Source organism: Paralichthys olivaceus, chromosome 15 (assembly GCF_024713975.1).
Source record: "Paralichthys olivaceus isolate ysfri-2021 chromosome 15, ASM2471397v2, whole genome shotgun sequence".
Classification (NCBI taxonomy): Eukaryota; Metazoa; Chordata; class Actinopteri; order Pleuronectiformes; family Paralichthyidae; genus Paralichthys; species Paralichthys olivaceus.
The window spans coordinates 10,750,912-10,877,364 of NC_091107.1; the positions used below are offsets into that span (position 1 = coordinate 10,750,912).

The 126,453-nt window shown below is 40.3% G+C and overlaps 3 protein-coding genes across 9 annotated transcripts; 1 reads left to right on the plus strand and 2 right to left on the minus strand.

Moving 5' to 3' along the window:
* Positions 1-42,837: 42,837 nt before the first annotated feature.
* macroh2a1 (macroH2A.1 histone) lies at positions 42,838-58,074 on the minus strand. Of its 4 annotated transcripts, none has more exons than XM_069539478.1 (9): positions 57,932-58,074; positions 55,985-56,185; positions 55,655-55,761; positions 55,302-55,493; positions 54,654-54,758; positions 50,512-50,602; positions 48,280-48,369; positions 45,126-45,300; positions 42,838-44,445 (listed from the first exon to the last, which is right to left on the minus strand). In XM_069539478.1, exons 2-9 carry the CDS (start codon positions 56,154-56,156, stop codon positions 44,280-44,282), a joined length of 1,098 nt encoding a protein of 365 aa, XP_069395579.1. In that variant the 5' UTR covers positions 56,157-56,185; positions 57,932-58,074; the 3' UTR covers positions 42,838-44,279. The 4 variants fall into 4 exon arrangements, with proteins under 4 accessions (XP_069395579.1, XP_069395578.1, XP_019941669.1 ...); XM_069539477.1 differs by lacking the exon at positions 50,512-50,602 and adding an exon at positions 52,256-52,355; XM_020086110.2 differs by having other exon boundaries at positions 54,654-54,761.
* On the plus strand, positions 57,413-74,290 carry faxdc2 (fatty acid hydroxylase domain containing 2). Of its 2 annotated transcripts, none has more exons than XM_069539480.1 (11): positions 57,413-57,684; positions 59,527-59,661; positions 61,568-61,766; positions 63,350-63,393; positions 65,449-65,546; positions 65,877-65,980; positions 66,749-66,870; positions 68,844-69,049; positions 69,739-69,844; positions 70,155-70,321; positions 72,928-74,290. In XM_069539480.1, exons 3-11 carry the CDS (start codon positions 61,745-61,747, stop codon positions 73,082-73,084), a joined length of 1,026 nt encoding a protein of 341 aa, XP_069395581.1. In that variant the 5' UTR covers positions 57,413-57,684; positions 59,527-59,661; positions 61,568-61,744; the 3' UTR covers positions 73,085-74,290. The 2 variants fall into 2 exon arrangements, with proteins under 2 accessions (XP_069395581.1, XP_069395580.1); XM_069539479.1 differs by lacking the exon at positions 57,413-57,684 and adding an exon at positions 58,154-58,294.
* A 1,347-nt stretch (positions 74,291-75,637) lies between these two features.
* Positions 75,638-118,879, minus strand: larp1 (La ribonucleoprotein 1, translational regulator). 3 transcript variants are annotated; one of them, XM_020085693.2, is made up of 21 exons: positions 118,209-118,879; positions 100,961-101,025; positions 98,877-98,942; positions 94,940-95,011; positions 90,587-90,731; positions 88,755-88,889; positions 88,338-88,490; positions 86,626-86,788; positions 86,030-86,174; positions 85,741-85,915; positions 85,334-85,512; positions 84,450-84,566; positions 83,817-84,143; positions 81,966-82,089; positions 81,607-81,812; positions 81,326-81,432; positions 80,514-80,671; positions 80,172-80,316; positions 79,909-80,018; positions 79,540-79,667; positions 75,638-79,130 (listed from the first exon to the last, which is right to left on the minus strand). In XM_020085693.2, the coding sequence occupies exons 1-21, from the start codon at positions 118,588-118,590 to the stop codon at positions 78,906-78,908; spliced, it is 3,327 nt and encodes a 1,108-aa protein (XP_019941252.2). In that variant the 5' UTR covers positions 118,591-118,879; the 3' UTR covers positions 75,638-78,905. The 3 variants fall into 3 exon arrangements, with proteins under 3 accessions (XP_019941252.2, XP_069395576.1, XP_069395577.1); XM_069539475.1 differs by having other exon boundaries at positions 85,349-85,512; positions 118,209-118,876; XM_069539476.1 differs by lacking the exon at positions 94,940-95,011 and having other exon boundaries at positions 118,209-118,871.
* Positions 118,880-126,453: the final 7,574 nt, after the last annotated feature.

Consider the following 126,453-nt stretch of genomic DNA (forward strand, 5'->3'; position numbering starts at 1 on the left):
CTTGTCAGCTGCTTTAAACCCATTTGATTGCCCGCAGTGTGTGCATGAGCATGAGTGTGTGTGTGTGCGTGCATGCGTGTGTGTGTATTGCCAGTAGGAGGTATTAGTGGTTGGAGGTACTAAAATGGCAGCCTACAATACTGAAGTAATTGTTCTTTTTGGCTTCCAACACACTGCAGTGTGTTTTAAAAAAAGGCCACAGTGATGCTGTCTGTATCATGTTATTAAACAGGAAGTTCACTCATAAAGCTGCAGCCATCACACAGTCACTGTTAAAGATCTTCCATCTACCACGATTTTCCAGAGAAGAAGAATACACAAAGATTTTAAAATATGAGGAAATATTTAAAAAAAAAATTTTTAGGCAGCTAAATTATATTAACAATACACTGTGGATGATAATATGTTATGTAGTTGCTGCCTGTTCATGTTCCTGTCATTAAGCTTTTTAGTTTTTTTCCAAGTGAATCTGTTCAGATTTTAAACTTGACCTGGTATTGACGTAGATGTGGCTTTGTAAAAGTAATCTGACGCACTTTATTATATCGCAGCTGTAAATTGATAAAACAGCTATTGTACCAATCTATCTACACTCAATAAGCCACATTAAGATTTGAAACAATTTTGCAAATAATTAAAACAAAAAACTGGGGGCAACTGCTAGTTTACCTGGTTGCATAAAGGTACATCGGGAGCCCTGCGTACGGAGCCCTCCTGCTGCAACCACAGCTTTGGTTGCGACCAGGTCCTTTGCAGAGTGTCTTCCCCCATTTTCTCCCCTCATTTCATGCTTGTACTTTACCGTCAATAAAGGCAAAAATGCTTCAAAAATATGTGGAAAAATGGAAATCTGTAATTTATAGAAGTATTCATACCAATACTTTAGCGCTTTGTAGAATTCCCTTTGGCAGCATTTTGTTTTAAGTCCTCTTGGGTAAGTCTTTGCTCAGCTGGATCTGGGCAGCCTGTGTCGATGTTCCTGGCAAATCTTATGAACCTCTGTCATACTAGAAGCGAACTGCGAACTGTCATCTTCACGTCTCTTTCTTTGGCCCACCACAGACGATCACAGCCTTGTCCTGAAGCCACTCCAGTGTCGTCTTTGCTACTTGCTTTGTTTGGGTCATTGTTGCATTGAAAGTTGCACCATCGTCCTGGTTTCAGGTCATGTGTGACTCTGGAGCAGGTTTTCTTCAGGAACATCATTTTTTAATGAGGTTCATTCATTTTTCCTTCACTTGTGATCAGTCTCCCTGTCCCTACTGCTGAGAAGCCCCACCACAGCTTGATGCTTCCACCACCCTGCTGTAGCAATGGATTTAGCCAGGTGTTGCAGTGTCTGGTGTTCTCCAGACATATGTTTGGAGTTTTGCCCAAGAAGAAACTTGCTCCCAGAGTCTTTTAAAAACTGTTTGGCAAAAATCAAGCAGGCTGTCATATCCCTGTTACTCAAAGTGGCTTCCGTCAAACTGTTCCACCTTAGAGGCCTGTTTGATGGAGTGCTGCTGAGATCCACGTCCTTCTGGCAGATTCTTCTATGACTTCTCCCTCTCAATTTCTCGCCCAGTTACTCAGGTTTTCTGGTGTGGCCAACTCATCTGCTGTTCCAAACTTCTTCCATTTCACAACGATTGAGGCCACTGTGCTCCCGGGAAAACTCAGAGCTTTAGAAATGATTTAATAGCATATACCCTGATCTACAGTATGTACAGCTTTATTGCTGAGGTCTACAGAGAGCTCTTTGGACGTCCCAGCTTAGTTTTACGCACTATGAATTGTGGGATCTTGTATAGACAGGTGTGTTTTAAAGTATTTCCAATGAGTTCGGTTTTCACAAGTGGAGTCCAATCAAGTTCTTAAGGGAAATGAAGATGCCTGTGACAACAGTCTGGAGCAATAGCAAAGGGTCTGTATACTATTGTAAACGTGTTCTGCTTTTGCTTTAAAAAATGTCATGCATTTCCAAAACATATTTTAATTTTATGGGTCACTTGGTGTAGATTGGCAATTTTATAATGTTACAGTAAAATAAAACAAAATGAAGGCATCTGAATACTTTCTGAGGCCCATGTGAAGCTGAAGGTTTTTCCTCTTTAAATGCTGTATAAATATGTCTTCTTCTCTCGCTGTCTTGAGCTACAACAAAACTGCTATGTTGCTTTTGAAAACTCTGCTGTGGAAACGCCAGGTGTCCACACCGTATTTTTTGAGCCCCTCACGCTGAGAAGTTTGGAAACGCTGCTGGCCCCGTTTTAGTTTAAAACTCCAGGGAAGCATTTTAGTCCAGACAAATGGAAACTGAAATGTTTGGAAATGATGATGTAGACACTCGATTGCTTTCTGATTGGGTCTTTTGGGGCATGACGTAGCCTTCACTGATTCGTCAGGCTACTATTTCATGACCCCCTTCTGGAACAAATCAACCAGGATTAGCCTCGGCTACTGTGATAAAAGTGATCAGGAGCAAAAACACTTGTGTGGATGGAGACTGATTTAGTTTTATCCATTTTAAAATGAAAATGTATGGATGTAGCCTTGGTTCTGTTCAAATCTTCAACTACTCTCAGCCTTGTTGTAACACACACACACACACACACACACACACACACACACACACACACACACACACACACACACACACACACACACACACACACACACACACACACACACACACACACACACACACACACACACACACACACTGATGCTTGTAAGGCCCTGGCAGAGACAAAAAAACTGTAGTAGCAAAGGAGGGAAGAAAGAAAGAGGGAGAGAAAAGAGAAAAACAACTTCCCTGAGGTACCCTGTAAATTGCACTGGAATGCCGACTCAGCCAATCAAATCACATAAGACTGAGCCAGAGTGGGAGGGGCGGATGTACAGCAATGATGAAGCTAATGCAGCCAATTAGAGGTGCGGTGGCCACGCTCCGTTTTCCCCCCTCCACACTGTCAATGGCAACATTTATCCCCCAATAAAACAGACATGATCTCAGGAGCCGGGGCCCTGCCAGGGCTTTCCGTTCCTACAAATTTCACTTGATTGTACATTGCTGAGGCTGTAAGCACTCGGAGGGATGATTACTGAGCCTGCAGTACTTGTTTAAAAAGGAGACTTTACTCTGGTTTCAGGCGTTTTCTTTCTTCACGTTGGAATTCTTGAAAAACATTGAAAAATTGAAAAAGGGGATGTTCCCTTTCGCTATTCCCAGCACTTAGAGGAAGTGGATGCATGTACACACACACACACACACACACACACACACACACACACACACACACACACACACACACACACACACACACACACACACACTCACACACACACACACACACACACACACACACACACACACACACACACACACACACACACACACACACACACACACAAACACACACATAAACAAACACATGCTCAGGCAGCTGGATTAACCTCCTAACGTTATTCAACCAACAGTAGAAAGAATAGAGGAACCAAAGACAGTTAACAACAATGGACTGAAAGGAATTCAAATCTCTTTTAGTTGCCGTTGAAAATGTTCAGTCTCCATGTTCTCATTTTTTTTAAGCAGCTTAGGTTTTGTTTCCAGCTTAAACATCATGTACTTAATTGTACGTATTTAATTGACAATTAGATCAAATGTGATGGTGTTCACTTTAATGATAGAGACAGTTATAAACCTCTAACTCAAGTTAAACATAAAATCACTCTACGCCTGCAGTAACAACACATTTGTAATAATAACTCAACATTAACAACATTACTTTCTAAAGAACTACAAGCATTACTGTCATAATTAATATTCAACTTTTATTGTTCCTAAACTTTGTTTCAGAAATTAATGCTGAAATGTTGTGAACAAAGAATAAAAGAGACAAAAAAACTTCAACCGTGTTTTGCATGTTTGCACATTAAATTAAATGAGTACATGTAAATACATGATTGACATGAAAGACTGTGGAGGATGGCTCAGATTTAAGTCGACAAATATTTTTCTACGCATTTCATTTCCCTGCATGCCTTTGTGGTTTGCAACCCACGTTGTGTTTTTGGAGGGTCAAAGGTCTGAATTTAAGCTTTAGAATAATCCTAAATGATGTCAAATTAATCACCGTAATCCAGAAATGTTAATGTCTGGATCTTTATTTTCCTCACAGGGTGTTCACCACTGAACACATCCATCATTTCCATCAACACCTGTATGACACACATTTTTTTTCTTTCTTTTGCTACATAATATTTTAATTATTGTTGGGCTGTATTCACAAAGCTATAACATGCACAATGTGTTTGTTGAGGGTTGTTCAATGTATAAATAATTCCTGAAAATATTGCAAACAGTATTAATATATTTTACACATCATATTTAAAGGTGTTTGTCTACAGCTTCCTGTCTGTTGCTGCAGTGCAGATTCAGTACATTGGTTCACCAATACTGCACCCTCACACTCCCACTGCAGCAGATGATGTCATGCATCTGATTAGTCAATATTAGATATTGCTAGATAATTGATTACAGTAGGCTGAGTGCACTGCTCTCTTCCAGCAGGGAGATGTAGAGGTGTTGCAGATAATCTGTGTTGATGAATCTAAAGACAATTATTTCGTGAGCCGCAGGACAATCGTCCCTTAAGCCTCATAAAACCTGTTGAATTAACAACTCACGGTTTATGTTTGAAAATGTTTTGTGCACATGTGGATGTGTATGGTTTCATTATCTCTGAGCAGCACTTTTTAACACTACTGTCAGTCCATGTTGATCCAGGTTGCCTCCATATGTGCACGTGTGGCTGTGGTTGTGAAGTGTGTCACAAAACCACACATTTTCTGTCCCGGCAGTGTTACACAACACAGATTACACAACTGTGTGCTCCACCTTCTGTATGTCTCTGTGTATGCAGGATGTTATATAAAATGATGTGGTTTCACAGGTGTACATGGCTGTGACAACACACTTACTGCACTTTCTGACTTGCACCTTTCCAAACACGTATGTTGTCAATATTTCCTTCGCTTAGCAGAACCCCGCCGTGTTCTCCAGACCACAACCTCCAGCATCTCACCCACTCTGTGCTTTCATGTGATTCTGCATATGCTCCATAAAGACAGGGGTGTTCGGCGTGATCCAGTGGTGATCCCCACCTCTCCTTTAGTCATTAGCAGCGCCACTTAGCAGCTCTGCCTGCCTTTCCCCTGGCTCTACAGCAGCTGTGAGCCTAAACGCTCCGTCCCTGAAACAGACATAATCTGCAAGCTTTGTCCTGCCACCGACTCTCAGAAGGTAGGAACACTGAACTTTATACGGACAATACAATCCCAACACTTGCTTGCAATTATGCCACTGTGGATGCTTTAGATGGGAACAGTCAAGATAAAATAATGGGACAAAAGGCAGAGAGAGGTAAGGGAACCAAGTGGCTTATTATAGTGCCAACATGGCGGCTCGAAAACCAACTGAGTACAGTATTTCTTTTGCTCCTGGGTAGTTTTTTTTATAAATTCTATTTTTTATGGTCAAACTGAAGTATTCAAGGACACATTCCCTCATTTTTGTCATCCTCAAAATATTCTAAAAATGGCAGCACTGTATCAAATCCTACATGCCGCCTAAAAGGCTTGTGCCCCTTCCATACAACAATTCTATGATAAATAAATACAAGTTGTAAGTGCTGGTATTTTAAGGCTGTAAAGACTTTTGAATGTTATACCCAAAATTGAAATGCACAAACAAACTTCAAAAAGTAAAAAAAAAAATGCTACTCACATGCAATTTTTTGTTTGACCTGAATTAATTCATAATTGCTTCTTTTATTGATAACTAATTAGCTAATGCAGTAAAGGAATCTGGGGCCTAATGTAAGGCCCTGCAGCACTGACCCCACATCTGCTGCATAAGCCTCCTTATAGAGGCCAGGCAGTGCTTTAATATGTGTGTATGTGTGCGTGTGTGTGTGAGTGAGTGTGTGAGAGGCTTATGGCTCTGCTGCCAGGCTTTATAAGACAGTGAGGGCTCTATTATAAAGTGCTGTGCCTGTTTAGAGGTAGCTCTGCAGTATGGGAGTCTTCAGCATCACTTTCAACTCCACATTACATCATTTAAATTCTTACTTTTATTTGCTCATTGTTTTTCTCCTCCCTCCTCATGATTGGTCTGTAAAGCGCCGTGTGAAACCCTGGGGTTAAGAGAAGTGTTTTTAACAACATCTTATCTCTGAAATCATGTTTCCTTTCAGTTATCGCCGCTCGTCTCTCTTTGATTCACTTCAGCAATGTCACATGCCGTCTCCCCTCCCCTGAACTATAAAAGGCTGAACTTGGCTGCTGAAGTGCTTTTACTCAACGTGAACATCTTGCAGGGTCAAATACGAGTTCTTAACTGTGTACTGGTTTAATCCACTCACACACGTTAAAGACATTTTGGAGCTGTTGTGAATTATCACACACCTGAATTGAAGATTTCCCCAAGATTCACTAGGAATCTGTTTTAATCCAGAGGTTTCCAGAGGTTTTCAAACAGTGCCTAATGCAGCATTATTACATTAAAGGGGGATTATGTAGAAAATCCTAAATGGGTAAATAAAAGACAGTTCAGAGATTTCTAATGTAATTTGCAGTGCTGTTATTTCCCACTAGTTACAAACTAGTAAATGACTTATAGGACATATGATTTTATATATTTGTTGGTAGACGTTATCTCTGCTCAGTTTCTGAGTGACTATGGGTTCAAATAATTTAATAATCAATAATCCTCCAGAAATTGAGCCAAACTCTGCAATTAAACTTAATTGTTGAGAGTAGTGGTCCCTTTTTCAAGCTCTGTCAGTATCAGACCTGCAAAAGTCATGATCTATATGCACAATAATTAAAAACATATATAATTGGCGGAGGGGGATCTCATAAGGATTTTATGCAGATAACAAAACTGTATATGAGAAGCAACAGAGCATCATCTTATCCATCTTTTAATATTTTAAATCAACACAATACAAATACACGTCCATAATTTGGACCTGTAACAAACAGGCAGGATAATTCAACCTTTTAAGACTTTCAGTAAAGATGCTTCACACACACACACACACACACACACACACACACACACACACACACACACACACACACACACACACACACACACACACACACAGTGGGTGGCATCTGAGGATGATTCATGTCTATCAGACGTCCTCTGATGGAGACAGGGGTCTAACGGCTGAAATTGATCCGTGTCCATCAGATCAGGTGACAGCTTCTTCATCCTCTGACTCACTTCTGATATTTTTCACTCTTTTTTATCTTCCCTGTTTTTTCTGGCCCCATGTTTTCCCACCATAATCTCCCCCTCCCAAAAATGTGAGGCTTCACAATGTACATTTAACTCTGCTCTTTGTATTTCTTTTCTGTATTTCAAAGTGTCATTCGTTAACCAAAGATATGTGATCAGTATTTTTCGGATAAAATAGTAAGCAGTTTATGTTTCTTAAAATATTTAATCACAGATTCTTGTTTTGTTGTTTTTCATTTTCTGTCGTTTTATATAATATTTCTGTCTTTGCTGTATATTTTTTCCTGATCTCTGGAGCCAGAGAAGCTGCAGCAGTTTTAAGTAGCATCAGGAATCTGTGTGTGTGAGAGGCTCAAGTGTGGAACAATAAGGAGGGTAAGCCCCTTCCTCAGGGGGAACAAATAAAAAGAGCAGGGCCCTCCACCCCTTCATAAAAAGAGAAAAAACATCACACACACAGACGAAAAATGTGTCCCTTATGATGTACTATTATCATAACTTTATTGAAATATAAAAAGTATTAATTATTATTATTTTTTATTTTTTTAATGATATTTCATACTGAATATTTAACTTTCGTTTTCAAAATACAGGAAAACTATTTACCAGCGTCTTTTCCAGTTTTTAAAGGAATACATTTGGATAAATATCTGCTTATAAAATAGCTTTTTTCACATTTCTAACATACATGAAAAAAATAGAAGTGCAATATTATTTAATAAATACACAATATGTTTCTATCACGAAAATAATCGATGTCTAAGAAATAACCCACGTATGAACAGTAAACGTGCGTGTCAGTTTTTTTAGTCTAATTCGCTGGTTTTACAATTCATGTGAGTTAATACTGATTAATTCAGTTTTCTAAATATTTAAACTTTATGATAAATAGTAAGACATATTAATGATTCATCGGAATATTAATTTTTGTATCGATACATTTGTGTTTTGTCGTTCTTAAAGGTTTAATTTGTTTTTCATCCTTTTTTCTAAAGTCATCCTGATTTTCTCTGGTTATTAATAAAAAGTCTCTTATGATTATTTTCTCAACACCTCTCGACATTAAGACATTATTAATAAGCGGAAAATAAGGGAGTTTTAATTTAAACCTGATTTCACTCGTCTGCGTGTTGACATCATTTATTTCAGCCTCTCAGTATTTTAGCTGTTTCCAGCGTCGCTTGCGTTTTTTAGTTTGTTTTTGTTCTTGTTGTTTCAGGTTTTAAAATTCACATGTTGCGACATTAAAGTGGATGAAGACGCGCAGGAATCTGCGCTAATCCCCGTGTTCTGCAGCTTTTCACTTGCGGTTTAACAATTAGAGGCTGAATAAAAGTGAACAGGCTTAACGCAGGGAAATAGACGAACTAACGCCACTGCTGCTTTTAATTCTAATAAGGATTAAGACCTCAGAATAAAAACCAAACATGTGTTATTAAACACCACAAACTGCTGCTATAAATACAGGATTTAAAAAGAAATTAATGACAGGTTATTTAAAATTCCCCTTCACATATTTACAGTGAATTGAAAATGATGTAATGATAATTTAAGATTAGAAATATGGGACTGAAGATGTTTTGTAGTTTGAGGTTTAAATGAAAGCAGCAGCTCACTTGACTGGGTTTCAGGCCTACATCATATTCTCTTCTTTTTCACAATCAGACCCATGTGCTTTTCTCCCTCTCTCCTGAAAGAGCTTTAAAGTCTTCTCCCCCTGCCTTACTTATTTTTTACCAAACGCTCAGCTTTTGATTGAGGCCTAAAGGTCAAGCTTTGGAGTTTTTCCTCCAAAGCATCTCCTGACTCCAGCTCTGCGGCCAACAGCGAACAACAAAGCCCTCGCAGCACCCCCTTGAAATAACTGAGACTTTTTTATCAAGCCTCTAAACACCCTTTTTCCCTCTGAGGGCTTAAGTGCTCTCATGTCTGTAATAACTTTGTGTACACGCATGTATACACGCTAAGCTACAACAAGGTGATAATAAAGCGGCAGCTAACTGCTCATGGTGAGGCTAAAGCCCAGCAGAATTAGCACCGGCCTGTCATACATTTCATAAAGTAAAAAAGAAAATTGATAGCACCCTCATGTAGTTTCTGATTTAATGTTGCTGCTGTGGTCAGTCTACAAAAGGCAATTTTAATAAGATTCCTTGACTTGTTGGGGTACAGCTGTGCTGCAGCTTGGAGCACTGTGGGATTTCACTGTCATCAGGAGGAAAAGAAGCCTCTGATTGATGCAGGAGGATTCATTTTTTAAAGTTTTGTCTCTGTTTGCAGCAACGTAACCTTAAATAAATTCATTTAAATATATATATATATATATTTTTTAGTCTGCAATTGGACTGCTTGGTTTAAATGCTCCAAATGGTAAATGCAAAGTACCCACAATCTAAAAATGTACTAAAAAAGTTGAAAAACATTTAAGCCAATTAAAGTTAAGCAATCTGAGATGCATATGGGCGACAAGCATTTCCATCAGTATCAAATCAGTTTGTTTTTATGCTTTAAACACATCATTTATGAAGATTAGTGTTCCCTCGGTCAAAACCTGACCCTGCAGACAAAAGTTTGTTTTAAAACACTAAAAATTCCAAGGCAAATCCATATTTCTTTTAACTAAGTGCAATTTTTAGTTTATTTCATGAATTAAAAAAACTGTGCATGGCGTGTGGTAGGAACCAGTAAAACCACACCTAAAATATACACAGAAGGTAAAGCATGCTACATAATCAAGGATCCAGGTTATGGACATGTCCTTCCATGTGTATAGCTTGGTGTCTCCTCTCCCCCCTGATTGATTACACTGGATACGGCTGCTGCTGCGATCCCTCTCGTCTTGTCCCTGTGCAAAGTGCTTGTCATCAGGCCTCAAGTGCTCTTCATGCTGAGGATTGTTGACAACATGAAGCTCACATACAAGAGCGTAAGCGTGTGAACAGGTCATCTCCATATAAGGTTTTGACCTATTTGTTTTTACCATACTCTCAAATATCCACCTGCCACAGTAATGTTCAGACGATCAGTGTGTAAATCCTGCAGTAACATTTGATTTTCTCTGCATCTATAATTTACCCTTTAATAGTTGAATTATGTTAGTGTCCAGAAGCAGACAGGCGTGGTGAGTCTGCCTTTGTTTAATCTGGGCTTGTGTTAGTTTCTCTTTTTGATGGTGTTTCTGAGACTTTTCTATCCCAACAATAATTGAAATATAGCAAAGCAAAGAACTTGAGCTTGTAAACATAAGGAACCTTTATTAGTTGTGTGTTCATACAGTAATGCTGTGTGCTGTTTGTCTGAATGAAAGCATGAGAAATGACTTAGAGTTGGACCCACTGGGCCTAAAAAAATACTTTAAAAACACATGTTTTTTGACAAGATTTGTAATGAAATTATTATTGTAGAGCTTTTTTAAAGACTGTTTGTATTTATTATTTTCATAACAACCCTAAAAGCTTTTTAAATTTCCTGTTTTCTCTCAGAGGAGTTTTTGTGGTCCATGTAGGTAAAAACTTTTACTCACAAGGACTAAAATGAGGAGTCCTTACATTTTGGGTTTACCTATTTTATGTTGACCATCCAGGGTTTATATGAATCCTGCAATTTAAATGTATTTCTAACTATAAAGGGCAGTGAAATTATGGTCTGAATATCATATGATTATCATACATTTAGATCAAATGGGGGTTTGCTGGCAGCTGTTTGGTGGATTTGTAGCTAGTTCCATTTTCTATGCATTTAAAGAAAAGCAGAATCAACATTTACAGTAGTTTTAGCCAATCCATGTTTTTGTGGGCTGAGATGTTTATAAATGTAAAGATATATATTCTGTCATTTATATCAATATTCTGTCAATTTAATCAGAGGAATAAACAATGTGTCGAAGCTTAAAACTATATGAGCAAATAAAGAAAACGTAGATATTAACCTGGAGGAAAAGGCAGCGTGCGGCTCTGAAAGCTCTTGAATGTGTGAGGCTGTGCTGAGGCCGTCTGCTGTGCCTGTGTCTGCCTGCTGTTAGTCATGCTGAGGCCCCCTGTCCTGCCTCCAGCTCCGGGAGACACAGAGGCACTTTCTCAGGGCCGCCTGGCTCTGCTGTTCCGTGATAATGATAAGGCCTTAAATCCCTCTGTAGATTTGACCTCTGTCCCTTCCTCTATTTTTAAACTGTCTTGTGCGTTGGAGAGCCGCTATCTGGCCGCTGCTGGGAGGATTAGGTGTATGTTTTGGCAGAGGTGACTCCGAGGCTCCCCCATCAAACCCCTCTCCGTTTGGTTTGGCTACCCCGCAACCACCACACAGCTGCCGGCAAAACCCCTGCTTGATCTACCAGATACCCAAAATCATTATGTGGTGTTTGTTATGGAGGGAGCAGAAATGAAAAGAAAAGAAGAAAAAAGAAAGGTTTACTTTTGTTTGAGGGAGACCTTCAGGGTTTGAAGTCACTCAGACATAAATGTCTTTTCAAACCTGACTGAGAATTTTACATTTTACAAAGTCCACTTTTAAACTCATATCAGCAGCGTATTGACTGATATGATTATTGATCGCATCTCAACACAGCAACATATCATGGAACAAGTGTGGAGATATTTGTTTTGTAACATTATGTGAATATTCACTTAGCCCTACAGTTTACTCAAGTAAAAACAAAAAGAACTACCACATTGTATCAATACTTCATCACAAATCCTAGAAAGATTTACTCAAGTAGAAATCAGAAATGTTAACCACCAAATGTAAACTCATTCTGTGGGTTGGGCCGTTTATAAGCTAGTATTTTATTATTGGATTTACAAATGCATCAATGTACGACATATTAAGACAATTTCAATTTCATGTGAAGTTTCCAACGTGTTATTTGAAGATGAAGTCGTTCTTACAGACTCATCATCTGTGTCTAAACTCAGAAACCCACACGGCCCCCAGCCCCGAGTGAAACCCACGTTTTCTCAACTACTTTCTTGACTCTGATGAATCTGAGCGATTGAGCAGTCCGTCATTCTTACTGAGACAAACTCGTCCTTTCCCTGACAGTTAATGGGTTTGGCCCACTGATTAATTGAGATGAATGGGAGCTCATTCATAACCCATTGTGTGCTGTCATCTGTGCTGCTGGATACAAAAGCAGCAGCAGCACAGACTTGAGACCAGTTATTGTTTCTTCAACAGCAGAAAGAGGCAAACTACTGCCCCCTATTGATCTGACACACTCACTGTGAAAACAACGAGGCAGGGAGGATGTAAAAGTATAATTTAGTCGGCTAAACGACGGTGATATTTTCAGGACACATAAACAGGAAGACACAAGCTGAAAACACAAACACACACAGGCCTTGAATTATAAATAAGATATTTATCTCCTGTGTCAATTCTTATGGTAATATGAAAAACGTAGCTGCGAGCAGCGATCAGGGGATTTAAGCCCATATGGGAATGTTAATAATTTAAGGCTGTCAGGGGTCAAGAGCTACATGGGAATGCTGGGAATGCCGAGAGCAGAGTTTTCTGGCAATCATAATCATACAGAAACCATCCTCACAGGAAGAGTTGTTTTTATTATCATTATTATTAATATTACTATTAATACACACGGTTATATCAGTGCTGTTGTTGTGATGGTTCCCTGCCCTACCTTCCTGTCGCAGGAGTAGATCTGTATGTGATGTGCGTTTCAGTTGGAGGGTTTTTGCGTGTACGACATAATTGCTCAGAAGTGTATAAAGCTACTGTGAGCTATTGTAAGACACACCCAGACTTAAAGCCCAGCAGTGTACCCAGCTATTTCTGTCTCCACGTTCACACAGGCTGTGTTTTATCATATGTAATTATTAATGCCAGAGAGCTTATTTTAATGAACTGTCATTTCAAGGAGCAAAAAATCTTGACTCTTGCTTCTACTCCTTGATGCTCATGACCTTTTATTAATCACTGGTTTCTTAGGTTTCTTGCTAATGTAAACATTGTTCCATGTGAACCTGGATCGCTATCAAATCGAGTTATCTGAGGTGTAATGCAACACAGCATAAACATGCCGCACTTATGAATGCTATCTGTGAATAAATCTGAATGTTACATCTCAGTGAAAGTTTTGATGCTTGAGGTTCCTTTCATGGTGTTTTAGTACTTGCAAGATGACGAAATAATCTGTCAATCAATCAGTCGGGGCCCCTCCTCCTCTGACTTCTGGCTGGTTTCTGAAAGTGTTGCTGGTTAGTTTTCTGTGGTGGCTTCACTGAATCTGACTTCTGCAGCAAACCCTTAAAGTCATAAAGCCATGTTTTTTCCACTCTTAGTGATAAAACATTAATGGAATTATCACCTGACTCTGCTCCCTGTCTTTACGCTATTGTTCACTGTTGTCGCTTTCATTACCATTCATTCAGATGGCCAAGAGAAATACAGATAGGGGCTTTCTATCTACCTCACTCTGTCCATGGATCGATTAAGTTTTTTATTTGAAATGCAGAGGTCAGTATCTTGGTGGGCTGCTATCACCTTGTTTTATAAAGTATTATGCGACCAGTCTTCAAACAATTATCCACATCAGACCTGTGACATCACGTCTTTTTTATGAGCTCGAGAATTTCATTGGACAGAAGGTTTATGTGACCAAACTGTTACTGAGCAGGAAATATAATGACATAAATTAAATGCAGACGTTTTGAGTCTTTTCCTTGTACTCTTTCTTTCTGTGTCTGTTTCAGACCTTACACCACTCTCTCTCTCTCACATACACACACACACACACACACACACACACACACACACACACACACACACACACACATCCCTGTGCAGCACTGCAAGATCTGAGGCCAGATATTTGATTTACACCGGTGGGGTCATAGGGAATGCATTAGGGCCTTTTGCAGGAGAGGCGCAGGGAACGGCCAAGAGTTATAAAGTGGTCGGATGGATGCTGACACACGGCCCTTCATAACAATCAGCAGAAGAGTTAGATGCACTGGCCCTGACCTCCTCCCCACTAACACCATGATCTACACACCCCAGCCCCCTGCTCCTCTGCACCACACACCAGTGCTGCAGGAATCAACATTTTTATTCTCCTCATGTTGGGTTTTTAACATGTTTGTGAGCCGAAAGTATTTTATCTACTGTTTAATTTCCAAACTGTTATGACTAATTGTTATCTGACTGCTTGATATAATGTACGCTTTGAAAGTAATGCAGTTAAGTCTGAAAAAACGGAGCAGAGGCCTCATTCCTCCCATTTTAATGTGTTATCTAAAGGTCTTTGGAGATTTTATGTCTGTCGTAACTGCTCTTTATCTTTGTTTGAGCTGATTACACAGTGAAAGGATGCCAGGTGTATTTAACACACATTCAGTCTGTAAAAGAACAAAAATAGCAACAGGTTTAGGCATTAAGATGTCACTTCTAAGAGTTTAATGGTACATGTAATATGTTATTTACAAGATCATTTTATCAACACACTCTTTAACTTCTCTTACTGCTGTTAGTGTAAATACAATTTCAGAAGTGTCCAGAATTGCATATTTTCTTTGTTGTCAGATTTGAGCTATTTAAATATATTAAGATACGATTTATAAGTAATACATTTACATCTTTATCTAACAGGTCACATTTTTGGATATAAATTGATGGATGCAGCACTAGATCCTTATCAGTGACACCACTAGTTCATTCACAGTATCCCTCCATCCCTTAAATCACAAATGTAGAAAATATACATTGATTTATAAATGGACAGGATGATAACGTTATGCTGGTACCATCTATTTCTTTGTACAAATCATATTAAGTTCAGTGTTGACTCAACATCATCTGCACAAAAATTCACTCTGTGTAATGCAGATCTAGTTTTTTTTCCCGCCTTTGGAACATCATTGAGTTTAGTTAATTTCACTTCTCTCGACCCATTAAGATCAAGAAGGGGGCGGTTCTTTCATTATCATCACTGCTGACAGTGGGTGAGATGAAACTGATAGTGGTTGTCACCAACAATCCAGTTATTTGGGATTAAAAGGAGGCAGAAGTATTATGACACGTTTTTTGTATTGCAGAAACGATCACTCTGAAAATAACTTCTAGTGCAGCTGCTTGTGGACACAGTCCCTAAGTCACGTTGTTACTGCCACCATTTTAACACATCTGTGACTGTGACTCAGCAAATATTGATGAAAATCTTTTATCCAACCCCCAAATGTTGTTGAAGTAATAAATGTAGGTACTGTGCCTTTTTAACTACAGCTGTTTTGTCATCATAATTTGCGATTTAGTAGAAATTAGTTTTTCTATGATCCGCTCTCTGCTAGCCAAGTTAGCCATCATACATCCCTCCAAGATGCGTCACGCTTTTTGAAACCTTAAATACCTGAATTCGCTGCAAAATTGTGGCACATGTTGCGATGTTTGTTTGTCTTGTTTGCTTTTTTTGTTCAAAGCTTCCCCACAATGTTTGAAAATGTCATTTGAGACTTTTTGTGTATTTACACATAGCGAGACAAAATATTAAATAAACAACAAAAAATATGAAACTTCTCGACACAAATAATGTCTCGATCAATGACAATGATAATCAAATGGTGAAGTTACCACAGTTTGTGTTTAATGCTTCCCACTCTCTCTCTCTCTCTCTCTCGCCTTCTCGCTCTCTCTTTCTCTTTCCAGGCCTCTCTCAATGTTTACATCACTTTTTATAACTGTGGGATAACACACACACACACAAACTTGTGTCTGGACAGCATCAGGCAACACTTCAAAGTGCAGGATCCCCTTTTTACAAGCCATATTAGGCTCACATCAAAGCCCACTCTGCGCTTCAGACCAGAGTTTTCTGCTCAGACGAACATCTCCGCTTCACTTTGCGGTGATGAAACACCGCAGTGCAGGGCATCACGTCACGTCAGGCCTGACAGCAAATACCTGCACAGAAATATTACAACACGAACTCAGAACAGGGCATCGAAGCTTTGACCTCTGAACTCTTTATTACCAGCTGCATGTAATGTCAGTCATTCAGGCAGTTTAACAGCGTTCTTCTCTGTTATGTCGGCTGAATGCATGAGGTGTGTTGAAGAAATTTGGGCTTTGATGGCTTTCTGAGGAGCTTTAATGATTTTTATTGTTACTGTATGTTATGGTCAAGCTTCACAAGGTTAAACTCAGAGTTGAAAAATTGTGTTTGAAGAGCTGTTGCAATATGAACTTGATTTAGGCTAATTATCCCCAAATCTTCACATCTGAAGGAAGCAGCTGGTAAATGTTGGGAACAGTCAGGCGAGGTGGTACCTGGGTAGAGCATGCTGGAGACATGACATAAATTCACGTCTGCGCTTATAGCCTAACGTTTTCACACCTCGTTGTCTTTCCAAGTTGACATCTGTGTCATTGTCTACTATGAATATGTCTCATCCTGAGATATTTGTATTCTTTTTGGTCTTTTCCAGTTTCTTGCCAGTCGTGTATTAGAAACATCTCCAAAACACGTTTTACCAGGGGGCTGCACGGAAAAAGTTCTCAAAAAAGAAGACTCAGACATTTTTGCTCTGACATACAGCTCCTGTGGTCAATTTCAGGAAAATGTCTAGAGTTCAGTGCATGTCTGCAGCTAAAGAAAATAAACCATGTAATGCTCTCAAATCTTTTTAATCTCAGTCTTAAATAAACTTGGTGGCTCTAGTTTTTATAGGCCTAGTTTTGAGTGAACTACATCTATTAATGCTTCATTAATGTGCATACTACTGGACTTATTTTTAAAAGTTTGTCAGACTGTGAGTTAAAGTCAAGGCATCTTCTTTTTCACCTCCTCCCATCGATAATCTCTTGGTGAAAAGCACTTCAAAGCATCACGCAGAGCCCTGCTTAGCTGTTGTTGCCTTAGCATGTTTCACGCCTGGGTTCTCATGCAGCGCAGCGAAACACTGGGTTCGTCATTCGAGGGAACGGCGTTGTCAGAGTGAGCGGAGAATCCCTAATACATCAAGCCTCTCCAACTGTAGTCATGGTAGAAACCAAATAAATAATGAGGGTCATTACGCAGAATCGTGTTGACAAAGAGCAACTATCCATCTTTTTGACAACAGCTGAGTCCTTCGTTAAACAGAGCAGCACCCACGGCTGCTCTCACATACTGTAGGGCTTTGTTCAAAAAACATTTTTCTCCTTTGTCAGCGCTGGTTTCATCTCAAGACGACGGTGTACACAAGGAAGCTGATCGTGACTTTAAGTGTTCTAACTGGCTGAATGACAAGGCCACCGTGCAGGAATTTTTATGTTCATATATTTCCTCCAGTAAACGTGCATGCAGAGCTGTTGTGTTGTCATTTCCCTCAGTCAGTTCTTACTTTTATTCTCTTAAACCTTTCAGTGTTGTAGCCTCTTAACCTTTTAGCTCCACTTTGCTCTTTTTCCAAATTTTTCCACCGTAGAAAATGTCAGGTGGCATTTCTCTCTTGCGTCTCACTCGCCACTCCTCGCCCTGCCAAACACACATTCATCTATTCATCTGCACCGGTTTGCTTTTTGTTTTAGACCCAACTTGTTTTTTCAATGGGCTGTGTTTAAAGGGAAACTCCCTTCGCCCAAGCAGAAGTTGACTTTGCGCAACCGTACCAATCCCGGTCTTGACTCAGACGTCCCACAATTCTTTCATGCATCCACGTCATGGGGCTACTGTCACCCACCCCCCAACTCCTCCACCACCATCGCCACCACGTCTCAATAAGTGCAGTTGGGTCACAAAGTTGAAACCAGACTACACGCTTTACGTCACAATGTCTAAAGATGATACACGTCTATGCTATTGCGCACGGCTCGTTTCGTAATGCAGAACATGTTCCCACGCAATATCTGCAACATCTCATGTGGTCTACTCATAGTTGGGACTGGAAAAACACTACAACTAATAATATATTAGATTAGATTAGATGTACTTTATTCATCCCACAATGGGGAAATTTACATGTTACAGCAGCAGAAAGAAAGTGTAGTATACACTACAGAAATTAAAATGGAAAAAGGCAATAACACAAAAAAACAGACAGAAATGTATGTAACCTACACAGTATAAAAGAAAATAATCGACCTGCAAACAGACAATGTGCAAAAGGGTACTGAGGATAAAAAAGTGGCATGATATAAAAAGTATTGTAATGTAAAGTATATAAGTAATATTGCAAAAGTAAGTGACCATGCTATAAATAATATAAGGTCATAGGACTGAAGAGTTATTAAATACATTGTCTTTATTACTGTCCTGTATAAATTAAAGGTACTTGTTTACTCAAGTATTTCAATTTTAGATTGTTAAACACCTAAATTATATGTTTTTGAAGAAATTATTGCTCATTTTACTTAAATGATGTATATAATTAAGATATATTATTACTATCAATGGCTATAATAATGGTTGTCATGATTTTATAATAATAATAACGTTTTTTATATGGAAGTTTAAAAAAACTGGTTTTCAACTGAAAATACATGCAGTGCAATTGCAAGTTAATGCAGAGAACAAAGAACAGAGAACAAAATAAATCAATCAAACAAACAAACGGTTAAAAGCAATATAATAATACAGGAATAAAATCAATGTCTCGTTAAAAGCCATTTTATTAAACTATATTTTAAAAAGACAATACTGAGCTAGCTTGGGATCAGATTATTTATTAAGTAAATTATTTATATAACACATGATTGATCTATGAAATGTTTTAGTGAACTAAGTATTTAAAATGCCCTCCTGCTGCTTGTATGTTGATGAATCAATAATTAAAACAGTCTGACATATAGCGTGTCTCTAAATAAAAGGTCACATGTTTTCGTCGACCACTTAAATTTCTAAGCTTTAGCGGCATGAGAGCCGTCTTTGATGATTGAATGAATGATTAAAGGTTTACAGCTCTAAATTTGGACCCAAACAGTAATGTTACTGTCAGCGGCAATTAAAACAAACAGCACTGATCCAGAGGTGCACTGTGAGCCTTCAAAGTTATAAAAGTTAAATACACAAAAGACTCACACCTCTGTTATCCTTCTGGCAAAAACACATTACTGAGTGGGATGAATACAACGCAGTGATATTTCTTGGCTCATAATGCTGCTTTGTACAGAAATGGGTCTGTGGGGACATTATTACAGCAGAGATTTTAAAAAGCCCCGAAACACTGGCAGCTCGGCCAAATGCAAGTTAATGTTAATGTTCTGAATGCAGAATGAGTCACTCCAAGGCGTTTTCACTGCAAAGTAAACTGGGCAGAAACTCCCATTCATCAAACAGGTATGTGTGTGTTGTCTTTGCACACACAAGGGATGCAAAGAAAGAACGAAAGCAGACAGGAGGAAAAAAAGGCGGCTGGTGAGTTTTCTTAGCAGTGTTTGGGCTGCCCTCCAAACCTTCATACCATCACTGGGCCGTCCTATCTCCCACACAGAGGCCTCAGGTGGTGGCAGCGGGGGCAGAAACTGTGCAGGATTAACACAAAGTCCTCAGATGGGGCCTGAGGTGGAGAGACCCTGCACACGGCAACAAAATTTAAAGATCGCCACTTAAGCTTTAGGTACTTAGATACTCAGCTGGTCTGGCTTCTGGTGTTCAGCAGCGTGGTCCCTGTTTGTGTATTCTAAATGGTAATTGTTAAAAATGGAAATTGGCATTAGGAGTTGGCAAGTGGCTGTGATCAGCTGCTATGAGTTGATTTATTTCTCAGTACTGATTTAATTATGTGGTTGCAGACAATGTGAGTGTTTCTGCTAATTTCAAATGAACCCTAATCCCAGTTTAATACTAAATTAATCCACCTCTGCGCCTGGTTTTTAACCGCTGAAGGAACCATTATTTTCAAAGTCAAACACAAGAATCAGAACCTCTCTCTGCCTGTGGTCATATCTCAAGTCTTACATGTCATAAATTTCAAAGCACTCATCAACTAACTTCCTTAGACTACATCACAGCGGGCAAACTATGAGGAAATGGTTGTCTGCTGCTGTTTGAACAGGGACTCATATCTGCTCCACAGAGACGTAGAGGACAAAGAGGCAGAGCGAGATAGGCCACGTTGACCAAATCCTCCCAGATTCATTCACCCAAACTATCTCCAAGTCATTGGGCATTAACAAGGATCTAATGGGCTAATTGCCATTAGTAATGGTTGTTATCAGTGGGGCTTAGGCGGCCTATCGTCCAGTGTGAAGTGTGTGTGCGTGTTTGTGCGAGCGTGTGTGTAAGGGTCCTCGCCCTGAGGAGAGGCTCTTGGGTAATCCTGTGTTGACCAGAGGGCTTCGTGGTCCATTACAGGTCACGGCTCTAGACGGAGGGTAAACAAATTCCTAACTAACGAGGGATAAGGAGGGAGGAGGCCGCAGCCTTCACACCCTCCTCTTCCTCCTCCTGATGAGAGGACCTCACTTGTGGCCTGGAGCCAAATTCATAAATGAAATAGAATACTAATAATTTCACAGCAGTGGCTATTTTGTTTCTATTTGTGTTTTTTGTATTTTATGGCATGTATTCCATGGAGATTTATGGGCGAATGAAACAAAGCGTAAATATTTGTGTTTGTAAATATAAGAGTGGAGGAAAATTCGAGAGCTGATGTTTCACACATGCTCAAGCAGCGTGAGTAGAAGAGCTGAAGATGGAGCGCAAGAAATCTGTCAAAGCAAGAACATATCTGAGTGCAAGTGCACTGTTTGAGCACAAGCAGAGCAAATCCAAGCACAAGCAGGGACAACTTGAGTGCTGGCGCAGGGTTTTGAGGGAAAGCATTTCAAAATCTGAGGGTGAAATCAAGTCCTGCTTTTTATTATTAACATTTGGAATTATGTAAATAAAAAACTAACTAGACTACTTAAATACAAGATATTTTCTGAGAGATTGTATAGAGGTGTCAGTCATTTTATAATTATATATATTATATAACAATACATTTACTCAAAAATGGGACGTGTTTACAGTCACAGTTTCTCACATATCAGCTCTGAACTTGTGCACAGACCTGTAGGAGCTGATTGTACTGTTTTATTCCACATTTACACAGATCAGAGAGTCGCCTACAGTAATTATCTGTGCAGCAAACACCACTTGAAGGATCTCAGCAGGGAGATAAAGCTCAAACAATGCAGTGTCTGTCTAATAGGGTTGGATCCCTTCAAACTCTGATCTTTTGTTTCCCACAAACTGATTGGTTTACAGATCAGTTAAATTAAAGACACAAATTTACTCTAAACTATAATTTTTCAAGGTACTTTCCAGTTATTGTGTGAACAATGAGATCGTCCGATGACAGAATCCTCTGAAACAGAGAATAAAAAGGATTTGTGAAAACACACAGACGACTCACATCATGTTTAAACATCCTCATTTACTCAGAAATATCTGCTCAGGCTCCAACTTGTTAGATTCAACGTAACTGTAGAATAAACTGCCCAACAACCACCAGTTCCTTTTTTGGGGGCTGCAACTAGTCATTATTTTCATTAATTATACATCACAGAGGACAAAGAAAACCTGATAATAGTAATTATATTATTATTATCATCATTATTATTCTTCAAATTAAAAAACAGATTTTCAGTTTTTCATCAGTTAATAGTTTCAGCTGTTATTAGGTAAATGTTCTCATCTGCAATGATGCTGATTCTGCATCTGTTTTCTTAAAACTGTCACATTGTCACACTTTTTAATAGGTTTTCCGCACTGATGGTAAACAAATTGTTTGTTTTAATCAAAAACTGAATCGGACTCTTTGGGGACTGAGGTGTCAGCTGCTGAATATATCCTGGAAGCTTTTTTAGGATGAACTGAAAATACTTTTAATCCGTCTCTGTACACGAGCTGACACTTCCTCTCGCCTCGCGCTCCATGCCTGGTTTACACTAGCAGCCGCTGACAGTGAAGCACTTCCTCCATGTTAACATGCAGATCAGATAAGGACAACATTCCCACCCTCGCTAAGACTCTGGAAAATAGTAACTCACAAACTCATCCTCTCAGACTGTGACAGCAGTGGGAAGCCGCTGTGCTAAACAACTTTTTTCAACTCTGTATGTCGTGTTACAACATGGCAACTTGAAATGTGACACTGATTTCATAGAAGGATGTACATTGATTGTAAATGAGCCTCGGTCACATTACATCTATCTGTTAAAAAAGTCTCACTAATTAAGACACTGAAATTGTATATTTGTCTGAATTATAAGCTGGTTTTGTAGTTTGGTCAATTTTCAATCTGCTGAAAGTGGAAAAAATAGATCCTAATGATCTTTGTGACCCTCATGCAAAACCCAGTGACATATTGTTTGAAATTATGTTTGGGTCATTTGAAAATGTTTATAAATCAAATCTATTACTTATTAATATTTGTCTGTAGATAGACCGGTGCTTTTTAAGGCAAACAAAAGGGTTTTGCATGTATTAATATCTATTTCTTCAACAGGTAGTTCTGAATTACACAAACAATCTGAACCACCAGTGAAAATAATTATCTAATGGTTAATTAGCTGCCTGGCATCTTTCATTGGAGATGCATTGCACTTTAGTGACTCCCTCTCCTCAATGGCTGTCACCACATTATAGATCAAATATCTATGAGACTTTCATGCCGTCCTCAGGATGACTTCCCCTTGAATATACAGTGTGTAGCACCTCCATCAGGTCAAAGTGTAAATCTGTCCTTTAATCCTTTGGCGTATGACTCAACATCTGTAAAACTAGTGACTACTCCTCTTTAACTTCAAATGTCCTTTGTGCTTATTGCTGATTAGCAAATCTTAGCATGCTAACATACTGACTTACTGCATCAGTTTAGTATGAGTGTCCTTATATTGTGTTCATGCAGAACTAATGCAAAGCTAAACCAGCTCAAGAAGTCTGAAACTGAGAAATCTGCATAAAATTGGGAATTTTTACCAAAATCATTATCAGCATGAAGTATCTGCTGTATGAAAATATCCACACTGGCCTTAAATAACCATGATCACAGTTAAAAAAAATTCAGCCATTGGCTTGAAATATCATAAGAAAACAGTAACTCTCAGTGAAAGGATTCACTCACAGAGCATTTAACACTCACATCACATCAGAGTGTTGAGGCTGACGCTGTGGCCTCAGGGATATAAACATTAAAAATTCTAACTTTTTTTATGGATACACGCACGCACACACACACACACACACTCACACACTCACACACACTCACACACCCACACTCCCACACTCACAGACTCTCACACACACATTGCGGCATACCCCCTGTCACTCCACAACAATGACACATAACTTCAGCTTCTGTGTTTGAGTTTTTCAGACGGTGCAGGAGCCGGATGCCCCGGGGCCACGTCTCCAACCGACGCCACGCATGTCACGCTAACATGTCACCTGTGTCAGGTCGATTTTAACACCTTGGAGGGGATCTGGGCAAAGACGCACAGGTCCAGTTGACAGACAGCCTCCTCTGACCTGGCGTTCACAGCTAACCTTCCGGTAAGGCCCGTGATGCACAGACAAAATATTTGAGACAATATGACCGCTGCACTTTGTTAACATGTATGTACAGTAGCTGTAGGCTGTGATGTCTGGCTGTTATGAGACACTAAGGTCAAACAGCCATCACTCTTTAAGAAAACTGTGGTCAGAAACTTTTTGACTTCATATGTAAGTGTGAGATGAACAGCTACAGAACTTATTTGTCAGTTTACATTCTTACTCGTTGAAGCTGCCCTCATCTGTATTTGTATCAAACGTCCTATGTAACTGACAGCGCTGCGTGCTGCCTTCTTTAGCAGGTTGCAGAGTTCAGGCGGGTGGAGTTAAGTCTTCTTTGCAGGAAGGCTGTGGGATTGTTGGTTTAGAAAATTCAGGGTTTGTTGTTTCCTTCATGACATGCAAACACACTGAACTTCATCACCGTCCAAACACGAGACCAGGTTTTACATGGCACTGTGATGAGAGAACCCCTCAGCATCTGCCAACAGAAGTACACACACATGCACACACACGCACGCTTACTGTATTTTAGAATGTTGAACTGATGAACCTCCAAACAGAAATGCTCTTTTTCATGAGTGTTTAATTATTAAAAGACCTTCTTCTTTGACTTCTAGGTTGTTAAATTGATCAGTAACCAGTATGTGTCACCTCTTCTCTGACACCATTACAGAGAGTCGTAATGGTCACCACAGATTCCCCCATGAACCGACAGCCGAGGTGTTTGTCGTGATGATTTTCCCTGTGATAAGCACACGGCTTTGGGATCAGGCTGCTGCAGTACCTGTCGCAACACTACGCCAGGAGGTAACCATTCACCTAGAGTCAACAACGCCTAAGACCAATCGACAAACACCACACACACAGGTATGCATATTAAACGACACGCTGGAATGTACTGCAGGTGAACGCAGGTCAATCCTGACTGAGGGGGAGATGGAGAGGAAATATTAACAATTTTGAGTCTGGAATCCAACCAGACATCAAATTAGCAGCTGGGAAGGTATTTTGCTCTGCCAAGGCCGAACAGTCCCCTTATGAAACCACATTTAAATCTGCAAATTCTGGATCATAACCTGAACACTCATAAACATCAGCCCCATATATACAACTGATTTTTTTCATCAAGATTCATGAATTATTCCCTGAGAATTCTGTGAAAATGTCAAAAATTCCAATATCTTGCATTGTTAAAGAAAGTGAAAACAAAGTGCACCTTTATCCAGATCCTCAACAACTGTATTGAGTTTTTCGTGGGCCTATGTCCCGTCCTTCCAGCAGGTTTGATGGAAACCCATTCTGTGTTTTTTGGGTAATTCTGTTGAAAAAACAAAACAACAAACAGGAGCAACAAAATCCTATATTTGATATTCAACAACCTTGTGGTGCCTCTACACCCCTTCTAGCCTCCATTTTAGAATAGTATTAACGGCATATTGAAAAAAAGGGTTTATGGTTTTGTTGCTGATTAAAAATGAATTAATGCTTTGGAGACATTACTAAACCACGACTTAAGTAGATCTAACTGTTATTTAACAGTGTAATGGAAGCGGATGAACGATATTTATCAGCATTAGAGTCAAATGAGCACTCACTCTCTCCCCCACAGACAGTCAGTGTCACAGCCTCTGTTTGCTCACCTACTGCCCCAGCAAACACTGAGAGAGTCAGGACAAAGCCTTCAGCACCTTCACAACACATATGCAGCCCTGTGAGACACCATCGAGGCCCCTGTTTACTACAAACTACACACACACACACACACACATAGCATCACAACACAGATTCCTTTACTGCATTTCATCTTCGTAGGCAAAAAATGAGCCCGTGTGTCTTCAGTTTCCCTCCTCGGATGCCATGTGTTGTTAATAAGTAGTAAATACACACTCAATAATCTGCAGATGGATTCCCAAGATTCTTTCCTCTGTGTGTGTGTGTGTGTGTGTGTGTGTGTGTGTGTGTGTGTGTGTGCATGTGCGCTCACAAAGTGACAGTGATTACTCTGGTGTAATCAAATGGTGAAGTTACCACAGTTTGTTTAAAGATTCCCTCTCTCTCTCTCTCTCCCTCTCTCTGTCTCTCTCTGTGGGTCCATCAGAACAAATCTCATAAATACTGTCATTGTGGAGGGAATGCACCTTAACAAGGTAACTCTAGTTGCTGCCTCGGCGCAACCGATGTGGACCAGCTGTGCAGACTAATCTGTTCCCTTACAGGGGATTTGGGGCGACCATGTCAAGTTTAATTGAGCATTAATTACAAACAGTGCAATTTCTCAATGAGATGGCTCTGGTGCATGATTGGGGGGGGCCCTGATTTGGATTCCCTGGGTCTGAAGCTCCTCTCGTTTGCTCTCTATTTAGTTCCTCATGCTTTCTCTTCCTGTTGGTCAATGTAGTTTCACTGAGTGTGATTGAATTTCATTAATTTGAATTATTTTAGAAATGCGTGGAAATGGAAAAGGTTTTTAACGAAACGTTTCAAAAATACAATTTTTCAGAACTATATTTTAAAGAGCATCACTCAAGAGAAAATTGGGTACTTGAGTATGACATGAGTAGATTAATGTGCCTCTGTCTCTTTGTAAAACTCTGTGAAATGAATCACCATCTGGTTGCAGTTTTTAAAGATATTAGTATTTAGTTTTATAGGTTTTCAGTTTTACATGTTTGCTGTGTGTATCTTTCCCAATGTATGTCTTATCCTCAAAAACTTGTGTTGAAAAAGGTGAAACATTATTCATCTTATAATTGGGTTCATTTTATATTCAATCCACCATTCAACATGTTTAATAGAACTGTGCCACTATCAGGTATCTGCTCAATGTGACAGATATAATCTGACTAAGCTTCATTCAGCTCTTTATCAGCCTGTTCTTCTCAACTGAAGTGTTTGTTTCAAATACAGCACTTGACCCAGACCTCAGCTGTATGGTGTGTGTGTGTGTGTGTGTATAATCATGCTGCTTAGCCCTCAGTAAAGAAGTATGTGAATTATATGTGTTTGTGCACATTGTAAACATATTTGGGGATAAAACAGCTTTTGCAAAAACTGTTTTGAACTGTAGTGGATCAAACAGAGGAAAGTGTGTGTGTGTGTGTGTGTGTGTGTGTGTGTGTGTGTGTGTGTGTGTGTGTGTGTGTGTGTGTGTGTGTGTGTGTGTGTGTGTGTAGTTATGGTATAAGACACACAGACTTGCTGTAGCAGCGTCCTCAGTGACTGTGACTGCAGCAGCTGTGGGATGATGTGTGTCAGGAGCAGCTGCTGTTCTGTCCTCTGCTGTTTCCTGTGTAACACACAGATGATGAAGAACACCTTCAGCTGTAAGCAGCTGAATTCTTACACCTGTTGGATCCACTTTTAAACAGTGACTGGGTCATACATCTTCTGTCTCTATGGAAAAGCAGCAGCAGTTTTTCAGCCACCACCACCCTTTGACTAGTGTGTGCAATTTGTTGTAATGAATACATACATACACATTCCTATAGTGAGCTTTTTTTGGAGTCCATGTCCCTAAAGCTGCTACAATAAAAAAAACAACCTGTTGGACAGGCGAACAGCAGGCTAAACTTACATCATACTTTTAGTTTGTTTGAATAAACAACCAAATGAGATGCATGTGTCAATTAAAAATTGAATCTATTTAATCTAAAACAGCATGGACCGTAAATACAACCATTGTTACCATGAAACTGCAGATGTATGGAGCAAAAAAATTAACATGAAGAGTGAAAATGAAGGACTTGAAATCTTCCTGCAAGTGTTTTCAAAAACTTTCTGATGCTAAAACAACAGTGAGGGAAAAGGGTCTAAATCTGTTGTAACATTTTCAAGGTTTTATGCTGCTTATTTTCATTCATAAACCATATTAAATTAAAATAAACTGACCTGCCTTGAAGTGAGGAGGGAAGACTATTGGGGGGTTTGAGGAAATTAGAAGACAAAGGATGGATGGATAGACGGAGGGCTTGAGGAAGAAGAGTAAGGGAGGGCAAAGGGAGGAAGGCAGTGTTGGTTTATCTTGACTGACTCAGAGTGGTCGCCCCCTTCAGTCAAATATACACGTCTGACCCCGGCGCTTTCATCTCTGCCCCGAGAACGAGCTGGAGCCACGCTGCTGGCGGAGGATATACAGTGAAAAACAAGCTGTCCTCAGCTAAAACAGGCGGGGATGGCCAGCTGACACGAGATGGGGGGAAATGGGAGGGTGTCATAGTATAAACACAACTCAATCCTCTGAGGCCATGATGTGTTCTTTGTGAGGAGGGAAGTGGAACTGGGTGTTTAGTGAGTTACACTTCTCTGCAGAGAGAGTATCTTGTTGTCACCGTGGGCAGACAACATTCGCATGAACATTTTCAACATATGAATTATAATGTTAGTAGGCTCGTCCTCTGCTTTCATGCTGATTGAAATATCTAAACATCTCTATGGATTACTTTGAAATTTGCACAAACATGAAGGGTTGGGAACACATCCAAGAGACGTCTTTGGATCCTCTGACTTTGACAGTGACAGGGCTGACATGAATATCTTGAATATTGATGATGTCATCTTGCACTTTTGACGTCATTTGGAGGCAGAGTCTGTGAGTAGCAATTGGAGGATGGAGCTATGGTATCGAGGTCTCGCCAGTGCGCATGTTTGACCAATCGCGAGTCATTCTCAGCTGTCAATCATGACATTCCACCCTGTTTTTCCAGCATCATTTGACTAATTTAAACCAAACTTACCGGAAAATATAGGATTTGTAAAAACACAGGTCTGATAAGAACTACCTTAAAGGGCCATCTTTGAAAAAGAATATTAGCACATTTGATGTGTATTTTGACTTTTTATTTTGGTCACTGTTCTATCCTCTAATATCGAAGATGCAGGGTTTATGAGCTATACTGCAGCCAGCCACAAGGGGGCAATCAAAATGATTCGGCTTCATTTTGGGGCAGCTGTCATGTCATCCATCTTTATGGACCACAGTGCTTGTTTACATCAGGTTTGCAAAGTTTTTTCTCTCATGCAGGTATCACATATTTTATTTTATGACAAATAACTTCCACATTTGCTTTGACAATCTATTCCTTTAAATGCATGTGTTGGTGCATGGAAAGTGATGCACTGCATGAAAACAACACACACTGACCTATTTTTATCCCTAATCTATAATTAATTGTGCTTTTGTTGCATATTATTTTAGCCCTTAGTTTTTAAAATGAATCGGTGTTGTTGTACAGTAATATTTCTTTCTTTCTGTGTGAACATGTGTCTCTTGCTTTGAGGTTTTAGTTGAAAACTAGTGATCTTCCTCTGGAACAGATTCATCTTACGGCAGAAACTTAGAGACACAGACTATGAGAGATAAAAGCCATAAGACGAATGACAACACGGCTAAGATGTAGAGACAATTCACCATGTGTGACTGTCGTACCATCTGCTCCATCCCCGCCCTGCTCTCCTCCTATCATCCCTCACTGTCATGTTGTAGAATGAGAACGAACATGGCCATAAAGATGAAATAAAAAACTCCACGAGGTCTAGACAGAGCTGACATTGGTCACCTGTGGCCTTCTCACCATGTGTTTCTGCTCGTCAACATTTTTAGTTTTCAATCGGTTTGATTTTGATGAAACATCCCTCTGAAGTGGTTGGATTTCGTGTGTGAAGTGGCCGCTGCTTTGAAGTGACAAAATCAATCGTCATGAGTTTTCCGACTTGGTTTCATCTGCCAAACATGACACTGCTCATCCCTCCACCAGTGGAAAATACTTTTCCTGATGCCATACTCCTCTGCTTTGGTGAGGTTTCAGATGCATTTACATGCCGGCAGTGAATATAACTTTGACGGCGATAATTCAGAAAAATATAATTTAAATGACAAATCACATATCCAGCTGTTTGAGGCTGGACATGTGGATTTTTATTGGACAGGTAGGAAAATCTCTTCCTGTTAATACCAGTCAACATGCCTCTGCATCATTTTTTCAACTATACTAATTTTCTATTGATGTATTTGAAAGCTACTGTGTGCTTAGTTGAAGAGGCTTGTTCAAAAACCTGAAGATATTCCATTTGCAAAAATATGAAACACAAAACTGGAGACAATTTGAGAAGATGAGCTTCACAATATATAATCAATGAATGTTAAGTTATTTATGAAGCTGTTGTTCTTTTGTGAGTAGTGGTTATTGCCATTCACTTCTGCCACAATCACTATTGCTACTGCTGTGTTAATATTACAGCTCCACAACTACAACAGTTATTGCCACACCACTAAATCATCAGGCTGACATGAGAACTCCTGTTTGTTATTTGTGTGTTTGTCCCAACAAATGAGTGTTTGTGTTGTCAGGCTGCTAACAGGGGCGATGGCCGGCGGTTCTCTGGTTTCAGATTGATTCAGCTGCATGTTTCTGAGGATTAGAGCCAGTAGCCAGTCAGTCTAGACTAGTATCCAGTTACACTGGACGCACACAATGACTGGGACGCAGACAGAGGGGACACCATGGACAATGTGCTTAATGGATGGAGGGGGGTGATGCTCTGTGTGTGTGTGTATCTGTGTGTGTAAACGCATGTGAAAGGTATGTGTGTATTATACAGTATGTTGTCTGTATATGTGTGTATGACACAAAATTACACAAAAACGTAAACAGTGAGTCAGTTATTTATCTGATTTGATAAACTAATCAAATAGCTGATATATTATTTAATTTGGATAGTGATTTATGTTATGCAAACAAATATACATATATATAAAAAATATTAATTGCTTCCAGCCTTGAAGGATAAACATGAGAAATGACTATGGTTGAGTTTTGAATTATTTCTTAAACAAAACAAAACAAAGAAGGAATCACTTTGGTCTGTGGAAACCTGTAAGGACATTTTTCTGACAGAAAAACATTGCACTTTTACCACTCTTATGAATGTTTTATGCTTATTGGTCTTAATAGTTGAATTGCTACTCTAAACTTATAATATATATTTAAATATATATGTTTTATAAATTTCACTCAATTAAAAAATGAACACATTCCCTCATAGACCACCAAGTGTGCCTAAAATGAATCATTCCAATGGAAATTAGTGAGGACTCCACAGAATTACACCACCCTGTTATCTCCCTGATTATCTTCTTCTCTGTGTACGGCCTTGTTTATAGGATTTAATTTTAATGTATTCTTGATGTCTAATTGTTTGTCTTATGTCTTATTATTTTAATTGCCTTGTCTCTGAATGATGCTGTATAAATAAACTTACCTTGCCTAAAATACCTTCTTTGGTAAAGACTAGTAAAAGACAACAAGAGACATTAATAGAAAGACAGAAGTACTTTGTGTGTGCTCCTCTGTCAGTATTTGTTAAGCCGGCAGCGTAAGGCCTGTAAGCTCCTAATTGTGCCTCATTGTTCTGATGGACTTTGAACTCAGAGAGGGAATAGATGACACCCAGGGCTGCTGTTTGAGGTGTGTGTGTGTGTGTGTGTGTGTGTGTGTGTGTGTGTGTGTGTGTGTGTGTGTGTGTGTGTGTGTGTGTGTGTGTGTGTGTGTGTGTGTGTGTGTGTGTGTAGGACAGGTTAAGGCCTAAGGTCCTGCCGTCTTCCTGAAAGCATAAAGGGAAAAGGCTTAAAGCGTCAAGAGCCTGACACCCAAAACACACAGACAAAGAGGTACATGTGTGGCCTGAGCGAGCACAGAAAGAAGATGGCGTGACACAGACTCAAATCTTGTGTGAAAATACACACACATTTACACACAGGCACATGTTTACATATGCATCCAGAAACACAATTCCCACCCCCAGACCTCCCTCTGCCTTGGTCCCACCCGAGGACCACCAGGTTGGCTCCACCTGTCGATCTTCCTGAGAAGATTTTCTCAGACATAATCCGTCTTCAGGGGCCTTTTCTTACCTCACTCTGTCTGACTGGCCTGAAATGAGAGTGTGAAACATGTGTGATCAAGAAACACTGATGTAGCAGTAGATAAAAAACGTTTTATGGTGCTTTGTCTGTATGTAGATGTTTACCAGACATGGAGAAGCTAATGAAATATGGAGTTGCTCCAGGGTGATTTTCAGTGTCTTTCAGCTCATTGTTTTGGTTTTCCAGCTCACAAAATGAACTAGTTTGGTTCAGTCTCTCTGTACCCATCAACAAAATGCATATCTGACAAACCAGGCAAAGTTAGGTGGAGAAATTAGCTGTGAAATACCGACATATTTTCCTCAGGAGTTGGAGGAGACCAAAGCAGAGCAAAAACAGAAGTAAATATTGGACTTAGCTTACATTCATCAGGCTTTAAATCTGCATGTGTGAATGTATGTGAATGTTATTTCTATGTTGTGTTTAGTGGTTATTTCCACTATAGACAAGAAAAAACATGTTTTATTTGCAGTGTCAAGGAGAAGAACTACACAACCCTACAGGTACGTGCATATTAACCATCATATCAGTGACTGTCTCTGTTCCTGCCAGTAGACTCATATATAGGTACCAGATTTCACAGCTTTGGACCCACATGAGGCCCATTACAGATCTGGTTGTCTATCTCGTTCGTCCATGTGGAGATGAATGCAACACAATATTGTGCCCATTCCTTTTAGAGGCTTTAATTAACGAATGATGGTGTGAGGCCAAAAACACAGAGTACACAGCTGAGATGATCACACATCACCCGCTGTTTGATCACAAGCAGTTGTTTGCTTTTAACTACGGGTGTTGTTTACCCATGAAGATGGCTGATATATGATGTAATATAATAAAAGTTTTTCTTTTAATTTGACCTTGTTGGAATAGTTTCACATACAGGCAGAAACACAGAGACACACTGACTGGATTTTATAGCTTTAGCTGCACCGGAAATCTGCTGTTATCAACTTTTGGGTGGATTTCAAACATCACTCACCTACTTAACCGACCACAAGAACACAAATGAGAGGTTGGATGAGGGTTTAGAATAAATGTTGAAATTTTAACACGAGGAAGAATATACAGTATGTTTTATCTCTCAACACCACAATATACAAAGTAACATACTTTCTGTTCTTTCACAATGAAGAAAAGATCAATATTTAGCAATGGAGATAAAGTTGATAAAAAGAAAGTTGAGATAAAGTTGTTATCCTCTCTTATCTCCATAATACAAAACCTATAAACTATATAGAATAAACTGGGAGCCTTTTCAGTGTCAATTACTTTTCATTAAAACCAAAACTGTGCTGATGTGACTTATTTTAGTTCTATTTGGAAAATCAACCATTGACGTTTTTCGATTTACTGAGCTGTATTTGTTATCAGCAATTCTAATCAACAGTATTTTGATAATAAGATGGCATTATTATTATTACATCATAGGAACTGTGCCACTACGAGCACTGTATGTCACTAAACTAGCAAACATATCACATTACAGTGAGCCCTTTGTTCATGTGTTGCAATAAGTGAAAATAAGTGGAGCATAAATCTAATATCAGTCAGTACATTTTGTAACAGTTGATCTAAGGACTGTGTATTTAAAAGGCGTAGCCCGTAGAATTGGATCCAAAATGAATTATCATATAATTGTCTCTCAGCTCATTGGATTTTACAGCCTGTCATCAACTGTGTGTAGCAACAGCAAAACCCGCCATTCAATTCCTGTTTGGGAATTGTGTTGTTTTGTTTGTTTCTGCTGGATGTGTTAATAAACTTCAGTTTCAAAAACAACTTAAAAAACAGATGATGGGACAGTGTTGTTATGTCTTTATATTTGTCTTAATTTTTTTGCTGGTACGAGAAAAACCTCACACAACATCGGGAATCAAATGTCTTGATTTATCATTGTTCCAAACTGCCTCACTTCAACATGTAATGAATATACAATCATCTTAGAGATGTAATGTAATTTAAAGTGAAGGAGTATGGTGCTCAGGCACATTTCGTCTATTCTTTTCTTCTCAATTCTGTCTTTTCACTGATTCATTTAATTAATTTGCTGCATTTCACTAATAGTTCTCTATGATGCTCACATGGTTCCCAGAGAGACCAGTGATTCCTCTGCAAAGCTTATGTACCACTGTTCACATTTATCTTCATCTCTCCATCTGTCGCCATCTGATTCCCGGCCTCTGGTGTTCTCAGGAAATCAGCCGGCTGAGGACGGTGGCGTCAGCGGGGCTCCGACCAGGCCTGAGTGGATTTAGGGTCACACCCAGCGTTTGAAATGAACACCAGCCTAACACCAACCAAATGCCGAAAGATGTAATCTGAAAACAGTCGCCAGCTCTTTGACGGCATTGGAAAAGGTAAAATCTCTTTATATTGTCTCTCTTCTGTCATATAAATGATTTCAAGGTGCGGGAGGAGAACTGAATAAATATCAAAAAATCCTTTTCTTATGAGAATGAAATCTGATATGAAAACAATCACTGTTTATGCAATATATTCTATTCCTGCTGTCATGAATACACAGATCCACTAATATTTTAGGTCATTTGTAAATTATCTCATTCAACTAAGAGTTTATTTTGGCTTATTTTTTAATTAGAAAAATAATCCTTGTGTTTAGTGTAGTGACAGTTTTATAAGGATTACATAAACTCTGCAATGTGTCAATGAGCCTTTGTGTATTTCATCAAACCACAAACCGACCTGTAAGAAATTTCGAAACACTGTCATTGTTGTCAGTGCTGGATGCAGTGCAGATCACACCCTGCTGGAAACCTGCAATAAGTAACCAACACAGACACGGAGAAAACACAGTCACCTCCCTGTGTTGAAAGCGTGCAGGCTTCCGCATGTATATGAATGATTACAGACACACACACACACACATAACAACACACAAAAAGCAACATTCACACAAACGCAGGGAAGAACCTGAGTCATAGTGCCCTAAGGTATACCCACATCCGCCCTCCGCCCTTCCTCTCTTTTTGGGGTGGGGGACACCCTGGCATCACCTGTCTCTTTCTAAAGGTGTCAAAGCTCTGAGGTGAGTCTTCTCACTCCTCTGACGAAGGCTGGGATTCCAATTAGCCAGAGGCTGACCTCCTTCTGCCGCACACAGGCATCACAGCGATGAAGAAACACGCTGACAGTAGAGAAGTCCCATAATGGAAACTGTATTCTGGTTTGTTTGTTGGAAGGCTTCCCAGCTGCTGATGTTCCTTTTTTTCTCTCGCTCATTCTCTTTCCTCCAAACTACCACTTTCTTTTTGGACGTTATCTCTCCTGCGCTGTCTCCCTCTGCCTCTTTCTTCTCTCGTCCTGGCCCTCCCTCCATGCCAAATCTACACGTTTGATACCCTTCATTTAGCATGTCAGCAGCGATGACACATACACCCATTCATCCACCCCTGTCTACATTGTTAGAAGCGTTTTCCAAATCAAGCAGGAACAAGCACAGCCTTTTATTTCCCATTGAATATTTTCTGCCCAATAGAGCCTCCAGATATTCAAGTGGCTGAATATTTGGCCTTTTCAAAAGGAAAGCTTCTTGGAGATTCCTCATACAAAGTCGGGGGAGAGTATAATTTGTGTGGTGTGTTTTCAGCGAGATCCCATCCTGTCAGGGCTGAAGGGTCTTTTATCTTTGGGGGTGTCTTGAGTGGCTCTCATGTCTGCTTCAGAGCATGCAGGGGCTCAAAGATGAGCGACAGTGAAACATCAACGTGAGTGGCAGCGGGGTCGACAGCAACGGCTCGAACAAATCCTCTATCTGGCCCAGAATCCTCTGGGGCTAGTCAGTGAGCTGCCGCGAATCACCTTGAGCTTAATGATTTGTAGATGTACACAGAGAAGAGGCCCGGACCCTCCAGGGCCAGAGTTTATCTCTGGACCTGACCCTTTGATCCGGCCCACAGATAAACCCTGCACACAAAGAGATACAGCGTGTGTGTGTGTGTGTGTGTGTGTGTGTGTGTGTGTGTGTGTGTGTGTGTGTGTGTGTGTGTGTGTGTGTGTGTGTGTGTGTGTGTGTGTGTGTGTGTGTGTGTGTGTGTGTGTGTGTCTGGAGATGTTTGAGCCGTGAGTAACCTCAGTATAACCCTGAGACCCAGTAAGACCCAGGCAACACCAATAAATGCAATTTACAACTGTCCAGTGATGCGGTAACTGACCCTGTCGTCCTGGTCTTTGAAAACCTTATATAAACAGCATTGTTTTTTTATACAGTATAAAGTTCTGGATTTTATTTAATGAGTATAACCTGCTCAAAACTCTGTAACATTTAAGCCTGAATTAAAGTTAATGGCTTGAGATTGTTATCACATTGGAGTGTGGGGTGTGAGGTTTATTTTGTAAGATCCAGCATCAGCTGCAGGTTGAAGCCTCTTTTAACTTCTGTTGAACTCAAGCCATCTACTGCACCGTCAGAAAGAACAAAAACTGGATATACAAGGCGCAGCATTCTTTGCACTCACCAAAAACCCAAAGGCTCACCGTCCGCAGGCTGGTTCTGCTTTATTCTACTATGATGAAATTCTGTTCCAGTTTGACTGCGCTCCAAACTGTGTAGGAAGACATTGCAGCGACCACCCAATTTGCAGATGAGAGATGAGGTGAGGAAAGAAAGAAAGCGATATTAGATTGACATTAGATGACTCACTGACATTCACAGTTGAGTCTGACTTGGACTTCATTGCAAAACCACAACATGCAATAGTTTTTATTAGGCCCTCACAAAGAGGAGCTTGTTACAGAGCGGCCGCCCAATTCCAGCTATAGTTTCACTCTGTGTGCCAAAATAACATCCTTGTGAAGATAATGGTAACTGATGATGTTCACTGATGACTTCCTTCATGGTATGAGTTACAGAAGAACTCACAAGATTTTGGTGTGGATCTGGTTTAGGGGGTGTATCCAGGATTTTTACTTTCTTTATTATTGCTGAACATGTATAGGTGTGCTCTACTTGATGTTAATATTATTCCTGGATTCCCTTCCCCATCACTAGATGAAGGACTTGCGTGCACCATCGCATCATGTGGTTATCTCCCAAAAACTAAGGTATTAACTTAACCCATTATTGAATCTAAAATCTTAAAAACAATCTTTTTCAGCCTGTTTCAGTGTAACTTGCAGGACAACGGCAGTGGCATCACACAGCTGTACTCTTGTTTCATCGCCCTTCGAGACTGCGACACTGGTCTTCTGGTCACAGTAACATACGACACAGCCTCACAGATCAGTAGTCTAAACACACATTACACATATTGTTGTTTCCCCCTCGACCATAAGACTGCCGGCTCTGCTAAAGCCCCTGACACTGCGACAAGGCATCGGGGATCAGGACTGAAGAGTTAGAATCTCAGACTCTTGAGCCACAGGGCGACACATCTCCATCCCTGTGCTCCCGCTTTGATTCCTCACAGTGACTGACAGTTGCACTGAGACATCATTATTGCCGTATTTTAAACCATATTCACCGTTTTCCTCAGTGGGGCAGGGGTGGCAGTGGATGGATGGATGAATGGATGGACGGGGGTTGTGAAAGAGGAGAGCAGGAAGGGAGGGAAAAGCTCCCCAGATGAAAATCCTAAATCAGTATGCCCTGCTGCTGCAGCTAAAGCCTCGGCGGGGATTGCTTTTAATTTATTCTCCTAAGCCTGGGAATCAGGCCATCAAAAGGAACCAAACTATCAGGTTTCTTGCACTAAATGGCCCAACAGTGTGATGTGGCCGGCCTGGGATCTGACTTAACCCTTTCGAGGTGGCAGGAGAACGTCAGAGGCTGTAACCTTCCTTGTCCGAACTAATTCGCGTCCTCACACTCTGCACGGAGGCGTTCAAGCTCAGTGAGGACTTGTAGACTGTAGGTGACAGAGTGGGGATGGTGGCACTCCCCCCGTGTTTGGCAGATGTTGGATATCCCCTCTTTAGCCTTGTTTAATGGTTGTGAATCATAGGATTAAGGGACACAAGCTGACGTTAGGCCATAGGAGTACAACCTAGCTTCCTTTTTAGTAACCTGTTGAAATACCAGCCATGTCCCTCTAGGAATTCTCATTGGATTATTCAGCATTAGCATTAAATCTACTGCCAACATTCAGTGCTGATGCAGGATGGAGTTTGCATTTTATGAGGCAGCAAGGTCGGAGCTGTGAATGGGAATAAAAACAATCCCTTCGGAATTAAGTCTCTCACATTTTTAAAGATATTTTTTAGGGATCTTTGCCGTTTTATCCACAGGACAGCAGAAGTGGGAAATGGGGAGAAAGTAGGGAGTAGACGCAACAAAGGGCCGGGTCGAAAGTGAAGCTGTGGCTGTTGTGGGGGAGGGAAGCCTCGGTACATGTTAAGATCACATGATCATGCAGGTGTGCCAGTGGTCGGCCCCACACATAAGACAAGTGCACATGAGATAATAAATACTTATTATAGCCTCCTTAACGACATTGTATTTGTCAAACCATCACAATTGTTTTCCATGAATTTAAACCTTAACCACATCAGGTATTACTGTAGTAGGACATGATTTAAATCTCAGTAACAAACCTTTAATATTTCTCTCTTACTTACAATTTCAGTACATGAATAAACTAAAATCTAAATTACACTTAATTAATGCTTTTTTTAAAATACATACAAAGATAGTCAAGTAAAACCATTAGAAAGAAACACGAGTGTACAACTCAATATCAAATCACTGAAAGTGGTTTTAAAAGGCAACATTTAAGAAACAGCTTGTAGATGTGGTTTGATCAGATTCGATTGACAGCAGCTTTTTGTCTCTCAAGGCTATAAGCAAACAGCAACAGCTGCCATCAGATTCTGAGTTGTATATTGCTACCATCTGACTCGCTGGTTTGAAGTGGGCAGGATGTGAGAAGAGAAAAAAAAAATTCTTGTGAAATAACCAAAAGTGTTCAAACTTTGGACGAGAATATATACATATATATATATCTTATGTAGAACCCCATCACTTCAGAATCTGAAGGAGAACACATGTTTAAAGGAGGCTGGCATTGAAAGTTAAAAAATATAATTGAACGTGATGGTGGTTTTGCAGAATCAGCCAAAATCAACGTGTCCAGTGATACGGTTGGAAAATGCAGAAGAAAAAGCGCCAAGAACTGATTGCATTCACATTTCAACATCTGGAAAACACAGATGCTGACAAATTTACATTTACTGTCGGGGAAATTCAGTCGATGAGTGTTTTTTGAGAAAGATTTCATTGAGGTACAGATGCAGCATGTGTTCACCTCTGACTCTATTGTTGAACCTTTTTAATATCATAAAATGCTTTAAATCTGGTCCCAAGAGAGATGTATTTTTTATTACAGCTGCAGATTTTCCTGAAAATCCAGTAAAAGGTTCTGTTTAGTTTTGAGATGAGATGAGATTCACCCATGATGCCTTGCTGGCAGCAGCTGAGAACACGAGGAAAGCGAAATATGAGACACAGGAAGTGATGAATGAATTTTTCAGCCAGAATGTTTCACACTTTGTCACACTGTAGTTGCATCAAGTCGACACAGAGCACACACAATAACAGATTTGGGTCACATGAGGTCAGATCCAGATTTTTCTCTGGCACGTGTAAATCCATCATTTGAGTCCTTGCAAATTATCAAATTTCTGCCTGTGACCACATGAAAAGCAGCTCTGACCAAAAAACAACCAAAGCACAAAAACACAAACCATGCTCACAAATATACTTCACAGAGGCTTTATTTCCTGCTCAACTTAAAAACCAGTTTCACCGAAGAGGGATTAGGAGCTTTTTATTAACTTATTTCAACATGAGCAGGATAGTCTGGTGCACAGGTTTTCCCAAAGCAAGGTCCTGGGGGAGTTTTAAGGGTCAACGTGGAGGTTAGAGGACATAGGCTGAGCTAATTCCACACAACATACAGATTCAGAGCATGTAGTGTGTTTGTACTGGAAAAATGAAAAGCGAAATGTAAATATCACTATTTTTGTAAAAACCTTTGCTGTTTTTGTGAAATTCAATTTCCAATGTCTTTCAAAGTTGCATAATTTCCTCTTCATACCAACAAGTGCAATATGATTGTTTTTCTGCAAAAACTGTGCATCAAATTTTCTTACACTTCAACTCAAGTAATCAGAAATGGCTGCTCCTCAGAGAATAATTCATGGATCTTAATGAACAAAATGTTTAGTCATGTTTAGGACTAATATTGACGAGTGTGTACAGTTCAGATCCAAATGAAAATCTGGATCTTGTGAAGTTAAATGTGGTTTCGTGAGGGGACTGTTGGACCTTGGCAGAGATTTGCCCTCTAAGTGCTACTCTTATTTATTTGATGTTTTAATACAGAATTGAGATACCTACATCCTGTATACTTTAATAAGATAAGCTCAGTGCTCTGTTGTGTTGCGTGGGACAGATTTATTATCATATTTGTGTTGCATTGTATTTTTTCCCATAGTGTGAGTGTTTAAGCTGCTTTAATTGGCCTCTTTTAAAAAACTGATTTATTTTTCTAAGAAATTTGATCCCATTACAAAGAACTGATTAAGAAAGGCATCTGCAGTGCTCTGCTATACCCACATGAGAAATGCCTTTGTAATAGAATTAAAAATGTCTTGATTTAAAAAGCCACTGTTAGTATTTAATGCCAGTTTTGTAAAATAGCGAGAGTGATGAACTTAACCTTTACTTCAACTAACTAAATCTGCTACTACAGGTCGTTTTTATTGTCTTCGGAGCCTACGCTGGAAGAGCAAATGTCCGAGACAAGTTAGACGCAGGCTGTTGTTGTTATCAAGCTTGGGTCAGGTCTCACAGGCATAAAGAACATAATATTACTTTCTTATTATGAACACACTGGAACGCTGGACAGATCTCTGATGACCAGCGCCTTACCCCTCGTCTCCTCTCCTCCTTGATCTTCCCCCACTGTTTGCTTTACTTTATTTTCTGTTTTTTCTCCCCCCCTCCCCCTGTAACTTTTTCGTGCAAAGAATAAAATTTCATCTGCGCGGGCTCTGGGAAAGGCGGCCCTTGGATTGGCCCTTGCCCGTACAGATGCTTTGAATTTATGGGGCTTTTCTGCCCTGCGAGGAGAAGCAGAAAGGGATGGTGGGATGGATGATGGGATGGAGGAAAGCAAATGGGAGAGGTGGAGGGCGGATGTGGGGGGTGAAACCTGCCTGTATTTCCTGGGGATTAGGCGTCAGATGGGCGCCCTCAGAGGAGGTCTCAGGTCCCGGCCTCCCTGGATGGCTGGGAAACTGACCCCCCTCTGACTCCCCAGTACCCTGCCAGCATGTAGCCCCAGGCTGAAGCCGAGTCCCGGTGCTGTCTGATGACCAGGCGGGATCACTGCTGCCTGAACCTGTGGCATATATCCTCCATTTTAAACTCCACATTTGTTCTGCAGAGGATAAATTACATCTGTTGTTCAAACCAAGTTTTGGTCATTAGTTCTATCAGTAATTAATTACATTGTAATTACTGCAATCTGGGGGGAAGGCTGATAAGACTGGTTTTTAATAGGGTTGTGGGTCTATTAAAACCTACATGTGAGAGCAAATGAAAAACAACCCACTGGATTTACTGTTTGGATTATTACCAACATCTCAGGTGCAGGCACTTTTGGTTTTACCTCCAAAAAATGTTTTTGATTAATCTCAACATACTTTTGGTTTGTCCATTTCATCATCTGACTTTGTCATAGTGAAGTTCCAACAACAACTTTGATGGGCTCAGTATTACCAAGAAGAAAATGTGATGGCCAAAACTACGAAAAAAGAACCTGAACTAAAAATAAATCGCACCCTGCGGCAACTTAAACTACTGTAACCCCAGCCTTAGATGATGATTTACAAATGCAGACACAGCGACTTAAACAAGACAATAACAACATCTAAGCTACGAGGAAAAGTATTGCTTCAGCAATATACTCAGAAGCAAAATAAGCCTGTACGTTTTTTTGTCAATATTTGAAACTCTTGCCTCATGTCATGGATAATACTCTCCGTTCTGTTTGTGGTCTAAAAAACATAAATGGGGCCTTTAAAGGCTGATACCCATCGTTGTATTTGTCTTCTAAGAACTGCAACAATATGATGCTTTCATGAGGGTTTGTTCCTCCACATTTTTGATGCAGTTTACGTATTAATAGCAATTTTCTGAGAATTCAGAGGTCATTGGCGAATGTCTGCAGAATAAATTAATGTTTCACTGATCTGAGGAAAATGACTCACTAAAGGGAGTTAACTTTTAGAGCTTAATATACAGCATCTCTTGACTCATAGTTTTGATTTAAAGACCTGAAACCTGTTTTAATTAACTCACCCCTTTTATCAGTGTTGATTTTAGCCAAACAGGACACTGTTTATGCCTGATAGATAAAGTTAGTGTCTTACCTGTGAACACAGTGTTGGATTTAACATCTTAAGAGCCAGACATTTCCCTCAGGAGCTGGTGGAGACTAAAACTGAGCTAAAAGCAGAATGGGTATTGGACGCATCTTTTTCTGAGATGTTTCTTTCTGTGTTTCTGGTTTAATTATGAAACATCTGGAGTTTGATCGCTTTTGTGCAACATTTTTCTGTTGAAAATGAGGTTGTTTGGGATGGTGTATTTCACAAATTAAGAATTAAATAATAAAGTTACAGTTGTGCAACAATGGCATTGTCCTCCCAAACGAATAGTTGAAACGTCATGTTAGAATCCATAAAGCCTTTCTCAACTTACAGTAAATCAATCCTAAAGCCATAAGAACATAACAGAATTGATTTCTCTTCAGAAAGTCTTTGTTTTCTTGTGAGACCCTTTGGGCCTCGTAGCTGCAGCAAAGAAAAAACACGTCTAGAGCTGGAGGCTGAGTCACGATCCTGAGGCTTTGACTGTGGCTTTCAGTCAAATCATATAAATGTAGCATGACATCCCTCCACCATTTCTTCTGAAAGGCCTCAAACTGTGCTAAAACTGTGGAGATGGATTTCTCATTGCATTGCACACACACATATTTACATACACACTTATTCTCTGAGAGACAATGACATTTTCTTAATATTAAACTTTGCTCTAACACACATTTTTGATTTTGAGGCTCACAGTTTCTGGCCGCATCCTGAGGGTCTGCATGAAACATAACATGATCTCATAAACTCACAAGGAACTTTTTTTTTTTTTAGGTATTTTATTACCGGAGTGTATACAGACCTTTTGTAGAATCAATTCTTTAGAAAGCATTTTACATTTAGTATTTTTTTTTTTTTTCATAAGAAAGTTAGATCGTTGAAAAGTCCAAATGCAGCAGAGCAGTCTGATTCCTTGTACACGTCCGTCATTCTCAATTCAAATCCAACTCAAATCGACCAGAGTCTGTGTGAAGAGGCCTGCTGCTGCACAGAAAATGGCTGAGGTGAAAAAATCCAATTCTTGATTACAGGGTGCCACCTAGTGGCGGTTTAAGTGAAAGAGAATGAAACCAAAGCCAACAGAGGAAGGAGCCTCTGGACTTGCATTAAAAATGAGTTTGTTAGTTTTATGGATTAACAAAGACAAAACACACAACAAAAACCATCTCTTACATTTTTTTCTTTCAAATCACCTGTGCCTTTTAGAATCAGTGTGAAAATTAAAATAGAAAATAAAAATCTATGTTACAGTCCAATAATTTGCTATAACAGTTCACAAATACTCCATCTATATAAACACAGATAAGAACACACAATATAAACCAAGTGCCCTGCAAAAACCTCCATTCTCTAATTTTATATCATAAATGGATTTATTTTATTACTGTAAATGAAAAAAAAATAGTTTTCAGTTTACAGTATATTGATTGCACTAGTACCAGGAGTATATAATATATGAGTATTTACATTGCAATTAGTTTTTTTAATTTTATTTCAATTACGATTTTTTGGGAAAGTAAAGGTCTCTGCAGCACACTGAGAAAACTTGTTTTGCCCGTGTGAACAAAGGCAAAAAGAGGAATATGTAACACACAACACAAAAACTCATTCCTTCATTCTGTTTATATGAGTCTCCTGAAGACCAAAGTAGAGCAAACTGAACTTTTCTTTAGGCTTGACTTTTTCAGTATACAGTACTAATAACAGAGATGTTCCAAAACTCAGATTTGACACCAGAAAATACACGTATTTTGCTTTTGAACTCGAGAGAAAGAGAATAGCTGTCGTTATTAGCTTTACTGCCATTACATGCATTAACCCGTATTCAACTGACTTCTCTGGAAGCCGTGTAATTGAGGTGTAGCTATCTCATAACATATTTTTTTATAATGAAAATGAAATCTTACAGTGAGCCTTCTCACTTGTTGAATCTGATGTGTGTGCCACTGTTTGTAATAAAAGACTGTAGAATGAACAGTGCACTTTTACATTTAAATGCCAGTGATGACAAGTAAATAAGAAATTAAGAATAAAATAGGACAAATACGCACATAATGCAAAATCAAGTTCCCGGCCTTAAGAAAGATTCTTCTTTCTCTTCTTCTCTTCATATTAAACACATTACTGGTAAACACCTTCCTATTTCCTCGCAGGAAAACAATGGGTGGGGGGGTACGAGGATGAGGACGCTCCAGATTCTTTTAGCTCGTCTCCAGTTTGGCCATTTCTTGCACATAGATCCCGATGCTCTCGCTGTCAAACAGCACAAAGTAGATGGTCTTGATGGTGGAAGACATGGTGGACACGAAGTAGCTAGATATGGCCTTAAGGATCAACTGGGCTGCCGTCTGCTTCGGGAAACCATTCCTGACAGAGAAGTACAAACACACTTAGTGAACTGCAGTTTTAACTTGTCACTGTTATTGATTTGAAGATGACTTTGACATAGTTTGAATTTGGAGGACTGATGGCCTCCATAAACGTCATTTCCAAAGCAAAAGTTGGAATCTATAAAAACAAACATAGCAGGAGAATTTGTGCACTTGTACGAAAACCCATGCGCAAAAACAATTTGGTGAGAGGGGAATTGTAGAGATTAAATGTATATATGTACATTAAGTTTAAAAAACATATTGTACAAATACAATTTATTATAATCGTTATTAAATGTTAGGGTTTATCCTCTTACCATGTTCACAGTCTTTGTTTATCATATAAGCTCTGTAACATTTGCTTATAAATTCAAAATATAGATGAGGCTGATGTATGATCATAAACCAAAGTATAGGACAAAAATATATTTTGATGATGTGCTAAATGAAAAGTAATTGTCATCAAAATGATTTCAGTTCATCCTGAGAAAACCACTTCCAGGTTTAGACTAAGATAGATAGGCATCAACTAGTGATTTGCAGAATGTGTAACGGGCTGGTTGTTAATGAAGAAACAGCATATTGTTAGTTAAGATATTATATTTTTTAACAACTACATGGTGCCACACATGTCAGACGAGGTTTTATCTGTTTATCTTTTCTTTGTTTTCCTACCTTCCACTACCGATGGAGGGGAAGGCCACAGACTTGAGTTTCTTCTCGTCGGCCAGAGCCAGGCAGTTCTTCACCGTCTTGTCCAGCATCTCCTCACACTTGTCGGAGCCCCAGCCTGGACTGTGGCAGTGAATGACGTACTTGGCAGGAAGGCCAAAGCCGCCGGACAACAAAGCTGAGGGACAGAGAGGAGAGGTTGAAGAATGGGTAGTGAGCTGAGAAGGGAAGAGGAGGACAAAATGTGAGTGCAAGTACTTCTACATTACAGGAACACTAAGTGTTTAGTATATAAATTCCTTGTTTGCAAATTCCTATGGTAATTAGAACATGTTTGGTGTTTGTAATGAAACAAATTTGGTTTGTGATGAACTATAATTTTTCCTTTTGGGCAAATGTCCAAAATCAAAAGAAATTCACATTGCAATGATATAAATCAGAAAAAGCACCACATCATTATTCATTATTGAGAATAAGTTTTTTGCCCCTCCCCAAACTTTTATGTAAATTGACAAAATGATTATGATCCATGAACCTATGAGTCTTAAAATACATAACCGTAGTCACCATCCGAAGTCATCAGTAAGTAATATTTAATATATTGCCCAACATCACTATATAAAAAGAAGCCAAGATTAGACCAAGAAGAGATGGATGTGTCACATCCATCATCTACTGTAAAAGTCAGCAACAGTAATGAGTTGTGTCACAAATGAAAGCCTAAAAGTTGAGTTTGATGCCCTGGGATGCTGCTCTGTGGAAAATGTATGCAGAAAATCTCCTCAAGCTTAAAATGGTTTGACCGAGGTATTACAGCGAGGTGGGCCGGAGTAATCTCTTCTCCAGACAGCCCGGGAGGAGAGAAGACAATGAAGAACAGTGAAGACAAGAAGAGAAGACAAAGCGAAAAAGAAGACGAGAGGAGTCTGTTTTCTGGAGTTGAAACTTTTTAGTGTAGTCTTCCATCAAACCGGTGGCTGTAGACAGAGTAATTCAGCCAAAGCCCCCTGGCGCTGTGAAGTGAGAAAAGTCTCCAGACAGAGTTTATTAGTCCACAGTGAAGGCAGCACTGGACTGGAGTCAAATCAGAGGACGAGCTGATTTCCAGATGGTTCACAGAAAGCATGGAGCGACTTCACACAGCAGAGCGAGAGCCAGGGGGGAGGAAAAGTCTGTGATGAGGAGGATGATGATGATGATAATGATTACAGTTTAGACGAGCGTTTGCAAAGTTCAACGTTGTTTTATGGTTTGGGTCGGTGGAACGGTACGCTTGTGTACAGCCCATCTGGAGATCACCTGTCAATCAAACCTTTCTGTTGATGTGGGTTACACAGCTCTTTTCTGTCAATGAAGCCTCGTGGATGTAGAAGGTTGTGAACAATTGTTCCAATAAAAAAACAACAACCTTACTAAACATTATTACTGTATGTCTCTCAGCAGTGGTTGAACCGGGAGATGAAAAACTATAATATTAGAGATTAATTCAAGAAAAACAAAGAATACCAAAATAGATCCCAGTAGAGCTCATACTTCTGCCCAAGGCCCAACAGTCCCCTTATTAAAACCACATCTAAATTCACTAGATTTTTAGTTGGATTTGCACCAAAGGAAGTGAAAAAAAATCCTAAATCCACACCAAAATTAAACATGTTCTTCCTTGATGCACACTGCATCATTTGTGGTAATCCTTGCAGTAGTTATTGCGTAATCCTGCAAACTAACAAACCAACCGACAAACGGACAGGGATCCGAGTCAAAAATTAAGGATTGGTGTATGAACTGTGCTCATTCATTGTTATGTGACAATGTGTTGCCAGAGATTTAATCTTTATCAATTTAACCACAAATAAAAAGTCAATATGTCACAAGGTGGTAATATAGAGAGAGCAGATCAAATCTTAAATGCTGCCTCTGCATGAATAACTCTGGTACCTGTCTGGCCTTGAAACTGAGAAGTTTGCTCAAAAAAATCCAGATGCACAAATACTTTACATCTTGAAGAACTTTTTTTTTTATTACGGTTGGTCACAGTGACCGTTTTACTGATCCAGATCCGCAGAAATCACCGACAGGCTCTGCTGGCTTGGTGTTCAGTCCCCTGGTAATCTATTTATGAGCTGCACGCAGAGACTGGGATTAGGACGCTGAGCTAACTTGGCTGGATGTGAGAGAGAGCGGCAGTGAAGGTGGGGAGTGTTTGAAAACACGAGAGTGTGTGATGAATAATGACAGAGGCAGATGGAGAAAGAGTAAGAGAGGGATGAGGAGAACAAGTGGAGACAAATGTGCTGGAGGATAAATAATCTGGGCTCAAACAATACGACTCTCTGAAGACTCATGTCTGTAAATTTACACTCAAGTCACAGAGACGATTACAGACCAGCCCATAATATCTTTGATCAGTTTCATGACAGAAATATCCAAGCATTGACTTCTTTACTAAATTTAATATGTGGCATATTGGAAGCAGTTCTTGGTCCTGCAGAGGGTCAATTATAAAGTTCAGCAACATTTAGGGTTTGATTTTAATGATCTGAGCACATGGTCCAAATCCACTTTACTGGTTTTACAGGGAGAGAAAAGGTCACTGCACCAGGCACATGCTTCAGAGGAGTTGTGCTTAGTCTCTTAGGGCACTTTCACACCTTCCTTGTTCAGTCCAAAACTTTGGAATTTTCAGTTTGTTCCAAACCAAAATAACAGGTGTGAAAGGTGCCTGAGACCACAGTCCCGACCAAAGGTCTCAGTCCAGATCAAACTGAGGCATGGTTCGAAGTGAGAAAACTTCCAGACTTTGGGACCAATTGCAGAAAAAGTTGAGACAGCATTAAACAGTAGAAGAAAATAATAAGCAGAAGAAGCTCACATGATTGCTCATCGTCACCTCAGACAATATAATGTTTAAAACTACTTTTTCAATGCAATTTATTCAAAATTGCACTGGGTAATAAAATACCCGAACGATGCACGGCCCTCTACAAACCAATCAATGTCAGGTGTAGTAGACACAGCCCATGTAGGTGATGACGACCTTTGAAAGCAAAGTGCACTTACATCTTGGTGGACTGATATTATAGGGGCAGATTTGTATTAGCAGATTATTATTAAAGAACCAAAAAAAACAAATCTTTGCCACCCTCTTTTATGCACTTACCCCCCGCCACCTCCAGAGGGCCGTTTTTCTTCTTCAGCTCCAGCACAGCATCTGTGAACTCCTTCCCTCCCTTCTTCTCCAGAGCAGAGCCTGTGAGTGGAGACAGGACTGAGGTGAAAATATCCTCATGTATCACTGACAGACAGAAAGATGCACAGCAGTGAAACTGCAGAAGTGATGTCATGCAAACAGACAGACAGACAGACAGACTGGCAAGAAGGCAGACATGGAGACAGACAGGTAGCCAGGCAGGTAGCCAGGCAGACAACAATGCTGTCAATCATCTCATCTGGCCTCTCTCTCGGTCTCTGAGCTCAACACCTCTTGTGCAACACGTTGAGATTCTGTTCTTTTATTTGTGAGACTCAGGAAATGTCTCGTAAAGTGCTGCTATTTTCCAAATGACTCATTGTGAGTTAGTTAAATTCATGTATTAAAGCAACGATCTCTAATAACTTCCTCTGTCCTCACATACCAGCTTGTTAACAGTGGACTCAGGGTATTTTCTCCCAATAAAGAGTTTGTTAGGAAGAAAAGAGGAAAGGATGGTGCAGAGCTTGGTATAGATGAGAATATAAAACCTCTGTTCACCATGTTTGCTCACACATTTTCAGTCCAGGAAGCAATTTAAGAGAATGATGTTACGAGACCACTGGGGAAGCAAATTCAGCCGTTTCTTTTCTCCTTATTTTGATAGAACTTATTCCATGTGAGTCAGTCACTATTTCAAATTTACTCAGAGCTAAAGAGAGAAGCCACAAAGGAAACTAAAGAGGAGAGAGGTGATTCAAATCCTCCAGAGCCAGAGAAATGAATGCTCTGGCTGCCATTTCATTAAAAAAACAGGCAGGTGAGAAGTTAATGTCAGCCTTTTAAAGACAAGTTAGAGGGAGAAGCTCTACAAGCAAGCAAAAGTTCAAAAGCTTATTCTATAGTCATTAATGGTTTATTAGGTAAATCTTCATTAATCTGTTCATTTGAATGACCGGTGATCACCCCTCAGGAGTTTGGATGTGATCAAACACTTTCTGGAGTTTCTAAGCAGCTGGAGTAGCAGCACAGTCGAGGGGACAGAGGTTACAGGAAATGAAGAGAGTTCCCAGATTGTCCACATTTCAGTTAAGTGGGAAAAAGGCACAACAAGCAGCAGCTCAGGCTTAGGATGACAGAAATAAACAGCTAGATGTATGGTTTACATGAAGAAATCAGCAACTGCTCTGGATAGATTATATTTCTCCTTTTGTATCTTCTATTTGACAAACAGTGCTGGGTATTAAATGACTATGATATTTAATGATTATTATGATTTAACAATAACATATTTTCTTTAGGGGCATTAGCTGTAGATCTAAGGCACCAGTAAAAGCTACAGCATGACAGCCAGTCTCACGAAGCAGGATTACCAGATTAGAGTAATTGGGTGATCAGACAGATAGACTGAATCAGACCGATAGACTGACTATAAAGATGGATGACATGACGGGTAAAAAGTACAAGATGGCATTACACGTATCTGAGATATTTTTGTACAACAGGAGGATGTGGAGACGCGTCATCCATCTTTATATACACTCTATGGATCAGACCAAAACCAAAAATAATACAGATGTCTGCTTCAAAAATCAGACCCCAGTTATGGGCAGGAATTGTTTGGATAATGCTTCATTTTAGTCCATACAAATATAGAAAATTAAGACATATGAGAAAAGAGCTTTCAGCCATCTACCATTCAATAGCCTTTTATAATGTGGTAAGATGTCAAATTCAAATGATCCTTTTCATAATGTTCACATTTAGTTTTTTCTTGTGCATGTCGGGTTTATAAATAACACAGCAGAGCTATTTAGCTGCAGAATTTCAAGTGTTGGGAAATTGAGGTTCCCAGAAGCACCTCGTTGCATAAATAAAACAGTACCTGCGTGCACGCCTCAAAGCTCTGCAAGTTCATTTTCACTCATGATACAGTATAATTCTTTCAGTCAATGTTTCAGCAAATCACATAATTACATAGGTGAAGCATTGTCAGTAGGAGCATAAGGGCACTGGGTTGTGGGTTAAAAGGTTTTCTTCAGAGCAGAGTTCAGGATAAATAACCTCCTACAATGCACATTAAAACTGTGCTGCTGCTGTTTGTCCACAGACTGAGATGAAGACTATCTGGAAAATGCAGAAAGAGAGAGAGAGAGAGCAGACAGGCAGTCATGGTCTCGGTGGTGTCAATAGTTCCTTTACCTACTTCACCACCTGTATAGATGGAGGAGTTGGTCGGGTGAACGACAGCGTCGCTCTCCACGATGGAAATGTCGGCTTGGACAACTTGCAACTACAGACAACAACGACGACAAACAACAGGCAAACAACACAGTGGTAAAGACACAGTGAGTGATCCGGAGCAAAACGATGGGACAGACAGTAAGAAAAAAAAAAAGAAGGAAGAAGAAAAGAGACAAAAGGTGAGTGTGCTCCTTATCCTGAGGATATGACAGGAATCAAGGAGGCCACTGTGGACATGGTGGGTCATGTTATGTAAATAGGAAGCAGGAATCACATTTAGTCAGATTCACTTAAAAAAACGGAATAAATTAGCCTAAATGTGTTCATTCTCACACACACACACGCGTCTAGATGCAAGAGTGCATTTTTAAATATTCAAATTTTATTTTTATAGTTTTAAACTGAGGACATAAACAACGTAAATGTTGCTTTAATCAGTTTTCTGACTAATTGTGTTGCCCTGATTTCTTGGCTTATTAAACTGAGCATAAGTTGTAATGATCACACTCCAGGCAAACAACCTTACAGCCAGCCGCAGCAATGCACAGCAGTTTTTCTTCTGTAAATTGGAGCCGTTTTTTAGTTTAATGTTTCTGAAATTATTGATTATTAAGATTTCCAAAGGCCTGGCAGCCGTCTGAAAGGAGGGCGACCTGGAATGAACCTCAAGACATCAACACACAGAAGAGCAAGCAGAACCGCCGCTCAGAGGAGCTCTGATAAAAACCCTTGAATATCCCAATTATTCTGTATTTTACTCAATCCTTTCTATTGATATGTGAAAACCAGAGAGCTCAGTTAGTTACTTGAGGTCAGAGGGGGATGGAAGATAAGACCCTTGTCTTATATTCACACTGTGAACAACACAAAGATCATGTCTGTTTACTTCCTGCAGAGCTGACTGACAAGGATTTTTATTTCAAACTAACACTGCACACACAAAAACTTTGGAGAATGGCTTTGTCTTTTATTGGAGTTTACATTAATGCTCAAGCAACTTGAATGAAACTTATTCATAGTAATAATGTCTGAATGAGTTTAGAAAGCCAGTATCAAAGTAGCAAACAGTTAAACGTTGTCTAGCTGAATTATTTCCAGCATCTGAAGCAGACTGGTTTCATTTAATGTTCAAAAGCGTCTAAAAGAATTTAAAAAATGAACTTATTATAGATTTAAGTAAAATGTCCATTGGCAGCAAACATAGAAACTGCCTCCTGTCATTTCATTATGCAGTGAAACAATAATGACATGTCCATGTAACAATAAAATACTGACTATAAAACCATAGTTAAATTATATTTACATAGACTGTTTTTTTTCTTCAACTTTTATTTTTAAACGGGATTTTTGTGATTTCTGGATTTTATTCTGACTTTGAAATGCTTGTTTAATAATCAAAATAAATTCATTAAGTCCTAATGAGTTAGAGAAAGTCAAACAAACTGTTGATTCCATCAATATCTCTTCATCTGTCATAACTGAAAACGACCAAGTTGTCCACAGTGTGAATGAGGAAATCTGGAGGAGAGTGTTTCTTCTAACCAGTGAACCAGCATGAAATGTTATTGTAGGAGTTGTTCTTTAATTCTCTGAGGATTTCACAGTCGTGAAGTCGTTGGAGATTCAAGGATTTTTAAAATCGAACCCCTGCTAGGGCCAGAGAGGGTGTGGGGTTGGGGGTTTGGATTTGGGGGAAGCTCACCTAGATCATCTTTAAGTTCAAGCTCAGCATTGGTGGGGTTGATGACCCCCTCCACGTCAAAGCCAGCCAAGTTGCTGACCTCGCTGTGGATAAGGTTGAGCTGCGGAGCGGGAGGCGCGAGGGGTGGAGTGAGGATGGGACATGCCGGGGAGGAGGGAGAGCAAGAGGGAAGAGGGGAGGAAGCAAAGCCATTAAAACCCAGATTCACACCGCAGATTAAACAAGGGACACCTTGATGAATTGCAAAACTGGACCCAGCCTATTTGAAAGCCTAAGACAGTGAGTATACCCTATATTTGTGTGCAAATTATTTTAAATGTTTGTGTGGTTTTTGTACATGCTCATTTACAGCTATTAGTTTTAGTGTGTTGTATTTATTGTAGTTATTGTACTTAATGTCAGTTCTATGTTGTGTGTAGATTTTATACAGGAGTACAACAGGAGTGACGAAAAAGATATAATCATTTTCTGTTACACTTTCACTAATCCTGCTATAAAATATGAGCCATCTGCTTGAAATCCAAATATCAGCATTTGGTAGCTTGAAGCTTCACATCAGACTTCTTCTATTATAGTCAGTTTTTTCTGAATTACAAGCTCAAAATCCTTGTATCCAAAATCTGAGGTTCCAGAGCAAAGCTGTTATTTCCATATAACAGATTGATGTAAAAGTACTTTGCAAAGTGACACTATAAAGAAAACTGGTTACAGTTCTCAACACCTGTCTGTAGACATGGCAAAGACAAAATATCAAAAACTAAAGATGCAAAAAGTCAAGGTATCCCTGTAAATATTAAGAATTTAACTACATCCTTTTAGCACAAAGATTCATTAGTCATAGGTTATGCACACAAGATATTTACAGATTTACATTTAAGACTTGATTATAAAGACTGAGATCATCCCAGAGAAATGCAGAGACAAGGAATGTAATGATGACAGAGAAGCGCGAAACTGAAAAAAACTCCAAGGGAAAAGCTTGAGCAGGAAGAGTGCAGTTAAAATACATTATTTCTACAAAAGGGAAAGAGACGTTCTCTGTATTCATGGGTTTATGATCTTAATCAAAGGGAGGTGAACTGCATTTATTTGATTAATTATCATCATTTTATTAATGATGAGGTCAAATATTAAAAGCAGGCAAGCACTGCTGCTGCTCACCTCTATGCTCAGTTTCAATTACTGCAGGTTATATTTATATTTCCACTGTTTGTAGTTAACGAACTTCATTATTATCGAGGAAGTCAACCAAAACATTGTTTATTTTTTTCACTGCTACTTTCATTTTAACAGCAATAATCAGAAACGAGGAATTACTGTCATTCTGCTTTAAATAAACCAATCTGTAGTGATGGAAAGGAATCAGTTCCTAAATTATCACCTGTTAAATGTTGGTGTTGTTACATCAGGTTGCATTAATTATATTAGTATCAATAAATGCAAGGTACAGCAAAGCATGCAGTTCCATCAGCAGAAGTTGAAATCAACGCTGATCTGAAATATTGAGATCTGGAAATACATTTCCAACAAAAGAGTTTCTACATATTAACCTCCTGAAAGATTGTATGTTTGAGCACAGAAAGAGCAAAAATACTATATCCTTATCTCACAGTGTGCACAGGAGAAAATAAATCATAATAAAGCATTAATTATCATCATAATTATTAGTTTACAATTAAGATGAAGGGAGCCAGTGATACTTCTTGCATCATTCTGAACTCATTCCTTCTCTTGCTCCACTGCAATTCATTTGTTACAAATCCAAATCATTTTTTTTGTACGCTTCTAATCTAAGTCAAGCTCAATAAAAAGCTTGAAAAGTTAAAAAATGACATAAGTGAAGGGAGCAAACAGATTTGTGATATAATATTACACTGTTAACGCAAAAGTCATGGTTGCTACTATTATAGTTAGTGCAGTGAAGCATTAAAAGCCCCACAGTGCGCTGTAAACTTACATTTATTCAATATTATATTAGACTGAATAAAAACATGTGGATGTATTGAGTCAGATAATATCGATTGATGTCTTCAAAGCCCTTGGTTTATTCTTTTCTGACAGATTCTTAAAGGCTTAAAGAACAATTTCTCCTGAACACTGAATGAGATTTTAAGTTTTTCTTCAAAGCAGAGATAAAAAAGTGCACGACAGAGAAAACAAACAACTGTGGCCTTTTTCCTTTGACTTCTTAAATATGTTGTCATGTTTTTGACCAACTGATAGAGAATCAGAATCCGTTAACAGCCAAAATACAAAAAGTCTTAAGCTTGACATGAATTCATTATTTTTGCTTCACCCCAAACATAAGTCTTTCAACACACACTAAACTGTAGTTTAAAATATAATCTGCAGCAACCTGTTTGGAGTTGGCGTTTATCTAAATTGACAGAAAACTGACCTTTTGTCCCAGGAAGAGGCTCTTGGTGGAGAGCACAGTGAAGCTGTCGCCTGGAGAGCCCTCAGTGGTGCTGTCTGCAGACGCCGCCTTGCTCACCTCGCCCTGCTTCTGATGACGACACGGAGGACATGAGGACACCAAGTGAGACTTTATATCAATATTATTAAAGTAATTTTATTGCCTTCTCCATGGAGAGTTCCGGGGTTAAGATCAGCCAATTAATTGTTTCTTGTGCTCTTGTTGCCTACTTCACACAACATGATTTTTTTTTGCCTGATTCTCCACTTCCGCCGAAAAATTTGGAACTTGCTGACAACAGCCCAAGATCATAGCCAAATAGGCAATCTACTGACAGTCGCCAATCGATGTGTGGGAACATCCCCCTTGGACTATATTTTTAGCAGGCTAACCGACAACTATAGCCAATAAGAGCTAGTTCTCCTGGTGAAAAACCATTTAGAGAGTCCTGATCGCAAATCATGTAGTGTGGACTGCAACGACTTTGAAAGTCATGTTGACAGATGGAATAAGCAGCCAATCCAATACTTCGTCTCAGATATAACACAACACACTTTTTGACTCCCTGAGTTGACCTGTAACATAAATCAGTGTTTATCAGCCCAACACTCTGTTAACATGAAGCCGTACCTTAGCTTTTCTTCCTCCCTTTTTCCCGCTCAGTTTCTTAGCAGCTGATTTCTTGACGGTCTTGGGTTTCTTCTCAGGAGCCGGTGAAACGGGAGTCTCAAGTTTGCCCTTTGCTCCTCTCTTCTTGGCCAGCAGCTCTGGATGAATGTTGGGCAGGACTCCTCCTGCTGCAATGGTCACACCTTTCAGCAACTGAAACAAAAAGACAAAACAGACAACTTGAAATCACTTGCACTGGTAACAAATCTGCCTGGATATGTGCTGTATGCACTGGAAAAAAATACAATATATTCTTTTGTAGATGGAAACAACACCAACACTGGTGTTTCTAAAATCAACTGAAGAGAACTGACCTGGTTCAGCTCCTCATCATTGGCGATGGCCAGCAGGATGTGTCGTGGTGTGACTCGACCCTTCTTGTTGTCCCTGGCTGCATTGCCTGCCAACTCCAGAATCTCGGCTACAAGAGTAAACACAAATCACCAGAGGAGTTCATCAATAAATAATGGCGAGCTTAAGTAGTTTAGAAAATCATGTCTTTGAACATTTACGTGAACCTGATTAATAATAAAAAACTGACGTAAATTACATATAGCAATTAGTGTTCCAAGATTTAGAAAAAATGCCAGAAGACCTTTCTAACATTACCTCCCCATTCTCTCCTCTCCACAGATATAACTCACCAGTAAGATACTCCAGTACAGCAGCCAGGTAGACTGGCGCTCCCACCCCTATGCGATATTTCGGTAGGCCCCTCTTTATGTAGCGCAGCATGCGGCCCACAGGGAATATGACCCCTGCTTTAGTGGACCGCGACGTCTTGGTCAACTTCTTCTTTCCTCCTCGGCTGGACATGGTGCTGAGACTGCTACCAGTGTCGGGCTCTGTAAGTACACATTAACAAGGAAACATTAACTAATCAGAATAATACTTTCTATTATGGGGAAACAAACACTGAATAACTCACAATGAAGGACTTAGAGAAAAAGTTGAAATTGAAATTGCCTCAGTGAGATTGTCCTCTTGAGAGAGATCTCCACAGGAAGTGATGAATCAAAACAAAAGAGTAAAATAAACAAACTATCTCCCACAACACAGTTAAACAGTGAGATGTTATTTTTCTATATGACTCATCTCACAGTGACTCAAACGTTATCAATCGTTATAACATAACCACTAACTAATTTTGACATCCTTGATGTCTAGATGAAAACACTGATAGGTTACATTCCTGACAGTATGACATGCTTTTTTTGCTAAATAAATTTACAACAAACTATAAGATGACAATACAATTTCAAACAATATTTAGTTTTCAACAGTTTGAGACATTTTGAAACCTTAAAACTGATAGTCTGTTTTACACCCAGCTCCACAACCATGTTACATTTGTTAATAAAATCATTAATGTTAATGTAATCTTTATTAATCATAATCTCATAAGGTTTCCCATGGTTAATACTCAACTTTCATACCCCAAATAACAACAAGATCCATTGATGCATGAATGTCACTTTTAAATGTTACTTTAACAGATTTAAATAGGTTCTAATACACACTGGCTTATATGTCCCTGGTTAATATGTATCAGTGTAAATCAATGTTCCGGTGACTGGGTCCTTCCTCCTGGTTTTATATAGTCGGACATTCCTCTGAAATAAAAATTGCCTGTATAACCTCTGGTACCAGCCATAAATGACTTCATAGAAATAACCTTCAAGGCCTTATGGAAACCAAAATATTCGAATCAGACAAAACAGGAGAGTAATTAACGAATCCAAACATTCAATAAACTCAAAATAATGTTTTTATTTATAAGGAAACCATGGATACAGTATAATCTATGTAAATAAGAGCTATAGCTTTCTTTCTCACAGATATTAAGCTAATGTCATTTTCCATGAATGGAAAAATGAATGGTTATTTACCAAAATATGCAAAGGATTTTCATTTTAGGCGTTAAACTATAATAATAACTATGATATTCCAAATGAATCATGAGCTCATTTTAATTCTGTGTGATGTTTTTTATTGTAGTAGCTGCAGATATCAATTCGCTGTGTGTTGCTGACACAGTCAGTCAGACACAGGCCAGATACACACATCAACACAACGTCAACACTACCGGAGCCAGTTTAATATCCACACTAACACATCGTGTCTCTGGAACATCTGCAGCCGCTCTCCTCTCCTCCGCCCCGGCCAGGTGCAGGTGGGCTCCGCCGCACGGACACACCGGACATTTGTTTCCGCTGATAGGGCAGCGATTTCCGCATGTTAACAACCCGTCGGACGCCTCGCAAAGGTGGAACCACACACCCGGAGACTCGACCTACGGGTAGAACCGAGCTGCCCGACCACACGAAGGAATTGTACAGTTGAGGTCAGTGGGGCTTTCGGGTCTAAACACGCCCGGAAGAGTGGAGACGAGGCGGCTGCCCCAGCTCCTCCTCCCCTCCCTGTTTGTCGGATCCAGCAGCGGCAGCAGCCTCGGTCTTTCTCGGCCTTTACGCCAGAGAAACGCGACATGGCAGCGGGCACGGTTCGGTTCGGTGAACGCAGAGCGGCTCCACCGACGAGGAGCGGCCGAGCTTGGTGCGACAACCCCCCCTCCCCCGTGGTTTACTTACAGAAACAGGGCTCGGCGGTAAACGTCTCTCCGGTTGTCCGGTAACAAGCCTGGGCAGTGTCCTCGACTCCCACAATCCACAGCGAATCCACCGAAATATCGCAGCGAGCCAGCAGCGCTGCCCGCGGAGCGACGAGAGCTGAGGATCCGCGGTGATCTTTAACCCTTTCCACCGTGACTCTGTCCGGGAGAACACGTGGTGTGGACGCTGGCTGAATGTTTCCAGAGCGGAGCGGTGACAAGCAGCACGGAGACGCTGCCCAGCGTTTACTTTATTTACAGATTATTCCCTGAACACAGGAATCTCACACCAGGGGCGCCACTAAGAAATCTGGGCACCCTTTCCCAAAACCCCAAAACTGAGGTGGTATGGTAGCACACAAACGTACTTATATGAATATATATATATATATATATAAATAAATATATATATATAAATGAAGCCACTAAATACATGTACAGATACAAATAATAGGAACAATGGAGTCCCTTCAGAGGTGGAAATTAGCACCTTTTTTATTTCGCACAGAGTTTTGAATTGATATTTGGGTTTTGAAATTACAGTGCACTGTATAAAGTCTATAAAATGATTGAAAACATTCGTCCCAAACTTAGGTCACCAAAGGTGCTCAGGGGCACCACTTCTATTTAGCCTCACTGACACATGTGGCCAAGTCTGGTCTGGAATAGCTGACCTGAGCTTGTTTGTTTTTAATTCAATCATGAGATAGAGAGCAAAGATTAGATTATGCACAGGCGGCTTTAGACCTCATAAGCTCTGGAGTCTGATACTGGCCACATTTAAAAGAGAATGTGAACAAATCCATAAAAATTTGATCTAGAACAAAATCCTAATTCAGCACTTGAAGTGTGAACGTAAGAAATGAACATGAGAAATTAAATACAATCTCAAACTCATTTCTTTAAATCAATGCTTCCTGAGTTATCAGTTTAGTGCTTCTCTTTCTGAAAAGTATTTTTGCTGCGGACATATTCTGTGCTTTACTGATTTCTTTGTTTGAAGAGAGGCACAAGATGGACGCCTAGAAAAGCAAACGTTTTAGCAATAACATCAACTAAGGCTCTGTTCTGTTTAAGTCTGCAGCTAAATGGAGTGTAGCCTTATTATTCACACATGTGGCTGCCATTCCTACTGTGATGTGTCAAAATAACCTTTGAGAAGAAGGAAGTTATGCAGTTTTCATGACCTTCTGCACTCAAGTACTGTTGAGCAAATACTATTAAAAATTGCATAAAAGGGTAGTAGATGTTATTTTCCAATAGAAAACTGAAAGGAGAATCTTTGGTGGAATATGTTATTCAAAGAATACACTACTACTTACTTAAGGCATCGCTATTTGTTATATTATTGTAATTTTTCTGTTTCGTTCATTTACTTTATAAATATAGAAGCTTTAGTTTTTCCTGATGTCAGTTTTTGACCTAAGCACTGGCTCCTGTAGCATCATTTTGTTTGAACTAAAAGTCACAATCACAGAGGACTGAAGGTGAAGTTAATGTGTCATTAAATTATTAAATGAATGATAAAATGGGAAAAGGTGTCAAGTTCTATTTCATGTTACTGTCATTCCACAGAGCATCTGAGCAGCAGCGGAGTTCTCACCCGTCAGTGAGACTGCAGAGAAACAACATGTGACATGTTTGCCAAAACCAGACTGTGGCCAAAACCCTGCAGCACACCGATGCAGTGGCAGAAAATTCACACCAGAGGTCAGACTTGAGCTGTGCAACAAATCCACCATTATATCCAGAGCTAATTTAGTTAAACAAAGGAGAATAAAATATATATAGATTATATCATGGTTTCATATGGTTTACACACTTCATTTGATAAGCTTTAGCTAAAAGCATTTAAAGTGACAATAGTTAACGCTAAAAGCTATGTTTCTAAAATATATGCATATAAAATGAGTTACATTGACCACAAAATCCGTGATTTGTGTCTCACTACCACCTCCTAAACAACAGAAAGAAAAAAACATATGTATAAGGAGTCTGACAGAAGGATATACCACAAAACTGTAAAGCAAACTTCAAACTAAAATTCATTTTACTTCTACACAGACAGTGAATCGTATGACCTGGTTCTTATTCCTTCATTGTAAGGTGTTATAATATTGTGTGTGTTCAGTTTTGTAACGTCTTCTCCTACAGACCAACTTGTCAGCGTTAAAATCTCTGCTGGCCCCTCCTGGTCAATCTAACATTCAATCTAAACCCTGATAACATGACATGACTAGAGGGGCACTCATAGACCGCATAACTCCACCAAGACTGAAGGGCCACTTTATCACCATGTTGCATATACATATATTAAGATCAGATATATTAGGATCATTGTCCGGATCTGCACCAAATCTCAGTTGTTCATACATATGAGCACTCTACACATGCCTCGTTTTTTCATTAGAAATAGAAAGAATTAAATAAAAATGGATCTGCCCCATTAATTGGATCTGCTCCAAAAGTTGATGGGTTCCTGTTGAAGTTTCAAGAAAACTGGTTCAGCGTTTTGGTGTAATCCTGCTGACAAAGCTACCGCAAAGAAAACAACCTCCTTGGCAGAGTTAAAAATCTTGATGAATTAGTTATGTCTGAATATCAGAAATACAGCAGAACATTGGGGTTAGAGATGCAAGGATTTCAACATGAATGTGATATTCACCTTTTTTTCTAATGTGTCAGGATTGGTCTTTTGAATGCAACAGTTTAGAATTTCAGACAGTAAATAAAGACATTAATACTGTTTATATATTCTCCAACATGTCTCTCTGTGGATTAGAGAAGGTCCTGAGTGAAGTAAGAAATACTTCAGTTCTGAAGGGGGTCTGTGTGTCTGATTATCTGTCCACATCAGTGTTCAAAGTCATTCTAATTTTACATAACGTCTGTGGTGACCCTATGTACAGTAAAAATGAGTGATAGTGGAGCCACGTGTTGCAGCAGGCCGGAGGTGGTGCAGGTCAGGGAGAGTCAAGTGATAGCTGAAGGAGATGTCACCAATAAATAGAAGGCAGAGGAGAGTGTGTGTCGGTCTCTGTGTGTGTTTGTTAAGATAAGTTAAGTTAAAGTAAGTGAGTATAATAAGAAAAAACTAAGTTTTAAATGAAAAACTACTCAATGCAGAAAATTGTGATCTGTGATTGTTATTCTATTATAGATGACATAAGCAGTTTTTGGCTTAAAAAAAAGTAAACCATGTTGTTTTGTGTTTTTTCTGGACCCTGAGTCTGTAGATAAAAAGTAATCAATTGTATGGGTTGTAAATGTGATAATTTGTACCCGCCCATCAAGTCTAAAGTGACATTTCCACAATGTTTGTCTAATCAAATTTAATTTAATTATTAAAATAAAATAAAATAAAAATAATAAAAAAACATAAATAAATAATCAATGAATACAAATATTTTTCTACCAAACAACTAAACACTCAACCAAATCACTAGTTCTAATTTATAAGAGAATTACATTTGAGTAAATGTACGCTGTTTAATTCCACTGCATCACCTAATTGCAGTAGAGAGTATTGCACTGTACTCTGCTCTCACTGTTGACTGTGATGTATTTATTGATTTTAATTCTCAGTGAGATCTGATCCCAGTATTTTTATATACAGTCTTCGTGGTGACCATGCTGAGTCTCAACCTTCACCTGGATCCATGAAGACTGGAGGGAGAAAAACCTGTTAGTCAGCTGACCCAGAATCAGCCAATCAGAAGAGTTTCTGTGTTGTAAATAAAGAGGCAGTGGTGAAAACAAGCAGCAGAGAGAAAGAGGAAGCAGCAGGTCGATCATGGTCCAAACAGTAGCCAGTGGTAAGTCAGACCTTTAACTTTATAACAACACGTCTGTGAGTGAGTGTGATCCATTCAAAGCTGAAGTCATGATGTTAAAAACAACAGCACTGTAGGTTTGGGTTGTTCATGTGTTCAGTTACACAGCACATTTCATATGTTGTCACCTCGATCTTCATGTTGTATTGTCTCTCAATAAAACATATATCCTCTGTTATATATATATATAACTCAGTATAGTCTTCAGTAATATAATGTAGTCTTTATATCAGTATAGTTTCTATTCTTGGACTATGTTTAACCCAATTTAATACATAGTCAGCTGATCACATTATACTTGATGGGTAAAAAGTTATTCAGTTCATAAGATGTCAGGTGTTCATGCTTGAGTAAGTCCATTTATTAAAGCCTAAACTTTGATCTTAAGTTGTACCTTGGTAATCAAAGCCAATAGAATTTATGTCACTCAGATAATCAGCCAACTCACTGTATTTCATCATCATCTGTAGTTTTCTTAATCTGATACTGTTGCTTTCGTCTAAAGGCTCCAGAGCTGCAGTGATCAGCAAATTCATTAACTGTTCCTATGACAGAAAATGAATTTGAAGTAATGTCGATATTTTTTATTTACCAGTCTCAAATGTGGGCAATGTTTTTGTTTTATTTTATTTGTTTGATAATAAACTGAATACATTTAGATGCTGATCAGACAAATTAAGACGTCTGTTAAGTCTCCATCGGCTCTGGAAACTTGTGATAGAATTACAAGGCAAATTATGATCTAATTAATCAAGAAAATAATGTGTAGAATCATCCATACTTTAAATAAACATTAGCAGCATCAACCCTTGAAAGTATATACAGTATATTTTCTGTCTGAACTACAATAAAAGGAGAGGGTGAATGAGAGTGGAGCAGGTTTTTATTCCCAAGACTCCCACAGTAAAAGTGCACATTCTAAAGATGGATTATAACAGGATTATGTTTAATCTTCCAGCTGTAATTTTGCACCAGGCTTTACTGCACTCAGATGATTAATTTGACCATGGAAGGATACAAAACAGTAAGAGAGGACTACATATATTAATTCTGGTAATAGAACTGTTTCATTATTATTTGTATGGAGAAATCAGTGAAGTGTCAGCAAATTAATGTTTTGAACTGTATAGATATAAATGTATTATTCACAGAAAATATTATAAAATATTTAATTGAGTTACTTAGTTATTGTAAATTATTGAAATTAAGGTTATTTTCTTAATCTTAAAAACAAACAGAAAAAACAAAAACACAGATTTCCAACCACCTTTACTTTTCGAACAGACTCGTATTAGACCACCTTCTTTTTAAATTGAACAGCAGAGCTTTTAATCTCTAATCTTCCCCCATCAGTCATTTTGGGACAGTTCCACTGTTGCTTCAAACACAAATTTAGAGGGTTTTAAATTTGTGATACTAAAATTCACAGTTTTTATATTTGTATCAATAAATATTGAGGTTTCCCACTTAAATATATTCTGTTTGAATGTCTTCTGATTGTACCTGGAAAAATAACAATAATAAAACAAAAATGAAAAATAAGTCTCTTTAAATTGTGTTAACAGATTCGAGTGGAGCTGCCATGATGAGCAGCAGCAGCAACAGACAGGTAAGACGTCGACGCTCTGCTATGACCTTAATTCATCAGAAACAACACCGAGCAGATCTGCAACAACCCAATACATTGAGTCACAGGCACAACCCATGATAACAATCTGCTGGGTTTATTTTTTCACGTCATATTTTGGTTTGATATCCTGGTTTGATTTGTTGTTGTTTCTCATTGTCTCCATAGAGATTGCATTTTAATTTGAAAATTAAGCTTCCTATTGGATAGTTGAGCCTAAAGTGTGGAATGAGACAGCCTCTATTTCCTAATGGAGCTGTGCAGATGTATTGTGTGAGGATGGAGTTCCTTTCTTACCACCACTAGTCAATACATTTTCTAGAGTCATCATTAACCAGAAGACAGGGAATGTTCACACACCAGTTTCTTTTGAAATACCTCCCAGGTAACGTTTCGGGCTCAGGCCCTGAATGAAAAGAAGGAATTACTTGTACTCTGGTTTTTGTGCCTTCTGCCCAACATCATGTTTGGTTGTGTGTGCTTTTATATATTTTCTAAAAATTATATTTAAACATATTTAATAATTAGCACCTGTTTTTAAAAAAAACCTTAAAGGGTTCCTGTACTGAACTTATGAGAATCAGCTGTTTAAAAATCAAACAACATTACGATTAGTTTGCCAAACTCGATATTTCAAGCTGAAGTTTAGCTTGTTTAATGAATTTGAACATTTAGTTGAAGGGATGTTGTTTGGATTTTTTTACATGACAGATTTTCATTGATCATAACCCACTGACCATCAGTCAAAGGTCACATTAGCGACAGATAGACGTAGTAGATGTCCGGCCTTGAGTCTGATTCTCTTGAAATTTATCGCATAACTGCAGATGCTAATACAAGCCATTTATAAGTTGTTCTTCTGGCTTGTTTTTTTTCATGAGCTCATTTATGGAGTTCTTTAAGGAAGCATACAAATATTTACTGTCTGCTGCCAAACATTGACATTGTGTGTTGTTTCAGAGATTTTAAGATTGTATTCATTAGGGTTTTAGACAGTAGGTGATAGCTGTTGTAAAAATTGCACTCATCTGTGTATTTTTATCTGTAAAATGTGAATATTTATTGGATGGTTGTATTTGTGGCTCTGACAGTTGAGTACTAAGACCAATGTGATATTTCTGTACCTTTGCCATGGCTGAGCAGGGACAGCCGGGGTAATGCCTGGTGTTTAAGAGACACTGTGCATTTGTACATTTTATAATCAGTATTAAAAAAATCTTGTATCTGGATCATCTGCAGCAGAAGATTGAGCTTAAATGCTTCTACAATGTTAAGTCTGTTACACATGGATCAAAGTGAACAAAAAATATCTGATCATAGACTGTATACAAAGACGGCCGACATGACAGCTCCCCAAAAGTGATGCCAAGGCGTCTTGATCGTCCCCTGGTGGCTGACAGCACTACACGTCAAAAACCCTGCCTCTTCCATGTTAGTGAATGGGACATGGTCTAAATTGAAAAGTCAAAGTAACAAACAAATAGATAAATGGAAGAATCCTGTTGCTGTGCAAATGTATGATGTGGTCAAATAATATACTTCAATCATTTACGTTTTATTTCTGCAGGAAGTGTTGTTATGTCAAACAAAAGTGTTGAAGGACTTTTTGAATTATAGTGTGAGCCTTGGGCGTAGCTCCATTTTCTTAAGTCAGTATACATTTTATGTTTTTAGTGTGTATTTGCAATGCAAGTAAAAATGCAATTCACTGAATAGAGTCCTATCAGTGTCATCAGTGCTATTCTAAATGTGTTTATCATCAATTATAGATCAATTTTATATTTCCTACTGGTACCATACATTCTGATGGTGCTTATGAAAACACAAAGCGTTTCACCTACAAGTGAACAGACCTAAGAAGCCACAGTGCTGTCATCCCCATGGACAGACACTGGATTGAGTAACAGCCTCAGTGTTGTTTTAGAGACGTTTCCACACTGTAGGATGTTTTTGTGGGAAACATTGATTGGCGCAGCATCATGAGATCACGCAGAATCAACAGAAGTTAAACAAAACTGTTGCTGTCTCTCTGCTCAGGACGGCCCTGCAGGACTGTGGGACTCTGTGAAGAAAGCTGCCGTTGTCATCGGATCTGGAATCTTATTCTTGGCTGCGTTCGGCAACTCGCTGACATGGTAAGATCTCTTCAAGCGAAACATTATTAACATTGCAACACAGCAGCAGTTTGTCCTGAAATAAGCCTGAGGAGGACCCGAGGAGTGACATTGCTGCAGGTTATCACATCAATGCACAGTAGAGAGGGTGAGAAAGGCAGGATAAGAAGTGAAACAAAACAGAGGACAAGTAGAAGGAGGTGTCTGAAGAGGACGGTGCAGAGCAGGAATGTGCAGGTGAGGAAAGAGCAGGACAGTGTAGGACATGGGCCTGTGTTTGAATAAATGTTAGATTTCACCATGTTAGAAACATCCTGTAAACCTGACACTCAACACTAATTCTCCCTCCAGGCATCTTCAGAGATTCTGGGGAGCTTCGGGCGATTTCTGGCAGAACATGTGGACCCGGCTGTACGTGGCATATGAGGGTCATGATGCTGCTCTGTTCTTCTTTGGTACGAAACAACTGTGTAGCCGTGTTTCTTCAGACGATCGTGCTGCAAAACAAAAGCACACAGCACTCAGCTCTAAAAAAACATAATCAAACAAACATGATTTGATCTCCTCTGAGATACAGAGCTTTGTTTTCTCGATGATGTGACTGCTCAAAACTATTTTTTTGATTCGGTATCATTCATAGAAGAAATACTGTACAACTGAAACCTCTGTTCTCAAGGTTTATCATGCAGAAATCATGTGTTGTGTCATAAACTGTCCGACTGCATTTCTCTGTAGGATATTATCTATGTCAGACATTTTGTGTTTTACAACATAAGAAGCATGTAGTTGTTTGCTGTCCTGGCTCTTAAATAGTGGAACGAGCTCCCCATTGACACCAGGACAACAGAAAGTCTACACATCTTCCGTCGCAGGCTAAAGACACATCTCTTCCAACTACACCTTGGTGATGAAGATAATGTCTAGTAACTAATTCAAAAAGATATAAATATATATATATATATATATATATATATATATATATATATATATATATTGTTGCACTTACATGTAGCGCTTTGTAGTTTGGCTTTTTGAAACCAAATGTGCTTACTTGATTCTTGTTGATCTGGGTTGGTTCCCTCATGGTTGATGCAATTATTGTCAGTCACTTTGGATGAAAGCGTCAGCTAAACGAAATGTAATGTTATGTAGTTTATGTAATAATATTATAGTTATTATGTAAAAGTATGTAACGGTGACAGTGGCCCTGTTTATCTCAACAGGGACGATGTTCATCCCCACCGTGGCGTTCTGGGTCCCAAATGCTCTGCTGCTGTTGGCGGACACCACCGGTAAACCTTCCTTCATCACACGCTACCGCATCCAGATGGACAAGAACAACCCGGTAGGATAATAAGCCTCATTATTCGATGAGAGTTGGATTAGGTTATCTGACTCTCGACATAAAGAGTTGGCCCTGCTGTGTTGAGCCATGTGTTTAATAATTGTTGAGTTCTTGCAATTTATTGGTCACTTCAGACACTAGATTGATTCTGTGTGATGTTTTGGATGCACTGGGTTTTTGTCTTATGTTGCTTTTAGACATGCACTGAAGTCCAGACATTTTCCTGCCAGTCCTGAGTAAAATGTCTGGACTTCAGTTCAGCTGCACCTGATGGATAAGAGACTCTCCTCAGCAGAGATAGAAAGGACAGGTCTGACAGAGGAGAGGAGGACGTGATCTCGTGTGTCCACATGTCCATCTGACCAAAGTCCTGTTTGAGTAACAGATGTTGTCGGACACTGCAGAGATAAAGGCTTGATAAGTCTGATAACCAGGGCTGGAGGTGACTCTGGAAATGTAATTGGATTATTGATTACCTTTCACTGATTAGAACAAAGAAGGCAGTGTACATTAAGTGTTTTCATGTTTATTAATAATCAAACCATTTTCTAGACTCTGATTGTAGTGCCAGCTTTACCCAGCTGTGCTATACATCAAATCTGTTGTGTGACATGCATTTACACAACATTTCTCTTTGTGGTAATCAACAGTGATAAGCTAAGTGTTTTCTATGGTCCATTACTCAGAGGAGAGATACCTCAGTTCACTGACCGATAGTAACAAGTTGAGCAGCACTGGTCATAAACAAGGCCAGCATGTGCCGTTATATAACAACAATACAACTTGCATAACTGGTTGTGTACTATATCAGTTAATCCACCTGTAACTTAAATTCAGAGTCTGTGGCCACCAACATAGATGTTTTTCTTTTTAGGTTTTAGCTGACAACACACAATGAACCAATCAAGATTAGTGACAGTATCTGTTTCCAACCCTTTTGGCGATATTCCAAACTAAATCAAAGATTCTTTCATTTCCAGGGTTTCACAGGTGTTTGTTCAGTTCGATGTGGTAAATAAAGGAAGTAGCAGACTAGGACCTTAAATTAATAATAATCTATCTGCTTCAAACAAGTCAAAATATCTGTTGGAACGGGTCTATTACTCAGTTGTTGTGTTTGAACTTTAGTCAACACTCATTAATGTATAGTCTACTACTGTACAGAAACTATGCAAAAGTTTATCTGAGTACACATACATGTACTCTCATTTATAGATACATACATGTGCCCACACACACACACACACACACACACACACGTGTGCACACATAAAGGTCAGGCAATGTCTGTGTGTTTATAACCAGGGTTCAAAGTTTACTCATCCAGTGGATTGACAGATTTCAGCTGTATCTGAATTTTAGTCAAGAAAATAATTAATACAACATAAATAACAGTAAGAATAATTAGAAACAATGAGAACAAATATTTAGAAACAGTTACTCTTTGAGTTCTAGATGTTGAAAAACTTTTCTTTTTCTGTTCTTATGATAAACGTATATATCAGATTAAAATGATCTGAACTACTAACTCCAACCCCCAGTTCTAATAATGATCTTTATTCACAGCACATGTCTTTAAAGGCTGGAAACTATATATCAAACAAGACAAACACATACAACTAATATTTAGTAGTATATGATGAGGATAATGTAGAAATACCCACAATGAATCAAGATGAGGAAGGGCCATATCAGTATAAGTAAAAACTAGATCAGTATCGAAAATAGACACTTTTTTTTTTTAAATTTCAAGATGTTGTTATCAAACCCTAATGACAAACACATTTTTGAGGTTTGATCATTCCCAGTTTAACTATAAACTAAATAAAAAGAAAACACCGATACAACCATATATATAGAACTATTATACATAATACTTGTATTATGGCAGTAATGCAACTATATCTAACTCTGACATCTGAGATTAATATATATAGTATTGACGTTCATATGACTCCTCCCTCATCCTCCAGGTGGATCCAGCAAAGCTCCGTCATGCACTGAAGACCATCCTCTTCAACCTGTTCCTCATCTCGGGGCCCATGGTTGTGGCAGTTTACATCCTGATGAGCTGGAGAGGGAACCCCTGTGGCCCCGAGCTGCCCACCTTCCACTGGGCCCTGACGGAAATGGCCATCTTCTCCCTCATAGAGGAAATTATGTTCTACTACTCACACAGGTACAGATCATTCATGTGTATCACGTCTTTGCTTAAGAAAGGTTTATGTAGTCATTGAAAAGTGGAGGCATGTTCCAAGAATTCACCTGACTTTCAACTGCGCTCGTTTGAGATTCACTTGTCACTGGAACACTACACATTACTGCCACCTAGTGGTAAACTTTTGCTGGGAAGCTGCGTTTAAAGAGTTAAGATGAACAGTGGGCTGCAATGATATTACCCTGTGTATATTACGTTGTGTGGGTTTTACAGTGAAAAATCTCAAATGGCACATATTTTACAGCCATTTGGAGATTATGCCTGTACATATTTCTACTAAAACCTCTTTAACTTGCTCTGCTTCACTTAAACAGAATAACATTACACATAATGTTCAGATGTGATATATATTGCATGAGGTTTTGGGTGCAACAACTGCACAATTTCATAGGAGATATTCACTCTAAATGAACTTTTAGGCAGATGTGGAGTCTTCCTTTATTCTGTGTTCCGTCTTCATTTATTCTGACTCAGTGAAATCTAGATTGATGCTTACACCTAGTAATGTTACCTTTATATAGAAACCAAGATTCTTCATATAGACCCTTTACTTGCAGAGATATACATAATTTGAACTGGGGCATGTTAAAGGGGGAGGTATTAAAAGATTAAAAATGTGTTTTTATTCTGATTGTCAACTTTTCTCTCAGGCTCTTCCATCATCCTGGCTTCTACAAGCATTATCACAAACAGCACCACGAGTGGACCGCTCCCATCGGCATCGTCTGCATTTACGCTCATCCCCTGGAGCACATGGCGAGTCATCCCCCTCTCTGCCTCTCTAGATTTCAACATTATAATATTTCTTTCACCCTCAATGTGATATCAGTCTTAGTTTTTGAGTCTACATTATCTCATCTCCTGATAAAAACTCACACCAGCTGCAACTGTCACAAATCAATCAAATGCATTTCATTTTCACTTCCGGAATTTTGAAAAAAATCTGATCCTGAAAAACAATCTGAGCTCACTGCTCTTGATTCAGCTGTGGAAGGTTTGATTTTGAGGGTTATTCTGGATTTTTCTTCGTCCATTAAACATGTTTGCTCTTCCTCTCTGGTGGTAGATCTCTAACATGCTGCCGGTGGTGCTCGGACCCTTGATCCTGGGCTCCCACGTGGCCACCACCACCCTCTGGTACTGCCTGGTCCTGTGGAGCACCACCATCTCCCACTGTGGATACCACCTCCCCTTCCTGCCCTCCCCGGAGTTCCACGACTTCCACCACCTCAAGTGAGTCCCCCTGCCCACTCATCCAGGAGTGGGATTTAACAGAATCTTGCAACATGAAACATATGTACTCTTAGATGTGTTGGGACATAAAATCCTTGTAAAAACTAGAATGACATTCAGAAGAACATTGTGGCGTTGGACCACGCCACGGGGTTCCCCTCACGACAGCCAGAGACAGACCAGTCCAACCATTGCGTGGTTACCAACATCTTTTTATTAAGGTCCAACTGAAAATACCAAACATGTAACTTAAATGGGTCCAGCACTATCTGCTGGACCTCTGGCTTCCTCCGTCTCTCAAGTGTCCTTCTCCCGAGTCTAGTGCGTTCTCCCAGTGTTCTCAGAGCCTTCTCGGAGTTCTCCGTGTTCTCAGAGCCTTCTAGTGTTCTGAGTCTAGTGCGTTCCTTTTTTTGTTCTCCCAGAGTTCTTCTGGAGGCAGCTCTGCTGCCTCCTTTTAACGTCTGAGGATCAATCAGCTAACAGCTCTCACCTGTGCTGATTGATCCTCAGTGGTGCAGGTGAAGGTTCTCGCCACCCCTTCACCTCCACATACCCCCACCGTCAAACTCAGGCCCGGGAGCTATCCGGCCTGAACTACTCCCCCCCCTCCCATCCGGCCAGGGGAGGAGCCCCGCCCACCGACTGAGGCGCTCCGGGGGTCGAGCAGGTGGGCGTCGCGGGACGCGGCCTCTCTCAGGCGGCCTGGAAGGTGGGCGCCGCCGCACGGGCACCTTGGACCCCGGAGCAGGTGGGCGCCGCCGCACGGGCACCTTGGACCCCTCAGCAGGTGGGCGCCGCCGCACGGGCACCTTGGACCCCGGAACAGGTGGGCGCCGCCGCACGGGCACCTTGGACCCCGGAACAGGTGGGCGCCGCCGCACGGGCACCTTGGACCCCGGAACAGGTGGGCGCCGCCGCACGGGCACCTTGGCCCCCGGAGCAGGTGGGCGCCGCCGCACGGGCACCTTGGACCCCGGAACAGGAGTGCGCCGCCCTCCGGGAGACCCCGCCGACCTCGGCACCGGGACCGGAGGCGTCAGCTTCTCCGCTGACCGGGGCGCAGGAAGAGGAGCAGGACCCGGAGGTGTCGGCTTCCCCGCCGACCTCGGCACCGGGACCGGAGGCGTCAGCTTCTCCGCTGACCGGGGCGCAGGAAGAGGAGCAGGACCCGGAGGTGTCGGCTTCCCCGCCGACCTCGGCACCGGGACCGGAGGCGTCAGCTTCCCCGCTGACCCGAGAGCAGGAACCGGAGGCGTCCGCTTCCCCGCTGAACCTGGAGCAAGAAGAGGAGTCGGCCCGGGAGGTGTCGGCTTCACCGCCGACCTAGGCACCGGGACCGGAGGCGTCAGCTTCTCCGCTGACACGGGAGCAGGAAGAGGAGTCGGCCCGGGAGGTGTCGGCTTCACCGCCGACCGAGGCACCGGAACCGGAGGTCTCGGCTTCCCCGCCGACCTCAGCGCTGGAACCGGAGGCGTCAGCTTCCCCGCTGACCCTGGAGCCGGACCCATCGGCTTCACCGCCGATCGGGGACCAGCGCTCCCCGCCCCCTCCAGCTCGGCGCCACAGGTGAGACGCCCAAGCCTCATCCTCTTCGTCTGCCTCAGGATCTCCTCCGTCTGCCTCAGGTTCTCCTGCGTCTGCCTCAGGATCTCCTCCGTCTCCTTCCCCAACGATTGTACCCAGTCCGTGTCTCTGGCTGTGTGAGGTCCCTGTTCAGGTGCCAGTGTGGCGTTGGACCACGCCACGGGGTTCCCCTCACGACAGCCAGAGACAGACCAGTCCAACCATTGCGTGGTTACCAACATCTTTTTATTAAGGTCCAACTGAAAATACCAAACATGTAACTTAAATGGGTCCAGCACTATCTGCTGGACCTCTGGCTTCCTCCGTCTCTCAAGTGTCCTTCTCCCGAGTCTAGTGCGTTCTCCCAGTGTTCTCAGAGCCTTCTCGGAGTTCTCCGTGTTCTCAGAGCCTTCTAGTGTTCTGAGTCTAGTGCGTTCCTTTTTTTGTTCTCCCAGAGTTCTTCTGGAGGCAGCTCTGCTGCCTCCTTTTAACGTCTGAGGATCAATCAGCTAACAGCTCTCACCTGTGCTGATTGATCCTCAGTGGTGCAGGTGAAGGTTCTCGCCACCCCTTCACCTCCACAAACATATACCAAGGTCAGGTCCAGCAGTCCCCTTAAATTCAATCAAGCTGCACAAAATGTTACACACTTATTGAATCAGTCCTCCAAATGTGCCTGGTTTTTTTCCATCAAGATCCATGAACTGTTCTCTAGGAAACTGATGAAAATGTCAAAAATGCGATCAAAATCTCGCAACTTTAAAAAAAAGTGAAAGAACTTCCTGAATCCGCCCATTTGGGCCAAAATTTAATGAGTTCTTTGTTAGTCCATATCCTTTCTTTCCACCAAGTTTCGTGAAAATCCACTGAATGGTTTTTGATTAACCCTGCTTACAAACAAACCATCAAACCAACAAACAGGGGCAAAAACATAATCTTCTTAGCAGAGGTATTAGGATACCAGATTTTTAAATGTGATTATTAATCTTTGTGTAAACAGTCTTCGTCTTTAACCTCTGTCCTCTCATCCCTCCTGGGTCCAGGTTCAACCAGAATTTCGGCGTGCTCGGTGTGCTTGACCGGCTCCATGGCACTGACAGCAAATTCCGTCAGACCAAGCAGTACGAACGCCACACCCTGCTCGCCAGCCTCACCCCGCTGAACGAGAGCATCCCTGACTCCCCCAAGAAGGCTCAGTGATGACCCGTGACCCCTGACCTCTAAAACCTCAGGCCTAGGCCTCACCAAGTTTGGGAATGTCACCGTGACACGTGGAGATAAAATTTCCAAATTGATCCTAAAATGACGATTAAGATTTTGATCCAGAAAAGCTGTTGATCAGTGATCAGACAGTGAATGTCTGCTCAGACTGTGGTTATCTGTGGTTTTATTTTTACAAGATGAAATATTGTTTTCGCACTTAACCAGATGTGCAGGTTTCATGCTGAAGTTCAGCCTCCTCTGTGGGTGAGGAAGTTTATAAGCCTCTCATGATTGGTTCACTGTTGGTGAAGTCACAGAGAAGTCAGTAGTTCAGGGTTGTTATCTGTAACATCCTATAAGTGTAAAGGTTTAAAGAAGCTCTTAATAGATGAAGTTATACATGATAAAAATAGATTGTTAGATTTTTTACTTTCATGTGTAATTTTGTTTTTCTTCTGGATATTTTAGTCCTTAGATATTTGTATTTTCATGATTATTTTAAGATTTCATAAAAAAATTTAGACAAATCTTTTTAAAACAATAACATAGAATTGTTTTTGTATAGCACCAAATCATAACATACAGTATCTCAAGGCACTTTAAATGTTTAGGACTCAAAAATGTGAAAGTTTGTTTTTAAGTTACAGTTCCTAATTTAGGTTGAAAGAATAATTTGGGGATGTGAGTGAAAACAAATAAGTCACTCTAGTTTAATTTTTACCTTGTACTGAAACACACACAGTTTTTAGTCTGTCCTGCCCTCCATGTTTAAACTAAACTGTGAGGTATTTAAAATATAGTCAGAAGAAATGCTTTCTATCGATTCACAGCTTCTAGCATTCATGATTAACAAAACAGCGCTTCAGATAACACATTTGAATTCATAAATAATTTCGTCAGGAACAGATTCTGGTTGTAACGTGAAGTAAAACTCTGTTGTAGTTATAAAACAGATCATAAATCTCTTTTACTATTTTAAGTCTGGTTTAGAAACATCTCACCAGTTCAAACTCATGTTCACTTGCTGCTCAGAGAGGGTTTGGGTTTATGCACTTTTCTTTTCCATGGGGCTTAAACATACCCCTGAGGGTTAAATGTGTCTTAATGTATTACAGAGGACCTCATTAATATTTGTATCACAAGAACTGATTGTTGGGAAAAAAATGTTTAATTAATAAAATAATGAAGATCTTCCTTACAGTGGTTGATTTGTTTTGAAGATGTTTTACTGGACTATTTGATAGTGTTAAAACTTTTGATAAAGATGAAGAAAACACTAACCTTCACCCTAAGAAAAAAGGATTAACCCTAACCCTAGTTACAACCCCCTAACCCTGATTACAACCCCAGACCTAGTAACAACTCTAACCCTAAACCTAATTACAACCCTAACTCTAATTACAAACCTAACCTTAGTTACAACCCTAACCCTAGTAACCTAGTAACAACCCTAACCTACCCCCAACCCTAACCCTAATTACAAACCTAACCTTAGTTACAACCCTTACCCTAATAGTAATATCAATAATCACAACCCTAACCCTAACCCTAACCCTTATTTCAGCCCTAACCCTAACCCTGGCTGCAACCCTAACCCTAACCCTATTCACCCTAAGGTGAATAACTCTGCGCTGCTTGCTAGAAACGTGCTGAAATTTGGTGTGGGTGCGTGGCTGTCTCCCCTTTAGTATGTGTGAAATGCCCACGTCTCTACGACTTTCAGAAAAAAAGTTATTCCAAAATATTGTGTACTTTTTGATTGAGATTTGGTGCTTTGACCCTTTCCAGAGGTCATAGAACCTCGGGGATGGTACCAATGGATCGGGCATCCCCACATTAGTTCAGATGGAACCCACTTCCAAGTCTCTATGACCTTCAGAACAAAGGTTATTCAAGAATATCTTGATCTCCGATGGGTTTTCCTCCCCAACCCTAACCCTGGCTGCAACCCTAACCCTAACCCTCATTTCAGCCCTAACCCTATTCACCCTAAGGTGAATTACTCTGCGCTGCTTACTCAAAATGTGCTGAAATTTGGAAAAAAAGTTATTCCAAAATATTGTGTACTTTTTGGCTGAGATTTGGTGGTTTGACCCCTTCCGGAGATCGTAAAAGCTTGGGGATGGTACCAATGGAAGTTATTCAAGAATATCTTGATCTCCAATGGTTTTTCATCCTTAACCCTGGTCACAACCCTAACCCTAGTCACAACCCTAACCCTAACACTAGTCACAACTCTAACCCTTATCCTAACAACCTTAAATCTAATTACAACCCTGACACTAACAACCCTAAACCTAGTTACAACCCTAATCGTAGTAACCCTAACCTTAATTACAGCCCTAACAGTAAATACAAGCTTATCCCTAGATACAAACTTAAACCTAATTATTACCTCAGCCCTAAAGCAAATCCTAACCCACAAACTACCCTAAAGAGGAGAGTACCTGTGAATATGTCCTTACATTCCCTCATTCCAGTCTTCACAAGATTTAAGTACAAGTTTACACACACGTATACACACAAAGAAATAAACAGTCAACAGTCATGTTTGAGGTTTTTTTGTCCGTTTTGTGGTTTTTTTTCTTTATTAAAGGAAAGCATAATTACTACAAATTACAAATAACACTAATAGCGAATCACATCAGCCTACAAAGCAGATATTATGAATATTAAATGATATTATACAAGATCTCATTCAAGTATTTTACATTTTTCCATTTTATATATTTTTTTGTTTTTTTCCTCGTTTTCATCTTTTTTTCCTCATGACAAGCCTAGGATATTGTAATGTAATGAACTATTTTAATGGTTCATATACAGTTATTTCTTATTCATATGGCTTTATGGAATTTCGTCCTGTTTTCAGTCTCCGGTCATCATAACAAGCCATATTCCTCTCAGCAACGTCACAAACCCCACTCAGGTTCTTTCTCTTTTTTCTTGTTTTCTGCGGCTCTCTCTCTCTTCCCTGTGTCCATCATTCATCCCTCCTGTGTCCGGCCAACTGGCTACGTCAATGAGAAACTGCTGAATGGAGGCTGCAGTGCCCCCTACAGTTTAGTTTGGGCATCTAACAGCAGTTCTAAGCTGACAGTTCCAAAAACACTTGAAACGCCCAAATGTCTGATGGCAGGTGATGATCACATTAGAGGGAGGGATCACTTGACTTTCCCAGGAGGAAGGCACCCCCTTCTGGCAGAACGTCATGTCTGCACCCACCCACCAGCTCCCGGCTTTCGCTGGTTTTGGGAAATTCACAGAGTTTTGCTTTCCTCAACAGTTTGTAGCTTTTTCTGTCTTCAAACCTCCAGTAAACAACTTGATGCATCAACTGCAAGTTTCTGAAACTGATCCAAATCTCCCTGAAGTTAAACCAACATGACATTGAAAGTAAAAGAAAATAGTAAATATAGCTTTGCTTTGCATTTTCATGTTTCCAACAATTTGGGGTTTAGAGGAAGAAAGTGAAGAAACACTGACAAGACGATGTGATATCCACCTCCAATCTGCTGGAACATCAACCAACAGGATAAATGATGATAGGACCTTGACTTAAAAAATAACAATAACAGGCACAATGTGTCCAACGAAGATTCAACTAAATTGACAGGCTTTGTCTAGTTTAATTCCTCAAAAGCATTTGAAGATAATGTGACTGTACTCTGCAGCAAACATATGTTATGTCAATGAAAAATCGGTCAATTCATCTGCATCACGATAAACACTTGTATTAAGACTCAATATTCTCCTCCAAATTATTTTTTAACCATTTTAAACTTTGCTGACACTGTCAAAAACCTGGAGGCTGAAGATTTGATAATTCTTTGGGTCACGTTAACAGTTGGTTGAAATGTCGCTGTTATTTTGGCTAAAACAGCAAATGATCTGATTTAACATGATAAAACTTTGAACAGGTTTTGTTTTTAACAGACACACGTCGACAACCTGATGTCAACTTTCCCTTTTGTGATGTGAACCATGTTCCTCATTCTGAAATCCACAGATGTTTTTTTTTTAATTAGCCACAAAACTCACCTTTATCATAGCAACGCTAGAAACACTGCAAATTGAAATTAAAAAGCATTAAAAGATATTATGAGAACATAAAAAAAAAAAAGTTAGAGTACGTACACGTGTAAGGCAAATATATAATCTGTTCTATAAACAATAAAACAAGTAGCAGGGAGCTGTAATCATTTCTCTTCATCTGTCAAATTCACATTTACATTAATGGAGGAAAAGAAAATCAGCATTGATATCGTCAGTACTCGAGGTGGATACAGATTGAATGATCCACTCAGGACTGCAGGTAGAGAGATGACGGAACAGAACAGGGTGTGAGCCAACAATACAGTCTTTGAGTTTTTGTCCACAACGAGGCAAGACATCGAGCTGTGTGTGTATTTTTCATCTTGCTCAGGCTGCTACATCTGTACCTGTATTCATTCGTGCCTGTAACTGACGTGTGAACATGTGTGTGAAACAGTAGAGGCCCAGTCAGCCTCCTGAAGCAGTGGGTCAGCCGAGCGAACGACAGTTGAAGTTTGAAGCCAAATGTTTGAACCTCGTTAGCATCTCCATCCAGAGCTTTAGCACAGAGAGCGGGAGCCCTTCCTCATAACCATCGTTTCTTCAAGTAATTCAGATGGATGATTCCAGTCCTGTAGTGTCACTGATGGTCAGCTGATGGATGGATGTCAAGCGGATGGATTAACGGATGGATGCAGCTCGTCTGACGGGGAAGGTGAAGGGGCTCAGAGAGTCAGGAAGCACCCAAAGAGAGATCTGTAGTGGGGGGAGGGGGCGACAAACTTCAACCTGACTGAAGTGTTTCAGCACAAAAAGCCACGACTTGCTAACACAGGGAAGATTTACTGGACTTGTAACAGACCCAATGACACTTGGAAGACAGCTGAGAAAAGGTGACAGTGGGGGGGACTGAGGCAGGGGGATGCGGTTTGGTAGGAACAGCACCACTTAGTGGCATCTGCTGCATACTGTGACCAGAAGTATGGGTGAATTCAATGCTGTACAATCAACAATAAGGTGGCGGGCACAAGTTCGAAGCGGTAAAACCATTAAAATAAGGCAACTTTCAACGATCATGTCCATACTGAGGGGGCGCTACAAGTCTTTTTTTTCTCTCTTTCTTTTTATCATTTAGCTCTTAAATGTTTCTCCCCTCAGTGTCCAGCCATAAAGTAAAACAAATATTTCTAATTTTCAGCCCTAAGCTGAGCGCTCGCTCTGGGCTCTGCAGATGAAAATGTCAGTCGCTTGGTTCAAACCACTTTGGTCCGGTCGGACGTCAGGAGCAGCGCAGCCTCCAGCGAGTCGACTGTGGGACTTTTCAGATGCTCAGTCTGGTTCAAACTATTTCCAATCCCACCACATGCCGAAGAAATAATAATCATTAATCTGAGATCTGGGCAAGGAATCAAAAATCTTTCAGCCAGCGTGACGATCAAAGAGGGGTTCCAGTGATGGAGAGGGGGAGGTCAACATGAAAAAAATAAATTCCAGGATAGTAAATCATTGCTAAAACATCCACCGCGTGGACCAGCAATGATGTGAAAAAAAGAAAGCCTGATATCTCATCCATTCTTTGCCTCAATAAAAAAATGTCCTGAAAAAACTTAGAACTCATGACCAAAGAGATAATTTTCAATATTTTCTTATTTCTCTCTCAATGAAAAAAAAATCTCAAGTTTGAATGGAGGGCTGGACACCCCTCCCCCCTCCCCGTTGCACAGAGAGAACCGGCGACTTCCAGACGTGGTAGAGTTGATCCATGCGAGCCGGTGCGTTTGTGGCATTACTTCAGCGTCTTGGTATCCGGTGCGGGGTCAGCGGCAGTGGCGGGGGTTTTCTGACTGGTGGGTTTGGCATCCTCCCTGGCTGCAGGGCCCTGGGCGGTGGGGGCAGGGCTGGGGCCTGAGCTGGCCTGGCTGTGGGGCCGACTGGTGGGCTGGGAGGGGTGCCGGCGGCGACCGTCCCCGCTGGACGAGTGTCTTCTGCGGCCTCCTTCCTCCATAGGCGGCTAGATGCATAAAAAAGCAGGGTGGAATTTAAATGAGGGAACAGATTGTGACATAACCTTCAGTTATTATGAACCATCACATCTGTGTTGTTAAGAAAATGGAAGCAGCAACTTGTTCTTTTAAAGAAATAACATGAAACAAAGTTTATGTCTTTGAGGTTGCGTGATCAGGTCAGAATATCAAGTGGTGACTTCAAGGTTGAATTTTTAAGATTAATTTAAATTAATTTTTAATTTATGCTACATTTGATCTGTAGATAACTTTCTTAAAGAAACACAACCTTCTACTTTAAATGAGTTTACAGAGGAACAGAACTTCAAACATTTCCTATTTAAACAATTAAACCAACCTTTTCAGGGTCAGAGATCTATACATTTAAATAAACCTTTACAAAAATATTGTACTTACATCAATCCTAAAATCTTCCAGACGTTTAAACTTGCTCAGACACTCCTGCAGCTTGGGATCGATCTCCATGGTTTTGGCTTTGGCGTATTTGAGGAAGGCCCAGAACTTCTCCAGTCCATAAAGCTGACCTGTAAACAGGAGACAGATACAATAAGCAGGAGATAAAAGTGAAAAACTCTGACATCCTGTGGTGAAAATAAGCCTTTAGTCTGTCTCATCTTTTTATCCTCTGTGGTTTTTTATGTGTGTAATCACTGCCGTTTTTTAATCAACAAATAAATTCATGGATTCATTTATGAGGAAGGAAACAGATCGAGATGTTTTATGAAGAACACATTTCATCTGATCTGACCACACTGATTAACTCACCAGCCTCGTAGTCTTTCATGGTCTCCTCTTGGAAATCCTTAAAAATATCTGGCCTGAATTTCTTCTCTAGACCATAACTGTAGTACCTGAAGAGGCACTCCAAACCGTACCTGCAACATGTAACGGAGGAGGCAGAAAATCAGAAATTAATCCACTGGAGGTCTCTTAAATCTGACCAACAAAGCAACAAGTAAATAACTAACACAGCATAGGGCAGATAAGTTGAAAAAAGGTTGTGCTATTGAGGAGATGGTGGTTCTTACCTGTATCCTTCCTTTCCATCCTCGACCACCAGCTGCCTGAACTCCTCGTACATCTTCCTGTTGAAATGATCCCGCAGGAAAAATGACCAGAAACGGAAGAGTGTGTTCATTTCCTGCGATTGGCCGATTCCCAGTCGCTTTCGCTCTGTGATTAGTCGAGAGGAGAAGGGGCAAAGTGGACAAGGTTATTTAAAAATACATAAACAATATCAATGGGCAAAAACAGAAGGAAAGATCTAGAATCAGTTAAATATTAAAATAAGGATTTTTTCAGATATTTGAGGATAGAATAAAATAAAGATACAATACAGGAGAAGGAGGATAATGCGTTTGTTTGTTTACCATTTAGGCAGCGCCGGCGGTATTTGTGGTAAACGTGTTGCGTGAAGCCGTTCTCCTTGAGCAGCTCATGTGACGGGTGCTGGAACTTGGGGAGGGACTGAGGCGTGCACCCAATGTTACCCAGGGCAGGAGTGCCCTCTGATGGGCTGGCGTTAGAGCTGAGAGGGAGAGAGGTGGAGGAGAAGGAGGACAACCACATTAAGTTTTAGAACTACTAAAGCTGTAAAGTAGGTCCCGAAACTGAGCCTGATATATGGGACAGAGACAACATAAAGGCAATTTTAACCATGAAAGAATCCCAATGCAAAAATTAAAAGACCACAAGTACAGTTAAGTCTGCTCACAAACATTCAGTTAATTAAGCAAATGAAGAAGAGGCCCAGACCCTCTCCTGCCAGACCCAAGGTCAGCACAGAGAAGGTGGAGTTCAAATCAAACTCGTCACTCACTTGGACTTCAGAGTCTCAAACCTGCAAAGTTTGTTCTTTCTTAATAGATTTATAGGGGCTGTGCAGAAACATTAAGAAATCTTTAACACTTATGGTACCACCTTAAATAAACACCTATCAAACTAATTATATCCTGACTCATACTGGGAAACTATCAAGTCACAAATCCAGGACATCCTTATAATTGGTACGTTTAATTGTTGCACATTTATACACACAAACCCTCCAAAAAAGAAACAAAAATAGACATATTGTCTTGGCAGCTCCACTTGGTGAAATCCCAATGTTTTCCAACAAACAACAAATTTGGTAGTTATGGGGATTTAAGAGAAACATTAGAGAGTCCAGAGCAGTGGTCCTCACCTGACTGAGGCCGTACGTGAGCGGTGTTCTCTGGAGTCCATCACCCAGCCAACGTGACACTCCATGGGCGGGTTGGAGCTGTGTCGGGTCTTCCTCTTCCTGGGCGTCTGAAAAAAGACAGATAGAAAATTGATTCAAGATCATTTGAAAGTAAGTGAACGGTCAAAGCTACAAATAGCTAGTGTTGCTATTATCCTCTAAAACATCCGGTGCTGCACCACATGAAGTCACTTTCCCATGCAAATCAATCTGATTTCCCTATCACCTGGCAACCATCTTACCTTGGCATCAACAGGCCGACTTTCCTTCACCACTGGGTAGAAGCGCGGCGTCATGGTCGAGTCCTTTCGGTGAGGGGTGCGAGGCGTGCGTGGCGTCCGGGCACTGCGGTAGTTGGGTGAGTCAGGCACAGTAGTCGGGAGAGAGCGAGCTATGGAGGAGGGCTCAGGGGCACCAAAGAGTTTGTTTGCCAAAGCATCTGTGGGGACTGAAGAGAGAAGAAGTGTCACAAAAATAAAAAATAAGACAGAAACAACTTCCAGCAGGTTATTAAAAGATTCTCCAGAACTGATCACATTTCACGGCTCCTCAAACTGAATCTTGCATGAATTTGTTTCTTTTGTGCCTTGTGTGTTCTTACTCTGCTGAGGTCGTGGTGGGCCTGGTGGGACTTCCTGGTTGGGGTCGACAGGGGGTTCGGGGGTCAGGCAGTCAAACTCTTCGCGGCTGATCAGGTGGACCTTCTTGAAGTTCTCCACCTCTTGCTGTAGACGGTAGAATTAGCATTAATGTGACGAGCGAAAACATCTTTCTCTTGCTACAAATCTAAGAGGTCAAGGGCGAAGTTTAATGGTGAAATCTGTTAAGTGACCATTCCTGTAGAAGCCAAAAATGTAAAGACTGATATCACAGAATTTGGCTTTTTCTCTGAAACATAACTAAAAACATCTTAAATAGCACTCAGTAGAGTGAATACCTTCACCAAGGCTCAACAGTCTCCTTAAATTCAAGCACCAAATTTCACACACAGAGATCAGTCCTTTAAATAGAGCCATTAATTATTCCTGGGAAACTGGTGAAAATGTCAAAAAATGTCCCAGACAGCAATGTTACAGAAAGGGGGGAAAAAAGTTTCTGTTTCCGCCCATTTATCTGGATCACTCCAAAACTTAACAGGCTCTTTCTTTCTTCTCATCCTTCCACCAATTTGTGTGTAATCTGTTCAGCTATTTTTAATGTGATCATAGTGACATCAAACAGACAGACTGAGGTGGGTTAAAACAGTGTCCTTCAAAAAACCTAACAGATAAGAAATAAACAAATAAAATAAAATTAACCTGGTATAATGATTTTTAACAAATGGATGATGAACGGACCTGATCTGCAGCAGTCTGGAGATTGAGATGCAGCAGCAAAACACAGCTGCCAAAAACACTCTTTTCACCTTCATGTCCGGTGTCCCTCACTGTTCTGACACTGACACGCTCACCAGCTGAGTCACATCGACACAGACCCTGAATTTTCCAACCTTCTAATAACACAACAGCTACTGTTCCAACTGCAACAACAGCTCAGTTCAAAAACTAGCCTCGTGCAGGTTTTCATCATTACACAAAGTGCGACTCACACTCTCGCCTTCCTTCCACCAAGTCTCCTCAGATCTCTGAGCGTCCATCTTTGTCTCCCCCTGCAGCCCGTCACTTCGTCCCCCTCAGGCCGAGGCCTTGTGTGTGGGGTTTATTTATAAACAAGTGTCCTCTGTTCCACACGCCACTAGATGTGGGCGAGCACGTGAAGGTCCCACAAAGCCTTAAACAATGTTACAATGGGCAGCCGTGACAACAGAAACCAAACCAAACAAAAAAACAACTTTCTGTTCTGTGTCGGGTTTCCATGTCCAGAAACAGCTTTAACTGGGGAAGAATAAACGTATCATCACCTGGACTTAGACACAGTGATGTAACATGGAAGCTGTCAGAAGAGCCCACCTTGAGTCACACTGGTCACGGACATTCTGGTCGAATCTCCATTTATGATTTTTGTTTTTTAAAATGACCAAAAAATGTCCAGAATTCCTGTAACTGTTGATTTTCAAAATAAACAAATTTCAACAATTCACGCTTGTTTTAACTCTAAATCTAACATTTAACAAAGAAGGGTATTATTTAATTTTACTAAATAAAAAACACCATCCTGAAATGACAACTTTTAGATTTGTGGCAACATAAAATACATTTTAAAATGTGTTTGAAATAATCCATTTCTCCCAGGAAAAGATTGTTGGTGAGAATCATTAGAAACCAAAAACAATGAGCCTTAAAAGATTATCATCTGAATATTCATGATTCAAACAGACCTCACTTTTATGTATGATTTTATAGATAATTTATGTTTAAAAAAGGACAGTGTAAAGAAGTTAATATAAAACGTAACACGGTTTGACTAAAATTGAGTTTTTAAAAGGCAGAATCATCATAACACAAGGCCTCACCTTGATGGTGGCGTACTCGGGCTCGTACGTGTCGTCCCACAGGTCCTGCTCGTAGTAGAAGAGCCCGTCGTTGATCACCTTGACCAGCTCGCTGCTCAGCTTGGAGCGCGACGTGTGGTGTCCTGTGCGGTCGCCCCCTGGGTGCTTCCTCAGGTAGGGCGGAGTCTGTGTCACAATAAGAATCTTGTTCACATCATGGTCGTCTATCTCGCCGTCCGTGTCCTCGTCCGACCAGTCGGTGAAGGTGTTGCGCCGGCCGTCCATCTGCTCCATCTCCTCGTCGAACATGAAGTCCAGCTCTTCCGGTTCATCCGGCTCGGCACCGTCCTGAGCACAGAATGAATCAAAGCAAAGACAAAAGAAACTATGAGAAGGTGGTCAACTGAATTGAAATAACAGTTAATTTATTGATTAGTTTATCTTCAGAAAATTCAGTTGAACATCAGTTGATTCTATGATCTTGTTCTAGCTTCTCATATTTGAGGATTTGCAGCTTTTCTCTGATATGTATCCTTTGTAAATTAAATATCTATGACATTTAATAACCTTCATGATAAAATTTACAAAAAAATTGATATTTGTGGTCCTTATAAAAAGGGCAATAAGAGTTGAGAGTATAAAAGTCAAACAAACCTTATTTCCTGAGGTAGCAGGCATTGGTGAGGAGCCGGGCTGCAGCAATGGGGAACGAATCAATTCATCCTTTTCCCTCTGCTGCTGCTGCTGTTGTTGCTGCTGCAACGAGGGGGCCTGCATCAGTCAAACAGCACCAACACACAGGAGGAGGTGGTGGAGGACGGGGATATGGGAAGAAGTGAAAAGATGGCAGAATGAAAACCAATGTGGAAAGTTAGGAATACGATGAGGAGAAACCAAACTGGTCTTTCTTAGGTTTTTCTTTTACAAATGAAAAAAAGCACATGAAATGTTTCAACAAAAAGTGCTTAAAATCTGAAAAGGATGCTGTGTGAGCTTGTGAGGATGAATCTCATTTGTTCTACATGAACAATGTCTGACAAAAGCTTGTCAGTATTAACTGAATTAGTTTGTAGGACCTGTGCTAATCACCCTTGCTATCATTATCAATGAATCTGTCAATTATTCTTTGGATAAATGTCTGAAAATACTAAAATATGTGTGAGAAAATAGGGTTAGGGTTGAATATATTTGAATTGTTCATTTAAAATGCATTAACATTTATTTCTGTTTAAATTGATACAAAACAGAAAAGCAGAATATCCACATAACTATAGAAACTAAATCAAGGAAATAAAGAGTTTTGATCAATGACTTTAAACTATAAATTCAGAATACAAATATTTGGTGATAGGTTAATCCATTAAGTAGTTTGGATAAGCAGAAAGACTTATTCTCAGAATATGTAATATCAAAATTCCCCAAATCTCCTATCCGATTTCACAGAAATACATGTTTCAGCCGGCAAGTGGCCATGGAAGAACAGAACGGAAAACGTAATGTAATGATCATGTGGGTGACGAGTTTGATGTTAACTTCACCTTCTCTGTGCTGACCTTGGGTCTGGCCGGGGAGGGTCTGGGCCTCTTCTTGACCTCGATCCAGGACTCAGAGTCCAGGTCAGGGAGGCTGGCGGAGAGGCCCTTAGGCATCGTCTTAAGGTTGGAAATGTCCGGTTCAGTCTTCAGCTGATGCACTGGTGTAGAGGCCCTTGGAGACCCTGCAGCAAACACACAGGGTCACGGAGAACAATGTAAATTATTACTAATGCCAAAGTGCAAATGAAGTGAGAGATCTGAAACCACAAAATCATGACACAAGACCTAGTGAGGCCTAAAACGTTTAATCTGCTGATGGAGTTTAAGTATTTGGACTTGCTTTCAATATAAATTGTCTTGTTTCAGAAAATTTTAGCAGAGCTTTGTTAACAGCAGGTCAGAGCGCTCACCACTGGGCTCCTCAGTCATTTGTCTCGGGATAAACTCGGGGCAGTTTATGAGCTGGGAGAAGTCGGTGTGGGTGTGGTTTGGCATGGTCAGGCCCGGGAGAGGCCACTTCTCAGGGTCCACCTTCCGACGGATCTTCATGTCGATCACCTCCACTTCCTTACTGTCCTTCAAAGCCTGACGAGAGAAACAGTTTAAAAATCACATTCTCATAATCTCAGATTATATAACTGCAACTTTGCTCTTCACTTTAATCAGCAGAATCCCAGTGAGGGAAAGAAATGTGCTAACCTCTATAATGATGTTGACGTCGGTGGTGAGGGCCTGCACTCTGTGGAAACTGGCAATGAGTCCGATGGGCAGGAAGCCCTCCTGATCCATCTTCCTCCGCAGGAAGAAGTCCCGCTCCAGGTTGTCCAGGCTGAAGTAGTACTCACTGCACAGGGTGAAGAAGTGAGGACACACTCAACATTATCCAGGACATTTTGACAAGTTTGCAGTGTTTCCTCACATTTGTCCTTTGTGTCCAACATGGGACAGACTAAGATATGAGGTAGGTGAGAGGTATTATATTAGGCGAAGGGCAGAAATTAGGGATGATGTGTGACTTCCCATAAACCTTTTTTAAAGTGACAAATAATTAGTTTTTGTTTCTATGGTTTGATTACTTATTTTGTTTTCAGAAAAAAAGGTATTTTTGGCCATTTGTGTCTTTAATTAACAACATCGACAGAGACACTGAACTAAAACGTGGGGAAAGACAGGCGGCTGCAGACATTTGATTTAATGGTTTAAAACCTTCAGTACAGCTAAAACGGATTTTTCACAGTGTTCCATGCGTTGACGTCGTCTGTGTATCACTACTGTAAAAAATAAGCCAAACTTACATCTGCCTCTTGATGTAGTCCTTCAGCAGGTCCTGATCGACGGAGAACAGGTCGTTGCTGCTCATGTTGTCGTAGTAGTAGGTCATAGAGTTGCCGAACTTCTGACCGTAGGGTCCATCCTTCATGTCGTAGGACTTGTAATTGTAGTGGTAGTCGTAGTGGCCTTGATGGGACAGACACAGTCAGTTACAGAGGCAGAGATTTGAGTTTTCAATTCACTTTTTAAAATCTTTAACTCTAATGCTTCATTGTTTGTGGTCTATCCAAACTATAAAAACAATACAAGCAGCTGCTTGCATTTCCTAATTCCATTTATTTTAACAGTAGTTTGCCTTTTGATCCTTCTCTTCCAGTTAGTATTTTCACATTCTTTCTTAGGTAATGAATATTTGATATGTTTGTTTTGTAGTCACACACACAACTGGTGGTTATCCTCCATGTTGTTTCTTCATCTTTATATTCTCTCACATTTTTCTTCCCTAGCACAGTTTTAAAGGTTTCCCATGTTTTCTCTCCCTCAGTGTGGGGGGGCGAGCAAGGAAACAGAAAACGCAGAGAGAAACAAGTGGAGAGGGTGAGGGAAATCAGAGTGTATAAAAAAGAGTGATGGGGGAGGAGAGAGGGAGAATCCTGCCAAAACCAACAGGAAACCTGCTTCTTCTGCTGAATCCAAGGCCTTCTGCTCACTCAAACAATTTCTGGTTGTTATTACATGTTTTTGTTGGAGGCTTGGTGGAGCCCCAACACAACCACCACGGGACAGAAAGTTAAGGTTCTCTCAGATAAGGCAGACACTGCTTTGTTAAACCTGCTTGATTTTGTTGGGAAAAGCAAAGCCTTTCTACTTGGGAGGATATATATGATTAAATAAAAAGTTGGTCATTGATGCATTAATGTTTTCTCCGTCTGTTCTGCATGTTATACTGTTTTAACTTTATCTTTATCTGACTTGTCCCGTTGTTCAAATGGGGCTTTGAGGGGCCAACATGTTGTCCTACCTCTGTCCTCATTTTACCTCTTTTACCCACAACAGCTTCTTTATATTGAGGTTGTTGATGTTTTAAGTCCAGTATTAGGAGGACACCTTCTGTGTTTCTGGTTTATTTTAATTGTATGTTTATTTGCAAAAAGTGAAAACATATAGACTCTACTTATTACCTGCACTTAGCCCAGTTAAGTGTCAGGAGATTTTTGTTATGTTTTTCCATTTCAATGCTGAGATCAGAGATGTGAAAAGTTCTCTCCATGATGTTTAGTCAGAGAAGAGACATGAGGAGCTCATCACTTCAACAGCACATCTGCAGCTTAGATCTGAACGATACAATGTCACCAGTTAAAGTGTGGAGTAAAATATATAACAGAAAGAATGAAAACATTACATTTTTATTTACACAGCTAGAAGGGCCTCAAAATATTCTACCAAAAATCTTTCATTTATTTAATCTGTGCTGTTTATTTTAATTCTGTCCTTTTATAAGCGTTTTGTAAATTAGTTTTAAAATAAAAATGAGTATTAATATAGTTCTCTGTAGCCACACTTCATGTGTGATGTTTATACTGAATTTTTCTTTGCCCACTATGTCTGAAAAATAAAAAAAGATTCTGTTGACCCCAAGAGAAAATATTGAAATCTTGAAAACTGGTGGTTGAGTTGTATTTTTACATTTGTTTCTGTGTCTGTCTGTGAGAGAAATAAAAGAAATAAAACATACCTCTACCGCTACCTCTGCCTCGCCCCCGGCCTCTTCCTCTACCACGTCCACGACCTCTGAAACCACCACGGAACGGCGCCCCTTCGCTCTTGACACTTGACACCTCGTCATGATCATCACGCCACTCACGCTCGTACTTCTGACTGTGCCAGTCTGCAGGGACAACAACAATAATCTTCAAATCTGCACAAAAACATCTCCACACTCAACCAGCAAAACAAAACTAACATGGATACAAGAAACCAAGCGATTTACAAATGTTCATTTAAACAGTTAAACTATAAAAGCAGATGTAGCAAAGTAGCAGGAAGTTCACTGATCTCTCCACATTCTGCTGCTGAGTCATGCACGCTGCTAACAGCTAAATGCAGTACGTGCAGCCTCGCTGTGATGTCAATGTTGGCATTGCAGACTCACCTCTGAGATCGTTCCTGGCGTTGGGAGGGAGGCGGGGGTTTTCGTTCTGCCTGCTGTTGTTCCTGGAGGCCGAGCGCTCCCTGGGACCCTCGGACTTCACCTCAATCATCAGGGGAACCCACTTCTGCTTGTTTCCTGTTTGTAATGACAGCAACAGACAACACATTTAGAGAGGAAAGGCACTAATTGATTCCTTTAGTCCCAAGTTAAATTTTAAAGTTTTGATTAAAAGCTAAGTAAAATTCTAAATAAAAAACATTTTATGGACTTACTGTTTTTTATATTAGTAAGCTGATACATAAACCCAATGTTTAAATATAAATTATAAAAAGAATTAAGATTTATTTCATACTTGTCCTTCACATATAAATCATATCTAAGGAAATTTAAAAAAGAATAAAAATAGTATAGCTTTTGAATCACTTTAAAATTGTTAACTGAGCTGTGAAGCAGCATTTAGTCGCTGGATGTGGCAACTGTATAACAGTGATTATGAGAAAAAATGGTGCTTGGTGGTGACACAGCATTAAATCAGCTGCACTACCTCTGTTGGCCAGCAGGATGCATTATTGATCTGCTGTGTAAAACCATGTCCTTGTAGGAATGATGAGTGTAACTTTGGGTCAGCGTGTGACAGATACCACATGCAAGAGGAAATGACGGCCACTTTTTAAAGTGACGTGGCCCTGCGTCCGACTGCTGACTGAGAGGGTAACGGAGCGAGAGAGAGAAATCGAGTAAGAGAGTGAGGGAGGTGCAGAGCAAAGGAGAATGGCACTTAGAAGAGCACATGGCCAAAGCCAAGGCAAAATATTTTCTTCCACCAAATCTGGATTTTCTATTTTTTAGCCAAATAGCTGTTTGGTTCTGACAATTAATCAAAACAACACATACACACACATCATTAAACACTGACCTATATCTAAATAAACATTTGTCTGGGGCTGTTAAAATCCATCTAGATCTGCCAGTGCCTGATTTTTCCTTTTTGCTTCAATGCTGAGATCAGAGTTTTGAAAGTTCTCTTCATTGATGTTTAGTCAGAGAAGAGACATGAAGTCCTCATCACTTCTACAGCACATCTGCAGGTCACACCAGTCCATGTAAGAAAGGTCAAGGTTTTTTGTTGCCTAAAACTTTAACATAACATAAATGCTGATGGATGTCACTTAAGGTATATGACTTTTGTACGCTTTCATATGTTTCAGTGTGTGTGTATGTATGTATGTATGTGTGTGTGTGTATGTGTGTGTGTGTGTGTGTGTGTGTGTGTGTGTATGTATGTATGTATGTATGTATGTATGTATGTATGTATGTATGCGTGTATATATATATCTCACTGTGAAATGTTAAGAAGAAAAGTACTGAAAACACGAAGTGAACTAAAAACAACTCCCTAGAGACTGAAAAACAAACTCTGGCTGCAGAAGTGAAATCCTCCCCGATGTATTTCTTTGCCAGTTTTGTTTCAGGAAGTAAAACGAGCCTGAAGACCACCAAAGAGAGGGAGAGAACCCCCCCATACAACAAGCCCGACATTCGTCACGGATGGTGACCATGTAGTGAAGGTCAGAAAACACTCTCTGCCTGAGCTGGCTGCTGTAGTTTAAACTTTTATTGCTGCCAGAACTGCAACACAAGCATCACAAGCTTCTACTCTGTCACCTCAAATTTATAAAAGAAGCCGTAACCGACGTCAAGAACAAAAATCACTCTATGGAGGACGCACTGTGTTTAGCAAAATGTATATCCGACATAAAACAACTAAGACTGTCTTTTCTATGAGAAGTACAAACGTGTGCACTTCAGTCATATTGTCCGATTAGATTCACCTTTTTTCTTCGAGCCGTTCTTCTGGGAGTCGTCGTCGCCATTCTTCTCCTCTCCAGAGTCATCTGACTTGGCCTTCAGGTTCTCCTTGCTCTCCTCGTTGCTCTTGTCCTTTGATTCCTTCTTGGTCATCGTCCTCTTTGGGACCTGGACACAAAACAGGATAATACAGACACACGTTTAGAAGAAGAGCTTGAGGGACAGTGAAGTATCAAAAACAGAGGTTAACATGTTATTAACCTCGCACAAAACTGTTTTGCGAAACACTTCTTTTACACAGGAAGTTAAACTGAATTCATTAGCACATATATACATTTACCAGGGTTCTTTTCTGATTCAGCAAAGTTAAATCTGAGTTCTAAACATAAAACTGCACAGAAATACATTCAGGCAGCACTAGTCCAATAGAATATTAAAAAAACAGCTCACTACAGTTTATACAGTAACACATTTTTGACAGCAGACATGTCAAACAGAAAGACACAGTACCTGCTGAATAAATCCAACCAAAAACAGGCCATTTGCCAAAGAGCTGTTTTCTGACACTCAATCAAAGCAACACATACATACACACACATCATTAAACACTGACCTATATCTAAATAAACATTTGTCTGGGGCTGTTAAAATCCATCTTGATCTGCCAGTGCCTGATTTTTCCTTTTTACTTCAATGCTGAGATCAGAGTTTTGAAAGTTCTCTTCATTGATGTTTAGTCAGAGAAGAGACATGAAGTCCTCATCACTTCTACAGCACATCTGCATGTCACACCAGTCCATGTAAGAAAAGCTATTAGTCCAATCAAAGCTTAATAACCTTAACTATCAGGCATGTATGCAATGCAAATAATGTCAAGCTTTGGATTGCTAACTATGTCACAATGGTGGGCATGAAGCTCTGGTCTGAGAGATACTCAGTATCCAACACTGAGTAATGACAGCTGGTCTTCACTTTTAGCTTTTACATAACCTGACACTTTGCTGACCTTTCACATGCCACATGCAGCCTCAGTCTCAGTAGTCTAGTGTGACATAATATATGTAGCCAATAATAATAAGTCTTATTTTTAAACTTGTCAGCTAGATTACATTTTAGGTTTATTGAGAAAGTTACGGCTGATAAAAGCACAGTGACAGTTGTCGTTGCAGTTTTCCAGCTAGGAAATTAGTTTCTTTTGTCAGCGTCTGTGAAATCAATGGGTGGTTATTCTATAAATACTAAGAGTTGAAGAGGTAAAGTGGTAAATCCACTGTTGTTGTTGTAGACAGCATGTCATGCAAGAACAGGAAGTCTGACAAGCATCATGGGGGAGGATTACTGGAAGTTTCTACGACATCAGGAAAAACATATTTAATTACAGTCGGACACATGGATTTTGAGGTAGATTCCAATTACGATATAAGAGAATTAAAAAAAATACATCTAACATATAGAACTTGAATTTAGTAAATAAGTGTGACTTTTGTAAACAAAAACATAAAAATACAGATCTTGAGTTGTTTTTTTCAGTGAAAGAAACGTTTTCATATCGGCAAACAAGTGAAAATTTGTCTGTGAAAGGCTCAACTGATAAACCAGTCTGGCTCTATATCCAACCCTGCTAAATCTTTACAACCCTGTTACTGCAGTAATTCCAGTATACAACCAGTACTTATTACATAGTGTAGTATTTCAAATCTGTTATGCAAAGTGCAAACTAAATAAAAAATGGAAAGAGCAGATAATTAGGAATAAAAAAAAACTTAAGACTAAAGTGTGCCATACCCAACAATCTAGTTTGTGGAGTGTTTTAAGTATTTTTACCCTTCAAGTTGACAGAGCAACTCCTCAGGGAAGCATTAAAAGTGGCTGGGTTAAAGAGCAGACTTTGCATGTGGTTATGAGTTTTTGTTCTTCCATCTTTTATTCAGTCTCATTTTCATCTGCAGCAGAGCAACACACACATGTTCTACCTCCGTCCTCAGGCAGAGCAGCGAGCAGTTACACACATGGAATCGCCCGTGGTCTTTATCTTTGCTCACAGAGCCAATATGTGGCTTTATTCAAATCAAACAGAGTCCAGCCTCCTCCTCTGTGCTACAGCAGCGCAGCTATCAGCTACACACAGATCTGCACAGTGTGATAGGCCTGAGGGGTTCTACCTAGAAGTCATGCAAAGCGTTTGTCTTTAGTCTAGTGAGTAATCCTGAGGTATGACACATTTCATTTCACAAACCATTCAGTGCACACACCCTCACACCTTGACGCGCTCAGCCTTAGAATCAAAGACTACCCTCAAACATGCACCATTTGTCTTAAAACTTTTAAACAATGACTCTCAGCACACGAACAATAATTCTGGAAATGAGCAAAACAATATTGCAAATATGCAAATAATAAATAACTTGTTATAAGCCAATTGCAGAGAAATTATTTCAGATCTAACAGAATCAGGAATTATATAGGTCACAGGCTAAAACACCTCTGATCCTTGCGCTCATCATTTTTGGTCGGTTGCAAGTTTATAAAGATAAATATGTTACGTATGTTAATGCTTTTAATTTAATATTCTATAATTATTTCCATCTGCCCAGGCTACAATCAGAACTGCCCGAGGATCCTCCTATTATTTTTTTTATTTCAATATATTTATAGACTTAACTTTCTGCTAAGTGTGTAGTGAAACTCTACAACCCTTTGGAACACTCAGCGTAGGTGGCTTCATTTATATGTTAAACTATGTAAACTATGTAAATGTTCATTATGACTGTGATGATTCATTCCGCAACGACAGGGCTGTTACACAAAGAGCCTAAAGCCAAAACTCTCTCTACTGTGCTTTTAATGACGCAGAAACTTATATTATACACATAGGTTTAGTTTATGTGGTGTCAATACTCTTCCAATACCTGCATGCAGATGCGGTCTTGTAGACTCCTAGCAAAAAGCCTCATAAGGTATTTTATTAAATTTTAATATTTTTTAAATGTATTTGTAATGTTCTATTGTTTTTTATTGCATTGCTGAGTATAATCTGTGTTTTCTATGATTTTCTAACTTTGCACTTTTGTTTTGCCAAGCACCATGTACCTTGCACTATAGAAATTAAAGTTTAATATTAATATTATATTTTTAATGTGTTGTCAACCATAATGTTTCAAAATGAGGTGAGGAAGGAAGAGGAGGGTTAAACAGACAGGGCTGCATGCTGGATTTTAACAACAGAAAAAATCCAAAATGAGTCAAGCTGCTAAAAATGTCTGGCGCTTCAAACAGTGCAGCAGGTTAAAAACAGGATTAACTGGTTCATGAAACACCGGCCAGGGGGACGACACCAAACCAACATGGCAAACCCTGCCTGAGAGCAGTGACTTAAAATCTGGATGACTTCCACATCATATGGAGTCTTTATATCAAGCCTTCACAGACGTTCTTCGTGATGTTGGCTGAAGGGACAATTTATATCACTACTGATGGATAGATAACTTTATGTAAATTGAAATTTGGAAGGGAAAGGGCCTTGTCTCAGCAGTAATAAAACAGCATGACTCCAGTCTGCAGTGCACAACAGAACTTCACAGCTAAGTGTTGCCGTGGTAAACGCCCCCTAGAGGCTCGAGGTTGCGACACTGTAACCCAGAAATATGTAAAAAAAAAAAATATATATATATATATAAAAAATAATAGTAGTATTCTGTTTTGAAATATGCACTCTAGTTGTAATATTGTTAATATAACATTTGTTTTCTTCTTTCAGTTTGGTTTAGCCAAAGGTTGCTCTCATTACATTAATGTTGTGCAAAGGCCTTGCACAAAGAATGTAGATTAATATTACTTTTATTTGTATTGCCTTGATCCAGGCCTAGATTTCTCAATTAGACCTCAACATCCATTTAGGTTTAGTTTTGTTCCTCTATTACCAACAACCATTTAGCCACACAGTTGTCTCTTAATCTACTGGACATCTGCACTGTTCCTCAACCAAGTTTTGTGGAGAGTAGAAATAACCAACCAAACAGACACAGGTGAATTTAAAACCTCGTGGGATGAGATAAAAAAGCTAAAGAACACACTTAAGTAAATAGAAAAATAGAAACCCCAAAAAGCATAGCATGAGCACATACTCTCTGGTTCTGCGTATGTAAATTATATATATATATATGATTTATGGCCTAACTTGCAGCATTAGACAAGTGGTCGATATATAAACATCAACATGATGTTTCTTTCATTGCCGAGAGTCAAATTATAGATTCTTCTTGTTTTGTGCAGGTAAGTTTGACTATTGAGCAAATTATTGTTAGTAAATTATAAATCAGACTGGATGACAGCAGGTGGGCAGGCTGCAGGGTTTATGGGCTGCAGGTTGAACTTACACTGAATCTCCATGAGTCTCTGACCTGCCTGACAGTCGGCGGGCAGGACACGGTCCGTGTCACTGCCTCGATCTGAACAGAGGGAGGGAAGAGCAGTTTAGAGACGACAATGAGGTGGACCATGATGAGCACGCACACACACACAAACACACACACAGAATGTAGAAAATGTACAACAAGCTCTATTGCTTAACAGAAAATGAACAGGAGTTATGAGTCTATGTCAATGTTTGGGACCAGGTTTGAATCATCAGTGAGTCCTAATCTGTTCATTTTATGCAACGAGGGCCTGAAAACCCCCACACTGTTGCTTCTTTAAAATCTCATCTGTGTTGTGTTACTCTGCCCAAACAACAATGATGGTAACATGCTTTTTCCTGTTGCCATCAAACAGTGAAAATGCCAAGTGAATGCTGCACAAGCTGTGGATTATAAGAAGCATCTGCTGCATCTACACTCTACTGAGCTCCCTCTGGGTTTTATAAAGTACATCCAATATCATTTCAGCAGCTAAATGGCTAATGCTGTGTCATTACATGAAGGCAGGCAACACATTTATTCTGTTTATTGCTTTGGAGTCTGCACAGATGGGAATAAGAGGCAATTATTTTTAGTGAGGGCAGAGATGTGTGAAATGATGGAAATCGTGGCTGGAGTAGAAGACTGTGTTCAAAGCTCAGGTGTGAGTGAGTTTTCTGAATCAAAAGAGATGAAGACATGAGGTGCAACGGTTGTGAAAATGTAGACAGTGATGATGAGATCACAAGGATGCTGATTCACTCTTCCTCCAACACAGGAAGGTACAGACGAAGCTGTTGTTGCAGTTTGTTTTACCACCAACAAATTAAGAAACCTGATCAAAGCTGCAGTTTGAGTAATACAAACCTCAGATCAACAACCTAACAACCCAAACCCTGAAAATGTTTTACTCTGGATATAAAACAGACAACAACATGAAGCAATAACCGATAAGACAACTAGCTACATACAGTATGTTCATTTGATTTGGTTTACTTATAATCACACACAAGGTTCTAACCAACACAACCCGCTGTGGACTAACTCTTCTGGTATCCAACCATTTCCTTACACTAACTACTTCCTGCTGCCACCAAAAATCTCTTATCATACCAGTTAAAGGAGACGCCAATGGATTTTTAAAGATTTTAAAATAACAAAACGAGTAAAGCTGTTTTCAGACATATACTCTGAACACTTTTTGGGGGGGTATTGTCTTCCACATTTGAAGAAATGCAGCAGGACAAATATCCCGGGGCAGACGCCTTCAAAACAACAAAAAATGTTGCAGGAAATATTTATATTTAACTTCACCTAAGGCAATAAATTCTACAGCACAACCCTGCAATCAAAACTTCAAGTTTCAGTGTCCGTTTCCCATCATTCATAGCTGGTGAACAGGTTACAGGGGTATAGGTTTAAATGTAACATGATGGACAGTGAACTCCAGCGCTCTAAGAATAGCAGCAACACAGATCCAGGGGCTGTTTATTGAGGGGGGTCCCTAAAAGGACATCCCTTCCCGTGGCTTGGCTGTCATCTCAATACTCAGCCTATGTCACCGTACCCACAGGTTATTTCTGGCTATGATGATGTGACCCACATTTTCCTGCTTGGCGACGCGGACGCTTCTTCGTGTTCTCTCCAGACCTGGCTGTCTAAAATAGGGGAGGTTACCAGGGTCGCTCTCTTGGTGACACACTATCGTCCGGGGATTGGAAATAGAAACTGGCTGAGGTGGGGGTGATTCGCTATTCCTACTACTGTAAGTGGAAACAAATTAGACGTATCCCCTGTTCAGACCAACAGCCATAGCGTATGAGTGTAAGTAGTTTTCAAATAATCCATATGTTGGATTTATGGCACAAGCTGCCATGACACCTAAACTAAGACAATCCAGAGCAAGCAACAGGTGCCGAGTGTTTACAGTTGAGACCATGTCTGATGTCTCTTTTTCTCTGTTTCAAGGGAAGTCAAAACCTCCAAAGATTTAGATTAGAAGAGCATTGCATCTCCAAATTTGTGACTGCTACTAACCCATGGTTAGCATTTTTGCTTGGTTTATGTCTTGAATAATGATTTAATTGTTGACTTTTTTCTGTCAGTCTATTAGTCAAATTAGACAAAAAAAATGTCCACTTCCATGGTTACTAATAGAAACAGGAATAAATTCAGAGTTGGAGCCCTGTGCCTGATGCCTGCTTTGTGGTCAGCCATCTTTGTTTTGTCCCCTCAGAGTTCGAGAGGTCTTGGTGTGGTGGTGAGCCTTCGCTAACCCTGACACTAAAAGAAAGAAATGTGCTGTTGGGTCAGCAGACGCAGACGGCTCTGTCTGTCGAGCTGCTATGTAATTACAGCCACAACCACTAAAATACCTATTGTAGAAAACTGCACACACGCTCACTACAGTGAAGTAGCAGGACAAGTTGAGCATCTACTTCTGACTGATTGGTGAATAAGAGACTGTAAACTACTGAGATGTTCCTTAATAAACACACTCTCTTCTTACATATATTTGATCAGACTTTTAATTGAGAACAACCTGAAAATCAAACTAAATTCTGAAACTAATTCCCGTCTGACCTTTATCTGGTTTCCATCACTAGTAAGTATTTTTTTCTGACATCATACCATCACCAATCAACTTAATGCTGTGTGGAAGCGCTTAGTCATGCACCCAATACATAGTCACGGTCACATAATCACTGAGGTAACAACTCAAAAGTATTATGATTCCCGGCTCTAGCTTTGGTGTTACCATCCCATGATCCCCTGCAAACACAGGAGTGACACCAATTCCTGTTTTATCATCACACAGACACAGTTAACTAACAGAAATACAATTTCCCAGTTTATATCAAAACCTCCCTCCCTTGTCTCTTGAGTTTTGATGAGTCATCTTGGACTCAGGGGCAGTTTAGGGTGAGTTGCCGGCCCCACCCAGTATACAAAAGTGTTCCCGTTTGCTCCTGGGATGCAGTAGCAGTATCATGTGTCAGGTGTGTGAGTTAGCGACATAAAGGAGTGAGATTTGGAAGGAAACAAGCAGTTCAGCCAAGTCTCTCACTACCGCTCTGTACTGCACTGCTGTATTTGTTGAGTTACACCCACTTTGACTGATCCGAACACATAATTTAAATCTCTTGTAACTACACCTCACCCATATATTGTGTTTCACTGAGAATATTGTCTTTTCACTGTCTTTCAATAGATTTTCAGTAACAAGGTCTTGAATTGTAATCACACCTAGGAACCACGACACATTGGTTACATCCATACTATTTCATTTTAGTTGTAAATGTGTCACTGTTGCTGTTTACACCTGTCATCCACAATACTCTGGAGTTTGAGCTCAGCTGACCATGTTTTAGTTGAGTTTAGTGAGAGCTGCAACCGGCTGGAGGGCAGAAAATATGAAAAATTTGGTTTTAGTTTTACAACACTGTTAAAAAAACAAAAACATAAGGATGGATGCAGCCTTTGCCCACCTTCACTAACATCAACAAAATAAATCTCCCCTGCACCAGGTCTGGAGGCACTATTAAGTTGCCCGGGTGGTCAGATATTTCTCATAGATGTGAATGTTTAAGAAACATGTAGCTTCTAGTAGAGTCCATGGTCACCTCATGTAACCATTTCTGACTTTGACTGCCAAAGATTTCTGCAGCTTGTCTCTTGTGGACTAAATTGCTGTGGCCTGGAAAACTGTAAACACTAAAAACATACAAGTCTGAGAACATGTGGAATAAAATGTTTTGTTTATTCCAGAATCAAATTTCTCCCAGTTTTACTAGAGCCTGTTGTAGAAATCAGGACGATTCAACTGCAGTGGTCCAAGACACCACCCTCATCTCATTAGTGTGTCCTCTGTGTCTCTACCAAACTGTGAGTCAATATTTGTCAAACAAACAACACCTACCTGCATGTCTTTGGTTGCAATCTCCCCTGGAGTTGGCCAACTGTTTGCATCACCAAAATCTCCAACCTACGCAAAAACAAAGAAATAAAACAAAAGTGAAGGAGCAGAATTTTCACAGGTATGTGGGATATAAAACAAAAAGGCGACTCTGGGTTGGTTACATTTTGTGTGAGCAGGTTTAGGAAACAAGAGTGAGAAGACTGAAAGTACTTTCATTAGTTTTGCATTTCATCCTCAGTTCACAGATCAAACCAAGATAATAAAAAAAAAAGAGAAATAGAGAAATCTGCCTGCGTTCGTTGTAGAGGCCGTAAAATCCTGCACAGAAATCTAAAAGACACTTGTTCTTGTCTTGCCTGCTGTCAACTAGCTACTCTGCTGTCCTCCAGCATTTAGCCGAGTGCTTCCTGTAGTTTGCCAATTTCTTTTTTTCCTGCAACACTGGGGTTACCTCAGAGCGTCATAAACATTTGTGGTGAAGGTGTGTTAACAGCCCTGCAGTAGTAAAGCAGACACTGCCAGCAGACGGTATGAAGTTGTGAATGACATGCTTTGAGCGAAGTGTGTTTGCTTTATCTGCCGGGCCAAAGACTTTAAGATTCACCATTATTATAGATACGTTTGTTTTATCAATCTATAATCAGTATTCAAGTATACTAATCAAGTATTTTGGTGTATTAGCAGCTGTAAACATGTATTGAACATTTACAGAGATTATGAATTCCAGATTGTGACATACAGTAAATGAAGCTCAGTGTAAAGCTGAAAATAGGTTTAAAGACTGGGTGTGACGTCTGTCTTTCTCCATTTAGAGATGGATGAGACTTGTGTGTATCATCCATGAGGCCATCAAAACATGTGACCGATGGAATACTTTGTGATTCGCCGAAATATATTGAGTTTGTTAGCGCAAAGAAAGGTTGTTGAACTTGGATTTCAGACAATGGCAGATGATCTAAGCAAGGAGATAGATGAAGTAGATCACAGCAGATATGACAAAAACAATGGAGAGGATTCAGATGTGCCCATCGACCCACTGACCAAGGCTATGTCGTAGGAGGCAGAGGAGGGGATCCCTGTGAGTTTTCTTTGTCTTTAAAAAATGTTTATGATGTTTAGGGAAACTGCAATGTTTTAAAATGAAAGCCAAATGTTTAAGCTATTAAACCTTTTTATTTCATGTATATCTGTTTCAGAGGCTGAGAATTTTAAGTATGTGTTAATTCTGTCAGCACTTCAGAAAACCCTCAGGTTTTAGGGGATCATTTTAAAACAGCACTAAGGGTTTGAGAGGTTTTTTATTCTGCACTGCATGTCTTAATGGATTAAATGGATCTGCTTGTATCTGGCCATATACTTATACTTAGTATTAACGTCCGTCTCTGATCCAATCACAAGTTGACAGTTTAAAGTGTGTCAGTTCAGACCTGCCATTACAATGTGTGACCACTTGTGATCAGATCTCACTCCTCAGCTCTACATGCAAGTACACACACACAGGTCATTTCTGTATGTCAGTCATGAAGTCTTGAACTTGATCGTCACCAGAGAAGTATGATAATTAGTTTAAAAGGTAGAGTCAGAGAGCAGTTGGCTTAGCACATAGGCTAGAAACATAAGGAAGCATCTAAACTAGTTCTTCCCCCAAAACATCTGCCTAACAGGACCCCATGATGTCCCTATTGTGTAGTTCTTTTCTTCAGTTAGTTAAAAACATTCATCTGTGGTTTGATTATCCTCTCAGCTGAAAACAAACACTTAAGTAAAGAGAACAGGGAACAGTTACTAAGCAAAAAACTACTGATGCAACAATTATTAGAAATGACAGTGATCTTTTAGAAAAGCACCAGAATACCGTGAGAAGATGCACGAAGTCAATTTATCAATCGTCAACGTGTCTTAGAGAAAACTGAAGCTGTAAATTGGACATAATTCACATTGCAGCTGTTACTTAATATACCCGTTTTTGGTAACTGCCAAAGGAAGCCATGCTGGTGCTGGTAGTTATTATGAATACATCTTAACTTTAAATGGAGCATTACTGAATACATCATTTACAGAGACACACAAACATGCATCATTACCTTTCCTCCACGTCTGGCTTTGGGCGGGTTTCCTGCTTTCACCACCTTGGCGGGGCCGGTCGACTCTGTGGAAACATCGAGATCGGCAGAATTAAAACTCTGGCTCTGGGAACATTACAATGGTCCATTTGTAGTGAGAAAAGAAACTGATTCCATCTACAATGATAATTGCATCACATTAATCAAACAACACATGAGATTAAACACAGAGGAGATTGTTTTTCTCTCACAGTTTTGCCCATATTCACTCACTGGCTTGTCTCAGGAAAACTATTTGCCTGTTTTCTCTGTTTTAATTAACTTTTCCATCACTTGTCTTATCTACCTGTGGCAAGCAGGCTCTCAATAGATCATTTGACAGTATTTCCTCTAGGATTTTCTTCAGCCGCAGGGTTGGGCCAACCAACCCCACACCACCACTCTTGGCAGCACCACTGCATCCAGGCGCATTACTTGGCACCGGTCAACAAGAGACTCTGCTCAGCTGCTCTTTTCCAATCCCTCACATGTAGAACGGATCTTTATAGTAACCTGTTCATGGATTGTTAATTCTGCAACAGAAAACACTTCACTACAACGAGTACTACTCGAGCGAATCACAGAAACACAAAGTAAACTGAAGAATCAACAAGTAACCAGTTTTCAAAAAATCAACCTTGGTTTTAGTGATAACTAATTTTTTACCCATATAATGAATGAGATGTCTATGGCAAAATACAGCGTCCCTCATGAAAAGAAGCAACAATGATGAATCCTATTCCATCCTGGTCAAAATATAACATAAATATCATAAAAACAAACAGAGCAGCTGAGCTCACTTCACTTTAACCTGGCTTGTGTCTTTAAGTCAGAAGTCTTGCTTCCTGGTGTCTTTGGCTGCAGTGTCACCACATGTAGCAATACAAGGGAGTGAAAGCTGCTCACAGAGACTCTGCCGAGCCATTTACACCAAGGAGCTCAGTAAGCTCCTTAAGGATGATCATGTCAGGGGACAATGCCAGAGAGAGTGGGAGCGGGGAATAAAGTCCTTTGGCAGACTATGTCTCTAACAACACCAAGCACGTGTCAATACAGATTTATGAGAACATACGTAGTCTTGTGTGCAGAATATTATAAGGGATTTGGGAACAATTTTGTTCAGCATAACAGAAATATTAATGGTTAGGCAAATCAAATGTATAAAATGACAAACATTATGAAACTCTAACAAAACTAAATGTTTAACATAAAGATGCTCTGATTTACATGGAATTCAACCAGGAACAACCACTAACCAGGTATTCAACCGGTTGTCGCTCAAACAAAAAGGATGAAAATAGCCTGATATCATTTCTCACAGTCATAGTGCCAACAAATGTTCAGTTTACCGTTGTGTGAGAAAGTAAAAACATTTAATCCACAGTTTGGAAGCTGCAACTATCTGAAAGAAATTATTATTTTAATGTCAAAATCTTTGCCATGGATGTCATGTTTTCGCCCGTCTATTGTTTTTTTTGATTGGCATGGATCTGAGCAAAGGGGCAAAGCCCCCTTTGTTTAACCTTGCAATATTTATTTATTTATTTTACATTGTCGCCATTTCCCAGCAAATATTTTATGAATTTTGATGGGAAATGAAATCAGGCATATTAAAAGGAATTGATTTCTATGAGTGTATGAAGTTGGTTCAGTATGACTCAATTTAAAGGGACTGTTGAGCTATATGGATGGTTGTTGCTGATTTGCAGCTCTAGACTGAAAATCCTGCTGCAACTTAGAAAATGATTACCTTTAAGTCTTTAACAGAGCAAAACTGCTTTTAGATTCTCAAATATTAGGATTTGCTGCTTGTTGTCATTGTCAACAGACAATCTTTGGGTTGTGGATCGCTGGACTGACAAAAGATGAAAACTGAGGATGTGACTTAGAGCTCCAAGACACTGCAATCATTTAACGAATAAAAAGATCGATCAAAACAAATGACTGATAAATCGAATTGATAAAGAAAATAATCTCTAGATGAAGCCTTACAACAAACCAGTCAGACAGAAGTTTGGTCCAGGGGTCCTGAACCTTTACAACACCAGTGTGACACACAGTAAGCTGTCCAGCACCTTTTGCACAACACACACAACTTTATATCTGGAGCTAAACTCCACTGCAGTGTGTTCAGGTCACTGTTTCTTCATCAGGTTATACTGGTGCACAACACCTCTTCGCATCCCTGAGACGAGACAGCGAGAGAACAAAAACAAAATCATAAATAACTGCAGGTCAGGCTGGGTAACGTTGCTGTAACTGCTTGGCAGAGAATGAAAGTGAACATGAATTTCTTGAACTGAGGAGCCAATACTGACTAAGAGTTTACAGAATCTGTGGAGGAAACCCAATCTGCAGAATATTAACTAAAAGTCACAAAATGTCAAATTTAGTTTTGGAGCAACATAAGAAAAGTCATAGGCTTAGGGATATAGACAGAAAATAGAAACTCGCCTTTTTTTTCCAGGCCTGTTGAGAAGTCCAGTGATTGCGCACAGTTACCAAAGAGGGAGATTATTACAAGCCTGAGTTGAGTACGTAGGGGGCAGGACAAAAATCACTCCAGGATCCCATATCTCATCTTCCTAAACTGGCATTTTCTTCTGCATCTTCTGAGTGTATGACACCTCTCTTTCGAGATTTACCTATCCTTTTTCGTAATGTCTTATTTTCAGTTTTGCATCCATCGGATGTTAGAAACGTCATCCGCACGCCAACTCAGACATCCTCTGGACATTTTACTAAGGATGTCCAAACAAGTGATTCAGATATTCACATTCTCATGTACAGCCCCTCCGGATGATTTCAGAAAAATGTCAGAGGTTCAGTGCATGTCTGAAAGCAGTTTTACAGTTTAACAATCCTTTAGGTACAAAGATAAACCACAAGTCATATTTGGAGCATGACTATACAACCATGCTGTAAGGCAGAAGGAAGCACTGTTACAGAATCCAATGGATGGAGATGTTTGACATGAACACACAATCGAGTCAAAACAGATCATGTAACAAAACTATCCTTAACGTGCTCTACAACCAGAATGGGAATCAGCGAGATGGATCAAAAATGTGAAATCAGCTCATATTTAGAACTTCATACGAAACCTTCCATCGCAGGATGAAACATGTCATCAACTTCTACGATTTTTTAAATTTGATTCGTTTTAAATGACAAAGTTTGAGAAATAGTGAGACTCAAACTTCCTGCCACCAACAACTCTGACCTTTGCTAAACAGTCATGTGTGCTGGAATTTTGACTGCAGAAACAACCACAAACTATCAGGGAGAATCACACGGGAGATACAATCTAACAATCATGCAGTAAGTGGGGCGTCTTGATCAGTCAAAATACAAAAGAATGAGCACAAAACACACTGTGAAATGTAACTTGATACAAAGTCTCAATTTCCCCTCAGCTGCAGCTCAAACAGAGTTGACAGTGTCTGAATAAGAGGAAGAAATTGAAACAACTAGGTGATATCCTCACCTTCCTTTGAGTAAGTACATTTTTCTTTATTAAGTTATTTGTAGATTTTCCCCAATAACAGGGCAGCCGATGCAGATGTGGAATATACCTTAAGCACAGGATATAAATTAAACCTCAGAATGAGGTTCCGATTCAAATTACATGAAGCAACATTAGAGCGTCAACCGGGTCAAAGTGCAGTAGTTCTGATTTATGGATTTCAGGAAAGAAAATCCCCAATAAGGCACTTCAAATTTCATTTTGCTTATGCAAAGTCAACTAACATTTCTACACATGCCATTGTCTTGTTCAGAGGCCAATGTTTTTCAATACAATAGAGTGGTTAGGAGACTATGTATCCCTTGGCAGTCATAAAACTAAAAGAGCAGATCATTTGGTGCAATTGCAGTTAATTGATCACATGAAACTAAAAATATCAAAAGGCAACACTTCCAATACCTCATTAAGAGTTTCATGATAAAATTCCAATGAGTTCTGCTCTGGAAACTAAATGATAAGGGTTGAAATGACAGATACGCTGATCATTGTAACCCTCACCTTATATTCCAGGGGGATAAAAAGACCATGTGAACTAATTCAACACTAAAATGTTTGCTTTGTGACGTCGGCAGCTTAACTTCTTAACCTGCCTACATTTTTAAATAAAAGCTTCTTAAACCCTGGTGCACTCTCCAGTCGTTTAACTCAGCATCTCACACTCAGGCAGGCATAATGTTGCTTCAGCAGTCTGCTGCTGATCCTGATCCGAGCTCTGGCATCACATCAACCTGCCAATCAGCCAAAAATTACTAATGACAGATGGGAATGAGAGGAAGTATCAAAGCTCTATGTTCATCGAAATTCAAGACATTCTCAGTCGAGGATCGTATTCAAGGTTACATTTTCAGATTGTGGATCAAGTCTCCAGCATAAAGTCTTTCTGGGTTTGTATGAGCAATTACACTCTAGCACAACCAGAACTTCCCTCTAGTGGCTGATAGAATCCAAATACCACTTCTCGTGCAACTATTCCACCACCTAGATTAAGATAAGCTGCATTTGTAGAACACATTTTTTCCTAGTCACTCCTAAAACCTGGTGAATATAAAGCTATTGACCACTACTCAGCACATCATGGTGCAGTTGACACAAACAATCCCAAAGATCCTAATGGCCCAAAGGATCTTGTCACAATTGAATTGAATTTTTAAGCCACACACAAAAAATGAGAATGACCTTCAAAAATGTTGCCATTGTCTTGTGTGACCAGGCCTTATTAACCAAGAACTAAGGTAAAAGCTCCTCAAACATTTGTACAGCATCTTATTACCCTCATTGTGTGAATCTACAGCAGTATTCAGGTCATGTAAACACACATTCCATGCATCAACAAAAAATCCTGATCCCAACAGAAGTTTCTCATGTAGAAACTTTGACCAATCTTTGTGCTAAATCAAGTCATGGAATCAACATGAATTCCTCGAGTATTTATCCCCCGTTATCTACTTAGTTTTAGCACAAGGTGTGAACAATAGTCTACTGAAAGTTTCAAAATTCATGCTGCTGCCTACAGTGTCTGACAGAGCATGTTTTACAGGCAACAACATATCCCAGGTAGCCAACGTGTGGTGCAACCATCAGATCTTTGCCGCAAGGTATTGAAATACACCAACCATCTCTCTTCTCCTTGATCATTTTCAACATGGATGTATTGCAAAAGTTTCATTTACTACAGCAGAATCTACGTCTATGTCTTAACATATTCGGTCCAGAGCACAAATGGATGTGCTCCGAGTGATCAAATCTCAAGATGTATCCTCAATACTTCTTGGATGGAAAGATACATACATTTTTTTAAGATTTCTAATGTATACATTTCTGGTCTGCACAGGTATCATAATTGTTTTTTGCTCTGACATAGTTAAGATGTTTGGTGAATTCATCATTAAAATTGTTGACAGATCTTTTGAAACCACATCAGGCCTGTGGGAATCACTGATCACCTCTGGCCATGATTGGGCCTGACAAGTTTAAGCCCCCTTAAACTGTATGTGACTGGTAATTTAATTTTGCACCAGTGGACAATCACCAGTTGTTCAATGACAAACAGTGTTTTTCGAGCTCATGATCAGCTGCGCCATGCGCTACTATTCCTCCAATCCGAGCATGTAGGGCATTGCTCAGAGTCGCTCACAGGACTGCTCAGTGTTCGCTGCATATCAGATGATATCAGGTGATAGTTTAAGGTCAGAAGCGCGCCTCCCAGGGCCGGGACGTCTGCCAAACTATAGGCTGCTGTCCCCCAGACAGTCACAGTCAGAACCACATTCAATCAAGACAAACATTGTTTAGATGTTTTGGGCTTTAGATGCGTTCTAGGATTTTTTTTTCCTGAAGCAGTATAAGCAATTATTTTATTTAGATTTCAGTTTGGGTATAGCAATTTATGTTTAGTACTTTGGCACCAACTTTGGAAATACAATTTTTTGGGAAAAAACTGTGAAAGTCCGGGAAAAATTTGCTGCTATGCTAATATATACAGTTGGCATGCATTTTAACCACAAAATACTGGTCAAATCTAATTTTTGTTTTTTAAACTGAAGTCGTCACAGGTTGCGTAGCTGATCTCCAACTACATACATTTACTAAATCTTCACAACGCTTAAGATGCTACACAACAATAGTATGATTAACTTTTTGTCCTCCAAGTTCAACTTAAAATCTGTCATTTGTGGGACTATTATTGCTCAAAAGCAGAGCTTGGAGCGGGCTCAATTCTGCATAAGAGAGTTATATTCTCTAAAACTCAAGGACAGGACAGGTGACATTGTGTATGCATGTGTGTTACATGGACACATAACAGAACACAGAGAAGAAGGAATGAGTGACGGGAAAGGGGCAAGAGAAGTACTGATAATTGGCATTAAGAGGGCCTTTTTGTTTCACCACGTGCCCCTATTTTCTCAGTCGAAGGAGAGAATAAGAACAAAATGGGTCCAAATCAAAAGGACAGGAAAACATTAATCCTTGTTTTTGCAGCTCTGCTCAGCTGTTTAGGCTAACAAAACTATTAGAAAATCCCTGGTGCTGACAGAGCTGGTAAAAACTGTAAAGAAAAAACTAACTTTTTTACTGTCCAAACATGTATGAAAAGAGAGCTGGAAGCAGCTTAGTGGAGCTGTGCATGGCTCCCTGGGTGTCTGCCTTGACTCAGTGGTGCTGTGGCCAGGCTGTGTGCACTCCGGGCCGGGCAGTACAGCTGTCCAGAGTCCCGGGGTCCCTGCCCCGGCTCAGTGCGCTCTGCTGGGGGCAGTGGAGCTGTGCATGGCTTTGTAAGTGTCTGCCCCCGGCCTTGGCTCAATACCATCCCTGCCTTATTTTCGGCCAGGAAAAACCCCGAGTTGGAGTAGCTAGTTATGTTTAGTAAGTAGCAGTATTCAAGAGGCAACAATTCGTGGTCAACCTAGCTTCCGGAGACAGAACCCTACTGCTGACACACATGGTGAGTAAATTGCAAGATTAATGTTAACAGGCAAATACAGACTGTTTATGGGAGAGATGTGTTTTCTATGGTACAGGGTAAGGGACAAAATTAAGACTATTTAGAAGTTGGCTGCAGCTATATCCTTTATCCAGAGGTTGCCGAAGAACGGTCTGCAATTAGTACTGCTCATGCACAAGTTGTGTTTACCAAGTATGTAAGATTCACACCTCTTTCACACCAACATTAGTAGGTACACAGGTTTTTAAATGCAGATTAACATACTAAAAAATATTCCTTTCCCATTGCCAGTTAGGAGTTTGCCTCTCAGTTTTTCTCCAGGTGCATCACGTGCGACATCCCGAGCATACCGAAAACTAAAGCACACTCTCACCTCAATGTCTTGCCAAATTAGTGTGTTAGACCAGGTGTCACATTTCCATCACTGCCAATCAGATCCAGAGCAATAAAAAAACCATGTCTACTGCAGAGTCATTTGACCCGGGAGTGAGGGCTGATGTTAGTGGGGGTTTTTTTCTCTAGTGGCAAACATGAGGACAAAAAAAGACCATCTAAGCATATGTTTCAGCTAACACATCCAGGGTAGCACCACAACAAAGTTAGCTTGCAAGAAACATTAGCTTCATTGAAATGTTTCTTTAAGTTACCTGAGAGCAAGACCTCACCAGGTTAGAAGCGAGGATAGAGACGACCAGCATATCAAGGATATACCCCTCCACTGCTCGATGGTGTGAACTTTATTTCTTACCCTTTGCCATACTTCTGGGACCTAATTAGAAATATCACTTCTACTTCTGTATCGCTGTCTATTTTTGGCTGTGACTGGTCAGGCACTGCCGTGCCTTGCTTGTCTCGCTGACCCATCCTGTGGCGACTCCTCTCACTTAAGTCGATCGTCACCCTCTCCTCTCTGTGACCAGTATTCACTCTGACAGTCTTCTTCTTCTCTCCCCCTCCCCTGTTTATTCCCATCATCTTTCTTCACAGAATTCAGGGGCAGGAGTCATAGCCAGAGGCGACCATTAACATTAGCTGCCACCAACCCCCCCCCAACAATTCACATCAACATTACCTCTTCCTCTGTATCATAATACACTTAGTTCAATTCACTGAGCTGTGGAGGCTCCATATCAGATTATTTTACACATCTATCCATTTTTTTAGCATTTATATCAAAACAAAATAACATCTAAATGGGATACTGATGGTTATTTTCTTGACTTGCATAAACCTAATTTAGTTAAATGTTCTGTCAAATATTTCCTTTCTTTCCACTAACTGCTATCTCGTATATCTCCACCCCCAACGCACACAATCCCATCTCATCCTCCCACAAACTCACAACAGAGCTCACAGCTCAGGTGGAGTCCACATTCAATTTCCCATGTGTGTTACAGCACACAGCTGGGCAGATACCTGCTCCAAACCCCACAGGGTTTATCACTGTTGAAACCTTTAAATAAACCTTGTGCCACGTCGGCTCTGCAGGCTTAGATAAACACAGTGGTGGTGTTGGGAAACCGGCCCAGTGCTCCACCAGATGCTGGGACTTTTTTTGGCTGTGGCGAGCGGGTTTTCTTCATACTCCCACATGTATTGTAAGTCAAATTGTACTTGGAAGATTTACTTATTTAGGTATGTGTTGGATTCTGGGATTTCCCAGTGACTATAGTGGTAAAAGCAGCAGTCTGACAACTTCCTCACATGATGATTTACAAAACAAAATCCACTGAAGTCAGGGTCCAATTAAAACAATCCCTTATTCTAAAATTTGCAAATAAATGTCAAAATATTCTCTTTCGATAAAAGTAATAAGAAACATTGCCAGGACTTGTTTAAATGGTCAATGCGAGACACACAAAGTTCCATAAAAGGCACTGAAGAGAGCTGAGATGGGGGAAATATGTCTACATCAGGAGGTGTGATAATCATGTTGAAATCGCATTATAAATGGTTTGTCATTATCGCACTCAAAATCTCAAATAAAGTCTCATGTGAAAGTTGATTGGCAGTTTAATTCACAAGCTGCTTGCTTTCTGACTTATATCCACAGCAGAGCAGAACAGAGTGACGACAGAGGAGGGAAGCCTTTAAGATCCAAATATGGAGGAAACGACAGTCAGGGTGCACACCACAGACCGCCTGCCTTCCTGCTACACACACACGTACGTCAAATACTCTCCCCGCCGTCACATGCTCAGCCTGGTGACATCACTTCTTGCAGAGTCAAAGGATCAGACAGCAGTGGAGTAGGATGTTTTTCTCTATGTCTGCTGCGCAACAGTAACACCACACACGACAAGAATGAACTGTGGTCATGTAACATATGACCTCAACATCAACTCTCACAGGCATTCATGCTTAACACAAACTGTTTAACTCTAAATTGTTCCAAACTAAAACATAATGACAACTGTGTGATGTCAATGACGCATGATTTTAATTTTGGTCATGAGAAAATGTAAATTAGCACCTTAAAAAAAGATTTCCCTGGGATATTAAGTTGTGCCACATTTCATAATGTACATTCTGATGTTCAGTAGGTTGGGGATATTTGCACCAGGCTGAGGTGTCGCTGGCATAGTGCGGAATTCAGAGGTGAGGTAAACAACACCGTTGACCTTGATGACATGTCAACGTGTTCTCCCCAGCCACCCGACAACAGCTCTTCATCCAAATATGAAAACTACACTGCATTTCCTGTAGCTGCTGCATAATAAAAGCAGGATGACAGATATATTTATTTAACAAACTAAAAATGTACTTTTAAATAAAGCACACACACCAGCGCAGAGATACACGTGAAAAAAAAGTCAAAGCTAGGTTTGACAGGGGTCACAGGTTGGTCACGGTCAACATGGCTACCAAGCAAAATATAGGACTGGGCAATATTACCAAAAAGTATACCAAGTAAAAAAAATCAGTTGATATCAATAATCATAAATAAAAGTCACTAATACTTTTTACTCAATTGAAGGTTGTGGTTTTAAACTCTTCTTTATGAACAAAGAATGACAAACACTTGATAAACAGCTAAATATGTGTGTTATGTATTGTATCTCCTCACTTACACAATGCCTTAGCATTATATCAGTGTATATATTGGACTTATATTTTACTAAAGCAATATTTTTTTATTCTCCAGCCCTAGAGGTACTATAACAGTTGAAGTCAACACAGAGGGGTTATTCTCAAAAAGCACTAGGGTGTTTTCTGACTCAATCAGAGGTCAAACATGTTCCAAACGTCCACACCCCAAGGGAGTCACATAGAGAGAGGAGCAGACACATTAATCATTACATTCAGGGACAAGGGTGTACATTAGCAGACAGTTTCTCCCGCATGACATTTACAGTGCTGTTCTCAGTGGTTAGAAGAAGTTAATGGAAAAAAAAGAGCTAGAGAGAGAAGTTCAAACCCAGTTTACTTTCTGACTGTTGCAAACTAATGTGGCTTATGGAGGGTGTCTGAAGCGAATGGACAAACTGAAGAAGCATACAGGACTGTATGCTTTATCAATGGCTGTGAGGCTCCAGCAGAGCCAAAAGGTTCGGTAAAGCAAAGTGTGAGAGAAGCAACTAATTCATAACCATAGAAAATGAATTGGAATGAATGCAATGACTAGTGTCTTACCTTGAAACTTAAACTCACTCCACTAAATCTTCCTTCCTTATTAAAAAAAGGTCAGAGATAGCTGCAGAAACTGGACATTAAGCAAATTTAAGTTTGTGAAAAATGTAATCCGACCTGTCATGTGAATTGAAACATTTGGCTATAGTCTTGTTATTATTATTATTATTATTATTTTTTTTAAGCACCAGTGAGAGGACACATCCTTGATGCAAACAATCCACACCCTGAGCGAACGGCCGGGCAGCAGAGTTTGAGAGATGGGCCTCTATCGCCAAGTCCAGACACAACACTGACACAGATAAAGCAACTTGGACTCGACAACTTAAGAAAAAGCATTCATCTGAACAGCTGACAATATGTGTGTGTGTGAGTGAGGTAGAGTAGATTTGAGTAGAATAGACATTAGACTGCTTCTTGGCATAGAATTTCCTCTCCAGGATAAAACTATTCACATATTGTCTTGATAAATTATCGATCACTAATCAGTTTAACTTTCTGCTGAACAGCTAAAAGATATATCAATTGTTTCAGCTATAGTGATATCCAAACCATAGGAGCAAATGCCCAAGTGAGACTCAAGTTCTACTGTTTTGGATTCAACATGAGCGAGTGTGTGGTGGTGGTGATGATGTCTCTAGACATCATCATCTGATGACACAGACCATGATGTCTAGAGAGTTTATGGTGATGTTATGTCAAGAAATTCACGTGAAGGTGTGCAGGGAACCTCCTGATGTGGTGTGCATGTGTGAAAGGCAATCTGCAGGTAAACTACGTAGCCAATTCTTCGGATTATACCCGCAGGTCGTGTCTGAAAACGGCTAAAGAGATCCTCTCAGACTGAGCCCACATCAACAAAGTTAACACACACTGAGCTGCTGCAGCAGTGACAGACTGTCCTGCAACATTAGAGCCACTCTACCTCTTCACAGATCAGCACTCCCCGACCTTTGCCAGGGCCTGACACCTTGTAAAAGTCTACAAACAGCCTTGAGGGGATCTGGTGACAGAGGGTGGGGTTCTGTTCCCGCACAACAAAGAAGATGAGATTTACAGGACAGGGACAAATGCAGGAGACAAGGAAGGTGTCCATGCTAATTTTGAAACAGCAAACCAATGGTTCTGTGAAGCACTAATGAAGACAAGGCTGCAGCAAGACTCCTAAACTGTTTGAAAACACACACACCTCAGAGTACTTTGAATTCACAACTTTATTTAGACATGGTTAAGAAATGCTAGGGCAAGGAACCAAATCTGCATTTATTCATCTGGCAAACCTGTCGGTCAATCCTGATTCCTTGAATAGTCTGCATTGTCCACAATGGAAAGGGCAAAGTGCCTTGATCAGTGTACATGAGTACATTATCTCCACAGCCTTTTGTCATGTCCTGATTTTAGTGGGATCAAACCACAGGCCAAATTTCTCCAAAGCTTTTTACAAAGGTCTGATCCTCGCCCTAATTTCACCAGAATTCAGCTTAAAACTATTTGACTGTTTCTACTGTGAACATCACAGCATCATATATCTGTAAAGCTTTTAACTGGACCTGTTGGTCCATGTTTCTTTTTCTCACCTGAACTTGTGGCAACACACCAGCACTTTACAGTTTGAATATTTCTTTACAGTAAGTGTGCCGCAACTAGTGCCAGAGGCAGGCAGGGAACTGGCAGGCTGAGCCAAAATGGCTGCATTTTGCCAGCAGTTAAGCATTGTTAGAGTTAATTTTGTTCACAGGACAGTCTGATGACTTATATCATGTTTTAGTGAGTTCTCATTAGCACCACAACTTCTGTTCAATGTTAAAAGAAGTTGGGACAAAACTTTTAAGTAGAGAAGGTCTGCTTATGAAAACACAGTGCTGCTCTTGTTTAAGGGTGACCCCTCAGAGGAAGCCAGGCCACACAACTGCTCACATTTATCACTAATCCACCATTTACTCCCTCAGGGCCAAAACACATTTATGAATCAGTACTTCAAGCTGTTCTAAGAAGAACTGAGCCCACCATTCAAATTCAGCACCATACATATTTAAGACTCCCTGAGAGGCCCAATTAAGACACATGACCAAGAAAGTCTTAAGAACTTAAGGCTGTGACTGCATCATTTGTATTTGCCTTTGTAATTGTTTGACTGCTCCACTTTGCTTTTGGTGTCATTTTTGGGACAATTTCAATATTCAGGAAGACATAAAACAACATACTATTGATTCAGGAAATGAAAAGTGAGTCTCAATGAAGCCTAACAGCTGTCATTTAAAAAATCTTAATCAAAAGAGTTTTGATCCTGGAACCAGCCCGACCACCTGAGCAATGAATTGTGACCAGAAAACATTTGATTCTGAGCAACAACAAAAAAACATTGGAAAAAAGGTAAAGGCACACGACTGGTAAAGATGATTATTTTAAGAGTGAAGAAACTAATCACAAATTATCTTATCAAAACACTAAGCCATTAATGACCTCTGTGACCTCTGGGTACAGTTTACCCCTTTTCTCAGTCAAAGTGCAATCAGACTGCCCTTTGTATGACATTACAACACAAGACCAGAAGCGAATGAATCCTTTCCCACAAAATCCAGTGGAAACGCACATTAAAGGTGCCCTCTAGGGTTTCTCTTCACTGTGGATTAATGTTTTTAGAAAGCAGACCATGCATGCACAGGAGAATACAGGCAACGATGCACAATGCTAAAGGTCATAACAGAAACATAACTATTATCCAACTACAACAGCAAAGAAAACATACTGCAATCCAGCAAGCATGGATGTAAACACTGCATAAGAAATCAAACAAACGAGAAAGGAAATCTATTTAGCGTGTTTGCTAAGCCTTGAGGATTCATGCATAATGTGGCTGGGTGAGAAATGCTGAATGTAAACAGAACTTTCGTTTGTTCATATGAAAACTCCACAGGGCACCTTTAAGTCTGGGATCAAGACGTTTTAAAGACGTGCCTGAGGAAAACTGTCGAAGGATGTCAGAGCTGGTTTTTAGTAACTGCATGAAAAACAAACACACAAACTCTGGACACTAGTCACTAGGGCTGTAACAATACTCCAAATCCACAGTTTGGCTGGCACACGCATGCAACAGGCTGCACCTGCTGCTGTGCCCAGAAGAAAATGGGTTTTATCACCATGTCTAAAGATTGGTAATTACTTAAAAAACAATAATGGCCAGACAAACAGATTACTTCTTTCTCTTTGCATAAATGTACGTCCCATATTGCAAAATATTCCCACTGTGATCCTAAAACAATCTGCCTGGACCGTGGAAATACTTTTTCCTTCTTTCAAACATTGTTTTTTTTTATCCAGGGCAGGAGTCCAGGATCTTGTTCAAGGACACTCTGGGTACACAATACTGATTAGAGAGCAGTCTACCTTTTTCATTGTCACCGGTGAGCTTGAATCTTTCTATCTAAAAATAAATGTTGCTAGACTGAGTTTTACTGAAAATGTTCTGATCTTCAGGAAAGAACTATAAATCAGTGATACCATTTGAGTATCGCTACACCTCATTCTACACGCACACTGCAGTATCAAGCAGATTTGCTGAGCTGAAAGAGTTACTCAATATTTGCTTAGGTAATCACTACAGAATTAATCACCAATTGTTTTGATAATTAAATTATCATTTATGGTCATTATCATGAAAATAATGTGTCTTTAATTTCAGCTTCAGGGGGTTATGTTTTCTCACTGGTTACACGGAAAATCTCTTGAACAGATGTCCATACAATTTGGTAGAAGATGCACTATGGGTCAGGGAAGAACCCATTAAATTCCAGATCAGGGGTGAATCCAGGAATTTGTTTCACTTTTGTGATAGGGCATTTTTTAAATAATTACACCATTTTCTGAGGGAACAAATCATGATTTAAAAAAATCAGTCACATTTAAAAAGGACTAATTTCTATGAGTGAAAGAAATTTGGTGCAGCTGGATTGAATTTAAAAGGGACTTGGCATAGGTATGTGCTCTACTGTGTCATTGTAGTTTGTGTTGATGTAATTATTTTCTTTTTCATTTGTGATTTCTATATAAACAGTGTTCCTTGAACCAAAGCTACTAGGAAGAGTCACATCAGGCTTTAGAAAATGGCGATGAGAATTTTTCAACATTATGATTAATGACTAAAGTAACTTCAAAGGTAAACTGGTAAATTTCAGCTGTAATGTTCGAATCTCTCCAAATGATTGGCTAAACCCTGTACATTAGAGAGGCTGTTTGCTCTTGACCAGTGGTTCCAGATATGAGAGTTATGATCCACCATGTATAAAACAAAAAACTTTGACATTCAAGGTTATGTTTAAACTTGTAACCGTGATATTATTTCCTATTGTGGAATAAAGCTGTCAAACAATCTGAGATGAGGATTTCACTTTTTTGAGTGCTCAGGATCATGATAACCTGTTGTTCACATGACTTTGTATGAAACAATCTCGAGGGGGGGAATGAAGCTGCTGATCGAGACACATGATCAACAATCATCATCATCATATAACTCGCAATTGAACACTGAATTGAAACACTGCAGCCTTTGGTTATCTCAACATCTGGCTCCCTGCCAGGCCTGCTTTGCTGATATGACAGCTTTTGGACCACATCCACCCAGACTGGTCCGGATTCAGGGTACAGGCTGTTCCCTGAAGTTCACACAGCAGCACAGTCAACAAACCAGCCTGCAAACAAAAAGGCAGCACAAAACGCTGACAAGCTGCAGAGCCTGACCATGTCCAGGAGCTAAAAAACACACATGGCTCAGGAGACCAGAAACCACCATGCACTGACAGAGCAGGAGGATGTGAGCTGCTCCACGTGCATCACCAGTAATCCCTGCTAATAATTGATCAATGAGCTTTTTTGTTTTAAACACATCCCTCGATGTGCATTTTTGTTACAAAACATAATCATCTACAACGTTTCCGCTGGGATCAGTGTGATCGTGTAGAAGCCATGATGACTCTGCCTGCTAGCTCCCCATGCTAACGTTAGCTAGCATGGGTGGACAAGGGAGGCAGGGGCCCGTGTTGCTCTGACGACGTCCACACGACGTGACAACCGTGTTATTACCCAGGAAACAACCGGACCGACGCACAAACAACAACCCCAGCGACGATCCGCTCCATGTGGTAACGATGATGCGGCGCACACGATGCTAACAAGCTAACAGCGGCCATGCCTTTCACCAGGGGAACACGTGGAGTGAACACGTGACGCCCCATAACAAACCAGCTCGTTTTGGTTAAAAGACATTTAACGATGTGATGTTTTAATGATCGGTGGCGTTTCAGTGTCTGGAATCGATGTTGGGAAGACGTACAGGGGCTGGTGTGTGTTTTAAACAGGGTGGGTGGGGGTGGGATGTAGCAGCCTGGAAGCTAAGCTAACATCTGTGTGTATGTGTGAAGGGCTGGACTAGGCCAGAGAAGTGTGTGTGTGCTATTGTTAGCTGGCTTAGCCGCTACACACACACACAACTAAGATCGTGGCTTTACAGCTAATTGATACACCAAGGTGCATGTCTCATTAGTGTGTGTCGAAACCTGCCCTGAAAACAAACGTGTTAGCAACAGTATAAAGACCAGTTTAAACATTGGGTAACACAGGGAGTGTGTGTGTGAGGTCAGGTCTGACTGGCTGGGTGGATGGAGGAGGAGGGGGTGGCAGGAGATGGGACACAAGCTAAACATGGGGACTGTTTTCAAGCCTGATGTCCTGTTGTCTCCTACTTTGCTAAGTTTTGCTAAGTTTAAAGTCACTGCAGGAGGGGGATGCACAGAAGGAATAAATTAAAAAGCCTCCGTCTTGATGAGGAAGCAGAGAAATTCATCCAGTGACAAGAAAAAAAACCTTCATCTGGTGTGATGACACCAGTGCAGCATTTTCACACTACACAACATGTCCATATTTGTGCAGAACAATTCCTTACTTGCACCTGAAAGTCCCAAGCAGAGCACAAGAGACAGATACTATCACATATCTTGTTATCAAACCCTGAGATTAAAGCATAGAGCAAGTAAAACAAGGTCATTTAGGTTTTTATAAAACGCTATGTGGAGCATTTTAAGTGTTATCAAGGGTGTGATCTGTGTGAAACCAGCCACCCTGGAATTCAGCAAAAGGCTTTCTGCTCCAAATGCATTCAGCTAGTCTGGTGTGATGACACAAGTGCAGCAACTTAACAACCATTGCACTACAGCAGATCCATTGTGTTGTAGGACATTTCCTTACTTGCAACTGGGGGTCTCACACAAACCAGAAGGGTTCAACTTTAAGTAATAACGAGTCATGTGAGCTATGTGGAGGATTTAAAAGTGCTTTTAAAGGGTGTGACCTGTGGGCCCAAACTGCTACCCTGAACTTCAGGAATAGCCTTCATCAAAAGGAGGTGGAGGAGTTTGGGGGGGGGGGGGGGGGGGGGGCATGCACTCCAAATATAACCAGCTTGCAGGGAGCACAGACAGGGATTGTTTACGCACCCCCTTACTGATTTTTTTCTGACATTAAAAAACTATGTGACCCCTTCCCCACCGTGATAGCAGCCTGGATGACCACACCTGGACGCACAGACACCGACACAACACTGACAGCCAAGAAATCAACATGTAGGGGAGGGTACGCACCGTGGTGTGCTTGTCCATTCACGCTGACCACGGTCACCGCGTTCATTTTCCTAGTCCACGGGTTCACCTTGGGCGGGGGAGCTTCAGTAAACTCCTTCCTGCTGCCTGTTACCCCCTCCTCGGTCTGCTTGTCCTCGCTGTCACACTCCCCCTTGTCCTCCTCCGTCGCCTGTTTGGAGGTCTGCTCCTCCGCGCCGGGGGTCCCTCCCTGGCCGGGGCCGCCGCCGTTGCTGCTCCCCTGTTCGTCGACACCCGTCTGCCGCTTGGCCCCGTCGCCCCGGCCGCCCTCCTCCTCCTCCGGCTCACCTCGGGCCACTTTCCCGTGCTCCTCGGCTTGGGCGAGCGGATTGCCAGGCAGGAGAGCCTCCACCTGAGTGGCCATTTCCCACCACCTTCTTTCTTCCCCCCTCAGGATTACCAGTCCTCCTCCCCCCCGGCCCGAAATTCGCCTTCAATTTCGGGGAAACGTGAAGTTGCTCGGCGGAGAGTGCCGCTCCTCTGTCGCTCCTACACCGCAGAGCTTCAGCCTAAGACGCGGGGCTGTCGGCGCTGCAGTGAAACATGTAGAAAAGAGAGAAACGTGTCCGAGGGCCTCAGGATTACAACCTTATCTCCAGCACCAGCAGCAACATGGATGATCCCCACCACGCGATACTGGGGTGCGCGCACGTACAGTGTAGAGGGGGCGTAGCCACGTAAAGCCGGGAGCGCGCTTTTGGGGCAGATCGAGATGCTGCTTTCAAGTGCTGCCTGGTCATAAACCCTCTCAAGCTTTGGATATGATAAAGTGCCACTTTGATGAAGACATTCAAGTGAGTTTAGTTACCAAATATACCCATTTGTAATTTTTAAATTAGATGTTTAATCTCGTTAAGTATAGTGTTGGAAGACAAACCAAAAAAATCCAGTTTTCTACTGTAGCAGAAGTAAACAAGGACTTTACCTTCACCAAGGCCAAACAGTCCCGTCATGAAGCCAAATTTAAATTCACTAGATCCAGATTTTGATTTAGATCTGCACCACTCATAAATACCAGTCCCTTAAACGTGCCTGTGAGTTTTCATCAACATCCATTGATTATTATCTGAGAATATGAATGCTTTCTTAATAATACCCCATCCACAAATGTTATGGAAATCAGTGTTTGAAGTGGTTTTTGTGTAATCCTGAAAAAAAAACTAACAATTAAATTCAATTTTATTTGAATTGTGCCAAATCAATTAACTGGAATAGACCTCAAGCAGAACCAGACTCAATGTGGGCGGCCATCTGCCTCAACCAAACACAGACAAAAAAAGATAACCGCATTGGTAATGACATAATGCTCACTATCCATTTTTTAATTGCATTTTTTCCCTCATATTCTGCAGCCATAAATCTACCCAGCCATCCATTCTTGCATAGAATTCCACTAAGGTACAATAAATTGACTAAAGTTAAGTGTCAGCTTCACCTCTCATTGTCCTCCAGATATCAAATTAAAGCAATTTGGGAACCAGGAAGATTCACTCAAACATTCACCAGTTGTAAATCGACTTCATCATGTATATTTTATGTGAGTTAATTCGATTTAGAGCAACAACAAAGAGTCGATTCATTGGAATTGGATCTTGTATACTAGCGGAAATATTGGTTGTATTTTTGATAATGGATAATGTTTAATTTAAAAACAGAGTAAATGTAGGCTATAGTTAGCAATGAACAAGGGTTGTTTTATTTCCTCGATCTTTTTCCGATCACCTTGAACGCCTCGCGGAACCCTCGATGACGTCGGTCTCGCCCTCTGAACGCATCAAATCACGTTGGCTCAATAAATGTCTGTCGCAGAACAATGTTTCACTGTAATTACTCTTCAACAAAACACCAGGTTCAGGTCACATTTATTCAAACATAAGCCACGTAACCAACGTTATTCTGGGTTCTAACTTGCGTAAAACAAGGGAGTACAATTTACGTAAAGCGCTATTCACCGTCGCTTTACTCCACACACGTGTCCACACCGGAGCTGAACGTGTGCGCTCACGCTCCGAGCCCAGCTTTCCTTTTAAATGTTAAACATTCTTTTGTTAAAGTTTCACAGTTTCCCCACAACACACGCAGGAGCTGTAAGAGTGTGTGTCCGTGTTGTGTGCTCGTCATCAGCGTGTGATCCCGTGTGTTGTGTCTCTGCAGTCACATCCAACGTGTGGCTCATCAAGTTCTTCTTAGTCTCTGAGGTTGATTATATAATAGACATAGTACTTCACGTCGGGTTTGTTCCGTGTTGTACTGAATGTGTGTGTCACTACAGAGAAGAGTGAGTGAGGACTTCTGTTTCATAGTCGAATAAGAAAAACTGGCTGAACAATCATTAACTGTTCTACTGCTTTTTGTGTTCTTAAAACAAACCTCAGTTTTCTGCACAGAGACACCTGAAGACATGAACTCAGCTCAGCCTGCTTTTGTAACATTCACCAGTTGACTTAGAATTATTTGGTCAGAGAAGACGTAAGAGAAGTTTTTAAATTCTTAGATTGCAACCAAGAATAGAGCCAGTGGAGAGTTGTTACTAGGAATCCAAGCTTTAAACAGCACTGCATGCTAGTGAAAAAGAGAAACATACATGAACATAGGTTTATGCAAAATTTTCATGTAGGTTATGACAGAAGTTTTCAGATTCTTAAATCTCGGAGTTGTTAAGAGAATAAAAACCAGCATTGAAATTTACTTGTGTAAGGGAAACATTCATCAGTACATGCATATTATATTACAGCAGTGGTTATAAATACCTGTGTGTGTGTGTGTGTGTGTGTGTGTGTGTGTGTGTGTGTGTGTGTGTGTGTGTGTGTGTGTGTGTGTGCTCCTTTTTTTGTCACCCCTATAGGACATTTTCCAGCATAAACACTGACCTTATCAGGACCAGTAGACCTCATGGGACCAAAGCCTGGTCCTAATGAGGCAAAATGGTATTCCTGGTTAAGGTAAGTGGCAAGATGAGAATTGTTGTTAGGTTAAGGTTAGGCTATCCACAATGAATGGAAGTCAATGCAAAGTCTCAATAAGGGTTGCTGTACAAACCTGCGATTGTGTCAAAACCTCCAATTCCTCTTTAATTCAGATAAAAGAGATCGTGTTCATACATGCAAATTAATTTCTTACTTTTTTCCTTATTTGACTTGGCAGGTGCTGATTGGAAGATAGTTTGATTATATGAAGAGCTGATTTGGCCTCAGGGCGGCTGGTCACAACTCTCTAAGGAGCTATAAGGCCTCAGTCTACTTCAAACAAAGTTGTTCATGAATGTTTCATGTGTTCACTAGGCTTAAGTGTTATAGCCTGTTCTGAATGGCAGAGCAGTTGTAGATGAGTTAGACGTTATGGATCCTACAAATTGAGGAGAGAGCACACATTTTCAGACAATCTCACATCCTCCACACTTCCAAACAGATATTGTATGAGCCTAACTTGTATTGCGATCCTTAACAAAAGCAAATTCAAGTTACTCAGTAGTTTTACAAATAAAACTGAAGCATCATAATTTCTATGGCATATCTATGAACTGGCAGTGGCCCCGAAAAAACTGTTTTCTGTTAGTATTAATGGATCAACATGATCCAGGCTCTGTTCCTGACCCAGGTTAAACCAACACAATACAGTGATGCTATGAAAGAATAACACCAGTTAATGCACATACTACAAACTGCAGATTCCAACAGCGATTCTCCATAAGAAGAGTATTACTGAACATCAAGACAGAGTAGCTGAGTAAAGTCACAACTCTGGAGGGGCTTTAAAAAGATAGTCCACCCAAAATTGAAAATTCACTCATTATGTACTCACCTCTATGCCGATGGAGGGGTGGGTGAAGTGTTTTCAGGCCACAAAACACTTTTGGAGTTTCAGGGGTAAACAGCACTGCAACAAAATCCAAGACAATTGAAGTAAATGGCGACCACTTTTTCCAACGTAAAGAAAACCACAGGAAAAAAACCACAAAATGCCTCCATGCTGCTTCTCCGGCAATCAGATTCAACTCGAAGCCGCATCATTTACACCAAGTTTTTAGCCTAAATGTCCACTACCGGAAGTAGCGATGCTAGCACACACCCTTGGGTGAGAGCTTTTGTGCAGTGTGTGCGGTGTGTGAACGTGAATGCGGCTCCAGAGGAGGATATCAGAGGAAATTTAGGCTGGAGAAGTATGGTGGCATTTTATGGGTTTTGTACACAGAACACATTAAGGAACAGTGTTCAGATATTACTTTTCTCAAACTCTTAATTAAGTTCAATCTCCAGTATAAAACTAACCTTAATGTCACATTTTAAACTTGTATCTGTTTGAAAAATGTCGACATGTACTGTAAGTGTTAAAAAGAGCGGCACAGAAACTTCCCCTGCTGCACACAGCTGGCAGGATTCCTCGTGGCTTAATGACTAAAGCCTTGAATATGCCATTAGTAGATGCCGATCATGACATGTGTGTATTTCCTCACGTACTGTAAATAGCTGTCAGGGGTGTGCAGGAGAAAATGCTACAGAGAGACTACAGCAGGTAAAGGAAAAAAAGATGGTGCAAAGTCTTCTATCGAAGCTGTGCAATTCTGATGGGTGGAGCTGATTCACAAGTCCCATTAGAAATAAAGCCAGCCCTCATCCATACCAACACTGTTTCCGTACAATAGATTATACTATAAATGAGAACGCATGTGTGACATCCTATTATTAAAGTCATCTTATCGTCAGAGAAACCCTACAGACCTATATCTTCATTCTAGTTCAGCTCTAACTCAGAAATCTTATTTCCCAGGTAGGTATGCATCATTTGAGTCAATGTACAATGTAAATTCAGTGCAACACAGTACAAACCACCACTTCCTACTGTAGAAGCACCAGCCCCCACCCACCACCCAAACCCCACTGATAACGACCATAATCCACAGGGGTGTGGTGGACAAGACTGGACTGGCCACCATCCCCTGGCTTCTGTAAACTCACACTCTAGTCACATGACTGTTGCACATTCAGTCCTCAAGGTGAGAAACGTGAATAGTCAAATGTCATAATCCTGCCTAAACACATGTTTAACAAAAAGAAAAGTGTTCGGGTGTGGAATTTTTTTTTTTTGTGCAGGTTTTATACTTCTGTCCAGTAAAACCTCAGAAGATAATGTCACAATCTCCTGTAACAGAAAGTGTTACAGAACATTATGCTTTCACAGTGACCTTTGGCTTATAAAAAGTCATCACTTGCTCTCTCTCTCACTAAAATGTTCACAGTGAACTTGACCTTTGACCACAAAAATCTGTCTCACGGCTTCCCTGAGGTATCACAGTCTCGATCAAGGGATGGACAAACTGTTTTGGCTTCACTTTTGGGGAGTTGTATGCAGTCATTTATCTGCACACGCTGTCTGTCTTGGTCTCTTAAAAGCCTACATGGTCTGTTAGTGGATGAGTCTCGTCACACTATCACTCATAGATTAGTTTTTTTTTATCTGACGGCCAAAGAATTTGCCATGTATCTCTCACCATTTTCAATATTTGTGTGGGACAGTAAAGGAGCCTTTTGTTGACCAAATCCCAACATACAGACAAAAAAATCCAACACTTTCCACAATGGCCAAGTGTCTGCCACTTTCTTGTTCACTTCTAAGGAAAGACAGAGGAGGAACTTGTGTCGTGTTCCAAGACTGGAGTTGGGTCTGAGAGACTGACATATAGCTGGCACACCAGCCTTTATTTTGACAAGTGGTGTCCTCAGATCTAAAAGTTTGTGAGAAGTAAATTGGCTTGACCAATGGCTTTTAGATGTTTACTGTGAAGAGAAGGGGACAAAACATGGATACTTGTGGTACCTCAGGGGAAAGTGAAGTTAGAACACTTCTCCATGCTACTCTGAACTCTTAACCTGCGTAGTAGGACTTGAACTGAAGAGGGTGAATATGAGGATTTTGGTAAGTCATTTGCAGATGTTCCATTTACTGGAACAAAGATTTCTTCTTTCATTTTATTATCATTTTGTGATTATTATTTCCACTTTTAACAGTCAGGATTAAACAGTGAAATACTGACAGTGTGTTTTGTCACAGAGTTGTGTTTGTGAGTTTTCAGTTGTGTATGAAAAACAAGTCATGACACATCAGTGTCCATCCTGTGGTGACAATTCCCTCCTAATCCCTCTATTCTGCATCCTTCTCTCTATGTCGCTCTCTTTTGTCCCTTCCAGGCTACTGTTTGGTCCTGTTCATAACAACATCACCATAACACACAGCTGACAACACACACATACACACAATATGGAGCTAAAGTCTGTTACTTTGACCTTACTTCATTCCTCTTGTCTGATTGAAACTGTGTTCACAGGCTGCTGAAGATGTGTCTTTGTTCAGGAGGATGCGGGGGGATAAATTATTGACACGGTAGCCTCCTCACCAATTCATTCTCAGGATTTTTACTGATAGATCATAAGCTCTGTTTGGTTCTTTGATTTACACCTGCAGTTAAGACCAGAATGTAACTGCCTGCAAAACCATGTGTCAGCCTTTCCGTGTGAGTGTTGTCAGATGAGTGTACTTCTCATCATTTAAACTACTGCTCTAAATTAAAATGTTAATGACAAATGTAATGAACCAATTTCAGAGAAAAATCATCTCAGCATGTTGTTTAAAATTAGAAACAAGGTTGTAAAAGTAATCTTAAATACACCAAGACACATCAGAGAGAAACTCACCATGCAAGCTCACATGAGAATCGTCCAAAAATACCTAAATAACTTATTCCTCAAGTGCTCGGTGACGTCATGAAACATCTGTGCTCCTGGCTCTGTAACTCAGATCATCCCAAGCTGTACAGTTTGTTTTCAACAACTTCATCTTGTGAGCCACACTTGTGCTCCATGTGTGTCAGTCACTCTTGACATTCTGACATTGAACCCATGTGAGAATTCAGATTGACAATGTCTGAAGAAATCACAGTGAGCGAGTGGGCGTGTTAATGATTTTTCAAACATGTGAAACTGGAGGAATACAAAAATCTCAGGATGAAACAGAATTGTCATACACGCAAATGACGAGTTGTCAAACACGCAAATGACGATGAGGCCCAATGCTGGTGTCAAATTACTGAAAACAAAAAACACCTGACTTCCAGAGCTGAATTTCTACGTCATGATCTGCCTCGTGCACGCTCCACCCACAGGGCACCCCTCGCCTGGATGTACAGGACATTTTCTGGATGTTTTTCAAAAGTAGTCTTTAAACCTCCTGAGAGACTCTGACATCTGAGTGTTCGGACTCAGTGGCCAAACAAACATCCCATCTATAAACTCTGTGACAAACATTTAAGCTGTGAAAAGCAAGATGCGAGTTTGGATGTTTATTTCTTTCAAACCACTTTTGTGAGAGTTGTGATTGTTTGATGGTCGATCTGTTATTCTAATCATCAAACATGACTGAAGTGACACATGTGACCTCTGTTGTTACCATGTGTGTCCCTGCAGCACTTAGATAAAGGATGACAGACCACACACACTGACTGACTCTAATGTTTCTACTACTTGACTCATAGTTGTTTTGGATTGTTCATTGCAAACATACCAGAGTTTGGGTTTGTGTAACTCAATGAAACTCAGGGAAAAACCACTGTGTGTGTGTGTGTGTGTTTGTGTTAGCGGTGAGGTGTATCACCGTCATTGTTGGCAAACCAACAAACAGCCTCTTCTGTCTAGTTGTAGAACCTGTCACACACCCTGAGACCGCAATTCCCAGTCAAAGGCTCCACGCACACACACACACACACACACACACACACACACACACACACACACACACACACACACACTGTAAATAGGCAGATATTTCGTCCTATTCTTTGCAGCCGATGACACTGGTGACATGTAAAGCTCTCAGGCATTGTCCAGCTCTCTCGGGCTCTTTAGCAGTGTAATCACCAGTGAAATGGCAAAGGGCCACTGGGATGAAAACACAAGTCAGCAGCTGGTCAGCAAATCACAGTTGAAAGCTGTTAAATGGTAGATTTGCACCGTAAGCAAGATGAGCTTGGGATGCCTTTGTGGACCTGGTTTGTGAGAGGGCACAGAGTTAGAGGGACAGACCCATTCGTAACCACATACATGTTGATTATAACTTGTAAAAATGTCCTCTTGATTATATATATGTTGTCATTTTCCACAGTATATTTTATCAGAAGATACAAAATTTCAAATTCTTTTTGTATGGCCCATAATTCACATCCTCTGTCCTTAACCTC

Bases quoted from the DNA above. Each gene is read 5' to 3' on its own strand.
- faxdc2 (XM_069539480.1), top strand. From the start codon at position 61,745: ATGGTCCAAACAGTAGCCAGTG. The intron at 65,981-66,748 runs GTACGAAACAAC...TTATCTCAACAG, and splicing joins TGCTGCTCTGTTCTTCTTTG to GGACGATGTTCATCCCCACC. The intron at 69,845-70,154 runs GCGAGTCATCCC...CTCTGGTGGTAG, and splicing joins CTCATCCCCTGGAGCACATG to ATCTCTAACATGCTGCCGGT.
- larp1 (XM_020085693.2), bottom strand. From the start codon at position 118,590: ATGGCCACTCAGGTGGAGGCTCTCCTGCCTGGCAATCCGCTCGCCCAA. The intron at 88,491-88,754 runs GTGAGTCTGCAA...TTGTCCCTGCAG, and splicing joins CGCCAGGAACGATCTCAGAG to ACTGGCACAGTCAGAAGTAC. The intron at 85,916-86,029 runs GTTAGCACATTT...TTCTCTCGTCAG, and splicing joins ACGTCAACATCATTATAGAG to GCTTTGAAGGACAGTAAGGA.
- macroh2a1 (XM_020086109.2), bottom strand. From the start codon at position 56,156: ATGTCCAGCCGAGGAGGAAAGAAGAAGTTGACCAAGACGTCGCGGTCC. The intron at 54,762-55,301 runs GTACGGCTTCAT...TGTCGTCATCAG, and splicing joins AGGGAGGAAGAAAAGCTAAG to AAGCAGGGCGAGGTGAGCAA. The intron at 45,301-48,279 runs GTAAGTGCATAA...TCTGTCCCTCAG, and splicing joins CCCTCTGGAGGTGGCGGGGG to CTTTGTTGTCCGGCGGCTTT.